This window comes from Moschus berezovskii, chromosome 14 (genome assembly GCF_049115385.1).
Source record: "Moschus berezovskii isolate FMDL1 chromosome 14, NW_MosBer_1.0, whole genome shotgun sequence".
NCBI classification, from domain to species: domain Eukaryota; kingdom Metazoa; phylum Chordata; class Mammalia; order Artiodactyla; family Moschidae; genus Moschus; species Moschus berezovskii.
Window position 1 is genome coordinate 16,162,864 of NC_142473.1, and position 144,179 is coordinate 16,307,042.

The 144,179-nt window shown below is 38.2% G+C and overlaps 1 pseudogene; it reads left to right on the forward strand.

Moving 5' to 3' along the window:
- Positions 1-27,704: 27,704 nt before the first annotated feature.
- Positions 27,705-84,189, forward strand: LOC129554923 (mitoferrin-2-like; annotated as a pseudogene).
- The last annotated feature ends 59,990 nt before the right edge of the window (positions 84,190-144,179 follow it).

A 144,179-nucleotide genomic window follows, 5' to 3' on the forward strand; every position in this document is an offset into this window, starting at 1 on the left:
TATTTTTGTGTATGGTGTTAGAAAGTGTTCTAATTTATTCTTTTACAAGTGGCTAACCAGTTTTCCCAGCACCACTTGTTAAAGAAATTGTCTTTTCTCCATTGTACATTTTTGCCTCCTTTGTCAAAGATAAGGTGTCCATAGGTGCATGGATTTATCTGTGGGCTTTCTATTTTTTTCCACTGATCTATATTTCTGTCTTTATGCCAGTACCATACTGTCTCGATGACTGTGGCTTTGTGGTTGAGCCTGATATCAGGCAGGTTGATTCCTCCAAGTCCATTCTTCTTTCTCCAGATTGCTTTGGCTTTTCAAGGTTGTTTCTTTTTTTTTTTTTTTCGTGTTTCCATACACATTGTGAAATTATTTGTTCTAGTTTTCTGGAAAATACCGTTGGTAGCTTGATAGGGAGTACATTGAATCTATAGATTACTTTGGGTAGTATACTCATTTTCACTATATTGATTCTTCCAATTAATGAACACGGTATATTTCTCCATCTATTTGTGTCCTCTTTGATTTCTTTCACCAGTGTTTTGCAGTTTTCTATATACAGGTCCTTTGTTTCTTTAGGTAGATATATTCTTAAATATTGTATTATTTTAGTTGCAATGGTGAATGGAATTGTTTCCTTCACTTCTTTCTGTTTTCTCATTGTTAGTATATAGGAATGCAAGGGATTTCTGGGTGTTAATTTTATATCCTGCAACTTTACTATACTCATTGATTAGCTCTAGTAATTTTCTGGTGGAGTCTTTTCTAGTGTTTTCTGTGTAGAGAATCATGTCATCTGCAAACACTGAGAGTTTTACTTCTTTTCCAATCTGGAGTCCTTTTATTTTTTTTGTCTGCTCTGATTGCTGTGGCCAAAACTTCCAAAATTATGTTGAATAGTAGTAATGAGAATGGGCACCCTTGTTTTGTTCCTGACTTTAGGGGAAATGCTTTCAATTTTTTTACCATTGAGGATAATGTTTGCTGAGGGTTTGTCATATATAGCTTTTATTATGTTGAGGTATGTTCCATTTCTTCTACTCCTGCTTTCTGGAGGATTTTTTATCATGAATGGATGTTGAATTTTGTCAAAGGCTTTCTCTGCATCTGTTGAGATAATCATATGGTTTTTATTTTTCAATTTGTTAATGTGGTGTATTACATTGATTGATTTGCGGATACTGAAGAATCCTTACATCACTGGGATAAAGCTCACTTGGTCATGATGTATGATCTTTTTAATGTGTTGTTGGATTCTGATTGCTAAAATTTTGTTAAGGATATGTGCATCTATGTTCATCAGATATATTGGCCTGTTGTTTTCTTTTTTTGTGGCATCTTTGTCAGGTTTTGGTATTCGGGTGATTGTGGCCTCATGGAATGATTTTGGAAGTTTATCTTCTCCTGAAATTTTCTGGAAGAATTTGAACATGAAAGGTGTTAGTTCTTCCCTAAATTTTTGGTAGAATTCAGCTATGAAGCCTTCTTTGTCCTGGGCTTTTGTTTGTTGGAAGACTTCTAAATCACAATTTCAATTCCTGAGCTTGTGATGGGTCTGTTAAGATTTTCTATTTCTTCCTGGTTTAATTTTGGAAAGTTGTACTTTTCGAAAAATTTGTCCATTTCTTACAAGTTGTCCATTTTATTTGCATAAGGTGCTGAAAATAGTCTCTTATGATCCTTTGTATTTCTGTTTTTTGTTGTGATCTCTCCATTTTTATTTCTAATTTTGTTGATTTGATTTTTCTCCCTTTGTTTCTTGATGAGTCTGGCTAATGGTTTGTCAATTTTATTTATGCTTTCAAATAACCAGCTTTTGGTTTTGTTGATTTTTCCTATGGTTTCTTTTGTTTCTTTTGCATTTATTCCTGCCCTAATTTTTAAGATTTCTTTCCTTCTACTAACCCTGGGGTTCTTCATTTCTTCCTTTTCTAGTTGCTTTCGGTGTAGAGTTAGGTTATTTAGTTGACTTTTTTCTTGTTTCTTGAGGTAAGCCTGTATTGCTATGAACCTTCTCCTTAGTACTGCTTTTACAGTGTCCCATAGGTTTTGGGTTGTTGTGTTTTCATTTTCATTATTTTTATGCATACTTTTATTTCTTTTTTGATTTCTTCTAAGATTTGTTGGTTATTCAGCAGCGTGTTGTTCAGCCTCCATATGTTGGAATTTTTAATAGTTTTTCTCCCATAATTGAGATCTAATCTTATTCCATTGTTGTCAGAAAAGATGCTTGGAATGATTTCAATTTTTTTTGAAATTACCAAGGCTAAATATATGGCCCAGAATGTGATCTATCTTGGAGAAGGTTTTGTGTGCACTTGAGAAAAAGGTGAAATTCATTGTTTTGGGGTGAAATGTTCTATAGATATCAATTAGGTCTAACTGATCTATTGTATCATTTAAAGTTTGTGGGAGAGGGTGAGTTTGGGATGATTTGGGAGAATGGCATTGAAACACGTATGTTGTCATATGTGAAACGAATCACTAGTTCAGGGTCGATGCATGTTATAGGATGCTTGGGACTGTCGTGCGGGGATGACCCAGAGGGAGGATAAAGGGAGGAGTGAAGTGGGAGGGGGGTTCAGGAGGGGGAACTTATGTAAACCTGGGGCGAATTCATGTCAACGTATGGTAAAACCAACCAATATAATATTGTAAAATAATTTGCCTCCAACAAAAAATAAATTAATTAAAAAAATAAAATAAAAAAATAAAGTTTGTGTTTCCTTATTAATTTTCTGTTTAGTTGATCTATCCATAGGTGTGAGTTGGTTACTAAAGTCTTCCACTATTATTATGTTATTGTTAATTTCCCCTTTCATACTTGTTAGCATTTGTCTTACATATTGTGGTGCTCCTATGTTGGGTGCATATATATATTTATGATAGTTATACCTTCTTCTTGGATTCATTATTTGATCATTATGTATTGTCCATTTTGTTTCTTTTCACAGATGTTTTAAAGTCTGTTTTATCGGATATGAGTATTGCTACTCCTGCTTTTTTTTTTTTTTTTTTTGGTCTCTATTTGCATTGAATCTCTTTTTCCAACCCTTCACTTTCAGCCTGTATGTTTCCCTTGTTTCAAGGTGGGTCTCTTGTAGACAATATATATAAGGGTCTTGTTTTTTTATCCATTCAGCCAGTCTTTGTCTTTATGTTGGGGCATTCAACCCATTTACATTTGGGCTCAAGATAGGGAACACATGTACATCCGGGGCAGATTCATGTCAATATATGGCAAAACCACTACAATATTGCAAAGTAATTAGCCTCCAATTAAAATAAATAATTTTTTTAAAAAGTCATTAAAAAGTAATGGCTGTAAAAAAAAAATAAAGTAATTATTGATAAGCATGGTCCCATTGCCATTTACTTTATTGTTTTAGGTTTGAGTTTATACACCTATTCTGTGTTTCCTGTCTAGAGAAGGGCCTTTAGCATTTGTTGGACAGCTGATTTGGTGATGCTGAATTCTCTCAGCTTTTGCTTATCTGTATAGCTTTTTATTTCTCCTTCATATTTGAATGAGATCCTTGCTGAGTTCATTAATCTGGGCTGTAGTTTATTTTCTTTCATCACTTTAAGTATATCCTGCCATTCCCTTCTGGCCTGAAGAGTTTCTATTGAAAGATCAGCTGTTATCCTTACGAGAATCCTCTTGTGTGTTATTTGTTGATTTTCCCTTGCTGTTTTTAATATTTGTTCTTTGTGCTTGATCTTTGTTAATTTGATTAATATGTGTCTTTGGGTGTTTCACCTTGGGTTTATCCTGTTTGGGACTCTCTGGGTGTCTTGGACTTGGGTGATTATTTCCTTCCCCATTTTAGGGAAGTTTTCAACTATTATCCCTTCAAGAATTTTCTCATGGTCTTCTTTTTGTCTTCTTCTTGGACTCCTATGATTCGAATGTTGCGGCATTTTACATTTTCTCAGAGGTCTCTAAGTTGTCCTTATTTCTTTAAATTCTTTTTTTTTTTCCTTTTTTCCTCTCTGTTTCATTTATTTCTACCATTGTATCTTCTTCCTCACTTATTCTATCTTCTGCCTTCGTTACTCTACTGTTTATTCCCTCCAGAGTGTTTTTGATCTCATTTAATGCATTAATCATTTAATATTGACTCTTTTTTTATTTCGTCTAGGTCCTTGTTAAACCTTTCTTGTATCTTCTCGATCCTTGTCTCCAGGCTATTTATCTGTAACTCCAATTTGTTTTCAAGATTTTGGATCTTTTTCACTGTCATTATTCTGAATTCTTTATCAGGTAGATTTCCTATCTCTTCCTCTTTTGTTTAGTCTGGTGGGCATTTATCCTGTTCCTTTACCTGCTGGTTATTTCTCTGCCTTTTCGTCTTGTTTATATTTCTGTGTTTGGGGTGGCCTCCCTGTATTCTGGAAGTTTGTGTTTCCTCTTTGTTGTGGAGGTTCCTCGCTGTGGGTGGGGTTGGATGGGTGGCTTGTCAAGGTTTTCTGGTTAGGGAAGATTGTGTTGGTGTTCTGGTGGGTGGAGGTAGATTTCTTCTTTCTGAAGTGAAATGAAGTGTCCAGTAATAAGTTTTGAGATGTCAATGGGTTTGGTGTGACTTTGGTCACCCTGTATATTGAGGCTCAATGTTATGTTCCTGTGTTGCTGGAGAATTTGCTCTGGAGCTTGTTGGCCCTTGTGTGGTGCTTGGTTTCAGTGTAGGTATGGAAGCATTTGATGAGCTCCTATCCATTAATATTCCCTGGAGTCAGGAGTTCTCTTGTGTTCTCAGGATTTGGACTTAAGCTTCCTGCCTCTGGTTTTCAGTCTTATTCTTACAGTATCCTAAAAACTTATCCATCTAAGCAGCACTGATGATAAAATATCTATGTTAATGATGAAAAGTTTCTCCACAGTGAGGGACACCTGGGGAGGTACACAGAGTTACATGGAGAAGAAAAGAGGGAGGAGGGAGATAGAGGTAACCAGGAGAAGAAGAGTGGAAATCAAAGGGGGAGAGAGCAAGCTAGCCAGTAATCATTTCCCTGTGCGTTCTCCACAGTCTGGATCGCTCAGAGATGTTCACGGAGTTACACAGAGAAGAGAAGAGGGAGGAAGGAGACAGAGGTGGCCAGGAGGATAAAGGGGGGAATCAAAAGGAGAGAGACAGATCCAGCCAGTAATCAGTTCCCTAAGGGTTCTCCACAGCCCAGAACACACAAAAAGATTCACTGAGCTGGGTAGAGAAGAAAATGGGGAGTGGGGAAATAGAGGTCACCTGGTGGAGAAAAAGGAAAGTCAAAAGGGGGAGAGAGCAATCAGGCCAGTGATATCAAACCCAAGTAAAATGGGTATTGAAGATTAGGTTCTTAAAGGAACAAAGTTGATAACAAATACCAAAAAGCAAAGATTAAAAAACTAGAGTAGAGGTTAGATTCTCAAAAATACTATATTTAAAAAAAAAGTCACAGAAATTATAAAAAATATATGTAGATGAAGTTTGCTTTAAAAAAGTGTCTTTTTTTTTTTTTTGACCAGGTAATAGTTAGAAAAGGCAGACGCACCAGAGATCAAATTGCCAACATCCGCTGGATCATGGAGAAAGCAAGAGAGTTCCAGGAAAACATCTATTTCTCCTTCATTGACTATGCCAAAGCCTTTGACTGTGTGGATCAAAATAAACTGGGGAAAATTCTGAAAGAGATGGGAATACCAGACCACCTGACCTGCCTCTTGAGAAACCTGTATGCAGGTCAGGAAGCAACAGTCAGAACTGTACATGGAACAACCGACTGGTTCCAAATAGGAAAAGGAGTGCGTCAAGGCTGTATATTGTTACCTTGCTTATTTAACTTATATGCAGAGTACATCATGAGGAACGCTGGGCTGGAAGAAGCACAAGCTGGAATCAAGATCGCTGGGAGAAATATCAGTAATCTCAGATATGCAGGTGACACTACCCTTATGGCAGAAAGTGAAGAGGAACTCAAAAGCCTCTTGATGAAAGTGAAAGAGGAGAGTGAAAAGGTTGGCTTGAAGCTCAACATTCAGAAAACAAAGATCATGGCATCTGGTCCCATCACTTCATGGGAAATAGATGGGGAAACAGTGGAAACAGTGTCAAACTTTGATTTTTTGGGCTCCAAAGTCACAGATGCAGATTGCAGCCATGAAATTAAAAGACGCTTACTCCTTGGAAGGAAAGTTATGACCAACCTTGGTAATATATTAAATAGCAGAGACATTACTTTGCCAACAAAGGTCCGTCTAGTCAAGGCTATGGTTTTTCCCGTGGTCATGTATGGATGTGAGAGTTGGACTGTGAAGAAAGCTGATCGCCGAAGAATTGATGATTTTGAACTGTGGTGTTGGAGAAGACTCTTGAGAGCCCCTTGTACCGCAGGGAGATCCAACCAGTCCATTCTAAGGGAGATCGATCCTGGGTGTTCATTGGAAGGACTGATGCAAAAGCTGAAACTGCAATACTTTGGCCACCTCATGCGACAAGTTGACTCACTGGAAAAGACTCTGATGCTGGGAAAGGTTGGGGGCGGGAGGAGAAGGGGACGACGGAGAATGAGATGGCCAGATTGCATCACCGACTCTGTGGACATGGGTTTGAGTGAACTCCGGGTGTTGGTGATGGACAGGGAGGCCTGGCGTGCTGTGATTCATGGGGTTGCAGAGAGTCGGACACGACTGAGCGACTGAACTGAACTGAACTGAATATTAGGTTATAAAAATGCAAATTAAAGGAGTAATGGGGACTTAAAAATAACTAAATATAAAATAAAATACTTTTTTAATTAAAAAAATGATAATAGTAAAATATATATCTCAGTCTTTCTCTGAGGCTGTTGCGGATAGTGTCGGGTCAGTTCCTTTCAGATAGTTCCTTGGTCCAGCTTGTACTTCTCATGGTCTATAGGCCCCTTCCTGTATATTCAGTGCTGACTACAGGGTTTAAATCTATTGCATCTATCACTTCCAAAGCGGTTCCCTTTGTTTATTTTAGCTTCTTCTGTTTGCTGGTCTCTTCAGTGTCTAATTTCCACCCTGATAAAAGGGACGCGGTGGTGGTCACTTTTTTTAGGCTCGCTTGTTCAGTCGTGCTTTGGGGAGGGAGGAACACTGCAAATAAATATCACTGGCATGTGTTCACAGTGATTCAGCCACACTGGTTTTGCCCCCACTCACAGTGTGTGTGCTTTTCCAATCTACATTGCTCATACTCTAGGTTTCTCTGCAGGGAAATTTCTGATGTGGGCCCTGGTTTGCAGGCATTTCCCAGGTCTAAGCCACTCAGGTTCAGCTTCTCGGGTACTCTGCAAAGGCACAGACTTGGTTGGGTCTGCATTTTGCACCCGTCCCAGGTCCTAGCAGCTCAGGTGACCAGGTCCGTGGTGCATGTAGTCGCCCCCAGTTGAAGGCTGTGACTTATCCCCTTCCCATTCCAGCTGCTCAGTTTTCTGGGTGTACAATGGGTGCACCTTCTCAGGTGTGCCATGTGTCGCATTTGGGAAGCTAATCTCTGGCTGCGACCCTCCCGGTGGATGTCAACCTTCCAGAATCCCAAGAAGTCATGGTTAGCAATGAAATCTGCTTGCAGTTTGGTATAGGATGCCTTTCTGGGGCCGCGATTGCCCCCATCCGCATCTGGCTGCTCTTGCCTGTCTGTCTCCGGTGGGGGATGGGCTGGTCCGCAGCCAGCTAGCTCTGCTCAGTCCTTTGTTCTGTGAGCATGCCTGGTGGTGTTTAGGGCTTTTCACAAAATCTTGGGATAGCTATCCCCCAGTCTGGGTTGCTCTCTCAAGCTAGTTCCCTCAGATTGTCCTCAGGGCATTCAGGTCCAGTCCTTATCCTAAGCAATGCTGCCTGCTCCTCCCTGTCCCTCCCCCGCTTGCTAGTGGAGGATGTGAGCATCTGGGCTCTTGCACCCCTGGGAGTTGCTGTTAGGCAGGTAATCGATGAGTTTTAAATATTTATTTGTTTTTCCTCCTGGTTATTTTGCCCTCTGAGTTTCTAAGGCTCACCACAGACCCACTGGAGAGAGTGTTTCCTGGTGTTTGGAAACATCTCTCCTTTTTAAGACTCCCTTCCCAGGACGGATCTCCATCCCTACTTCTTTTGTCTTTCTTTTTATCTTTTATATTTTGTCCTACCTCCTTTTGAAGACAATGGGCTGCTTTTCTCCGTGCCTGATGCCCTCTGCCAGCATTCAGTTTTTCTGTGGAATTTTCTCGGCGCTCAATTGTTTTTTGATGAATTTGTTGGGGAGAAAGTGGTCTCCCCGTCCTATTCCTCCGCCACCATAGGACCGCCTCTTATAATGGATGTTTTAACTTTTGTCATTCATTAAATGTCAGAAATGCTGTTTGAGTGGTCATAAATGAATTGTTATCTGTATTCAATATTAACAGAAAAATTCATCTGTCTATGAAGTCTCAAAGGCAGTTGTATAATAGTTCACATTACAATTATGCTCACAAACCTTGAAACACATCTAAAATATATATATATATATATATATATATATATATTTTAACTTGGAGGGAAAAATCACAAAATATCTAAAGGTGACCAGAATTCGTGGTCAAAAATTTCAGCTTCTTTCCACATGAGATTATACTCTAATATAAATATTCTGGTTGAATTTCTTCCATTGAATTTTCAAGGACCCCAGTAGAGAATATAAATATTCAAACATTAGTACTTTTAGATGTCTATTGTCCAAAATTGTGACAACGAAAAGTTAACTTCAACCTAGCATGTCTCTGGCTCTACGAAGGCCTATTTTTGGTACTGCAACCACTGCAAACACAAGAATATTTTATTTCTCAAGAGACAGATTTAGGTCATCTAAGAAAACTAATTCTGGTTTTAAATGAGTTATAATGGGACAAAACAGAAAAAAAAAAAAAATCCAAAGGATTTACTCTGGTAGGTTTAGAATAAAAATATTCCGTTTACAATTCCCTCTTACTTTTGATGACAAAACTGAAGTTCAGAGAAGAGAGAGAAATTCTGAGTGACTACAGTTAGCAGGTACATAAACAGAATCCACCTCCCACTTGTTGATTTGGACATCTTTCATTTTTTGTGTGTGCGTATGTGAAGAAATATATTATGGTTGTATGATTGTGTTCCATAAAAATTCATATTTTGTAACCCTACTTCATAATGTGATGATTTTAGAAGTGGGACTTTGTAAGGATTAGATGAAGGGATAGAAATGGAGCCCTGTTGAATGGTAATACTGCCCTTATAAGTCCCCTTTAGGTGGGGTTCAGTTCAGTTCAGTCGCTCAGTCATGTCCGACTTTTTGTGACCTCATGAATCACAGCACGCCAAGCCTCCCTGTCCATCACCAGCTCCCAGAGTTCACTCAAACTCATGTCCATTGAGTCGGTGATGCCATCCAACCATCTCATTCTCTGTCGTCCCCTTCTCTGCCCGCTGCCAATCCCTCCTCGCATCAGAGTCTTTTTCAGTGAGTCAACTGTTTGCATGAGGTGGCCAAAGTATTGGAGTTTCAGCTTTAGCATCAGTCCTTAGGTGGGGTTAGAGCTTGCTTTTTCTCTCTGACCTCTTCCATATAGTGCTACAAAGAGAAGTTAACAGTCTGAAACTTGTATGAGAGCTCTTAATAGAACCCCACCAAGCTGGCACTTGGTCTCAGAGTTCCAGTCTCTAGAATGGTAAGAAATACATCTCTGTTGTTTATAAGCCACCCAATCTGTTATAGCAATCTGAGGACTAAAACACAGTGAAAACGAACTGACAAGAGGAAATATGCAAAAATAAAAAATTTAATATTACTTAAGAAACTCCTTTCTGAGAGCCAATATCTGTTGGAATATTTATGCTTATGAATATAAATCTGTTGACCCTTCACATTGAAAAGACTTAATTTGATTAATGTTAACCACATTTGAACTATTTCACATTTTTCCCTGAAATTAAAAGAAGCTTGCTCCTTGGAAGGAAAATTATGACAAACCTAGACAGCACATAAAAAATCTGATTAGACCACGTTGCTAACAATGGTCTGTATAGTCAAAGCTATGGTTTTTCCAGTAGTCACTTATGGATATGAGAGCTGGACCATAAAGAAGACTGAGCACTGAAGAATTGAAGCTTTTGGACTGTGGTGCTGGAGAAGACTCTTAAGAGTCCCTTGGACTGCAAGGAGATCAAAACAGTCAATCCCAAGTGAAATCAATCCTGAATATTCATTGGAAGGGCTGATGCTGAAGCTGAAGCTCCAATACTTCAGTCAGCTAATGTGAAGAACTGACTCATTGGAAAAGGCCCTGATTCTGAGAAAAACTGAAGGCAAAAGGAGAAAGAATGCAGAGAATAAGATTGTTAGATAGCATCACCAACTCAATGGACATGAATCTGAGCAAACTCCAGGAGACAGTAAAGGACAGGGAAGCCTGGCATACTGCAGTCCATGAGGTCTCTTAATTAGACACAACTAAGCCACTAAACAACAAAATAACTCTTTCCCCCAATCTCATGCTATGAATGCTGTTTAAAAAGACAAAACTAAACATGCAATCAGAAAGACTGAATTTGAATTCTGTGTCAGCCACGTATTAGTTTTGATTCTATCATTAATTCAATCAAGTACTGTCGATCAGATTGTGTGGTATTTGTGAACACCTCATACACATAGCACTCATAGTCGTTACACACTGGAGGTATGAGAAAAGAAAGAGTATGGGTAGTTACAAAAAGAGTTATTAGGTTCAGTCAGTTCAGTTCAGTTGCTAAGTCGTGTCCGACTCTTTGCGACCCCATGAATCACAGCACGCCAGGCCTCCTTGTCCATCACCAACTCCCAGAGTTCACTCAAACTCATGTCCATCGAGTCGGTGATGCCATCCAGCCATATCATTCTCTGTCGTCCCCTTCTCCTCCCGCCCCCAATCCCTCCCAGCGTCAGACTCTTTTCCAGTGAGTCAACTCGTCGCATGAGGTGGCCAAAGTATCGGAGTTTCAGCTTTAGCATCAGTCCTTCCAATGAACACCCAGGACTGATCTCCTTTAGAATGAACTGGTTGGATCTCCTTGCAGTCCAAGGGACTCTCAAAAGTTTTCTCCAGCACCACAGTTCAAAAGCATCAATTCTTTGGTGATCAGCTTTCTTCACAGTCCAACTCTCACATCCATACATGACCACTGGAAAAACCATAGCCTTGACTAGATGAACCTTTGTTGGCAAAGTATTGTTTCTGCTTTTTAATATGCTATCTAGGTTGGTCATAACTTTCCTTCCAAGGAGCAAGCGTCTTTTAATTTCATGGCTGCAATCATCATCCGCAGTGATTTTGGAGCCCCAAAAATAAAGTCTGACACTGTTTCCACTGTTTCCCCATCTATTTCCCATGAAGTGATGGGACCAGATGTCATGATCTTTGTTTTCTGAATGTTGAGCTTCAGGCCAACTTTTCACTCTCCTCTTTCACTTTCATCAAGAGACTTTTTAGTTCCTCTTCACTTTCTGCAATAAGGGTGGTATCATCTGCATATCTGAGGTTATTGATATTTCTCCCGGCAATCTTGATTCCAGCTTGTGCTTCTTCCAGCCCAGCAGAGTTCCTCATGATGTACTCTGCATATAAGTTAAAAAAGCAAGGTGACAGTATACAGCCTTGGTGTCCTCCTTTTCCTATTTGGAACCAGTCTGTTGTTCCACGTACAGTTCTGACTGTTGCTTCCTGACCTGCATACAGGTTTCTCAAGAGGCAGGTCAGGTGGTCTGGTATTCCCTTCTCTTTCAGAATGTTCCATAGTTTATTGTGATCTACACAGTCAAAGGCTTTGGCATAGTCAATGAAGCAGAAATAGATGTTTTCCTGGACCTCTCTTGCTTTCTCCATGATCCAGCGGATGTTGGCAATTTGATCTCTGGTGCCTCTGCCTTTTCTAAAACCTGCTTATATATTTGGGAGTTCACGGTTCACATATTGCTGAAGCCTGGCTTGGAGAATTTTGAGCATGACTTTACTAGCGTGTGAGATGAGTGCAATTGAGCGGTAGTTTGAGCATTCTTTGGCATTGCCTTTCTTTGGGATTGGAATGAAGAGTGACAATTTCCAGTCCTGTGACCACTGTTGAGTTTTCCAAATTTGCTGGCATATTGAGTGCAGCATTTTCACAGCAACATCTTTCAAGATTTGTAACAGCTCATCTGGAACTCCATCACCTCCAGTAGCTTTGTTCATAGTGATGCTTTCCAAGGCCCACTTGACTTCACATTCTAAGATATCTGGCTCTAGGTGAGTGATCATACCATCGTGATTATCTCGGTCGTGAAGATCTTTTTGGTACAGTTCTTCTGTGTATTCTTGCCACCTCTTCTTCTGCTTCTGTTAGGTCCATACCATTTCTTTCCTTTATTGAGCCCATCTTTCCATGAAATGTTCCCTTGGGATCTCTAATTTTCTTGAAGAGATCTTTTGCTTTTCCTATTCTGTTGTTTTCCTCCATTTCTTTGCATTGATCACTGAGGAAGTCTTTCTTATCTCCCCTTGCTATTATTATGTTAGGTGGTACTATATGTTTTGGGAGGGAGGACTATAGAAAGGAAGGAGGATTAAAAAAATGTTGAAAGGCTAAATACTGAAATTTTAAATAGAGTGGCCTAGAATGGTCTCAACTGGAAGATGGCATTTATGTAAAAATTTAATATATAGAGGTTATAAAAGTTAACCACTGATATATTAAAAACAAGAGTTTCCAGAAAATACAATAGCAAGTTCAAATCCTGAGGAAGTAATGTCTTTAAATCTGTGAAATAGAAGTACTACTTCTCAGATCTATGAGGCTTGAAACACCATGAAAAAGCAATGTGTAAGCTCTAGATGTTCCTTCCAAGGTGGCACAGTGGTAAAGAATCCGCTTCCAGTACAGGGGACACAAGAGACACGAGTTCAATCCATTGGTCTGGAAGATCCCCTGGAGTAGGAAATGGCAATCCACTTCAGTATTCTTGCCTGGAAAATTCCTTGGACAGAGGAGCCTGGCAGGCTTACAGTCCTTGTGGTCTCAATGAGTCCAACATGACTGAGCTGCTGAGCACCCATGCACAAGCTTTAGATACCTACATCCATAATTTGAATTTTTAATTATGAATGCTATTATGACTAAAATTATAATTAGAAGGTAAAGAAAACTAAAATATGAACATTTCTTGACTCCATAACTGATTGATGTGACCAGTGATTTGATTCTCTTTGCACTTTGTCCTTAACTGAGTATTTTATCCTAGGATTACTCTTTAAGGAATTTGATTTACTCAGTTTAAAAAAGTCACAACTCAAAGTTCACAAATTAAAACAACTCATTAAGAGGCCACATCTACTTTCGTTTTGTCTTACAGTCACAGGACATCTCTTTTCCCATACACACAGATGACTAGTTGCTCTGACTCATAATGTTTTGAACTTCTTTTAGTGATTTATTTACATTACTTTAATACTTTTAAATAATAATAACCACCCTTCCTCAAAAAAGGCTGAACAACACTTCTCAATTTGCAAAAGCATTCATAGCTTTATTTTCACTTTACTTTTCATTAGCATACATCTGGTAAAGTACATTGCAAAGTTTTTCATTGTTGCTGTTTGTTTCTAAATTTATTTTGATTCCTCTACTTAATAAACCTGGGAAAGAAAAAAGGCTAACTGAAAGTTATCAGAATTCTCTTTCGATTACTTCTTCCTTGTTAGAATCTCGCAGTCTAGATCATTACCATCAGACATATTTACCCATGTGGTGATCATATTACCTTTATAGTCCCCGTAGAAATATTTTTTTTAAGTCTTTCTCTTTGCTTTGATAATAATTGAATTGGAGGTAATTTCTCTCACTTCTATAGGTACTAGTTACTTGAAAAACAAAGCTCATGTAATTCATGTAATTCAATGCTATCATTACTAATTCACTCATCCTTTGGGACAAACTGATGTGAGATAAAACTGTCGGACATGATGTAAATCAGTTCATTCAGATGTTTTTTAAGAATTCTTTTTCAAGAATCTGTCACAGGGAGATCTTTGGCTTCTCCTAAGCAGTGTTGCCCAAGGTTTAAAAAAATTGCTAAAATGCTACTACTTGTAGCATTAGTCTACATGATGAAGTAGGTTTCTAAGCAATTATGGTCAATAATAACCCCAAACACAGAGTATAAAGACTGTTTTTTGTTACAGCCACTTCACCCTAGTTTTGTCAATGTTTAAATTGTTCACAATTTTCAAAACATATGCATTTCATTTTGCTATAGTGATTATAAATGCATCTTGGATTTGAGTCCCAGTTCCAAAAGTTTATACCCGGTGGATATGTCCTCAACATCTCTCTTTACTTCTCAGTTTGCATGCCTGCCTTGTAGAGCTTCTATAAGTTTTAAATGCATTAACATATATCAAAGGCTCTAAGCAAGGACTATAATATTCTTCATACTTAATAAGGATTAATCTACATTTGTCAAGAGAAGTATCCTGATTATTTATACAAATACATACATCTGCTTAATTATCACCAATTCTTTCTCTGCTATATCACCTTGGCCCAATCTCTCCCTCTAAGGAATATTTTGACACTTTCAGGACATAGTGCTGTTTATTAATAATTCTGTACAGATTAACTCACATTACTTTACAACTCTATGAGCAAGGATCAATTCCTTGGATAGATAAGGAAAATAAGGCTTGCAGTTTAAGGAAATTATCAGCAATCACTGAAATTATAACTGAATTACTTCAGATTCAAACTCAGGTCTCAATGCCAAGTCAATATTTCTATTAGTGAACAATTTTCTCTGACCTGAAGACCAGAAACCAACAGTGTTTTGTTTCATTCACTGTATTCATCTGAGTTCCCTTAAGTGGGTAAAAAGAAAAACTAAAAGGAAGTAAGCATAAAGAAAATAATCTTGAAGAAGGGAGGAAATAAACAAATATGAGAGAGTATACTACTTGACTGGCCACAGCGTAAAATTGTACTACAGCACTGTCCCATAGGACAGCTTCAGAGAGGCAGTATATACTACTTTGTGGAGCAGGGAGGACGTTCTTTTTTGTTTGTTTTTTCCCCTTATCTTCTATTTCTCTTTGCTTTGTCATCATGTGCTTTCTGGATCATTTATTTTTTTGAACTTCAGTTTTGGTACACTGGATAATCCCAGGTAGCAAATGGAAAAGCCAGAGCAATTGAGTATACTCTCCGACCAGTGACTAGACAAAGCGGTCTCTCTTTACCAGTGACACTACTCCTGGTGTTTCTTCAACTTTAAGAAAATGGCTTTAGTTACTTGATTACATTAATGCAGTAACAGTGAGAGCCAATGTTCAAGCCATTGCGTTCAAACATTAAGGTAAATGGTAAATGTGCCAATCTTGAATCATGTATGAACCAGATATGATACCTTTGACAGAAGACTTGTTTGCACCATGGCATTTTTACTAACTTTCTAACACTTGCCTCTTTCAGCAAGCTTTCTTTCTTTCTTTTTTGGCAGTGATCAGAGAATGAAATGCTTATATCAGTAAACCAAAGTGGAGCACAAGGTCATGCATCCAATAACTCTCTTAGTTCTTACAGTATATACTTTAAACCTCTTGGCATAACATATAAGGCCAATCACAGTCTAGCCTCAACTCATTATTTAAATCATATCTTCTTGCTATACCAGAAATCCACAGTCCTACACATAACTTTCGTTCCACCTATACAAAATATATCATCACACAATAAGTGATGAGTCTAAGTGTTTTCCAACATGAAATATTTATTCTTCATTCATGGTAATGTACATCATCTATGACTCAGTTGAACGCAGCTGGGTTCAAATGATTTTTGATGGGTTTAGTTGTATTTTGCTGGACTAGATTCAGATGTGATTCATTCTGTAACCTTGATACACAGAACAACACCATCTATGATTTTCTCATGTACAAAAATGAAGCACAAAAAGAGATATAGAAAAATATGACACCTCTAAAGTTGTTGCCCCTAATAGGCCCCACCACTTCCACACTCATGCCTTGGTCAAAGCAAGTTATGCAACCAAGCCCCAAATTAATGAACTAAATAGTGTACTCTAACCAATTGCAGCATGGCAAAGATGGCAAAAAGAGTGAAGATTTTTTAAAAACAATACATTCAAATCAACCACCAAATATACCATCTACTTTTACACTTGTGTTTCTTTTATATTTGGAGAAGGAAATGGCAACCCACTACAGTATGCCTGCCTGGAGAATTCCATGAAGAGAGGAGCCTGGTGGGCTACAATCCATGGGATCAAAAAGAGTCTGATATGACTGAGTGACTAACAATTTATTTCATCTTACTGACTAGAACATCTTTGAATCAATGGATTCCATCGTGCAGTAGTGTGTGTGTGTGTGTGTGTGTGTGTATTAGTTGCTCAGTTGTGTCTGACCCTTTGCAACCCCATGGACTGTAGCTCACCAGGATCCTCTGTCCATGGAATTCTCTAGGTACAAATACTGGAGTGGGTTGCCATGATCTCCTCCATGGGATCATCCTGACCTAGGGATCGAACCCAGGTCTCCTGCACTGCAGGCATATTCTTTACCATCTGAACCACCAAGGAGGCCTGTTGTGAGGTAGAGATATCCCTATTGTGAAATGTCCATTTAAACACATGATCTTCAGACTTATACAAACCTCAATTAGATATATCCCCTGCAGTTTACCAACTTGTGAATTTTTTTAATTTAAATTTATTCATCTGTAAAAATTAACATAACAATTGCTCCTAATTCAAGGTATTTTGAGAATCACACATATGTATTATTCAGGTTAGACTAATTGCTATAGCATAAAGAGTCGGACACGACTGAGCAACTGAACTGAACTGAACTGAACCAACAAAAACAGAAAAAAAAGCCTAATCTTCCCAACTTTACAGTATATAAATCTATTACTCATTGACGAAATGTCTAAGGCAGGTATTTCTGGTTAGAAGTTTATTTCTCAATCCAATCTTCTTTCCTCTGTTATGTAACCATTTTCATCATATCATAACCCAATTTTCTATAAAAGAAAAGAAAGAGAAATAACACTAGTTGTAGTAAACACACAGACCCAGACAAATTCTTCTCCTATTTCAAAGATCAAAATAGTCACATGACTCTACTTAGATGCTGGTAGACTGAGAAATACCTGGCTGAAAAATAGTATGGACAAGAAGCAAGATTATTTGTTGCTTAACTAATCTTTCTGCCATAGGATGTAGAGCACATAAACTTTTATACATATTTCTGAAATATAGTACGTTTTCCATCCCTACTCCACTCACTAAAGGTAGGCAAGTATGTCATGGAAGAAAGCTTGTAAAAGATGAATGGAATAAAAGCTATTAGGAAAACTGTGGAATTAGTTTATAGTTAGGTAAAGAATTAACTTAGAGGTTTCTGTTTGTTGACATGTCACTGAGCAGATCAGCAGTATTTGAAAGCTTTCCAATTCATTCTTTTCATTTTGTAATAGCATTCTATGTTCCAAAAAGTGCTCTAGCTCTTAGCATTTAATTAAACGAAACTAAAATTAGTAATCTGAAAAATTCATAACACACTTTTTGTCTCTTTGGATACCTTTCACAAATATTAAGATCTAATTAGAAATATAATAGCTTACAGTTATAAAAACCAAGCCTGAAAATCATAGGTCCCCATCTTAAATGTACTGGTAGAGGAGCTAGTTCCAAAATTTAGGAGTTGTTATTAATAATTATAAAGCCACGTTGTTGTTTTTTTTTTGAAGAGCCAGAAATAATGAAACCTTTTATTAGCATATTTCTTTGGAACTGCGGTAATCTGGGAAGTATCATAAATTAAAAAGTCATGTGGCTGCATATGAAAACTCTTGTCTCTTTTGTTTAACTCTGTATCACTGAACCCAACTTATAGAAATTCTTTTTTTTATTATTATTATTTATTTATTTATTTTATATTGGAGGCTAATTATTTTACAATATTATATTGGTTGGTTTTGCCATACAATGACATGAATCCACCCTGAGTGTACATGAGTTCCCCCTCCCGAACCCCCCTCCCACCTCCCTCCTCCCCTTATCCTCCCTCTGGGTCATCCCCGCATACCAGCCCCAAGCATCCTGTAACATGCATCGATCCTGAACTGGCGATTCGTTTCACATATGATACTATAAATGTTTCAATGCCATTCTCCCAAACCATCCCACCCTCACCCTCTCCCACAGAGTCCCAAAGACTGTTTTATACATCTGTGTCTCTTTTGCTATCTCGTATACAGGGTTATCATGTGCATCTTTCTAAATTCCAAATATATGCGTTAGTATGCTGTATTGGTGTTTTTCTTTCTGGCTTAATTAACTCTGTATAATAGGCTCTAGTTTCATCCACCTCATTAGAACTGGTTCAAATGCATTCTTTTTAATGGCAGAGTAATACTCCATTTTGTATATGTACCAAAGCTTTCTTATCCATTCATCTGCAGATGGACATCTAGGTTGCTTCCATGTCCTGGCTACTATAAACAGTGCTGCAATGAATATTGGAGTACATGTGTCAATTTCAATTCTGGTTTCCCCGGTGTATACGCCCAGGAGTGCGATTGCTGGATCATATGGCAGTTCTATTTCCAGGATTTTGAGGAATCTCCACACTGTTCTCCATAGTGGCTATACTAGATTGCATTCCCACCAACAGTGTAAGAGGGTTCCCTTCTCTCCACACCCTCTCCAGCATTTACTGCATGTAGACTGTTGGATAGCAGCCATTCTGGTGCTAATGGTGTGAAATGGTATCTCATTGTGGTTTTGATTTGCATTTCTCTGATTATGAGGGATGTTGAGCATTTTTTCATGTGTTTTTTAGCCATCTTCATGTTTTACAAGTGGCTGACCAGTTTTCCCAGCATCACTTATTAAAGAGACTGTCTGTTCTCCATTGTATATTCTTGCCTCCTTTGTCAAAGATAAGGTGTCCATAGGTTCATGGATTTATCTCTGGGCTTTCTATTTTGTTCCATTTATCTATATTTCTGTCTTTATGCCAGTTCCATACTGTCTTGATGACTGTGTCTTTGTAGTAGAGCCTGAAGTCCGGCAGGTTGATTCCCCCAGTTCCATTCTCCTTCCTCAAGATTGCTTTGGCTATTTGAGGTTTTTTGTATTTCCATACAAATTGTGAGATTATTCTAGCTCTGTAAAAAATATCGTTGGTAGCTTGATAGGAATTGCATTGAATGTATAAATTACTTTGGGTAGTATAGTCATTTTTACAATATTTATTCTTCCAATCCACGAACACGGTATATTTCTCCATCTATTAGTGTCCTCTTTGATTACTTTCACTAGTGTTTTATAGTTTTCTATGTACAAGTCTTTTGTTTCCTTAGGTAGATATATTCCTAAATATTTAATTCTTTTCGTTGAACAGTGAATGGAATAGTTTCCTTAATTTCTCTTTCTATTTTCTCATTATTAGTGTATAGGAATGGAAGGGATTTCTGTGTGTTGATATTATATCCTGCAACTTTACTGTATTCATTGATTAGCTCTAGTAGTTTTCTGGTAGAGTCTTTAGGGTTTTCTGTATAGAAACCCTAAAACTGTATGTCATCAGCAAACAGTGAAAGTTTTACTTCTTCTTTTCCAATTTGTATTCTTTTTATGTCTTTTTCTGCTCTGATTGCTGTGGCCAAAACTTCCAGAACTATGTTGAATAGTAGTGGTGAGAGTGGGCACCCTTGTCTTGTTCCTGACTTTAGGGGAAATGCTTTCAGTTTTTCACTGTTGGTGATAATGTTTGCTGTGGGTTTGTCATATTTAGCTTTTATTATGTTGAGATATGTCCCTTCTATTCTCACTTTCTGGAGGGTTTTTATCATAAATGGATGTTGAATTTTGTCAAAGGCTTTCTCTGCATCTATTGAGATAATCATATGATTTTTATTTTTCAATTTGTTAATGTGGTGTATTATGTTGATTGATTTATGGATATTGAAGAATCCTTGTATTCCTGGGATAAAGCCCACTTGGTTATGATGTATAATAATGTGTTGTTGGATTCTGATTGCTAGAATTTTGTTAAGGATTTTTGCATCTTTGTTCATCAGTGATATTGGCCTGTAGTATTTTTTTTTTTTTTCCCGTGGGATCTTTACCAGTTTGTGGGATTAGGGTGCTGGTGGCCTCATAGAATGAGTTTGGAAGTTTCCCTTCCTCAGCAATTTTCTGGAAGAGTTTGAGTAGAATAGGTGTTAGCACTTCGCTCAATTTTTGGTAAAATTCAGCTGTGAAGCCATCTGGACCTGGGTTTTGGTTTACTGGAAGATTTCTAATTACAGCCTCTAGTTCCGTGTTTGTAATGGGTCTGTTGATCAATGCAAAGAAATAGAGGAAAAAAACAGAATAGGAAAAATAAGAGATCTCTTCAAGAAAATTAGAGATTCCAAGGGAACATTTCATGCAAAGATGGGCTCAATAAAGGACAGAAATGGTATGGATCTAACAGAAGCAGAAGATATGAAGAAGAGGTGACAAGAATACACAGAAAAACTGTACAAAAAAGATCTTCACGATCAAGATAGTCACGATAACGTGATCACTGACCTAGAGCCAGACATCTTGGAATGTGAAGTCAGGTGGGCCTTAGAGAACATCACTATGAACAAAGCTAGTGTAGGTGATGGAATTCCAGTTGAGGTATTTCAAATCTTGAAAGATGATGCTGTGAAAGTGCTGCACTCAATATGCCAGCAAATTTGGAAGACTCAGCAGTGGCCACAGGACTGGAAAAGGTCAGTCTTCATTCCAATCCCAAAGAAAGGGAATGCCAAAGAATGTTCAAACTACCGCACAATTGCACTCATCTCACACGGTAGTAAAGTCATGCTCAAAATTCTCCAAGCCAGGTTTCAGCAATATGTGAACCATGAACTCCCAGATGTTCAAGCAGGTTTCAGAAAAGGCAGAGGCACCAGAGATCAAATTGCCAACATCCGCTGGATCATGGAGAAAGCAAGAGAGTTCCAGAGAAACATCTATTTCTGCTTCATTGACTATGCCAAAGCCTTGACTGTGTGGATCACAGTAAACTGTGGAACATTCTGAAAGAGATGGGAATCCCAGACCACCTGACCTGCCTCTTGAGAAACCTGTATGCAGGTCAGGAAGCAACAGTCAGAACTGTACATGGAACAACAGACTGGTTCCAAATAGGAAAAGGAGTGCGTCAAGGCTGTATATTGTTACCTTGCTTATTTAACTTATATGCAGAGTACATCATGAGGAACACTGGGCTGGAAGAAACACAGGCTGGAATCAAGATTGCTGGGAGAAATATCAATAATCTCAGATACGCAGATGACACTACCCTTATGGCAGAAAGTGAAGAGGAACTCAAAAGCCTCTTGATGAAAGTAAAAGAGGAGAGTGAAAAGTTTGGCTTGAAGCTTAACATTCAGAAAACAAAGACCATGGCATCTGGTCCCATCACTTCATGGGAAATAGATGGAAAAACAGCGGAAACAGTGGCAGACTTTATTTTTTGGGGCTCCAAAATCACTACAGATGCAGATTGCAGCCATGAAATTAAAAGACGCTTACTCCTTGGAAGGAAAGTTATGACCAACCTTGATAATATATTAAAAAGCAGAGACATTACTTTGCCAACAAAGGTCCGTCTAGTCAAGGCTATTGTTTTTCCCGTGGTCATGTATGGATGTGAGAGTTGGACTGTGAAGAAGGCTGATCGCCGAAGAATCGATGCTTTTGAACTGTGGTGTTGGAGAAGACTCTTGAGAGTCCCTTATACTGCAAGGAGATCCAACCAGTCCATTCTAAAGGAGATCAATCCTGGATGTTCTCTGGAGGGACTGATGCTAAAGCTGAAACTGCAATACTTTGGCCACCTCATGCGACGAGTTGACTCACTGGAAAAGACTCTGATGCTGGGAAAGGTTGGGGGTGGGAGGAGAAGGGGACGACAGAGAATGAGATGGCTGGATGGCATCACCGACTCTGTGGACATGAGTTTGAGTGAACTCCGGGAGTTGGTGATGGACAGGGAGGCCTGGCGTGCTGTAATTCATGGGGTCGCGGAGAGTCGGACACGACTGAGCGACTGAACTGAACTGAACTGAACTGAACTGAATGGGTCTGTTCAGATTTTCTATTTCTTTCTGGTTCAGTTTTGGAAAGTTGTGCTTTTCTAGGAATTTGTCCTTTTCTTCCAGGTTATTAATTTTATTGCCATATAATTGCTGATAGTATTCTCTAATAATGCTTTGTATTTCTGTGCTGTTGGTTGTGATATCTCCATTTTCATTTCTATTTTATTGATTTGTTTTTTTCTCCCTTTGTTTCTTGATGAATCTTACTAGTGATTTGTAAATTTTATTTACCTTCTCAAAGAATCAGCTTTTGGCTTTGTTGACTTTTGCTATGGTCTCTATTGTTTCTTTTGCATTTATCACTGCCCTAATTTTTACGATTTCTTTCCTTCTACTAACCCTGGGGTTCTTCATTTCTTCCTTTTCTGATGTCCTCTGCCAGCATTCAGAAGTTGTTTTGTCGACTTTACTCCACGTTGAAATGTTCTCTTGATGAATTTTTTGGGGAGAGAGTGGTCTCACCGTCCTATTCTTCCACCATCTTATTCCTTTCCACATTTTTTATTTTCAAAAAGTATTATTAGAGTTGAGTTTTCTGCAAAGGCAAAGTAAAATTTTCTCCCACTATGACTCTGTTACCCATTTCTAACATTCTCCATGTCTTCTTGCTCTTACTTGCCCAAATGTTGACTGGTGGGCATTCATGAGTGTTCACATTACTGTGGCTATTTGTTACCTACTTTAGTAACTTCTCTTCATGTAATTGAGAGATTGAGAAACAGATATCTGGCAATCATTGCTCTCCAGAGAATGAAAGTGTTGTGTGTTTTAAGCATAAGCCAGCTAGTCATGATCCGAGAAGCTTTCCTTAACCAAATCCTCCTTGTAGTCAGTGCTAACGTTAGGAGTTGATGTGTTATCATGAAGTAAGTTCCCAGCTAGAAAATTGGGAAACCTGATTTATATTACACATTCTGTTATTACTGGTTTCATAACCCAGACAGCTCTGTGTCATGGAGGGCAATACAAAGTACTAAATATTGCTGATGGAATACTGTTGCACATACAAATGAAGTGACTTCATAAAAATTACCATTGTCCTTACAGAGAAGGATAAGCATAGAGTGATTGGACAAGCAACATAAGGATCAGAAACTAGAAACAAGGAACTTTTCTACAGCTTACATCCTAGCAGGCACCTGTTTCTTGCTCATTACTGTGTATTTTTTGTTTTCCTATGGCATAAGGCATAACTTATCAGACACACACACACATATACGCATATTAAAGTCTTAGAGACAATGCAGAGCAAAAAACAAATGTTTAGCTAGATGGACTCAGTATTATTAAATGGACACGCAATTATTTTTTTTTTTCCTGTAGAAACATCTATGACTAAAGATGTGAATACAGTGTTTCTCAGAATAGATATTTTGTTGATGACTCAGACACGATTGCTTACAAAGAAATGTGTTCTACCCAAAGATAGTGTGTTTAAAAAATGAACTGTACTCTTCAAACTGAACTCAAAGTTCAACATCTAGGGACTGAGCAATTTCTCTTATGTTCAACAATATTCAAGCCTGATTTTACGGTACATGAAGAGGATGATGATATAGAATGGGTATTTTTAGTTGAACGGAGAGTGTGTTATATATCCCCTTTATACCTCTTATACCACACCCAACGTTCTGTTACCACCAAAAAACGAGTAAAGGATCAAGGAAAAAGATGAGATTAACATAAGCAAGAGAGGTTTCCTTGAAACCTATTTTAAAAGGAGTCAACTCTAAGGTGATATACTTTTCTTGGGTTCAACTCATAGACTTGGACCCTGGTCCAGGTAGAAGATTGATCATTTCTTAGGGTAATGTATTATGAAGGCTCTAATACTGTTGAAAGTATCTTAAGCTTTTATTCATCTGAATTATTTTGTTCTTGCTTAACCACTCATTCTCACATAAATGCCTTTGTATATTTATTTTTATATATTTATTTTAGCACCTTCCAGTAATGCACCTCCTTACTGGAAGGTGCTGAAAACACAAACTGTCTGATTAAAATGACACCTTGATATCCATTTCCAAACAGTATTTCACATTGATTAATATTTTTTTCTGGAGTTGAGGAACCTACTTCCTGTTCAGTAGAAACCATTGTTCCCACTGGAGAGTCCTCATATACACATATAGACTAGGAATTATTTCTATAAAAGTTAAACTATTTATCCAGGACTTTTGAAATGGCCCAGGTCAGCTCTCTGAGTTAGATTCTGATTTGAAACACTGTTTTGATATACCTGGAGAAGCCAAGAATACACTGCCTTTCATTCAAGATATTTGTAGTCCAAAACAATTTTAAAGCACATTCTCATAATACAAAAGTTTATTGCAATTACTAAGTTAGTTCATTTTATTTTTATTCTGAAAATAGTATGTATATTTACAGTGACTGGATACTCTTTTTTTTTCTTCAGAAGTTTTTGAAAAAGCAAGCAAAGAAATAGATTAGAAATAAGAAAAAAAAAATGTGTGAACTCTTCCACCTTGTCCTCCTACTCCATCTTTTATACTTCTGACACAACAATTGTTCTAAGGAACAAATCGATTTTGTCACTCCAGTGATTAAAACCAAACCAGTGGCTACCCATCACCCAGGAAAAAGGTGTCTAAACATCTAGCACAGTATAAAAAGACTCCTGAGATTTGCAACTTACCTTCTCTGCAGTTTCCACTCTCAGTGTTTTTCTAAATGATCACCCAGTCAGTGCACAATAACTAGTTTCTTAATTGTGTCATTGCTTCATTGCCTATAAACATGCTGAATATCTGGCTTGACAAACCATTCCTTCTTCCCAGAGCCAGTTCAAGAATTACCCCTAAAATGAAGCCTTTTAGAAAGCACTGATCAATGCTAAAATAGTTCTTCCAAAGTAGCACAAGGAGTGTTCTTTCTTTTTCTTTATTTAAATTTATTTATTTTAATTGGAGGCTAATTACTTTACATTATTGTATTGGTTTTGCCATACACTGACATGAATCTGCCCCAGGTGGACATGTTTATCCCCATCTTGAACTCCCCTCCCACCTCCCTCCTCCTTCTATCCCTCTGGTTCATCCCAGTACACCAGCCCCAAGCATCCTGTATCATGCATCGAACCTGGACTGGCGATTCGTGTTCCTTCTACTGATCTGAAATTATTTATTAGTGGCTGCCTCCTCTATTCAGTTGCAATTTACTTGTGACAGATTTCAATGTATTTATATCATGCACTTTGCCATTCAGTTCACCTGAATATATTACATATTACACATACACAAGTTGGAGACCCAGAAGAGTCAATGATATATGTTCAGTCTATTTCCCTAATGCAGGAGATCCAAGAGTATAATTTCAGTTCAAGACTGACAACTGAGAAAAAGGAGAACCAAGTGTAAATTCTAAACCAAGTCCAAGTCCAAAGTTGGGGGAATAATGATGATCCAACTGGAAGACATCAATCAAAGACAGCAAATTCTTCTTTCCCAGGACTTTTGTTCTATTTAGGACTTCAGCAGACTAGATGAGACTCACACACTTCAGAAGGGCTATCTTCCTTACTAAATCTACTAATTTGAATGCTAATTGCACCCAGAAATACCCTTATTCACATCCAGAGTAAATTCTACTCAAAATATCTAGAAAATGTGCCCTGGTCAAGACACTTAAAATTCATCATTACAAGTATGTGTGGGGGTTTCTTAGTGGCTCAGACAGTAAAGACTTTGCCTGCAATATGAGAAACCCAGGTTTGATCCCTGGGTCAGGAAGATCCCCTGGAGAAGGATATGAGATCCCATTCCAGTATTCTTGCCTGGAGAATCCCAAGGACAGAGGAGCCTGGTGGGCTACAGTCCACAGGGTTGCACAGAGTCAGACATGACTGAAACAACTTAGCACACAGCACACACAAGTATGTGTATGTATATGCATATATATATAGATAAATAGATGCGTGTGTGTGTGCCATATACATACACATATTTTATATGTACATATATATTAAAAATCTTTCACTCCAAAATTGTACTCACAAATCTTTGCATGCTTTTACTGAGGGGAAAAAAAAAAAAAAACTGAAGAGAGGCAGTTTTCATATCTTTAGGGATTTAAATACATATCAACAGATAGAAAGTCAAGAATTTGTATCCACAACAACCTAGCTTTGAACTTTTGTGATTACAACATTCTGTGTCAGTTCTGGGAATATAAAAAGAAAAGATTCCTGATAGCATTCACCACCCACATCCTTCCCAAGTTCATTCTTTCACCGCCATCACTAGAACTAAAAAATCTGTTGGCAGAAACTGTATAATAGTGTGGTGAGCACAGGAGAAGGAGGAGACTGCTGCTGCTGCTGTTGCTGCTGCTGCTACTGCTGCTTCTAAGTTGCTTAGTGGTGTTCGACTCTGTGCAGCCCAATAGATGGCAGCCTACCAGGCTCCCCGTCCCTGGGATTCTCCAGGCAAGAACACTGAAATGGGTTGCCATTTCCTTCTCCAATGTATGAAAGTGAAAAGTGAAACTGAAGTCGCTCAGTCTTGTCAGACCCTTAGCGACCTCATGGTCTGCAACCCACAAGGCTCCTCCATCCATGGGATTTTCCAGGCAAGAGCACTGGAGTGGGGTGCCATTGCCTTCTCTAAATGAGGAGACTATTCTCTCTCAAAATTGTATTTGTTCTAATAAATGAGTACATCAAGGAATAAAATTTTGTGAACTATTCAGTTCAGTTCTGTTCAGTCACTTAGTCGTGTACGACTCTTTGCGACCCCATGAACCACAGCACGCCAGGTCTCCCTGTCCATCACCAACTCCCGGAGTTCACTCAAACTCATGTCCACAGAGTCGGTGATGCCATCCAGCCATCTCATTCTCTGTCGTCCCCTTCTCCTCCTGCCCCAAATCCCTCCCAGCATCAGACACTTTTCCAGTGAGTCAACTCATCGCATGAGGTGGCCAAAGTATTGGAGTTTCAGCCTTAGCATAAGTCCTTCCAATGAACACCCAGGATTGATCTCCTTTAGAATGGACTGGTTGGATTTCCTTGCAGTCCAAGGGATTCTCAAGAGTCTTCTCCAGCACCACAGTTCAAAAGCATCAATTCTTCAGCACTCAGCTTTCTTCACAGTCCAACTCTCACATCCGTACATGACCACGGGAAAAACCATAGCCTTGACTAGATGGACCTTTGTTGGCAAAGTAATGTCTCTGCTTTTTAATATGGTATCTAGGCTGGTCATAACTTTCCTTCCAAGGAGTAAGTGTCTTTTAATTTCATGGCTGCAATCAGCATCTTCAGTGATTTTGGAGCTCCAAAAAATAAAGTCTGACACTGTTTCCACTGTTTCCCCATCTATTTCCCATGAAGTGATGGGACCAGATGCCATGATCTTTGTTTTCTGAATGTTGAGCTTCAAGCCAACCTTTACAGTCTCCTCTTTCACTTTCATCAAGAGGCCTTTGAGTTCCTATGGCTATCTCTATTTGAATGTGGAAAACCACAAAAAATTCACTAAACGCTAAATATCTAAGGTTTTAAAGCTGAATTTATAATAGAGGTAGGAGTATGTGTAACAGAAAATCTTTACTTGGGCACTACCAAGATACAGTTGTGCTTCGTAAAACCTTGCTAGCAACAATAATGCTGCTACCAATGACAGTAAACAGCAAACAGCTAATTCCTGGTGGTTCAGTGGTAAAGAATCTGCCTGCTAATATAGGAGACACAGGAGATGCAAGTTTGATTCCTGCATCAAGAAGATCGCCTGGAGAAGGAAATGGCAACCTACTCCAGGATCCATGCCTGAGACATCCCACTGATAGGGGAGCCTGGCAGGCTGCAATTCTTGGGGTAGCAAAAGAGATGGACACAATTTACCAACTAAACAACAATGTATATACAGATGTTACTATAGGTAAATATGGTGCAATTACTTATACATATTATTAATGTACTAATAATTGACTATGTAGACGCTGTGATTAATTACATTTAGAGGAAAAAAATGAGGTTTAGAAAGTTCAGGTAATCTATCCCAGGAAGGAAATGATAATAAATGGGAAGGGTCAGATACTAACCCAATCTGGCTACAGATCCAAACTCTAAATCTACAGATGGCATCTCCAGCTCAAATAGGTAAAAAATAGCCTGCATGATTTCATTCTATCTGGGCAGCAGAATATTGACTTAAACATAAAATCCATCTAGATAAAATATCAACATATGATAATAATGGCAATTTTCTTCTAAATAATTGAAAATGGCCAGATTTTGGATGAAATTATTAAGACACACTTTTCAAATAAGAATAATAAATATAGTGTAAATAATTTGTGTAAAACACAGTATTGAGATTATATAGTAGGTTCTGTTATAACTGCACTGTCTTTTTCTCTAGGAGACTAACAGTTTATGTGTACTGTTTAGTTGATATTTTATTCCAGACTAGGTACTCATCACTTTATTCAAAACTGATCTTTTTTCCAACGTGGTCTAATCTGGTATGGATCATTCACATCTTGTTCCAGTGACCATATTCAGTTCAGTTCAGTTCAGTTCAGTTCAGTCGCGTCCGACTCTCCGCGACCCCATGAATCACAGCACGCCAGGCCTCCCTGTCCATTACCAACTCCGTGACCATATTATCAACTATCAAATATTGTTTGTAAATTTGTGCAAAGTATAAACTTTAAGTGTTACTATCAGATTTCCATGAAGGTGTTTCTTCCGTATTTCCAGTTATAAACTGGCTACATCTTTGTATAAAGACAGATGAGTGCTATGTACATATATTTTATATTATCTTTGGTGGTCGCACTCTTTTCATAGAAATAGAGTTCTCTATGAAGTGAGTGGGGGGAAAAGAAATTAGGGTAAAATTAGATTGAAAAGACACTTCTTTCTTGGAGACTGAATTGAAATATGATCATTCCAAGATGATTCTTATAGTAGTAGATTAGTAGTAACTCAGCAAAGTTGTTCCACACCTTTATGTCCAATTAAATAGGGTTAAAATTGTTCCTTATGTGGTTGAAATAGAATAGCTGACCTTTCTAAATATCTGCATGTAATACTGTTTGTTGGTTTTATATAGTAACTATAATTCCAGGTTCAATGAATGGATGTTTAAAACACAAGATTACATCCTTTACACATAGGTGGTGTCTCTACTTAAACAAGAGACAGAAAATAGTAGTTGTATCAAGAAACTCAAGGAACAATATAGTGTTGTTGAACGGTCATGGGGTTATCAATCAGGCTTTATTTTTTTATTAATTTATTTATTTTAATTGGAGGCTAATTACTTTACATTGTTGTATTGGTTTTGCCATACATTGACATGAATCTGTCCCGGCTGTACATGTGTTCCATCTTGAACCCCCCTCCCACCTCCCTCCTCATCCCATCCCTCACTGTCTGCTTAATAATGTCAAAGAGGGAATTGGTTTTCTCTCTTATTATGTAATTAAAAAGCACTTTCACACAAATATGGTTAACTGATATTTGACGAAGGAGTAAGGCAATCTAATAGAGTAAAGAGAATCTTTTCAATAAATGGTTCTATACCTATAACCATAACATGCAAAAAAAAAAAAAAATTAGATGCAGACTTAAAATAGTTCCAAATTAACTTGAAATGTATCATAGACCCAAATATAAAATGAAAATGTATATAACTTCTAGAAGATAATATCGAAAGTCTATTACCTGGAGTTTGGTGATGATTTTTAGGCTACAACATCAAAGGCATAATCCATTAAAAAAATGAATAAGTTGGACATTATTAAAATTAAAAACTTTTTTTGGGAGAAAATATTTGTGAAAGAAATATGATAAAGAACTGGTATCCAAAATGCACAAAGAACTCTTAAAACTCAACAACTAGAAAATAAATAACCAGTTAAAAAATGGGTAAACATTATGAAGGACTTCACAGGTGACTCATTGGCAAAGAATCCACCTGTCAATGCAGGAGACTCAGGTTCCATCCCTGGGTTGGGAAGAGCCCATGGAGAAGGAAATTGTAACCCACTCTAGTATTCTTACCTGGGAAATCCCATGGACAGAGGAGCCTAACAGGCTACAAGGGTGACAAAAATGTTGGACACAACTTAGAAACTAAATCAACAGCAAGCAATATGAATAGAGACATCATCAATTATCATAATCAGATGGTAAACAAGCATATGTAAAGACCCTTAACATTCCATATTATTAGGATATTACAAATTAAAAACAGTAATAAGATACCATTACATATTTATTCAAATGAATAAAATCCAAAATACTCATAGCATCAAATGCAGTCAAGAATTTGGAGTAACAAAATTATCATTCATTGACGGTGGGAATGCAAAATGGTTTAGCTGCCTTTTAGCTGCAGTTTTTTCCACCAGCACATTTATCCCTACAGGACAACTGAGCAATCACAGTTCTTGGTATTTATTCATAAGAATTAAAAATACATCTCCGTGAAAAAGCCTGTACACATTTTTTCATACTAAATGTCTTCTTACTTGCTCAACTTGGAAGAAAACAAGATGTTCTTTGATAGGTAAATGGATGAACAGTGTTACAGCTATAAAATGGAGCATTATTCAACAATATAAAGAAATGAACTATCAACCCAATACAAAGAAACTTAAATGCATATTATTAAATGAAAGAAACCAATCTGCAAAGGATGTATATGACTCCAGAAATAACTCCAGAAAGAATGAAGAGATGCAGCAAAAGTGAAAACAACACCCAGTTGTGTATGTGACTGGTAATGGAAGTGAAGTCCAATGCAGTAAAGAACAATAATGCATAGGAACCTGGAATGCTAGGTCCAGGAGTCAAGGCAAATTAGAAGTGGTCAAACAGGAGATGGCAAGAGTGAACATTGACATTTTAGGAATCAGGAAAGTAAAATGGACTGCAATGGGTGAATTTAATTCAGATGACCATTATATCTACTACTGTGGGCATGAATCCCTTAGAAGAAATAGAGTAGCCTCATAGTCAACAAAAGAGTCTGAAATGCAGGACTTGGGTGCAATCTCAAAAATGACAGAATAATCACCGTTCATTTCCACGGCATACCATTCAATATGACAGTAATTTAAGTCTATGCCTAAACCAGTAATGCAGAAGAAGATGAATTTGAGCAGTTCTATGAAGACATACAAGGCCTTCTAGATCTAAAACCCAAAAAAGATGTCCTTTTCATCATGCATGCACGCATGCTAAGTCACTTCATTCGTGTCCGACTCTGTGAGACCCCATAGATGGAAGCTCACCAGGCTCCCCCGTCCCTGGGATTCTCCAAGCAAGAACACTGGAGTGGGTTGCCATTTCCTTCTGCAATGCATGAAAATGAAAAGTGAAAGTGAAGTCGCTCAGTCGTGTCCAACTCTTAGCGACTCTATGGAGTGCAGCCTACCAGGCTATTCCGTCCATGGGATTTTTCAGGCATAAGTACTGGAGTGGGTTGTCATTTCCTTCTCCCCTTTTCGTCATAGGGGACTGGAATTCAAAAGTAGGAAGTTGAGAGATATCTAGAGTAACAGCCAATTTGGAATTGGAGTACAAAATGAAGTAAGGAAAGGCTAACAGATTTTGCCAAGAAAACATACTAGTCATAGCAAACATATTCTTCCAACAACACAAGAAAAGACTATACACATGAACATCACCAGATGGTCAATACAAAAATCAGATTAACTATATTCTTTGTAGCCAAAGATGGAGAAGCTCTATCCAGTCAGCAAAAAGAAGACCAGGAGCTGACTGTGTCTCAGATCATGAACTCCTTATTGAAAAATTGAGACTTAAATTGAAGAAAGTAGGGAAAACCACTAGACCATTCAGCTATGACCTAAATCAAATCCTTTAACGATTATACAGTGGAAGTGCCAAATAAATTCAAGGGATTAGATCTGATATACAGAGTGCCTATAGAACTATGGACAGGGGTTTGGGATGTCATACAGGAGTCAGTAATCAAGACCATCACCAAGAAAAAGAAATGCAAAAAGGCAGAATGGTTGTCTGAGTAGGACTTACAAATAGCTGAGAAAAAAAGAGAATTGAAAGGCAAAGGAGAAAATGAAAGATATACCCATTTGAATTCAGAGTTACAAAGAACATCAAGGAGAGATAAGAAAGCATTTTTCAGTGATCAATGCAAAGAAATAGAGGAAAACAATGGAGTGGGAAAGACTAAAGATCTCTTCAAGAAAATTAGAGATACCATGGGAACATTTCATGCAAATATGGGCACAATAAAGGACAGAAATGGCATGGACCTAACAGAAGCAGAAGATATTAAGAAGAGATGGAAAGAATACATAGAAGAACTAAACAAAAAGATCTTCATGATCCAGATAACCATGATGGTGTGATCAGTCATCTAGAGTCTGACATTCTAAAATGCAAAGTCAAGTGGGCCTTAGGAAGCATCACTATGAACAAAGCTAGTAGAGGTGATATAATTCCAGTTGAGTTATTTCAAATGCTAAGGGTGATGTTGTTAAAGTGCTGTACTCAATATGCCAGCAAATTTGGAAAACTCATCACTGGCCACAGGACTGGAAAAGGTAAGTTTTCATTCCAATCCCAGAGAAAGGTAATGCCAAAGAATGTTCAAACTACCACACAGTTGCACTTATCTCACATGCTAGCAAAGTAATGCTCAAAATTCTCTAAGCCAGGCTTCAACAGTACATGACCTATTAACTTCTGCATGTTCAAGTTGGATTTAGAGAAGACAGAGGAACCAGAGATCAAATTGCCTACATCCGTTGGATCATTGAAAAGGCAAAAGAGTTTAAGAAAAAGATATACTTCTGCTTTATTTATTACACCAAAATCTTTAACTGTATGGATCACAACAAACAGTGGAAATTTCTTAAAGAAATGGGAATACCAGACGACCTGAACTGACTCCTGGGAAATACGTATGCAGGTCAAGGAGCAACAGTTAGAACACGGCATGGAACAATGGACTGGTTTCAAATTGGGAAAGGAGTATGTCAAGGCTGTATACTGCCACATGGCTTGTTTAACTTATCTGAAGAGTACATCATGAGAAATGCCAATCTGGATGAAGCACAAGCTGGAATCAAGATAGCTGGGATATATATCAATAACGTCAGATACACAGATGACACCACCCGTATGGCTGAAAGTGAAGAAGAACTAAAGAGCCTCTTGATGAAAGTGAAAGAGGAGAGTGAAAAAGTTGGCTTAAAACTCAGCATTCAAAAAAGAAAGATCATGGAATCAGATCCCATCACTTCATGGCAAATAGATGGGGAAACAATGGAAACAGTGAGACACTTTATTTTTTTGGGCTCCAAAATCACTGCGGATGGTGACTGCAGCCATGAAATTGAAAGATTCCTGCTCCTTGGAAGGAAAGCTCTGACCAACCTAGACAGCATATTAAAAAGCAGAGCTATTACTTTGCTGACAAATGTCCACCTAAATAAAGCTATGGTTTTTCCAGTATTCAAGTATGGATATGAGAGTTGGGTTATAAAGAAAGCTGAGCACCGAATAATTAATACTTTTGAACTGTGGTGTTGGAGAAGACTCTTGAAGGTCCCTTGAACTGCAAGGAGATCAAACCTGTTAATCCTAAGGGAAATCAGTACTGAATATTCATTGGAAGGGCTGATGCTGAAGGTGAAACTCCAATACTTTGGCCACTTGATGCAAAAATCTGACTCATTGGAAAAGACTCTGATGCTGGGAAAGATTGAAGGCAGCAGGAGAAGGGGATGACAGAGGATGAGATGGTTAGATGACATCACTGACTCGATGGACATGAGTTTGAGTAGACTTTGCTTATTGAAGTTGAACTGGGCAGTCTGGTCTGCTGCAGTCCCTGGGGTCACAGAGAGTTGGACACAACTGAGTGACTGAACTGATCTGATGTATGGATGTGAGAGTTGGGCTGTACATAAAGTTGAACACAGAAGAACTGATGCTTTTGAACTGTGGTGTTGGAAAAGACTCTTGAGAGTTCCTTGGACTGCTAAGAGATCAAACCAGTAAATTCTAAAGGAAATCAACCCTATATATTCATTTTAAAGGACTGATGCTCAAGCTGAAACTCCAATACTCTGGCCACCTGATGCAAAGAACTGACTCATTGGAAAGACTCAGATGCTGGGAAAGATTGAAGGCAGCAGAAGAAGGGGATGACAGAGGATTAGATGGTTGGATGGCATCACCGATTCGATGGACATGAGTTTGAGTAGATTCCGGGTGTTGAAGATGAACAGGGAAGCCTGGCCTGCTGCAGTCCATGGGGTCACAAAAAGTCAAACATGACTGAAAGACTGAACTGATTAACCCTAGATATACAATGTTTGTTTGTTTGTTTTTAATAAAAGATAGATGGTGTTATCTGTCTTTTGAATTAATCACAAAAATTGTGCTTGTTTCAGTTTTGTCATTAAAGAATATAATGTAGATCTGCTTTTATGTGAATTCTGATTCCTTTTTTCTTTATAAGTCACTTCTTTCCAGTATCCTCCCATTCCTCCGTCGTATACATTCCCCTCTATATGTTGTTCACAATTAACACCAATATAGCTTGAATTTCTCTCTGGTTATAGCCATTTTTTAAATGTGTGAAGAGGATGTGGCAAGCAAAACAACAGCTTTCATCGTGAATTTTCATTTATTATATGAAAAATAGAGAAATAAACTGCTGAGTGTCTTTCCTGAAACAATTTAGCAATTTACTTATGTCTTCAAATGAGGTCATATATAAAAAGGTAAAATGACTCACTTCAAGTCACGCAACAAAATTCATCAAGGACATATACTGCATCTGTGAATTTCATATCTATTGTTATTTTTCTACTTTATCAAAATGAAGAACTTTTAATCATCTAAGTATACTTGAGCAAAAAAGAAAAAGAAACACCTAGAAATAAAACTACATTTGTTTATTTTTAAATTATTATGTTTTTTTTTTTTTTTCAGATATTTTTGGATGGAAAGTTCTAAATTCATAGCATTCTATACAAACATTACCTTTAGCGAGTTCCACACTAAGGGTACTTATTTCTAGCCTCCTCTGTAATTCTTATTTCTACATCTATACTAGATAACTCTCAATCTCCCACTTCCTGATATTGCAGTTTATTTGCTAAGAGTCAGATTTTTAAATATGAGTCTCTACAGATGTGTATGTTATACACTCTCATTACCGATATCATGAAGGGTAAAGCTGACATGTAATTGCTGCTAGTAATTAGCTTTTGCTGTTTTTGTGTGTGTGTGTGTGTGCTTTTTTTTTTTTTTTTTCTTCTTCTTTTTTCTTTGCTTCCACTTCACTTGTGTCCTTGGTGTCCATTGCTATGATACTGCTGTCAGACTCCTTGAGTTCTGAGGGCTCACTATGAATCTGATATTCTTAGTAGTCCGATTTTTTTTACTCCCCTCTTGATGTTATCATTGACACAGGTTGCTCTCTCACATTTGTGAGACAAAGCAGTTGAGAGATTCAATCAGTTCAAAGCAAAAGAATGAATCATAGAAGTCTTGTAATATTGATAATAATTCCTGTACATTTATGTTAATATCCCAGTGGCTAATACAATGGGAAATTAAATGTGCTTCCTGGAACATATAGCTCTCAAACCTTCAATTCAGAATACTCTCTTGAAGGTTCGTACTTGATTGAATCATGTTTAAAACTTTTCTGGATGAGAGGTCCATTGATGAAAGTTCTAACTTATCAAAGTACTGTCATAGTACTCATGCTTCTTTACCTCTCCTTCTATATATTATGGGCTTGTCTGATAGCTCAGCTGGTAAAGAATCTGCGTGCAATGCAGTAGACCCTGGATCAATTCTTGGGTAAGGAGGATCCTCTGGAGAAGGGATAGGATACCCACTCCAGTATTCTGGCCTGGAGAATTCCATGGACTGCAAAGTCTTCTGAGTCAGAAACAGTCGGACATGACTGAGTGACTTTCTCTTACTTACTATTCTATATACAAGACAACTTCTAAATAGGTATTATTGGGATCACATTGTCCACTCTGGTGAAAGCACAAGAAAGTATAAATATCGTCATGTGTTTCTTTTTTTTTTTTTTTTCCTTTTAAACTTTTTATTTTGTACTGAGGTATAGCCTATTAACAATGTAGTGATAGTTTCAGTTGAACAGGTAAGGGACTCAGTCATACACATACATGTAAGATTTTGACTTTGAGAACTGGTCTAGTGATAAAATATACACATTTAAAAACATAATAAAAACAAAACATCATAAAACTGTCCATTACATTTTTTTTGTCCGAAATGTATAGCCAATCCACCAAAAATTGTGTTGACACAGTGTGAAATATTTAAGTTGGTCAACTCATTTCTCATCCATTTTATTAAACCATTTTAATTTAAGTCTCTGTTATATCTTGTTTCCATTGTTTTAATAGGTTCCTACTGAGCTTCTTGCTCCACTCTTCAACCCTGGCATTAGTTCCTATAAGGTAGATATCAAGACTGATCCAAATCCTTAAAGACTTCTCACTTCTCTAAGAATAAGAACCAGAGTTTATTTAAAGTTTATTTCTCATAGGCCTATAAGACCCTAAATGATCTGACACTTCTCACTCTCTGGTCTCATTTTTTTTTTTTTTCTTTCTGATTCTGTAAGGTTAATAATGTTAATCATATCTTTCAAACTCAAGTATCTGGTTTATCTCTTTTCCTGGGCAAATATACCTGAAAATAATAGTGAGATGGAATCCAGGTGTCATCACTTTAGTTGATCTTGGAGCCACATGGATACATGACATTTTCTCTTTCACTGCTACTTAGTCTGTACACCCCTTCATCTCAGCAAGTGTCTTTGATGTTCTAGGAGGTTTACATGAGAAGGTGATATAAAGCCTCCTATTTGAGGTGGTCTGAGCTGCTGGTCACAGTGTCTTTCTCTGTCTTTGGTTGTTGCATCTATAATTTACTCTCAAAACTGGGCACTTAAGAAACAAGAAATGGTCCAATAAATTACCTTGAGCATCTAAAAAACTTTCTCTATCACCTACCCTATCTTGATAGTCAGGAACAATTGCCCCTGCTAGGATGCTGACTCTTCTTGCCTTCTGGCCTCTTGACAGCCATATCACAAAATTTAAAAAAGGATTCATTCCATGTCAGTGGCGGAATAGTCTCCTTATGAAAACCAGGATCTCTGCATATATGCAAATAATGCAGTTACAAGGACAAGAGGCGTATGTTTCACAAGCAGATCAATGAAATGATGGTCAGTGGGACACGAGTGACTAAGCACACACATATTCCTTGGCTTTGTTCCAAATCTCATATGCACCATATTGAGAAAATTACATTATACAATGGTCATAGATTTTCGGGTGAATTCTAAGTCCTGGAGAATGGTATTCCATAGTAGAGTTGGTATTCTAGCTGTAGACTCAAAAATCATTCCACCACTTTATGATGCAGAAATCTCTGAGTGGTGCGGTTTGTGATAGAGGCAGTGAATTATATCATCGTTTGTCTCCTATTGCTTCTCCTTTGCTATAAACTGATTAGGCTAGACTTAGGGATACATCATCTTCACTCTTTTTCAAGAAAGTTCCCCACCTCCAGTGGTGGGTAGGGTTGTTAGCAAGCAGCTTTAAACTATAAGTCCCTCTAAGAACAAACCTCAGTTAGAGAAATTTTCATACTCAAGGTCCTGCACTCCCAAAGATAGTACATATCTAGGTAATGATTAGCCTGAGGAATAAAGGCCCAGTCACTTCTGCTCAAAGTAGGACCACCCTTACTGAAATATTTTATCTCCAGAATTTCACATACAGTTGGACAGAGTTATCACAATTATATTTCTTGCTATACCCATTTCTGCTTCCTTCCCCTCCATACACAACTTTGATTATAAGGGTGTTAGTTGCACAGTTGTGTCTGACTTTTGAAACCCCATGGACAATAGCTAACCGGGTTTCTCTGTCCATGGAATTCTATGGGCAAGAATACTGTAGTGGGTTGCCATTTCCTTCTCCAGACAATCGAACCAAGGTCTCCCACATTGCAGGTAGATTTTTTACTATCTGAATGGCCAGGGAAGTCCCCTTGATTGTAAGGGTCAGTTCAGTTCAGTTCAGTTCAGTAGCTCAGTCGTGTCTGACTCTTTGCGAACCCATGAATCACAGCACGCCAGGTCTCCCTGTCTATCACCAACTCCCGGAGTTCACTCAAACTCATGTCCATTGAGGCAGTGATGCCATCCAGCCATCTCATTCTCTGTCGTCCCCGTCTCCTCCCGCCCCCAATCCCTCCCAGCATCAGTCTTTTCCAGTGAGTCGACTCTTCGCAGGAGGTGGCCAAAGTATTGGAGTTTCAGCTTTAGCATCAGTCCTTCCAATGAACACCCAGGACTGATCTCCTTTAGGATGGACTGGTTGGATCTCCTTGCAGTTCAAGGGACTCTCAACAGTCTTCTCCAGCACCACAGTTCAAAAGCATCAATTCTTCAGTTCTCAGCTTTCTTTATGGTCCAACTCTCACATCCATATATGACCACTGGAAAAACAGTAGCCTTGACTAGATGGACTTCTGTTGGCAAAGTAATGTCTCTGCTTTTTAATACGCTATCAAGGTTGGTCATAACTTTCCTTCCAAGGAGTAAGCGTCTTTTAATTTCATGACTGCAATCAGCATCAGCAGTGATTTTGGAGCCCAAAAAAATAAAGTCTGACCCTGTTTCCCCATCTGATTCCCATGAAGTGATGGGACCAGATGCCATGATTTTTGTTTTCTGAATGTTGAGCTTCAAGCCAACCTTTTCACTCTTCTCTTTCACTTTCATCAAGAGGCTTTTGAGTTCCTCTTCACTTTCTGCCATAAGGGTAGTGTCATCTGCATATCTGAGGTTATTGACATTTCTCCCTGCAATCTTGATTTCAGCTTGTGCTTCTTCCAGCTCAGGGTTCCTCATGATGTACTCTGCATATCAGTTAAATAATCAGGGTGACAATATACAAGCTTGACATACTCTTTTTCCTATTTGGAACAAGTCTGTTGTTCCATGTACAGTTCTGACTGTTGCATCCTGACCTGCATACAGGTTTCTCAAGAGGCAGGTCAGGTGGTCTGGGATTCCCATCTCTTTCAGAATGTTCCACAGTTTATTGTGTTCCACACAGTCAAAGGCTTTGGCATAGTCAATGAAGCAGAAATAGTTGTTTTTCTGGAATTCTCTTGCTTTCTCCATGATCCAGCGGATGTTGGCAATATGATCTCTGGTGCTTCTGCCTTTTCTAAAACCTGCTTGAACATCTGGAATTTCACATTTCATGTATTGCTGAATCCTAATTTTGAGCATGACTTTACTAGTGTGTGAGATGAGTGCAATTGTGTGGTACTTTGAGCATTCTTTGGCATTGCCTTTCTTTGGGATTGGAATGAAGACTGACCATTTCCAGTCCTGTGGCCACTGCTGAGTTTTCCAAATTTGCTGGCATATTGAGTGCAGCAGTTTCACAGCATCATCTTTCAAGATTTGAAATAGCTCAACTGGAATTCCATCACTTCCCCTAGCTTTGTTCAGAGTGATGCTTTCCAAGGCCCACTTGACTTCACATTCTAAGATATCTGGCTCTAGGTGAGTGATCATGCCATCATGATTATTTTGGTCTTGAAGATCTTTTTTGTACAGTTCTTCTGTGTATTCTTGCCGCCTCTTCTTAATATCTTCTTCTTCTGTTAGGTCCATACCATTTCTGTCCTTTATCGAGCCCATCTTTGCATGAAATGTTCCCTTGGTATCTCTAATTTTCTTGAAGAGATAGCTTGTTTTTCCTATTCTGTTGTTTTCCTCTATTTCTTTGCATTGATCGCTGAGGAAGTCTTTCTTATCTCGCCTTGCTATTCTTTGGAACTCTGCATTTACATGCTTATATGTTTCCTTTTCTCCTTTGCTTTTTGCTTCTCTTCTTTTCACAGCTATTTGTAAGGGTAATCCTTAGTAAATATTTTATACACAAACGCCTACTTTAGATTCTACTACCTCAACAATCCAGCATCTTACAGTTGATGACAGTGTTACCCAACCTCTGAATTTTTACTTTAGTTTTACAATTTTAGACTACAGAGAAATTGCAAAGGTAGTACAGAATTTTACATACATTTTCCACTCAGTTTCCCCTAATGCAAATATGACTACATTATAATTATCAAAACTAAGAAATTAACACAGCAACAATACTATTAACTATAGGCTTTAGTCAGATTTTCCCCATTTTTTTCACTGATGTCCTTTTCCAGTAACACGTAATTGAGCATACCACATTACATTTAGTTTGAATAGTCTTCATTCTTTGAGATTTTTCCATTTTTCCCATGACCTTGGTATTTTTATCCGTTCTAAAAGGGCCAATGTTTCATCCTTATGGGAATAAGTATATAGTTATGTGTGAGTATATTTTCATGCACATAAGACCCGAGCCAGTATGAGTATTTGATGGCTTATATATTTGATTCACTGGTTAAGAATATACATAATGTCACAACAGCATAGAGAACTGACTTTACACCAAAAGAGATATCGGAGTGGTCCTATAACTATAGCATTCATTGGCCATATCACATTCTCCAGTGTATAGAAAGTTAAATCAGCAGTTTGGAGATGATGCTTTATAAAAACGTGTTGCCTTCCTGTAAAATGGAGTATACTGAATCAAAAACATGTGTAGTAGGCTAAATAACATCACCCAAAGAAATGAGAACTTAAAACCTATAGTTAATAGATATTATTTTATTTTAAGCAGTGTCTTTGTGAATATGATTAAAGAATTGCTCAATCACAAGATTACCTTGAATTATTTTAGTAGGCCCTAATGTGTTCTTATAAGAGTGATGTTGAGGAAGATTAGACACACATCCAAAGGAGAAAACAATATAGAGCAGAAAGAGATTTGAAGACACTGGCCTTGGAGATTAGACTGATGCAGCCACAAGCCAAAGAATGCCCGCAACCACCAGAATATGGAAAAGCAAGGAAAGGATTTTTCAAAAAAGCCTCCAGAAGAGCCGAGCCTGGTTACACCTTGATTTTAGTCTAGTGAAGCTAATTTACACTTCTGGCATCTGGAACTGTAAAGGAATAAGTGTGAGCAGTTTACAGCCACTAACTCTTGGTGATTTACTATAGCAACCACTGCAATTTGTATATAATGCTGTGTTTCTAAATGGAAACACACATGGATCCAGGAAGCAAAGTTGGAAGCAGAAGCTCACTTACTGTGAACACAATGGCCTACTTGGATAATAGAGATTCCTGGCTTTGAAATTCTGTACTGTGCAGAAGTTTCAAGGTGTGAAACATTTCTGCTGTGGAAAAAGAAAGTCTCATTAGGTTAAAAGATATAGCTATGACCTGGGTACTTATTTTCTGTGCCCTGGAACCATAAAGGGAAATAATATACTACCATCTTGACAGTAGGATATATGGCTGTGCTATACAACAAAGAAAGGGAGGAGTATGGTTTGCACCTAGGTGTTTCACTCATGTGCCTTAACCAATTGTGATGGTTAATAGGCAAGTGCAGCAAATCCAGTATGGGAGATGTACGTGACCAGAGGGCATGTCTCAAGAATACTGATCTAGGACACCTACCAGGCAGGCCCACAAAACACAGGCAAGTGAATCTAAAATGGATAAAGGAGGGGGGAGATAATAAGCTTTAACTGAGACCTTGAGACTGTTACTGGATGGGTAGGTTCAAAGAAGACCCTTCCACATGAGCCTCAGTTCTTGGTAAGGACACAAAGAAGAATCTGAGGTCTTACCCATGGCAAAACAAGTTTATTGAAGGAAGAACAGAAAGAACAGAAAGGGCACCTCAAAGAAGAGGTGGGCCAAGCCAAGAGAGGCACTGGCACCAGAAGGATGAAGTATGTGGCTTCCAAAAAGGGCTTTTACATATTCATCTAGGTGGGTGTGTGTGCAGACTGACAGTTTTTATTGACAGTTAAAAGTTAACAACTGGCTCTATTGTGCATGGTTTTCCTATAATTCAGTCTGTTACAATCAGATGTACATATGTATAGAATTCTTATGGACACAAAATTCTTCTGGCTGCCTAAGGTCACTGGAGGACACAGCTTTGTATCAAGGGTGTGTTGAAGTCTCTGTGAATTCATTTGCATCCATAGTGTGTCTAGGGTTCATGTACTGGAATTGGAAGAGTCTCTGTGGTTATTTCATAGCACATCTGCGCTCTCTTGGGCTGCATCTGTCCTGTCTGGGGTGGGATAGAGATCAGCTTGAATTTTTTTCAGCTAGGCCACTCCTCATTACTAAAGCCTAACTTGCTACATAACAAGACCAGCTGTAATAGAAGCGGTTATATTTTTTCCTAATTTTCTTGTTTTAAGATTTTCTCAGGAGGTACTGGAGATGCTGTTCCTTGAAAATATATGAAGAAATGAGTCCAAGTAGAGCAAAGGTGGACTGTTATATGCATATTGTGATATGCCATCCTACAGGTATCCCTTTAGGAAGAAATGGACCACAGATTCTGGGAGCACTGTCAGCAAACATCTTTCAGATGGCATACACTTTAGGAATTGTCTCAGATGTAGAAAGTCATATTGTTTGAATACATGCCTTTCCCAGGCTGGTCCACACTGAATGACTTTGTGGTATGAAGGTTCAGCCATTTCAACATAACTTATGTTCAATCTTGCAATCCACTTTAGGTCACATGCGTGTTTGTGCCTTCTCAGTCACTTCGGTCATGTCTGACTCTTTGTTACTGTATGAATAGTAGCCCACCAAGTTCCTCAGTCTATGGGATTCTCCGGGCAAGAAAACTGGAATGGGTTGCCTTGCCCTCCATGAGATCGTCCTGATCCGGGGATCAAACCTGCATCTCCTGCATTGCAGGTGGATTCTTTACCAGTGAGCTACCGGGGAAGACAAGTTCTATGAAACATCAGCCTAGGCTCTAGTACAGATTTCTACTGAAGCTTGGCTTCTCCTGCCAGTTCTTGCTTTTTACTTTTTTTTTTTTCCCTACAACTGCTGATCTCAAGAATACCACCTATTAAAAAGTCTATATCCGAAATTCCATCTCAGGATCTGCTTCGAAGAGAATCCAATCTAGAAGAGCATTTTAGCACTGCCTTCTGGAGTTGTGGTCAGGATGCTAAACCCTGGATCAAGAGGTCTCCTGCATTGCAGGTGGATTCTTTACCAACTGAACTATCAGGGAAGCCCTCAACTATATCAGTAAATTCTCCCTATATATTCCTTGTTGTCTCTCTGTCTCACACCTTAACTGCCTAAAATATAAGGTCCATGAGGACAGGGACCAGTGCTTCCTGCCAGATAGTACTTGTATATAGTAGATACTCAGTAAACACTAAGTGAATCATGTACATGTCACTTCAATAGATCTCTGAAAATGTGGATTCTAGTCATTAATGTGGTATTTTAAGATATTTAATAAAAAAATTCTAATAATCCATGTGATGTGTGCTTAATCACTCAGTTGTGTCCCACTCTTTGCAACCCCATGGACTGTAGTCTGCCAAACTCTTCTGTCCACGGGTATTCTCCAGGTAAAAATACTGAAGGGTGTTGCCATGCCCTCCTTCAGGGTATCTTCCCAACCCAGGGATCGAATCCAGGTCTCCCACACTGCAGGTTGATTCTTTACCATCTCAGCCACCAGTGAAGCTAGTAAGCCATCATAGACTCTATAGAGACGGCTTGAGTTTGGTGCACTATTTTCTTTTTTCTCTCTGTCTCACTTGTCTTATAGTTGCAATTGTGTTGCTTGTGTGCCCAGTGAAGGTCAGAAGTGGGAGGATATTGTTCAGACTGAGGTCATGTTATTTCAGAATTAGATGTGGTTCACAAGACTAAAAGCTTCTTTGTTTGACACTCAGGCCCTAGTCTAACTAGTTCTGTCATTTTAAGCAGGATGTTTCTCTAATCTACTTATTTCCCAATCTTCCTAATACAATAAGCTGCGTGGGTTGGGGGAAAAAAATTAGCTCATTTTACAATATTTGCAATTTTTATATCTTAGAAGAAATGTAAGGGAACATTATTATGGTTGTTTTTTTTCTACCACAAAACAGATGTAACAATAGATGACACTACCTACAGAGAAATGATAATTAAATCATAGAGAAATAAATATCTGATACATTTTTATTTTGAAAGAATAAAAGCATTTTTGTGAACATTCAAACTTTTCACTTTAATATTTTAAAGTACTTATATGTCCAGTGATTTGCACACTTATATTTTCTAACTGAAGACAGATATGTTCCTTGAGGAAAAGAAATATTGTTAAACATCAGCCTTATTTTAACAAAAAAATGAATATTTGTGTATACTCTTGCTACCCAGACCCACGTATTTTTTGTTAAAAAAAAAAAAAAAAAAAAACCTTGTCAGCAAAGTGACAAGAGTATTTAAGGTGGGTACAGGAATTCACTTTGCTAGGAATTTTGAAATGTTAAATCTACATAAATCAGCAGCTATAACAGGAACTGATCCATCTGCACAATAGGTAGAAATACTCTAATCCTTAACCTTATTGATAGCAAAGACTATTAAATGGTAAGAAAATGGTTTTGTAATCAGGACTGGGGGATTGGTGTCACAAGTTAGGCACTTAAGAAATATGGATCTTGGTGAAATTATTTAACCTTTCCTGTCAGTGTGCTAAGTGTCCAGGTGACAAAATAGGACAATGACCAAAACTGAAAATAGCCATCAAGCCTTTAATTCACATACTGTAATAGTGTAAACAAGACCCATTTACCACCATTGAAGTGTACGAGGTGAGGGTCAGATGGATCAGTGCAGGTGAGGGAATTTGGCTTACTATTAAGGAGTCCTGAGGAAAAGGATTCATTTTGAGTTTAAAAGGAGGAAGAGATAGAAGGGCTGAATGGAAAAGCACTGAATCAGAGTGAAGTGTTTTAGCCAAGATTCCTTTAGAAGTTCTCCACAGAGGCACCAGAGAGTGCCTGAACTGAATCCCCAGAAAGGGATTTTCAAATGAAGGTGACTGAGCTGGGATGCAGGTATGTATATGAGCATGCTGGTCCAGAGGGCCTGAGTCTTCAACTGAAACCCCCTCCTGAATACTGTAGCTGTGAACCCAACTGGTGTGAGGAAGGTAGTTTTACCCATGAGGCATGCCAGGAATAGCCTCAGCAGTTGTCTGTGGTTGGTCATGGATGTTTTTACATAGGATTTTCCACTAGAGCTGGACTCCTCACTCACAAGTAGTCAAACAGACTTTAGTAATATATGCACTCAAAAATGTAACACAAACTTCTAATTTCTCTTTAATATTGATCAGGGAGCAGTTTTCCAAATGAAGGTTTAAGCATCCAGGCATTTCACAGTGAATGGCATTGTCATGATATTGTGACCTTTTGAAGTTGAATGGAAATAGATAACATAAAAAACCCTCAGAGATATATGACCTGATCTAAAAATGGCATTTATCACCCCTGCTCACATCCCATGGCAGGAACCCAGTCATCTACACGCAAACTATTTAACGGGAATATTGGCTAACATAGACTCTTCTGTGCTCAGAAACAAAAATCTGAGTTTGATGGAAAAAAAAAAGTCTCTATAATACCCACTGAGTTTGTTCCCCCACCTTTAAATACCTGTAATAATGCTTAATATTTTTAAAGAGGTAAGTGAGATTAACACATTGTGTCCTGTTTTTTTTTTTTTTTTGGGGGGGGTGGTGTGTTTCTATGATTTTATTCTTAGTTTTAGTGTCCACAAGTTGTACTATGTGCATGCTAAGTTGCTTCAGTTGTGTCCAACTCTTTGCAATCCTGATGGACTGTAGCCCATCAGACTCATCTGTTCATGGAATTCTTCAGGCAAGAATATTAGAGTGGATTGTTATTTCCTCCTCCAGGGATCTTCCCAATCCACGGATTGAACTCACATCTCTTATGTCTCATGAATTGGCTGGTGAGTTCTTTACCAAAAGCATTGACTAGATTTGGTTCTTTGTTCAGATTATGGATCACTGAGGTTCTTGAATCTATAATTTTTATTTTTCCATTAAATGTTGGAAATTTTAAAATTTTATTTCATATTGTTTTTTACTTCAATATCATTTTTCTCTTTCTGAGAGTCCCATTATAAATAGTTAGCGAATTAGTTTATTTTCTCACAGATCTCTGAAGTTCTGTTTATTTGCTGTAAATTTTTTTCTTTACCCCAGATTGAATAATTTTTCAACTGTCTTCAGGTTTATTGTTTAAGAAGAGGTGGCACGAATATACAGAAGAACTACACAAAAAAGATTTTCATGACCCAGTTAACCAAGATGGTGTGATCAGTCACCTACAGCCAAATATCCTGGAATGTGAAGTCAACTGGGCCTTAGGAAGCATCACTACAAAAAACGCTAGAAGAGGTGATGGAATTCCAGCTGAGCTATTTCAAATCCTAAAAGATTATTCTGTGAAAGGGCTGCACTCAATATGCCAGCAAATTTGGAAAATTCATCAGTGGCCACAGGACTGGAAAAGGTCAGTATTCATTCCAATCCCAAAGAAAGGCAATGCCAAAAATATTCAAACTACCCCACAATTGCAGTCATTTCACATGCTACTAAAGTAACGCTCAAAATTCTCCAAGCAAGGCTTCAACAGTTCATGAACCGTGAACTTTCAGATATTCAGGTTGAATTTAGAAAAGGCAGAAGAACAAGAAATAAAATTGCCAATGTCCATTGGATCATAGAAAAATCAAGAAAGTTCCAGAAAAACATCTACTTATGCTTTATCGACTGCACCAAAGCCTTTGACTCTGTGGATCACAGCAAACTGAAAAATTTTTCAAGAGATGGGAATACCAGACCACCATACCTGCCTCCTGAAAAATCTGTATGCAGGTGAAGTAGCAACAGTTAGAATTGGACATGGAACAACAACAAACTGGTTCTAAATCAGGAAAGGAGTACGTCAAGACAGTGTATTATCACCCTGTTTATTTAACTTATATGCAGAATGCATCATGCAAAATGCCGGGCTGTATGAAGCACAAGCTGGAATTAGTATTTCTGGGAGAAACATAAAAAACCTCAGATATGCAGATGACATCACCCTTATGGCAGAAAGGGAAGAACTAAAGAGCCTTTTGATGAAAGTGACAGAGAATGAAAAAGCTGGCTTAAAACTCAACATTCAGAAAACTAAGATCATGGCATCCAGTCCCATCACTTCATGGCAAATAGATGGGGAAACAATGGAAACAGTAAGACACTTTATTTTCTTGGGCTCCAAAATCACTACAGATGGTGACTGAATCCATGAAATTAAAAGATGCTTTTGCCTTGGAAGAAAAGCTACAACCAACCTACACAGCATATTAAAAAGCAGAGACATTACTTTGTCAACAAAGGTCCGTCTAGTCAAGACTATGGTTTTTCCAGTAGTCATGTATGGGTGTGAGAGTTGGAGTACAAAGAAATCTGAGTGCTGAAGAATTGATGATTTTGAACTGTGGTTTTGGAGAAGACTCTTGAGAGTCACTTGGACTGCAAGGAGATCAAACCAGTCAATCCTAATGGAGATCAGTCCTGAATATTCATTGGAAGGACTGATGCTCAAGCTGAAACTACAATGGTCCTGATGTGAAGAACTGACTCATTTGAAAATATCCTGATGCTGGCAAAGATTGAAGGCAGGAGGAGAAGGCAACGACAGAGAATGAGATGGTCGGATGGCATCACCAACTCGATGAATATAAGTTTGAGTAAACTCCGGGAGTTGGTGATGGACAGGGAGGCCTGGTGTGTTGCAGTCCATGGGGTCACAAAGAGTCGGACATGACTGAGCGACTGAAGTGAACCGACAAGTTTGTTGACACTTGTTATTCTCCAGCTGCTCTTATGATGTACAGTGGATTTTTAATTTGTTCGTCTCATTTTCTAACCTCTATTCTATTTTTTGATATTTTTCAACTAATATTTTTGAGTATGCACTATCCTACCAGATACTGATGTAGTTTCCGGGAATAATGAACAAAAACATAAAAAAAAAAATTTCTGCCATCATAGAACTTTTACTATCTTCAGTTCAGTTCAGTTCAGTTCATTTCAGTCGCTCAGTCATGTCCAACTCTTTGCGACCCCATGAACCACAGCACGCCTCCTCCAGGGGATCTTCCTGACCCAAGGATCGAACCTGCATCTCTTATGTGTCCTGCATTGGCAGGTGTTCTTTACTACCAACACCTTCTGGGAAGATTTCCTATACAATAGAGGTGGGCAAATATTTTGTAAAGGACATTATCCTCAAGACACTGTAATACATCATATTAAAGAGATCATCAACATTAAAAGGCTCTGTAGTGGCTGTTTATGGACTTCAGTAATGATAGTAGAATGTACTGCAAGATTCTGATTTTAATGGAAATAATGATATTCTAGAGTGGCAAAAGTCCAATCATAGTTCTCAAAAACCAGAAACAAGGTATACATAGTAACTATATTGAATAGTAAAACTGGAGTGATGGCCATAATTATGTGACTATGGAATGTTTGGTGAAGGTGCATAAGTCATGAAATTCCTAGGTCTGAAATAGGTAATTGTTGTTATTTAGTTGCTATGTCATGTCTGACACTTTTGCTTCCCCATGGACTGTAGTCCTCCAGGCTCCTCTGTTCATGGGATTTCCCAGGCAAGAATATGGGAGGAGGTTGCCATTTCCTTCTCCATTTTCTTCTCCTTCTCCAAGAAGACTTGATCCTAGGATGGAACATGCAAGTGAACTCTTTACCCCTGAGTCACCTGAGGAGCTCTGAAACAGCTAGGTAGCCATCTAACTTCTTTTCTGATCTGAGATAAAAGCTTAAAAAAATCTTCTGTGTCATAGAAATAGGGCATTTACCTATTTGAAATATAAGTCATGGAATTTCATCTATTAAGTTGTTGATGCCATCCAACCATCTCATCCTCTGTCGTCTTCTTCTCTTCCTCAACCTTTCCCAGCATCAGAGTCTTTCCCAATGAGTCAGTTCTTCACATCAGGTGGCCAAAGTATTGGAGTTTCAGCTTCAACATCAGTCCTTCCAGTGAACACCCAGGACTGATTTCCTTTAGGATGGACTGGTTGGATCTCCTTGCAGTCCAAGGGACTGTGGAAAACTCTTAAAGATATGGAATACCAGATCATCTTACCTGTCTCCTGAGAAAACTATATGCTGGTCAAGTAGCAACAGTTAGAACCTTATGTGGAACGACTGATTGTTTCTTGATTGAGAAAGGAATACAACAAGGCTATTTATTGTCACCCTGTATATTTAACTTATACACAGATCACATCATGTGAAATGTTGGGTTGGATGAATTACAAGATGGAAACAAGACTACTGGAGGAAACATCAACAATCTTGGATATGCAGATGTACCAAGCACCTTCTACACAAAAAGCTCTAGATTCATGCCATGTCATGTGCCATGTGCTCAGTCGTGTCCAATTCTTTGTGACCCCATGGACTCAATCCATTGTACATGGGATGTTCCAGGCAAGAATACTGAAGTGGTTTGCTATTTCCTCCTCCAGGGCATCTTCTCCATCAAGTGATCAAACCCCTATCTCCTGCATTGCAGGCAGATTCTTTACCCGCTGAATCATGGGGAAAGCCCTTCTAGGATATGTGTATGATACCACACTAATGGCAAAAACAAAGAGGAACTAAAAAACCTCTTGATAAGGGTGAAGGGGGAGAGTGAAAAAGACAGCTTAAAACTTAATATTAAAAAACTAAGATCATGGCATCCGGGCCCATTAATTCATGGAAAATAGAAGAGGAAAAGGTGGAAACAGTGACAGATTTCCTCTTCTTAGGCTCTAAAATCACTGCAGATGGTGACTGCAACCGTGAAATTAGGAAACAATTGCTTCTTGGCAGGAAAGCTGTGACAAACACAGACTGTGATAAAAAGCAAAGACCACTTTGCTAACAAAGGTCTGTATAGTAAAGGGTGTGGTCTTTCCAGTAGTCATGTATGGTTGTGAGAGCTGGACCACAAAGAAGGCAGAGGACTGAAATTTATGCCTTTGATTGTGGTGCTGGAGAGGACTCTTGAGAATCCCTTGGACAGCAAGGAGATGAAACCAGTCAATCTTGAGTGAAATCAGCCCTAAATATTCATTGGAAGGACTGATGCTGTCCTAAAGCTCCAGTATTTTGTCAACCTGATGCAAACAGACAACTCATTGGAAAAGACCCTGATGCTAGGAAAGATTGGAGGCAGAAGGAGAAGAGGGCAACAGAGGATGAGATGGTTGGATAGCATCACCGATGCAATGGACACGAACTTGGACAAACCCTAGGAGATGGTGAGGGACAGGGATACCTGGTGTGCTACAGTCCATGGTGTTGAGAATAGTTAGACACAACATGGCTACTAAACAACAGTCAGTGTAGGGGATTATAGACATCAATAATAAATGGAGTTTCACCCGGCCCCACTAATAATCAGCTCAGTTGTTTTTTATTTTTTATTTTTTTTAAGTATAGTCTCTGATTATTACTTTAAGACATGAACTCATATGGCCATCTCATACTGTAATACTCATCAAATTGCAGAATATTCATCTTCTTTCCTTAGTTATAAGTTGAAAAATATTAAGTTAACATAGACTAAGTTGACGTATGTAGATGTAAATTATATTAAACTGATCTTAATTAAAAATAACAAATAGTGGTCTTCCTCTCAACACTCCACAACTCCAGTCAAACCATCAGAAAAACAATAGACAAAAGATACTGAGGCCTATACTCCAAAATGCAAAAATTAAGGCAGATTCTCCTCAAAACTGTCAAGGTCATCAGAAACAAGAAATGTCCAGTCATGGTTTAGAGGAGCCTAAGAAAACATAATGAGTAAAGCTAATATGCTCTCTGAATGGAATCTTGGAACAGCAAAGGGACATTATGTAAAAACTGAGCAATCTGAATAAAGAACAGACTTTGAAAAAAAATAAATAAAAATCACAAATAAAGTGCAATACTTCATACCTGGAGGAACACAAGGATAAATAAAACTACGAAGTATTTAAAATAGAGGAGAGTGGTAGTTGCTATTGCTTTATTCCCTTGTGTAGAAGACAGATGACTCTTGAAGTGTAATATTTACTTATTTATTTCCAGTTTTATGGAGACATAATTGATATACTGCCCTGAATAAATACAAGTTGTACAGTGTAATTACTTGACTTACATGTATTGTGAAATGATTGTCACAATAAATTTAGTTAACAAGTATCAAATAGTCACAGAAAAAAGAAAAGAAAATTTTCTTGTGATGAACTCTCTTAGGTCTGATTTTCTTAACAATTTTCAAATAAACCAAAAGTCAGTTTTAACTGCAATCACTATGTTGTATATTACACCCTGATTAGTTATTTATGTTATAACTGGAAACTTGTCCCTTTTGATTATCTCCTCCAGTCCCCTTTGCTGCCTACTTCCTGCCTCTCTAAAAACCATAAATCCGATCTAACTTTCTCCTGATTTGATTTTTGTGGTGTTTTTGTGGAGTCTACACATAATTGATATCACACAGTCTTTGTCTACTTGACTTTTTCACCAACATCAGACCCTCAAAGTCCATCCATCCTGTTGCAAAAGATAGAATTTTCTTCTGTTTTATGCATATATAATACACCATTGTGTAGCTATATACTCCAACTGATTTATCCATTTCCACTGATGGACACTTAGGTTTTTTCCATGCCTTAGCTATTTTAATTAACATTGCTTGAATATGGGAGTTCAGATTACTATGTGACATAATGTTTTTATTTCCTTCAAATATATAGCCAGAAGTGAAATTTCTGCATTAAATGGCAGTTCTATTTTATACTTTTGGGGAATCTCTATACTATGTTTTCATAGTGGATATACCAATTTACAGTCATACAAAAGTGCATCAGAATTTCCATTTCTTCCACATCTTCACTAAGATTGGTTATTTATTGTTTTTTTGATGACAACCATTCTATTAGGTGTGAGGTGATATCTCATTTATACTTACTGGACACATTTTCATGTATCTATTGACCATTTGTATATTTTCTTCACAAAAATGTCTATAGGTATCAGTTCAGTTCAGTTCAGTCACTCAGTCGTGTCTGACTCTTTGCGACCCCATGAATCACAGCACGCCAGGCCTCCCTGTCCATCACCAACTCCCGGAGTACACTCAAACTCATGTCCATCTAGTAGTGATGCCATCCAGCCATCTCATTCTCTGTCGTCCCCTTCTCCTCCATCCCCAAATCCTTCCCAACATCAGAGTCTTTTCCAGTGAGTCAACTCGTCGCATGAGGTGGCCAAAGTATTGCAGTTTCAGCTTTAGCATCAGTCCTTCCAATGAACACCCAGGATTGATCTCCTCTAGAATGGACTGGTTGAATCTCCTTGCGGTCCAAGGGACTCTCAAGAGTCTTCTCCAGCACCACAGTTCAAAAGCATCTATTCTTCGGCAATCAGCTTTCTTCACAGTCCAAGTCGCACATCCATATATGACCACAGGAAAAACCATTGCCTTGACTAGATGGACCTTGTTTGGCAAAGTAATGTCTCTGCTTTTTAATATGCTATCTAGGCTGGTCATAACTTTCCTTCCAAGGAGTAAGCATCTTTTAATTTCCTGGCTACAATCAGCATCTGCAGTGATTTTGGAGCCCAGAAAATAAAGTCTGACACTGTTTCCACTGTCTCCCCATCTATTTCCCATGAAGTGATGGGACCAGATGCCAAGATCTTCGTTTTCTGAATGTTGAGCTTCAAGCCAACCTTTTCACTCTCCTCTTTCACTTTCATCAAGAGGCCTTTGAGTTCCTCTTCACTTTCTGCCATAAGGGTGGTGTCATCTGCATATCTGAGGTTATTGATATTTCTCCCAGCAATCTTGATTCCAGCTGGTGCTTCTTCCAGCCCAGCGTTCCTTATGATGTACTCTGCATATAAGTTAAATAAGCAGGGTGACAATAAACAACCTTGACGTACTCCTTTCCCTATTTGGAACCAGTCTGTTGTTCCATGTCCAGTTCTAACTGTTGCTTCCTGACCTGCATACAGGCTTCAGCTTGTCTTATTGCAGTTTGCTTTACTATGTTTCAGAGAGAGTGTTTTTTACAAAATGAAAGTCTGTGGCAATCTTGCATGCAGCAAAATTATCAGCACCATTTTCCCAACATTTACACACCCTGTCTCTGTGTCACATTTTGGTTATTCTTATAATATTTAAAAACTTTTCATTAGTATATATGTTGTGATTTGAGATCAGTGATCTTTGGTATTACTATAGCAAAAAAGATTATGACTTGCATAGGTTTAGATGCTTCTTAGCATTTTTTTAGGAATAATGTTTGTAAAATTAAAGTATGTACATTGATTTCTAGACATAATGTTGTTTTGCACCCAATAGACAATATATAGTTTAAAAATTAATTTTATATGGATTGGAAATTTTTAAAAATTCCTTTATCTTGCTCTATTATGATATTTGCTTACTGCAGTGTTCTGGAATAAAACCCACAATATTTTGGTAGTATATGTCTGTATTCAGTTTCTCTGCCCAATTTTTAGTATTTTTTTTTTCTTTTGCTGTTGGTTTGTATGAGTTCTTTATGTATTTTGAATATCAATCCCCTATTATATTTATCACCTGAAAATATTTTCTCTCATTTGGTACATTGTTTTTTCATTTCATTGATGACTTCCTTTGCTGTGCAGAAGATTTTACCTTAATGAAGTCTCACTTTTCTATTTTTTATTTTGCTGCTTATGTTGTAGGGGTCATACCTGAAAAATCATGGCCAAGATAAATATAAAATAGATGTTTTATTATGTTTTCTTAATTTTTTTCAGAGGGAGTTTCCATCTTATATTAAATCTTAAAAATCCATTTTGAGTTAATTTTTGTGAGTGGTATATAAAACACAGGTGACTAGTTTCATTGTTTCACATGTGACTATTCAATGTTTCCTAGCACCATTTATCGAAAAGACATCTTTTCTCCAAGAAGGTTGTTGACTCAGTTGTTAAATATTACTTGATTGTACGTTCAGGGGTTTATTTCTGGATTATTGATTTTGTTTCATTGGCCTATCTGTTTTACCACTGTACCATACTGTTTTGGGAAAGAATCCACCTGTAATGCAGGAGACCTGGGTTTGATCCCTGGGTTGGGAAGATCCCCTGGAGGAGGGAAAGGCTACCTACTCCACTATTCTGGCCTGGAGACTTCCACGGACCATATAGGTTATGGGGTCACAAAGAGTCAGACACGACTGAGCAACTTTCACTTTCACTTTTATACTGTTTTAAATATCATAGCTTTATAACATGGCTGGAAATCCAGAAGTTCAATGCTTTCAGCTTTGTTTTTCCTTCTCAGGATTTTTTTGGGTGTGGGGGAGCTATTTAGAGGCCTTTTTTTCTCTCATATACATTTTATGATTATTTTCTACTTCTATAAAACATATCTTTGGAAATTTGGTAAAGACTGCATTAATTCTAAACATGGCTTTGGTTCACATAGCCATTTTAATAATATTATTCCTTACAGTACCTGAATACAGAATATCTTTCTTTTTATTTCTCTTTTATTTCCTTCATCAATGTCTTAACGTTTTCTGAATATAGATCTTTCACTTCCTCATTAAATTTATTCTTAAGCATTTTATTATGTTTGATGCTTTAGTAAATGATATCATTTTCTTTATTTCTTTATAGTTTGCTGTTAGTGTATTTAAACACTACTGATTTTTGCATGGTGATTTGAATCTTGATATTTGATTATGATCATTTTGATAAACTTGCTGATTAGGTCTAATAATTTTTTGGTGACGCCTTAACATTTTCCCCATGTGAAAAATACGTCATCTGTAATTAGAGACAATTTTACTTATTTCCAATTGCATTGCCTTTTATTTCTTTTTCTTGTCTGATTATTCTGACTAGAGGTTACAGTGCTAATTAATCAGAAGTGGTAAGAGTGGGTACTCTTTTCTTATAAATTATTATATACCCAAAAGTAGATTATTGTAGTTATGGTTAATTTTACTACATTTGTTTAACTATTACACTATAGATTTAGGTTAATTTCAAACCACTATTACCATATTGCACAATCAGTCTTTGATTGTATGTTTACGTTTTCCAGGGAGCTTTATGTATGTTTTTGTTTTAATTATTTTTAATTAGTGTCTTTTAATTAACACTCAAAGAAATTCTTATAGCATTGGTTTGGGTCTCTCTTCAAATGAGGCTGTAGAATAGATTCCATGGTTGCCTGAGCTCTCTAGACAGATTTCCTAGAGGGTCAATACCTGTTATTATATGCAGGAGTATACAGAACTATGAATTAGTTCCCTTCCTTGATAAGGCAGCAGAATGGGCCCCAATGCCTATCTTGCTCACTGTTTGACTAGACTGTGCATTCAGTATCTTGACCACATAGGACCACCACTTTTTCTCTGCAGATGGGAAAAATCTTGTGCCACACTCTCTTTTCAAGTGCCACTGTGTACAGAGCCATAGGATAGGCTACACAGCTTCCTGTGAGGTTTGGTTATGTCCTCTGGTTGTATGGGCTGAAAGCTGTACTCAGTATTGATTAGGGCTATGAATTAGTTTTTCTACTCAAGCAGGATCCTATATAGACTTAAAGACTTGCAATGCACTAAGTTCTGTGGCCTGACATGCCTCTGTTCTAGCTCTGCAAGTGACTGGATTTTACACCAGTTGCCATGTAATCAGAGTTGCAGCATGGTTGGCAGAGACTCCTGGGAGTACTAGTCAGGCTTGGTGGTCAGGTATGGCTAGAGCAGGTATTCTAGCCAGGATGGTATATTTAAATTATCTCCCCTGTCCAGTTGAGGTGCAGAGCAGAACCCAGGGACATCAAGTGTCTTTGTTTAGAATCAATTCAGATAGAAATTCACACTTAGTTACATAGACAGATGGAACCATCCTGGCTCTGTAGACAGAGCTGCTGCTTGGCTTCTTTGCTTGGGTGCCACTGTTTTGGGGGCTTCAGGGAGGGCTACTAATATTCCTGGAAACTCTAGTTACATTTTTTTTAAAGCAGAGTTAAAGATTATATTAGTCAGTGGACAGGGCTACAGATCAGATTTTTGCTGGGTGGTAAGGAGGACTGTATCAAACCAAGGCTTACAAGACTCTTATTGGAGGACCTAATCAGGCAGACCTGTTTACCAAACTCTCTGATCAATGAGGGTTGCCAGTTTGTCTCTGCAGACAGATGGAGCTACTGGCTGGACTCTCTGCTTGAGTGCTGCTGAACAAAGCCATTTCCAGGTGCTCAGGCCAGGAGCTGCATCCAGGAGAGAATGGGAATATTAATTAGGTTCCCTGCCTGGCAGAACAAGGGATTGGCTCCAAGACTTGCAAAGCTCTGTGTGGTCTTGATTCTAACTGACCTACACTCCAATTTTTATGACCAGACGGTGTTGCTGGCTTTCCCCTGCAGATGATCAACTCTGCCTACTAGAGTCTGCTTATGCATTACTGGGTAGAATAGCTTTCAGATATTCTACCAGCCTTTCTGTTTGAGCATAGCCAGGAATAATTTTCAGCAATAGGCAAGGCTATGGTTTAGTTCCCCAGCCTAGCCTGGAGAAACAGGCTCTAGGGTCACAACACAAAGCTCCTGATCTGTGGTCCCAAATCAGGCAGATTTGTTTCCTTCTATAGTCCCTGGTTAGATTGTGCCAACTCTTGGCTTTGCAGAGGAGCAAAGCCACTAATTGGAAGTACTAGTAGGGGACTGCAGAAAGGAACTCAGTCTGCCTGAATTTGAACTTTGATTGGTACAAGTCCCTCCTCACTTCTCTACCACAATCAGACTTCTTATGGCCAAGCCCCTCAGATTTATTTCTATATGATCCCCATTAGATGAGTTAGGAGTGGGGACTCCCACAATACTGGGATAGCTGGATGTCTACCTCAGCTCTATTTCCACAGATGGAATAATAGGTTCAGGGGAGACCTGTTAGTGTGGCACTTCAATGGCCTGCATAGGGAGAAATGCAGCATATGCACCCACCTATTACCCTTTAACAACACTGTCATTATCTCTGTGGTTCAGGAGAGCTTCTGTCTCACCTCTGTGTTCTAGGAATTTCTCAGTGTCTTGTCCATGAAATTTGCTATTCTTCTTTCAAGGGAAAATGAGATTAAGAATAGCTTTAATTGCCATCTTGATGATACCACACCCCAAAGTATAATTTTAATTATAATTGGTTGTTGATTTCATTGTAACTGGAATTTTAGTTCTTTTTATTTGATTTGTTTTTTTACCAGGGCATATAAGCAAAGACTCTTGAAAATATGATATATCTATTGTTGTGACACATTATTGTATTAGTCTATGTTAATCAATAAAACTACCATAAACTATTTACTTTTCCCTTAAATGGACTGAAATACATATCCCAAGAATCTGTGTCTACTATCCAGGTATTTGCCATAATCTAATACACTAGAATCTTTCAAAATGGCATCATTCAAGGCTCATTGTGATTATAACATCAGGTACCTTGAATCTACTGAGAATTAAGTAACATGAATACTTTAAGCAGCTTTGTATGATACAGTGATGCCAAAAAGTAGGTAATAAATATTATATAATATCAGAAGCTTGTCATCTAGGTTGCAAGGCTTCTAAACTATAGCATTTGGAGCTAGAATATTTATGACCTTCTAGAACTAACACCAAAAACAGATGTATTTTTTATCATAGGGAACGGGAATGCAAAAGAAGAAAGTCAGGAGATACCTGGAGTAACAGGCAAGTTTGGCCTTTAGTACAAAATGGAGCAGGGCAAAAGCTAACAGTTTTCCCACCAGAGGGCACTGGTCATAGCAAACATCCTCTCCCAACAATACAAGAGACAACTGTACACGTGGACATCACCAGATGGTCAGTGAATATCAAAATTAGATTGACTATATTCTTTGTAACCAAAGATGGAGAAGCTCTATAGAGTCAGCAAAAGCAAGACATGGAGCTGAATGTGGCTCAGATCATAAAATCCATATTGAAAAATTCAGACTTAAACTGAAGAAAATAGGGAAAAACACTTTCAGGTATGCCCTAAATCAAATCTCTTATGATTACACAGTGGAATTGACAAACAGATTGAAGAGATTAGATCTGATAGACACATTGCCTGAAGAACTATGGACAGAGGATTGTGACATTGTACAGGAGACTGTAATCAAAACCACCCCTAAGAAAAAGAAACGCAAAGGGCAAAATGGTTGTCTGAGGAGACCTTACAAATAGCTGAGGAGACAAGTGAAAGGCAAAGGAGAAAATGAAAGATATACCCATCTGAATGTAGAGTTCTAAAGAAGAGCAAGGAGAGATAAAAAAAGTCTTTCTAAGTGATCAATGCAATGGTTTTTCCCGTGGTAATGTATGGATGTGAGAGTTGGACTGTGAAGAAAGCTGATCGCCGAAGAATCGATGCTTTTGAACTGTGGTGTTGGAGAAGACTCTTGAGAGTCCCTTATACTGCAAGGAGATCCAACCAGTTCATTCTAAAGGAGATCAATCCTGGATGTTCATTGGAGGGACTGATGCTAAAGCTGAAACTGCAATTCTTTGGCCACCTCATGTGACGAGTTGACTCACTGGAAAAGACTCTGATGCTGGGAAAGGTTGGGGGCGGGAGGAAAAGGGGACGACGGAGAATGAGATGGCTGGATGGCATCACCGACTCTGTGGACATGAGTTTGAGTGTACTCCGGGAGTTGGTGATGGACAGGGAGGCCTGGCGTGCTGTGATTCATGGGGTCGCGGAGAGTCGGACACGACTAAGCGACTGAACTGAACTGAAGTGATCAATGCAAAGAAATAGGGGTAAACAATGAAATCGGAAAGATTAGAGTTCTCTTCAAGAAAATTAGAGATACCAAGGGAATATTTCATGCAAGGATGAGCACAATTAAAGGCAGAAATGGTATTGGCCTAACAGAAGCGGAAAATACTAAGAAGAGGTGGAAAGAATACAGAGAAGAACTATACAAAAAAGATTTCCATGACCCAGATAACTATGATGGGGTGATCCCTCACCTAGAGCCAGATATCCTAGAATGCAAAGTCAAGTGAGTGTTAGGAAGCATAACTACAAACAAAGTTACTGGAGGTGATTGAATTCCGGCTGAGATATTTCAAATCCTAAAAGATGAAGCTGTGAAAATGCCGCACTCAACATGCCAGCAAATTTGGAAAACTCAGCCATGGCTACAGGACTACAAAAGGTCAGTTTTCATTCCAATCGCAAAGAAAGGCAATGCTAAACAATGTTCAAACTACTGGTCATTTGTACTCATCTCACACACTAGCAAAGTAATGCTCAAATTTCTCCAAGCTATGTTTCAACAGTATGTGAAAAAAGAACTTCCAGATTTTCAACCTGGATTTAGAAAAGGCAGACGAACCAGAGATCAAATTGCCAGCATCCGCTGGATCATCGAAAAAGCAAGAGAGCTCCAGAAAAACATCTACTTCTGCTTCATTGACTACACTAAAGCCTTTGACAGTATGGATCACAACAAACTGTAGAAAATTCTTAGGGAGGTGGGAATACCAGATCACCTTACCTGCCTCCTGAGAAATCTGTATGCAGGTCAAGATGTAACAGTTACAACCAGACATGAATCAACAGACTGGTTCCAAATTGGGAGAGGATGTGAAGGCTGTGTATTGTCACCCTGCTTATTTAACTTATATGCGGAGTACATCATGTGAAATACCCGGATGGATGAAGAATAAGCTAGAATCAAGTTTTCCAGGAGAAATATCAATAACATCCAATATGCAGGTGACACCACCCTTATGGCAGAAAGTAAAGAGGCAATAAAGAGCCTCTTGATGAAAGTGAAAGAAGGAAATGAAAAGGTTGGCTTAAACTCAGCATTCAAAAAACTAAAATCATGGCATCAGGTCCCATCACTTCATGGCAAACTACCGGACAGATGGGGAAACAATGAAAACAGTGAGAGACTTTATATTGGGGGCTCCAAAATTAATGTAGATGGTGACTACAGCAATGAAACTGAAAGAAACTTGCTACTTGGAAGAAAAACTGTGACAAACCTCGACAGCGTATTACAAACCAGAGACATTACTTTGCTGCCAAAGGTCTGTATAGTCAGAGCTATGGTTTTTCCGGTAGTCATGTACGGATGTGAGAGTTGGACTATAAAGAAAGCTGAGAGCTGAAGAATTGATGTTTTTGAACTGTGGTGTTGGAGAAGATTCTTGAGAGTCACTCGGACGGCAAGGAGATCCAACCAGTCCATCCTAAAGGAGATCAGTCCTGATGCTAAAGTTGAAACTCCAATACTTTGGCTACCTCATGCGAAGAGTTGACTCACTGGAAAAAAACTTTGATTCTGGGAGGGATTGGGGGGCAGGAGGAGACGGGGATGACAGAGAATAAGATGGCTGGATGGCATCACCGACTCGGTGGACATGAGTTTGAATGAACTCCGGGAGTTGATGATGGACAGGGAGGCCTGGTGTGCTGTGATTCATGGGGTCTCAGAGAGTCAGACACAATTGAGCGAATGAACTGAACTGAACTGAACTGAACTGACCTGAAGTGAAGGAGACAAAACAATTGTACACAGAAAATTATAAGACATTAATAAAAGACACCAATAAAAGAAATCCAATATGACATAAACAGATGGAAAGATATTCCATGTTCCTGAGTAGGAAAAAAATAAATATTGTGAAAAGTACTATAATACCAAATGCACTCTACAGATTCACTGTGATTTCTATCAAACTACCAATGACATTTTTTCATAGAACTAGAACAAAATATTTCACAATTCATATGGAAACACAAAAGACTCCAAATAGCCAAAGTATTCTTGAGGAGGAATCAACCTACCTGACTTCAGATTATACTACAAAGCTACAGTCATGAAGGCAGTATGATACTGGCACAAAAACAGACATATAGACCAGTAGAACAAAATAGAAAGCCCAGAAATAAATCCATGCACCTATGGGTACCTTATTTTTGGCAAAAGAGACAAGAATATACAACGGCACAAAGGTAGCCTCTTCAATAAATGGTGCTGGCAAAACTGGACAGCTACATGTAAAAGAATGAAATTAGAACACTTCCTAACATCATATACAAAGATAAACTCAAACTGGACCTAAATGTAAGAACAGAAACTATAAAACTTAGAGGAAAACACAGGCAGAATACTCGATGACATAAATCAAAAAAGATCCTCTATGACCCACCTCTGAGAGTAATGGAAATAAAAACAAAATAAACAAGTGGGACTTGATTAAACTTAAAAGCTTTTGCACAGCAAAGGAACTATAAGCAAGGAGAGCAGACAACCCTCAGAATGGGAGAAAATAATAGCAAATGAAACAACTGGCAAAGGATTAATCTCCAAAACATACAAGCAGCTCATACAATTCAATGCCAGGGAAACAAACAACCCAATCAGAAAGCAGGAAAAAGACCTAAACACACATTTCCCCAAAGAAGACATACAGATAGCTAACAAATACATGAAAAGATACTCAGCATTGGTCATTATTAGAGAAATGCAAATCAAAACTACAATGAGACATCACCTCACACCAGTCAGAATGGCCATCAACAAAAGTCTACAAACAATAAATGCTAGAAAGGGTGTGGAGAAAAGGGAACAGTTTTGCACTGTTGGTGGGAGTGAAAATTGATATAGCCACTATGGAAGACGGCATGGAGATTCCTTAAGAAACTAGAAATAAAACCACCATATGACCTAGCAATCCCACTCCTAGGCATATACCCTGAGGCAACCAAAATTGAAAAGGACACATGTATCCCATTGTTCATTGCAGCACTATTTACAATAGCTAGAACATGGAAGCAACCTAGATATCCATCGAAAGATGAATAGATAAAGAAATCATAGTACATATACACAGTGGAATATTTGTCATAAAAGGAAGACCTTCGGGTCAGTTCTAATGAGGTGGGTGAAACTAGAACCTATTATGCAGAGTGAAGTAAGTCAGAATGAGAAAGGTAAATACCGTATTCTAATTGACATATACGGAATCTAGAAAAATGGTACTGAAGAATTTATTCACAGAGCAGCAATGGAGAAGCAGGTATAGAGAACAGACCTACAGGCATGGGTAGAGGGGAAGAAAGGGTGAGATATATGGAAAGAGTAACATGGATATTTACATTACCATGTGTAAAATTGATGGCTGATGGGAATTTGCTGTATGGCTTAGGAAACTCAAAGAGTGACTCTGTGTCAATATAGATGGGTGGGATGTGGAGGGAGATGGGAAGAAGGTTCAGAAAGGAGGGGATATATGTATACTTATGGCTGATTTATGTTGAGATTTGAAAGACAACAACAAAATTCTCGAAAGCAATTACCCTTCAATATAAAAAAATTATATTTTTTTAAAAAAGAGGCAGATACTTCCAGAATCAAACCTATCATAACTCTATAAAACAAAGCTTTAAAGTAAACAAGAAAGTGCTGAACCAAGAAAAACGCAACTTAAAAATGACAGGAATGTACTTGTTCCATTTTTAGTCGCATCTGACCTACACTCTCTCTGACTGGGTGGTGATCTTAATAATGGAATTTCCTGTTACCATTGCGGAAACCTAATCTCTGATTCTGGAGGAGGATTTGAGAACTTATTTATGAAATATTTTGTTTCTGTCTTCTACACTTTGGAGCATACCTGAAGAACTAATGTAAGGTACTTCTAACTTTTGTGCTTAATTTAGACAAATGAAAAAATTATCAGTCAGAGTCAGAGTAAAAGAAAAGAAAAAGGTGGAGACATACAATTAACAACTTAAATACATGGAAGGAAAGCTGGGGACAGTTTCTTTGAGAAATTCAGATATTCAAAAGTGCCCATGTATAATTGGGAATATCACTCATAAATCCATGGCAGGACACATGCTCAGTGAAACCCCAGGAGGATGCTAAATTTGTATCTCTGATTAATCTCTAGATTCAGTGGAAATGGGAGCAAGCATATCTGAGTTGTAATGGACTGAATAAATACTGGAATACCTGGTCACAGAACTGATCCAAGAAAACAACAAGACCAACTCTGTGCGACCCCATAGATGGCAGCCTACCAGGCTCCGCCATCCGTGGGATTCTCCAGGCAAGAACACTGGAGTGGGTTACCATTTCCTTCTCCAATGTGTGAAAGTGAAAAGTGAAAGTGAAGTCGCTCAGTCGTGTCCGACTAGGAGCGACCCCATGAACTGCAGCCTACCAGGCTCCTCTGTCCATGGGATTTTCTAGGCAAGAGTGCTGGAGTGGCTTGTCATTGCCTTCTCCGTGTAAAACACTAGATGCATATAAACTGAAGGAACAGAAACTTCAGTGACTCACATGACAAAGAATATAGACTTTTAATAAATATGTTGTAAAAGTACTAAGAAAATGGATTATAGCTATTAAAAATACCAAACTCTGGAGAAGGGGGACAATCTGATTTCCAGATTTAACACATTATAATATGTATTGTCCAGTTTTCAAAACCGACCCAAACCCATGTTATATAAAGAAAGAGAAAGGTGCTCACTAGTCAAAGTAAGCAAATAATTGACAGAAACTGTCCCTGAGGAAACCCAGACATTGTGGTAACTAATTACTTTAAAACAACTGTCTTATATATGCTCAAGAACTAAAGTAAACCATGGACAAAGAACTAAAGGAAATCAGGAAAAAATGATGTATGGACAAAATAAAAGTAAAGAAATATAGATGTTAAAAGGAAGCAAACAGAAATTCTAGGGTTCTGAAGCATAGCAACTGAATGAAAAATCCCCCAATGAGATTCAATAGTAGATTTAAGCAGATAGAATAAAGAATCATCAAGCTTCAATTATAAGGAAACTGAAATTATTATCTGAGAGCACTTGAAACTATCACAACATTGTTAAGAGGTTATACTCCACTTTAATTTAAAATTAAAAAAAAAAGGCAAAGACGATATGGTATATATGGATGTATACATATATACAATGAATTATTACCCAAACGTAAAAAATGAATGAAATATTGCCATTTGTAGCAACATGGATGGACCTAGAGATTATCATACTGATGTTGTTGGTTTAGTCACTAAGTTGTGTCCGACTCTTGCAACTCCATGGAATGTAGCCTACCAGGCTCCTCTGATCATGGGATTTCCCAGGCAAGAATACTGGACTGGGTTGCCATTTCCATCTCCAGGGGATCTTCTTGACCCAGGAATCGAATCCACATGGCAGGCAGCTGCTTGCATTGCAGACAGATTCTTTATAAACTGAGAAACCAGGTGCTCTCAAACGGAACTCATTCATTTTTAGGGAACCTAAAGTATATTAGAATTTAGAATATTCTAAAGTATATTAGAATTAGTATATCATATTGTGTAATTCCGATAGTATTTCCAAAGAAAATATCTTAGAAATGTATGCATAAGGAAATGAGAAGAGAACTTGAACAATTCACTATAAAAAATCAACTGAACACAGAATAAGGCAGTAGTGGAGGCTGAAAGAGCCACACACACAAAAAAAGTGTAGTATGTAAAGCAAACAAATATCAATATGACAGAAAATTTTCCTTATGACTATTTGTTTAAAATGTAAATGGATTGAACCACAATCAAGATAAAACATTTAGCGAATGGTATATTAAACACGATTCAATGGCATACTGTCTACAAGAGCCTCACTTTATATCTAAACACACAAATAGATTGAAAGTAGATGGATGGAAAAAGAAATTCCATGCAAGTAGTAGCTCAAAGAAAACTGAGGTGACTAAATTGTATTACCCAATATAGTCATATTGGGAGGTAGGTGGGAGGGAAGTTCAAGATGGGGAACACATGTACACCCGGGGCAGATTCATGTCAATGTATGGCAAAACCAGTACAATAATGTAAAGTAATTAACCTCCAATTAAAATAAATATTTTTTTAAAAAAGTAACAATAACAAAGAAACTCATTGCCAAATTCAGACTTAAATTGAAGAAAGTAGGGAAATCCACCAGACCATTCAAGTATGACCTAAGTCAAATCCCTTATGGTTATACACTGGAAGTGAGAAAGGTTCAAGGGACTAGATCTGATAGACAGAGTGCCTGAAAAACTGTGGGCAGAGATTTGTGATGTTGTACAGAAGGCAATGATCAAGAAGAGCCCCAAGAAAAAGAAATGCATAAAGGCAAAATTGTTGTCTGAGGAGGCCTTAAAATAGCTGAGAAAAGAAGAGAAGTGAAAGGCAAAGGAGAAAAGGAAAGGTATACCCAAATGAATACATAGTTCCAAAGAATAACAAGAAGAGACAAGAAAGCCTTCCACAGGGATCAATGCAAAGAAATAGAGGAAAACAATAGAATGGTAGAGACTTCAGGAAAATTAGAGACACCAAGGGAAAATTTCATGCAAAGATGGGCTCAGTAAAGGAAAGAAATAGAAGCAGAAGATATTAAGGAGAGGTGGCAAGAAGACACAAAGGAACTATGCATAAAAGATCTTCACAACTGAGATAATCATGATGGTGTTTCACTCACCTAGAGCCAGACATCCTGGAATGTGAAGTCAAATACGCCTTAGGAAGAATCACTATTAACAAAGCTAGCGGAAGTGATGGAATTCCAGCTGAACTATTTCAAATCCTAAAATATGATGCTGTGAAAGTGTTGCACTCAATATGCCAGCAAATTTGGAAAATGCAGCAGTGGCCACAGGACTGGAAAATGTCAGTTTTCATTCCCATCCCAAAGAAAGGCAATGCCAAAGAATGTTCAAACTACCTCACAACTGTATTCATTTTCAATTCAGTTCAGTTCAGTTCAGTCACTCAGTCGTGTCCGATTCTCCGTGACCCCATGAATCACAGCACACCAGGCCTCCCTGTCTATCACCAACTCCTGGAGTTCACTCAAACTCATGTCCACAGAGTCGGTGATGCCATCCAGCCATCTCATTCTCTGTCATCCCCTTCTCCTCCTGCCCCCAAACTTTCCCAGCATCAGAGTCTTTTCCAGTGAGTCAACTCGTCTCATGAGGTGCCAAAGTATTGCAGTTTCAGCTTTAGCATCAGTCCTTCCAATGAACACCCAGGATTGATCTCCTTTAGAATGGACTGGTTGGATCTCCTTGCAGTCCAAGGGACTCTCAAGAGTCTTCTCCAGCACCAGAGTTCAAAAGCATCTATTCTTCGGCGATCAGCTTTCTTCACAGTCCAACTCTCACATCCATACATGACCACAGGAAAACCCATAGCCTTGACTAGACGGACCTTGGTTGTCAAAGTAATGTCTCTGCTTTTTAATATACTATCAAGGTTGGTCATAACTTTCCTTCCAAGGAGTAAGCGTCTTTTAATTTCATGGCTACAATCAGCATCTGCAGTGATTTTGGAGCCCCCCAAAATAAAGTCTGACACTGTTTCCACTGTTTCCCCATCTATTTCCCATGAAGTGATGGGACCAGATGCCATGATCTTTGTTTTCTGAATGTTGAGCTTCAAGCCAACCTTTTCACTTTCCTCTTTCACTTTCGTCAAGAGGCTATTGAGTTCCTCTTCACTTTCCGCCATAAGGATGGTGTCATCTGCATATCTGAGGTTATTGATATTTCTCCCAGCAATCTTGATTCCAGCTTGTGCTTCTTCCAGCCCAGCATGCCTCATGATGTACTCTGCATATAAGTTAAATAAGCAAGGTGACAATATACAGCCTTGATGTACTCCTTTTCCTATTTGGAACCAGTCTGTTGTTCCATGTACAGTTCTGACTGTTGCTTTCTGACCTGCATACAGGTTTCTCACACCAGTAAAGTAATGCTCAAAATTCTCCAAGCCAGACTGCAACAATACGTGAACTGTGAACTTCCATATGTGCAAACTGGTTTTAGAAAATGCAGAGGAGCCAGAGATAAAATTGCCAACATTCACTGGATCATTGAAAAAACAAGACAGTTCCAGAAAAGCATCTAGTTCTGCTTTATTTCCTCAATGAAATCAAAACAAAGCATTTGACTCTGTGGACCATCACAAACTGTGGAAAATTCTGAAAGAGATGAGGTTCCAGACCACCTGACCTTCCTCATGACCTGTATGCAGGTCAGCAAGCAACAGTTAGAACTGGATATGGGACAATAGACTGGTTCCAAATAGGGAAAGGAGTATTTCAAGACTATATTGTCACCCTGCTAATTTAACTTCTATGCAGAGTACATCATGAGAAACGCTGGGCTGGATGAAGTACAAGCTGGAATCAAGATTTCCAGGAGAAATATCAATAACCTCAGATATGCAGATGACACCACCCTTGTGGCAGAAAGCAAAGAAGAACTAAAGACCCTGTATACGAGACAGCAAAAGAGACACAGATGTATAGAACAGTCTTTTGGACTCTGTGGGAAAGGGTGAGGGTGGGATGATTTTGGAGAATGGCATTGAAACATGTATATTATCATATGTGAAATGAATCTTCTCCAATTAAAATAAATATATGTTTAAAATATATAAAAAAAGGACTAAAGAACCTCTTGATGAAAGAGGAGAGTGAAAAAGTTGCCTTAAAGCTCAACATTAAGAAAACAAAGATCACGGCATCTGGTCCCATCACTTCATGTCAAATAGATGGGGAAACAGCGAAAATAGTGGAAGACTTTATTTTCGGGGGCTCCAAAATCACTGCAGATGGTGATTGCAGACATGAAAATAAAAGATGTTTACTCCTGGGAAGGAAAGTTATGACCAACTTAGACAGCATATTGATACTGTTCATGGGGTTCTCAAGGCAAGTATACTGAAGTGGTTTGCCATTCCCTTCTCCAGTGGACCATATTCTGTCAGACCTTTCCACCATGACTCAGCCATCATGGGTGGCCCCACACAGCATGGCTTAGTTTCATTGAGTTAGACAGGGCTGTGGTCCATGTGATCAGATCAACTAATTTTCTGTGATTATGATTTCAGTGTGTCTGCCCTCTGATGACCCCTCGCAATACCTATCATCTAATTTGGGTTTCTCTTACCTTGGGCGTGGAATATCTCTTCACAAATGCTCCAGCAAAGCACAGCTACCGTAACTTACCTTTGATGTGGGGTAGCTCCTCTCGGCCACGCTTCTGCGTGTGGTTGGTTGCCCCAGAGCCGGTGTCTCTCACGTCTGCGCCACCAGAGCTGGCATCTCTCGCATCTGAGAAAACTGTATGCAGGTCAGGAAGCAACAGTTAGAACTGGACATGGAACAACAGACTGGTTCCAAATAGGAAAAGGAGTACCTCACGGTTGTATATTGTCACCTTGCTTACTTAACTTATATGCAGAGAACATCATGAGGAACACTGGGCTGGAAGAAGCACAAGCTGGAATCAAGATTGCCAGGAGAAATATCAATAACCTCAGATATGCAGATGACACCACCCTTATGGCAGAAAGTGAAGAGGAACTCAAAAGCCTCTTGATGAAAGTGAAAGAGGAGAGTGAAAAGGTTGGCTTGAAGCTCAACATTCAGAAAACAAAGATCATGGCATCTGGTCCCATCACTTCATGGGAAATAGATGGGGAAACAGTGGAAACAGTGTCAGAATTTATTTTTTGGCAATCCAAAATCATTGCAGATTTTGAATGCAGCCATGAAATTAAAAGACGCTTACTCCTTGGAAGGATAGTTAGTACCAACCTAGATAGTATATTAAAAGCAGAGACATTACTTTTCCAACAAAGTTCTGTCTAGTCATGACTATGGTTTTTCCCGTGGTTATGTATGGATGTGAGAGCTGGACTTTGAAGAAAGCTGATCACCGAAGAATTGATGCTTTTGAACTGTGGTGCTGGAGAAGACTCTTGAGAGTCCCTTGGACTGCAGGGAGTTCCAACCAGTGCATTCTAAAGAAGATCAGTCCTGGGTGTTCACTGGAAGGACTGATGTTAAAGCTGAAACTCCAATACTTTGACCACCTCATGCAAAGAGTTGACTCACTGGAAAAGACTCTGATGCTGGGAGGGATTGGGGGCAGGAGGAGAAGGGGACGACAGAGAATGAGATGGCTGGATGGCATCACTGACTCGATGGACATGAGTTTGAGTGAACTCCGGGAGTTGGTGATGAACAGGGAGGCCTGGCGTGCTGTGATTCATGTGGTAGCAAAGAGTCAGACATGACTGAGCGACTGAATTGAACTGAATTGAACTAAGACAGCATATTAAAAAGCAGATACATTACTTTGCCAACAAAGGTCCATCTAGTCAAGGCTATGGTTTTTCCAGTAGTCAGTCATGTATGGACAGGAGAGTTGGACTATAAAGAAAACAGCACTGAAGAATTGATGCTTTTGAACTGTGGTATTGGAGAAGACTCTTGAGAGTCCCTTGAACAGCAAGGAGATCCAACCAGTCCATCCTCAAGGAAATCAATCCTCAATATTCATTCAAAGGCCTGATGTTGAAGCTGAAACTTCAATAGTTTGGCCACCTTATGCAAAGAACTGACTCATTTGAAAATATCCTGATGTTGGGAAAGATTGATGGCGGGAGAAGTAGGGGACTACAGAGAATGAGATGGTTGGATGGCATTACCAACTCAGTGGACATGTCTTTGAGAAACCTCTGGAAGTTGGTGATGGCCAGAGAAGCCTGTCGTGCTGCAATCTATGGGGTCAAAAAGAATTGCACACAACTGAGTGACTCAGCTTAACAGAAGTGACCTGAACCAAGGTTATTTATAGGAAAAAAATAGTCTCTTCGACAAAGTGCAGGGACAACTGAATTTCCACATGCCTAAGAGTGAAGGTGAACCCATACCCCATACCATAAAGAAATTATCCAAATGGGTCAACAATTTCTTAGAAGGAAAAATAAGGGTAAATCTTCATGACCTTTGGTTTGTTAATGGATTCTTAGATATAACATCAAAATCTAAAACAAAAGAAAACAGCAACAAAAAGAAGAAAGAAAATTCATCAAAATTAAATTTTTGTACATCAAAAGCATTATCAAGAAAGTTTAAAGATAACATACAGAATGGGAGAAAGTATTTGTATATCCTTTATCTGACAGGGTTTAACATTCCTAATAAAAGAAGAACTCTTACAACTCTGAAACAAAAAAGACAAAAAAATCCACTAAAAAGTGAGCAATGCACTTGAATAGCTATTTCTCTAAATAATATTGCAAATGGCCTACAAAAATATTAAAAGTATTCAATATCATTAGTCATTAGGGAAATGTAAGTAACAATACAGTGATGATATATAATTTCACACATAGGAAGATGGATGTAATTTAAAAAATGGTAAATGATAAGTTTTGGGAAGGATATACTAGTAGATAAATTAGAACTTCTGTGCATTTCAGTTGGGTATGTAGCATGGTGCAGCCAATGTAGCAAAGTCTACAGGGCTTCAATTAGTTAAATATAATTACCATATGACCTAGAAATTCCACTCCTAATTTAGGCATATACCCCAAAAAATGGAAAGGAGGAACTTGATATTGATATGCCAGTCTTCGCTGCAACATTGTTCACAATAGCCAAAAGGTGGACAAAATCCAAGTATACATCAGTAAATGAATCAATAAACAATATGTGGACATACACATACTTGTATGTGCATATGTATTAAAGAACACTATTCAGCCACAAAAATGAAGTTCTGAAACATGATGGAACATGGATGGATCTTGAAAACATTATAAAGAAAACACAAAAGGTCAGTTACTGTATAATTCTACTTTTATGAAATATCTGAAATAGGTAAATTCACACAAACAAAAAGTTTTAATAGTGGTTATCTGCAGTATAAGAAAGAAAGGAAAGGAGAGTTATTGTTTAAGTGGTGTAGAATGTCTGAGGTGATGAAAAAGATTTAGAAAAAGTAGTGATAATTGCATAACATTATGAGTGTAACTGATGCCAATGAATTGTACATTTAACAAGGAAAATTTTGTTAGATAGATTTTACTACAATAAAAGAAAATAGACATAATGATCCAATTTCTGAACAGATTGTGGTGAAAATGTGTACTTCCTATGTCTGTGATGCTTTGATCTACTGAATAATTTATAAGGTTGCAGGTAAAATAATTAGCCTCCAATAAAAAATAAATAAAATAAAATGGTTTCAAGAGCAAGAAAAGGATTTGCAACAGTTCTAACTTGTAGAGAAAACTGGTTTGTCTCATGGTATTTATGGCCCAGCTTTTTAAATAGTGTTCTAAATGTATTGAGTATATTCAATGCTCTAGAAATTTTCTGGTAATCCCCATTTAGAGAAACACAGTGTTTATTCTGCCAGTGCAAAGCAAAGTCATACCCTCTTCTATAAAAATCAAACAAAATATCTTCTCTTTGTGAAACAGGACTCATTTAGCTTTTGGGCCTATCAGGGACTAAGTACTCAGATGCTCAGTTATGTCAAACTCTTTGCAACCCTACTGACTGTAGCCCGCCAGGCTCCTCTGTCCATGGGATTCCCCAGGCAAGAATACTGGAGGGGGTTGCCATTTCCTCCTCCAGTGGATCTTCCTAACCTAGGGACTGAAACCACATCTCATATGTCTCCTGCATTGGCAAGAGGAATTTTTCCCACTGGCATCACTGGGAAGCCCTCTAAGGGCTAAGAGTTTGACCATTAAGTGAGTGTGTAACTTGGGCTGTCCAACATGGAATAAATAATCAGACCCACCAAACCATAAATCTGTGCTACAACACTGTATCTTTAAGTGGAAGTTGTATATAGGAGGTAGAGTCAAAATTTTTCTAATGTGATAGTAATTTGTATCAAAGTAAATGGCATCTACTTAGAGTACGTTGACCCACCATTCCTTCAATACACTCTTATCAGTTCAGTTCAATTCAGTCGCTCAGTCGTGTCCGACTCTTTGTGACCCCGTGAATCACAGCACGCCAGGGCTCCCTGTCCATCACCAACTCCCAGAGTTCACTCAAACTCATGTCCATCGAGTTGGTGATGCCATCCAGCCATCTCATTCTCTGTTGTTCCCGTCTCCTCCCACCCCCAATCCCTCCCAGCATCAGACTCTTTTCCAGTGAGTCAACTCTTCCCATGAGGTGCCAAAGTATTGGAGTTTCAGCTTTAACATCAGTCCTTCCAATGAACACCCAGGATTGATCTCCTCTAGAATGGACTGGTTGGACCTCCTTGAAGTCCAAGGACCTCTCAAGAGTCTTCTCCAGCACCACAGTTCAAAAGCATCAATTCTTTGGCGATAAGCTTTCTTCACAGTCCAACTCTCACATCCATACATAACCACTGGAAAAACCATAGCCTTGACTAGACGGACCTTGGTTGACAAAGTCTCTGCTTTTTAATACGCTATCTAGGTTTGTCATAACTTTCCTTCCAAGGAGTTCAGTTCAGTTCAGTTCAGTCGCTCAGTCGTGTCCAACACTCCGCGACCCCATGAACTACAGCACGCCAGGCTTCCCTGTCCATCACCAACTCCCGGAGTATACTCAAACTCATGTCCACAGAGTAGGTGATGCTATCCAGCCATCTCATTTTCCGTCGTCCCCTTCTCCTCCCGCCCCCAACATTTCCCAGCATCAGAGTCTTTTCCAGTGAGCCAACTCGTCGCATGAGGTGGCCAAAGTATTGCAGTTTCAGCTTTAGCATCAGTCCTTCCAATGAACATCCAGGATTGATCTCCTCTAGAATGGACTGGTTGGATCTCCTTGCAGTATAAGGGACTCTCAAGAGTCTTCTCCAACACCACAGTTCAAAAGCATCGATTCTTCGGCGATCAGCTTTCTTCACAGTCCAACTCTCACATCCATACATGACCACGGGAAAAACCATTGCCTTGACTAGACGGACCTTGGTTGGCAAAGTAAAGTCTCTGCTTTTTAATATACTATCAAGGTTGGTCATAACTTTCCTTCCAAGGAGCAAGCGTCTTTTAATTTCATGGCTGCAATCAGCATCTGCAGTGATTTTGGAGCCCAAAAAAATAAAGTCTGACACTGTTTCCACTGTTTTTCCATCTATTTCCCATGAAGTGATAGGATCAGATGCCATGATCTTTGTTTTCTGAATGTTGAGCTTCAAGCCAACCTTTTCACTCTCCTCTTTCACTTTCATCAAGAGGCTTTTGAGTTCCTCTTCACTTTCTGCCATAAGGGTGGTGTCATCTGCATATCTGAGGTTATTGATATTTCTCCCAGCAATCTTGATTCCAGCTTGTGTTTCTTCCAGCCAAGGAGTAAGCGTCTTTTAATTTCATGGCTGCATTCAAAATCTGCAGTGATTTTGGATTGCCAAAAAATAAAGTCTGACACTGTTTCCACTGTTTCCCCATCTATTTCCCATGAAGTGATGTGACCAGATGCCATGATCTTCGTTTTCTGAATGTTGAGCTTCAAGCCAACCTTTTGACTCTCCTCTTTCACTTTCGTCAAGAGGCTTTTGAGTTCCTCTTCACTTTCTGCCATAAGGGTAGTGTCATCTGCACATCTGAGGTTATTGATATTTCTCCTGGCAATCTTGATTCCAGCTGGTGCTTCTTCCAGCCTTGCATTTCTCATGATGTACTCTGCATATAAGTTAAATAAACAGAGTGACAATATACATCCTTGATGTACTCCTTTTCCTATTTGGAACCAGTCTGTTCTTCCATGACCAGTTCTAACTGTTGCTTCCTTACTTCCTTACAGGTTTCTCAAGAGGCAGGTCAGGTGGTCTGGTATTCTCATGAATTTCAGAATTGAAAATGTTCTGTAAGTAGAAAACTGAGGAATCAAAAATACAACTCAATTAACATATATTGGAAAAAGTTGCAAATATATGACAGTACAGTAAAGTAGAAATATACAACAGTCTCATTCAATGGAGTAAGACTTATGGTTTGAAGAACACTGGGCAAGGTAAATTCTCTCAGGAGGCCATTGTTCAAGTACTTTATGTATGTAACTCAGAAGTAGTCAGAATTCAGGGCTCATAATCTTGGAAAGTAATATTAGTTTGGATGATTGCACAGGGTCTAGAAAATTAAAAATCTTGAGGATAAATGGATCTGTGAATGTGGTATATGGATGGAACTCTCAGAATAGAGATTTAAGGATGATTATGTCTCATGTGGTTCTAGCAAAAGGTCACCAGTAACAGATTTCTCAGTAATTTAATGGACAAAATGGCCTGATATGGATATCAGTAGGTATAATTTTTTAGTTGAACTTATTCAATATATATGTTCAACAGGCATGGGAAAAATGTGGTCAAGTTTGCCTAAATTACAAGCATTGGCTTAGCAATAGAATTTCCTTTCAATTAAGCATATCTGGTAATTGTTACTGCTGAGTACCAACATGGCAACCTTGGAGATTAGTGATTAACCTCCAGTATGGCAACATTCAGCAGGATTCTTTTTTTAAGTCACCTGGTGGCAAAGTCAGTTACACTATTTCCCTTGTGAAATGGATCTGAGAGCAATTTGTCAGTAAAACTGATAATTATTTTGCATGTAAATTTGCCTTTCTTGGACTGCCAGACATAATCCTGGCAGACACCAAAATGTGTTTCTTACAAAATGATTTATTCACTCTCATGATATAAAATGCTCCCTTGATTTTGACCAAAGAACATATTTTACTATCCCAAACTGAGACAATATGAGTATACCAATAGAAGCCACTAATATTACTATATTCCAAATCACAGAGAAATATCTAACCTGTTAGAATGGTGTCACAGAATATCAAAGTCTTGCTGACAGAACCATCAGGGAAGCAATTACTGGAAAGTTTGCAGTGCTATCTTTGAAGATAAGTTATTATGTTTTGAACAGCAACCGATATAAGATGCCAGTCTTCAAATTACACAGGTTCAAAAATTAGAGTGAAATTTGACAAGTTCTTTGTGTTGTTGTCCAATAACACAACTGCGAACATTTTTTCTCCCATTCTTAACTCTGTCAATTAATGCACACTAGTTGTCAACATAGGTTTATTTCTACCAAGATGAAAAAAAAATTCTATTAAACTGGAATATGACTGTGATCATCATTCAGTTTTATTTCATTATACCATTGAAATACATGGCAAAATGTTGTGCCATAGAGAATTAAACCTGATGGTCAAGTGAAAGTATTGATACTGTTTCATAAGGGGGATGGATTCTGAAATTCAAAGAGTGTGCATATTCATATTTCCACAGCTAATACTGTGGAAGTAATGGAGGTGGGGATTAATGAAAGACTATTACAAAACCAGCCAGACCTTGATGACTCAGATCCACCAGCAAGGAGATTTTTAATCATGTCTTACAATAATGAACCAAATCAGCTGAGAAGTTGAATAATAAATGAAAGCAATTATTAATAACGATCAAGTCCTCATTAACAATTCAAACAAGATCTATAGTAACTAAGTACATTTTCTGTATATTTTTGTACATAGTAAACCTTAGTATCCTCCTTCTTTGCCCCTTACTATGTTACATAAGGGAGAAGGCAATGGCAACCCACTCCAGTGTTCTTGCCTGGAGAATCCCAGGGACGGGGGAACCTGGTGGGCTGCCGTTTATGGGGTCACACAGAGTCGGACACGACTGAAGTGACTTAGCAGCAGCTAAGCTGGAGTTGGTTGCCATTTCCTTCTCCAATGCATGCGTGCATGCTAACTCAACTCAGTCGTGTCCGACTCTATGTAACCCTATGGACAGCAGCACACCAGGCTCCTCAGTCCACAGGACTCTATGCAAGAATACTGGAGTGGGTTGCCATTTCTTTCTCTATAAGATGTGCTAATGAAAGCCAAAATAATGAATTTTCTAGTAAATCAAAGGAAGATTTTCACTGAAAAATGAGTAAATGAAACAGCATACTAAGACAGAAACAGTGATTGATTGTGCTTTGATCTCTTCTATTCCAGGAAGAAGCTGAATGCATCTTAGTTAGTACAAGGTATAATTTCATCCTTTTATAAAGAAAAACACTCTAGTTAACATTGCTTTTTTAAATTAGATATTAATAAAATACTGTGAAGGATGTTTGATAATAAAGGATGGATGTTTCAGACTATCTTTTAGCCATTTAGTTCTCTGTATCAAAGGAATTGGATATTAAAAACTGACATAGTTCAGAAACCCTGGTATAGGCTCTTAAATGTGAAATTACCAATAAAACGTATTCCCTACAATATTTTGAAAAGTACACGATAAGCAGAAACAATTATTTCTGCTGTAGCATCAATAAACACACATCATTAAAAAAAAATGCAAGTAACTTTGAGTATCCTGTGGCAAATTAGCCACTTTACTGCTACAGACAGTTCATGTTATCAGTAGTGATTTCTGCAATTTTTACTCTTGGTAAATTCCTGAATATTGCTTTCTTTACCTTTATTCTTTCTTTATCTTCACGACTTCTGTCCTCCCAAAATTCTGTAAGTTCCTCATTTTCTGATATAAATCCTATCTATATTTTTTTTCTTTTTTGATAAGTAAGAAGTGGATTTATTTAGAGAAAAACTCACTCCATAAACAGAGTGTGATCCATCTCAGAAGAGGAGTTGTACAGTTGCTAAGCATGTCCTACTCTTTGTGACCTCATAAGTTACAGCGTGCTAGGGTTCTCTGTCCTTCACTATCTCCTGGAGTTTGCTCAAACTCATGTCCATTGAGCCAGTGATGCTATCTAACCAGCTCATCGTCTACTGCCCCTTCTCTGTTTGCCTTCAATCTTTCTCAGCATCAGGGTCTTTTCCAGTGAGTCAGCTCTTCACATCAGGTGGCCATTGTATTGGAGTTTCAGCTTCAGCACCAGTCCTTTCAGTAAATATTCAGGACTGATTTTCTTTACGATTGATTGGTTTGATTTCCTTGAAGTCCAAGGTGAGATTGACCTGAAAATATGATATGGTTAGTTTTTACAGGTTGGGTAATTTCACAGGATAACGAGTGGGAGGATTATTCCAACTCTTTCAGAGAAAGAGGAGTTTCCAGGAATTGGGCCACTACTCAATTTTTACCCTTTAATTGTTGGCCTCAGAATTGTCCTGGTGCTGGTGGATGTGTCATATAGCTTTCTGATGTGTTATGATGAGCTAATACTGAGGCTCAAGATCTGAGGTCCAATCTTCAGCCATCTTGGACCTATTTGGTTCTAGTCAGATTATATCATGTCCTCCCGGGCTATGTCATTCTTTTAAAGTTAGTGCCCTGCACCCTTCCCTCTTGTTTCATTCCCCAGTCAGAGATTTTACTCCCATATTCTTATGGGAAGCAATGGAGTGATTATCTATCTTCTATAACAGTTTCAAGGTTGAGTAAGGGTGTCAAAACTGCCTCTCAGGGAGTAAAAAGTCTCTAGATGCCTGATCTACAGGCCCCAGGAACAGGACAGCTCCTTGTTTTAAGTTAGTATGGGCTGGAGTCCTCACATAGCCATTATCTTGGTGTGAACCTGTTGTGACTGCTTCCATAGATTTCCTATGAATCTCCTTGTTGATGAAGCATTTTATGTAACATAATCAGAGTACAAAAATATCTATAAGTGACAAAAGGCTTAAAAGACATGGTTAAATATCTGATTACAGTATAATAGACAAAGAAACTGGGTTGCAATACTCAGAAATACAAATTATTATTATTATTTTAGTTTATTTATTTTAATTGGAGGCTAATTACTTTACAATATTGTATTAGTTTTGCCATACATTGACATGAATCTGCCCCAGGTGTACATGTGTTCCCCCTCTTGAACCCCCCTCCCACCTCCTTCCCCATACCATCCCTCTGGTTCATCCCAGTGCACAAGCCACAAGCATCCTGAATCATGCATTGAACCTGGACTGGCGATTCGTTTCAAACAATCCTACTTAAATAATCTTTCTTTGAGATATCTCAGGCGGCCTCTAAACTATCCCTTCAGAATCTCTGAAAGCAGGGTCTCAAACGTGAAACTGCCAATGAAAGATATTCCTACAATATTGAAAAGGTACAAAATAAACAGAAATTATCACATCTGCTGTATCATTGACAAGCACACATCATTAATTTTTTTTTTCAAATAAATGAAAATCCTGTGCAAGTTAGTCACTTCGGTGTTACAGAGAGTTGAGTTTATCAGAAGTGATTTTTGCAATTTTTGCTTTTCCTAAATTCTGAATGCTAGATGTTACTTTCTTTACAATTATTCTTCCTTTATATTCACTATCTCTTTCTTCCAAAATTTTCTAAGTCTCTCATTTTTTATGTAAATCTTGTCTACTTAAAAAACTTGACTCAATCCCTTTCAACTTAATAAGTTAGGCTGTATGCTTGATTGATTTTATACTGACATGTGTTCCTCAGAAGTTCTGAAAACATTCTTTTCCTTTAAATAGAGGAGATGTATGGCCAAAATTCATTATAAATGCTTTTATTTTTAACACAAAGAGAAAAATGTAGGAATTTAAAAAAAAGTACAATTTTTAAAATGTTTTGTATAGTTTGATTAAAATTATGCTTTCAGAAACATGTATATTATCATATGTGAAACGAATCGCCAGTCCAGGTTCGATGCATGATATAGGATGCTCGGAACTGGTGTACTGGGATGAACCAGAGGGATGGGATGGGGCGGGCCATGGGAGGGGGGTTCAGGATGGGGAACACATGTACACCCAGGGCAGATTCATGTCAATGTGTGGCAAAACCAATGCAATAATGTAATTAGCCTCCAATTAAAATAAATAAATTAAAAAAAAAAACATTAATTTTTTTTTGCATGTTGAAAGTAAAGCCACTCAGTCATGAATAAATGAATAAATAAATAAAAAGAAAAAATAAAAATATAAATAAAATTATACTTTCAATGTTTGAAAATGTGAATATTCAACTGGCTATAATGATTCAAGACCTGGGACAATGAAAACATCTGGTACATTCTTTAATCATGTTACCCTGGGTGAGGTGTGGTGAGGCCTGATGCAGATCAAGAGGGAGAAACTGGAAAGAGCTCTAAAATTTCATTATGCTCACAGTGTCCTGGAGAGAACATAGGACAACATGCTGAGGAAGGGGGAACACAGGGGCCTATGTTCAGTTCAGTAGCTCAGTCATGTGTGACTCTTTGTGACTCCATGAAAGGCAGCACACCAGGCCTCTCTGTCAATCACCAACTCCTGGAGTCCACCTAAACTTATGTCCATTGAGTCGGTGATGCCATCTAACCATCTCATCCTCTGTGATCCCCTTCTCCTGCCTTCAATCTTTCCCAACATCAGGGTCTTTACAAATGAATCAGCTCTTCGCATCAGGTGGCCAAACTACTGGAGTTTCAGCTTTAACATCAGTCCTTCCAATGAACACCCAAGACCAATTTCCCTTAGGATAGATTGGCTGGATCTCCTTGCAGTCCAGGTGATTCTGAGTCTTCTCCAACATCACAGTTCAAAAGCATCAATTCTTCTGTGCTGAGCATCTTTACAGTCCAACTCTCACATCCATACATGGTCACTGGAAAAGTCCAACTCTCATATCTATACAAAGCCACCATAGCCTTGACTAGATGGGCATTTGTTGACAGAGCAATGTCTCTGCGTTTTACTATGCTGTCTAGGTTGGTCATAACGTCCCTTCCAAGGAGTGTCTTTTAATTTCATGGCTGCAATCACTATCTGCAGTGATTTTGGAGCCCAGAAAAATAAAATCAGCCAATGTTTCCACTGTTTCCCCATCTATTTTCCATGCAGTGATGGGACTGGATGCCATGATCTTGGTTTTCTAAATGTTGAGTTTTAAGCCAACTTTTTTACTCTCCTCTTTCACTTTCATCAAGAGATTTTTTAGTTTATCTTCACTTTCTGCCATAAGGGTAGGGTCATCGGCATATCTGAGGTTATTGATATCTCTCCCAGCAATCTTGATTCCAGCCTCTGCTTCTTCCAGCCCAGAGTTTCTCATGATGTACTCTGCATATAAGTTAAATAAGCACGGTGACAATATACAGCCTTGAGGTACTTCTCTTCCTACTTGGAACCAGTCTGTTGTTCCATTTCGAGTTCTAACTATTGCTTCCTGACCTGCATACAGGTTTCTCAAGAAGCAGGTCAGGTGTTCTGGTATTCCCATCTCTTTCAGAATTTTCCACAATTTTTTGTGATCCACACAGTCAAAGTCTTTGGCATAGTCAATAAAGCAGAAATAGATTTTTTTTTCTTCTGGAATTCTGTTGCTTTATCGATGATCCAGTGAATGTTGGCAATGTGATCTCTGGTTCCTCTGCCTTTTCTAAAACCAGCTTGAACATCTGGAAGTTCACAGTTTATTTATTGTTGAAGTCTAGTTTGGAGAATTTTGAGCATTACTTTAATAGCATGTGAGATGAATGCAATTGTGCAGTAGTTTAAGCATTCTTTGTCATTGCCTTTCTCTGGGATTGGAATGAAAACTGACCTTTTCCAGTCCTGTGGCCACTGCTGAGTTTTCCAAATTTGCTGACATACTGAGTGCAGCACTTTCACAGCATCATCATTTAGGATTTGAAATAGCTCAACTGGAATTCCATCATCTCCACCAGCTTTGTTCATAGTGATTCTTCCCAAGGCCCACTGGACTTCACATTCCAGGATGTCTGGCTCTAGGTGAGTGATAACACCATCATGATTATCTGGGTCATGAAGATCTTTTTTGCATAGTTCTTCTGTGTTCTTGCCACCTCTTCTTACTATCTTCTGCTTCTGTTAGGTCCATACCATTTCTGTCCTTTATTGAGCCCATCTTTGCATGAAATGTTCCCTTGCTATCTCTAATTTTCTTGAAGTGCTCTCTAGTCTTTCCCATTCTTTTGTTTTCCTCTATTTCTTTGCATTAAAAACTTGACTCAAGTTTTTGAGGCCAGTCACAAGGTAAAGGAAAAGAAAATGTGTAAAAGCAATTTTATTGTACTTTGATAAGAAGGAAAGTGTAAAACAGAGGAAATAAACTTAGGATTGTGAAATTCGAATAACCTCAGTAGGCTTGAGTGCACAGGGGTTCTTCCTGGTGTAGGGTCCCTTGCCCTGATGTGATTAGGGCTGGCACATAGTGACCTGGAGTGTGAGAGTACTGGAGAATGTGGACATAATGGTTTCTCAAGAAAAGGAATTGACTGGGTGTGCTGGTTCAGGGCCTCAAAACCAAGGCAATACAACATTTTTAAAAAACTATCTTAAAGCATGCCATACTGGGCCATAATAATAATAATATTTATAATATATGTGAATTTGTTTGTGCATACACAATGATTATTTTGCTTTGAGTACGTGTGCAAATATCTATGTTTTTGCATTCACTCAAAAATATTTGAAGTGAGCCTTCAATCTAAAAATCTTCATAGATTTTTCCATTGTTCTGTGAGGAGTGATAGCCAAGATTAACTGGTAAAGTTTCTGAGGATTAAATGACCACTAGGATTTTGTAATAATGACTATTCTTAATACACAGAAAACAGTTGGTGAGACGCTAAAAATGCATTCTAATTTATTCATTAAACTTTCTGGGTAGCCATATGATTTATAGTGTATGCAGATTTCTAGAGATAAAAATATCATCTCTGAAATAAAAATTGTATTGCAGTATATAGAGATTATATAGGATATGCAGAATAAGCCTTATGGAAGAAACAATCAGTGACTTGGAAGCATAAACAATATGTAAAGTAAGTGAAATAACTGACAAAGGATTAAGCTCAAAAGTACACTAGCAGTTCATGCCACACAGTACAGAAAAACAAACCATCCAATCAAAAAGTGGCAGAAGACCTTGACAGACAACTTTCCAAAGAAGAGATACAGATGAATAATAAGCACCTAAAAAGATGCTCAGTATCTTTCCTTGTTCGGTTTAGTTCAATTCAGTCTCTCAGTCGTGTCCGACTCTTTGTGACCCTGTGAATCGCAGCACACCAGGCCTCCCTGTCCATCACCAACTCCCGGAGTTTAAAGAAACTCATGTCCATCGAGTCGGTGATGCCATCCAGCCATCTTATCCTCTGCAGTCCCCTTCTTCTGCTGCCCACAATCCCTCCCAGCATCAGGGTTTTTTCCAATGAGTCAACTCTTTGCATGAGATGGCCAAAGTATTGGAGTTTCAGCTTTAGCATCAGTCCATACAATGAACACCCAGGATTGATCTCCTTAAGGATGGACTGGTTGGATCTCTTTGCAGTCAAAGGGACTCTCAAAAATCTTCTCCAAACCACCGTTCAAAAGCATCAATTCTTCAATGCTCAGCTTTCTTCACAGTTCAATTCGCACATCGATACATGACCAATGGAAAAACCATAGCCTTGACTAGACGGACCTTTGTTGGCAAAGTAATGCCTCTGCTTTTTAATATGCTGTCTAGGTTGGTCATAACTTTCCTTCCCAGGAGTAAGTATCTTTTAATTTCATGGTTGCCATCGCAATCTGCAGTGATTTTGGAGCCCAGAAAAATAAAATCAGCCAATATTTCCACTGTTTCCCCACTTATTTCCCATGAAGTGGTGGGACCAGATGCTATGATCTTAGTTTTCTGAATGTTGAGCTTTAAGCCAACTTTTTCACTCTCCTCTTTCAACTTTCAAGAGGCTTTTTAGCGGCTCCACCAATGGCTGACTGAGGGGCGTGTCCTCAGGGCCAAGTGGAAGCCCGAGGCCCCGGGCTCTCTGGGCTGGGCCTGAGGCAGATGCGACGGTTTGGGGGGCAGCGGCGGCAGTGGCAGCTGTGGTGAGGGTGGGCACTGCAGCTGGCCCGGGTGGATGGAGTTGGTGGTGTAGTGGGTTGGAGAGGGGGGCCGGAGGCTGGGCCGGGGCAGAGCCCCAGGGAGTCAGCACTGCTGGACGGGTGGCTGCAGCAGGGCATGGACCAGCGAGCCAGCGGCGGGGAGGCCGGGGCCTGCAGGCCCCCTGTACGACAGGATTCGGACTCGAGTCCGGACTACGAGGCGCTGCCGGCTGGAGCCACTGTCACCACGCAGATGGTGTCATGCGCTGTGGCAGGGATCCTGGAGCACTGCTTGATGTACCCTGTCTACTGCGTCAAGTTGGGTTTATTACTGCTGAGCCACCATGGAAGCCTGTAGAATCATAGATGACCAGAAAAAGAAAAAAACCCAAAGCTTGGAAAGATTGGATATAGATTTTTAAGGCAGTAAAACTGGATGTCAGACCTGGATGCAGAGCCTACAGCTGGATCCAGTCGCAGGCTTTCACAATGTGTTGGAGGCCCTCTGGAGGATTATAAGAACGTAGGGCCTGTGTAGGCCCATGCGAGGCCTGAACGTCACAGCAACAGGCGCAGGGCCTGCCCATACCCTCTATTTTGCCTGCTATGAAAAGTTAAAAAAGACATCGAGTGATGTAATCCACCCTGGGGGCAATAGCCATATTGCCAATGGTGCGGCTGGGTGTGTGGCAACATTACTTCATGATGCTGCCATGAATCCAGTGGAAGTGGTCAAGCAAAGGATGCAGATGTACAACTCACCGTACCACTGGGTGACAGACTGTGTACGAGCAGTGTGGCAAAACGAAGGGCCTGGGACCTTTTAACGCAGCTACACCACCTAGCTCACCATGAACGTTCGTTCCCTTCCAAGCCATTCACTTCATGACCTATGAATTCCTGCAGGAGCACTTTAACCCCCAGAGACCGTACAACCCCAGCTCCCATGTCCTCTCTGGAGCCTGTGCAGGAGCTGTAGCTGCTGCTGCCACAACCCCACTGGACGTTTGCAAAACGCTGCTCAACACCCAGGAATCCCTGGCTTTGAACTCAAACTTTACAGGACATATCACAGGCATGGATAGTGCCTTCAGGACGGTGTATCAAGTAGGTGGGGTGACTGCCTACTTCCGAGGGGTGCAAGCTAGAGTCATTTACCAGATCCCCTCCACAGCCATCGCTTGGTCTGTGTATGAGTTCTTCAAATACCTGATCACTAAAAGACAAGAAGAGTGGAAGGCAGGCAAGTGAAGCAGCACCAAATGGAACCAGGGTTCAGCCAGCACTGATGTCCTGCCTACTCCAGCCATGTTCTCTGTCTTGGGACGCACCCCAGCGTCGAGTGGAGGAAGGAAGGCAGGGGACTCGCTCTCCCCAGGCTCTGGGTGTCTGGCTGACACCAGTTCCTGCTGCCCTCTGTCGCCACAGCCTTTCCTTCCAGGCCTTAAGCAAGTGCAGCGAGTCACACCATAGCATATCTGACACTCTCCTTCCTGGGCCTAATGGCCTGCTCTAGACTATTACAGAGGGATAAGCAGCTCATTCCCCTGGTTCCTAATAAAAAGCCTTTTAATTAAAAAAAAAAAAAAAAGGCTTTTTTGTTCCTCTTCAATTTCTGCCATAAGGGTGGTATCATCAGCATATCTGAGGTTATTGATATTTCTGCCAGCAATTCTGACTCCAGCTTCTGCTTCTTCCAGCCCAGCATTTCTCATGATGTACTCTGCATAGAAGTTAAATAAGCAGGGTGAAAATATGCAGCCTTGACGTACTCCTTTTCCTATTTGGAACCAGTCTGTTGTTCCATGTCCAGTTCTCACTGTTGCTTCCTGAACTGCATACAGATTTCTCAAGAGGCAAGTCAGGTGGTCTGGTATTCCCATCTACTTCAGAATTTTCCACAGTTTATTGTGATCCATATAGTCAAAGACATTGGCATAGTCAATAAAGTAGAAATAGATGTTTTTCTGGAACTCTCTTGCTTTGTCCTTGATCCAGCAGATGTTGGCAATTTGATCTCTGGTTCCTCTGCCTTTTCTAAAACCAGCTTGAACATCTGGAAGCTCACAGTTTATGTATTTCTATAGCCTGGCTTGGAGAATTTTGAGCATGTCTTTACTAGCGTCTGAGATGAGTGCAATTGTGCGGTAGTTTGAGCATTCTTTGGCATTGCCTTTCTTTGGGATTGGAATGAAAACTGACCTTTTACAGTCCTGTGGCCACTGCTGACGTTTCTAAATTTGCTGGCATATTGGGTACAGCTGTTTCACAGCATCATCATTTAGGATTTGAAAAGCCCAACTGAAATTCCATCACCTCCACTAGCTGTATTCATCGTGATGCTTTCCAAGGCCCACTTGACTTCACATTCCAGGATGTCTGGCTCTAGGTCAGTGATCACACCATCGTGATTATCTGTGTCTTGAAGATCCTTTTTGTACAGTTCTTCTGTATATTCTTGCCACCTCTTCTTAATATTTTCTGCTTCTGTTAGGTCCATACCATTTCGTCCTTTATTGAGCCCATCTTTCCATGAAATGTTCCCTTAGTATCTCTAATTTTCTTGAAGAGATCTCTAGTCTTTCCCATCCTGTGGTTTTCCTCTGTTTGTTTGCGTTAAATGCTGAGGAAGGCTTTCTTATCTCTCCTTGCTATTCTTTGGAACTCTGCATTCATATGCTTATATCTTTCCTTTTCACCTTTGCTTTTCACTTCTCTTCTTTTCACAGCTATTTGTAAGGCCTCTTCAGACAGCCATTTTGTTTTTTTGCATTTCTTTTCCATGGGAATGGTCTTGATCCCTGTCTCCTCTACAATGTCATGAACCTCCGTCCATGTCCATAGTTCATCAGGGACTCTGTCTATCAGATCTAGTTCCTTAAAACTATTTCTCACTTCCACTGTATAACCATAAGGGATTTTATTTAGGTCACACCTGAATGGTCTAGTTATTTTCCCTACTTTCTTCAATTTAAGTCTGAATTTGGCAATAAGGAGTTCATGATCTGAGCCAAAGTCAGCTCCCAGTCTTGTTTTTGCTGACTTTATAGAGCTTCTCCATCTTTGGCTGCAAAGAATACAATCAATCTGATTTCAGTGTTGACCATCTGGTGATGTCCATGTGTAGAGTCTTCTCTTGTGTTGTTGGAAGAGGGTGTTTGCTATGACCAGTGCGTTCTCTTGGCAAAACTTTATTAGCCTTTGCCCTGTTTCATTCCGTATTCCAAGGCCAAATTTACCTGTTACTCCAGGTGTTTCTTGACTTCCTACTTTTGCATTCCAGTCCCCTATAATGAAAAGGATATCTTTTTTGGGTGAAAGTTCTAAAATGTCATGTAGTTCTTCATAGAACCATTCAACTTCAGCCTCTTCAGTATTACTGTTTGGGGCAAAGGTTTGGATCACTGTGATATTGAATGGTTTGCCTTGGAAAGGAACAGAGTTCATTCTGTCGTTTTTGAGTTTACAAGCACATACTGCATTTTGGACTCTTGTTGACCATGATGGCTAAGGGATTTCTTAGCCATTTCTCCTAACGGATCCCTGCCCACAGTAGTAGATATAATGGTCATCTGAGTTAAGTTCACCCATTCCAGTTCATTTTAGTTCATTGATTCCTAGAATGTTGACATTCACTCTTGCCATCTCCTGTTTGACCACTTCCAATTTGCCTTAATTCATGGACCTAACATTCCAGTTTCCTATACAGTATTGCTCTTTACAGCATTGGACCTTGTTTCTATTACCAGTAACATCCACAACTGGGTATTGTTTTTGCTTTGGCTCCATCCCTTCATTCTTTCTGGAGTTATTTCTCCACTGATCTCCAGTTCCTCCTTCAGTAGCCTATCATTTTGCCTTTGAATACTGTTCCTGGGGTTCTCAAGGAAAGAATAGTGAAGTGGTTTGCCATTCCCTTCTCCAGTAGACCACATTCTCTCAGACCTCTCCACCATGTCCCGACTGTCTTGGGTGGCCCCACAAGGCACGGCTTAGTTTCATTGAGTTAGTAAGGCTGTGGTCCCTGTGATCAGATTGGCTAGTTTTCTGTGATTATGGTTTCAGTGTGTCTGCCCTCTGATGCCCTCTGATGCCCTCTCACAACCCCTACAGTCTTATTTGGGTTTCTCTTACCTTGTATGTAGAGTATCTCTTCACGGCTGCTCCAGCAAAGCTCAGCCCCTGCTCCTTACTTTAGACGAGTCACCCCTCCTGACCTTGTCTGTTGAGAAGCTCCCTTCGGCCCTCCTGCGCCCATGCAGCTGCCACTCCTTGGACGTGGAGTAGCTCCTTTCTGCTGCTGACCCTGACATCGGGCGTGGGATAGCTCCTCTCGGCCACCGTCCCTGACCTTGGGCTTGGGGTAGCTCCTCTCGGCTTCTCTTCCTGTGTGGTCTCTCGCAGCCACTGCACTTCCTGTGCTTTAGAAGTCTAAATAAAGACATCTTTCCTCATTGGAGAAATGTAGATTAAAACTACTATAAGGAATCACCTCACACCCATCAGAATGGCCATCAACAAAAAAATCTACAAGTAAATGCTGGAAAGTGTGTGAGAAAAGGGAATTCTTTTGCATTGTTGGTGGGAATGTAGATTGATACAGCCACTATGGAAAAAACAAGGAATAAAACTATCATATGACCCAACAATCCTCCTACTGGTCATATACCTTGAGAAAACCATAATTGAAAAAAACACAGGTACCCCAATGTTCATAGCAGTAAAATAACTAGGGCATGGAAGCAACCGAGGTGTCCATTGACAGATGAATGGATAAAAAATTTGTGATACACATATACAGTGAAGTACTACCTAGCCATTAAAAGGGAATGCATTTGAGTCAGTTATAATGAGGTGGCTGAACCTAGAGCCTGTTATACAGAGTGAAATAGCCAAAAAGAGAAAAGTATCATATATTAACACATAAATATGGAATCTAGAAACATGGTATTGATGAGCCTTTTTTCAGGGCAGCAATGGAGACACAGGCATAGAGAACAGACTTATGGACACAGTGAGGGAAGGAGAGGGTGGAACAGGCTGAGAGGGTGGCATTGAAACATTACATTACTATATGTAAAATATTAATAGATAGCCTGTAGGAATTTGCTGTATGATGCAGGGAGCTCAAACCTGGTGTTCTCTGACAAACAAGAGAGATGATATGTAGTGGGAGGTGGGAGGGTGATTCAAGAGGCAAGGGACATATGTTTATCTGTGGCTGATTCATGCTGATATATGGTAGAAATAAATATAATATTGTAAAGCAATAACCTCCAATTAAAAATAAATAAATTTTAAAAAAGAATATGCAGAGTAAATGATAATAAACACAAGGAAATCACTTCAAGCATCTGGAATAATGGAGAAAAATATCAGGCCTTACTTAAAATATATTTATGGCTAAAATAAAATGTTGTTTGTCTAAAGTTCAAATTTAACTGAGTGTCTGAATTGTATATGGCCTCCTTATCACTAACCAAAAAGACAGACCACATATTGAAAATATGGGAATGTTTATCTTAGATAGAAATCTTTAAGTGATGAGTGTATAAACTGAAGATGAGAATAAAGAATAGCTCAATGAACGAGATTGTTCATGCATGGGTAGGGAGGAGAATTTGAAACATTTTTTGCATTATTGTTGTTGGTTTTCATGTGCTTATTAATTAACTTCTGCTAATTTTATTTTATTGAACAGTTTTTATTAATGTAGGAGATAATAACATGAACCCTCGCACTGTAATATTTCTCTGCCTCAATCTTGCTATTTCCTAATAAGTCCTAATAAGATATTTGTTTTCCTAACAGTGTACCTTTATTTTTTTCTTTCTTTTTCCTTTTTGTTTAGTCACTGTATCCTACCCTCTTTTGAATCAGGTCTGTTTGTGTTCTTAATGTAAATTATCCTGTAAAATTTTCACAAGATCCAAAACCATATCACCATAAAAGAGAAATATTTAGAATTTTTCCAGTACCAGTCTTTTTCAGTAGTCTAATTATTTTATGTAATTAACAATGCCATTAATAATATATTGTCTCTGTCATTCAGGAGTTCAGTCTATTAAGGAAGAATGATAAAACAATGAACAATTGTTATACTACAAGTAAACAAAGACTGGTAGATCATTGATTGACATAAATTTGTTCAAAGTGTGGGTTCAATAAAGTTAAATTTATAAGAAAGATAATGTTTAAAATCTTTATGATGGGCCAATAGTTTACTGACTTTGTGCTAACAATGATAAAGGGCAAATTCTGCTATACTTTCTGGTCAGCTTCCTCATACAAAAGGATATCACAAATATTTGAAGAAATTGCTGCTTGGTTCTTGGGGGAATTTATTACTGGGTTTAGCAAATGTGCTTCTATAGATCAGTGGGCTGTTATGTTGACCTTTCACTGGCTGTTTGTTCTGATTCAGGCATTTACAATAAACTATGTTCTCAGAATTTCAACTTTGCTCTTCAATTACTTTTTAAAAATGTTATGGCACCTTTGTCAATAGACATGGCTAGAAAACCCAGTTGATGTTTTGTTTTTACTATGTGGCTTTATCCTTAGTGATGTAAATGTGCATTTGTCTCAAAAATGACAGAAATTCAAAACTGTCTCTAAATAATATCATTGTCATCTATAGGATATTTTTGTGTGGTGTGCAAATATAATTGGGTGTGATCTGAAACCAGAAACTCCAGGGTGACACAGAATTGTTCTATAAAAATGAAATGTCAATAATCATAATTATAAGAAATATTAGAGTTGAATGATGTTTCAGCTTCTCAGAATTAAAATATTTTTTGTGCATATGTCTTTGGAGCACATTGACTAACAACATATAAACAAATAATTCAGATACTATTATCTAGGTGGATATATATCTAGATATACATTATCAATGTATTATAAATACATGTATTCATGTACATATTGTTTATATATAAATGTGTATCAGTTCAGCTCAGTTGCTCAGTCGTGTGTGTATATAAATATAGATATAGAATTTCATTCTTGTAAAAATTTTTTTTTTTTTTACAATTAAAAGTCAAAATAGATTAGCTATGGTTCAGACATCCTGGGAAATAACTATTTCCATGATATCCTGAAAAATGATATTATGGGTGTGATTTCAGATTAGACGCTGTGACCTAAGGTAGAACTTAATGCTCCTGTAATGCATTTTTGCTTCTGTACTTTGCTTGCTGCTCGTAAAACCAAAGTTACTCCATTTTAAGATAAGGTTGTTTTTAAGTAAAGATTCCTAAAATTGTTTAAAAAAAAAAAAAAAACTAACCAAAGAGATAATTTCACAGAAAGATAAAGCTTATAGGTAAGTGAAGATATCTTTCCATCATTAATAATTATGATTCCAGGAATTGAAGATATTTGTACTAAGAATCACTACTAATATGTATTGAGTTTCTACCCACTAGTTCTTTCCTAACTTCTTTTCACACATTTTCTTATGTAATCTACGCAGCACTAATGAGTTTTATAAATAGAGGAACTGAAGCCTGAAACAGTTAAATAACGTGCCAATTGCAGTATAAATAGGATTTGAATGCCATTTCTAGTCTCTGAAACCATGGCAACTTATTCTCTAGCCTTCTATGGTGTTTTAAAACATCAGCAAGAAAGCAGAGTGTATGGCTGAAGGAAAAAATGTACAGTAAATGCAAGAAACCAAACTATAACAAATGCTGTAAGATTATTTCAGTGACTGATGTCACAGAAGCCCAATGATGTTACACATGGGATGTTTTTCAGATGAAGCAATCTAGCTTTATGTTACAGTAGATGGTGTAAAGGAATAGATTCCTTTAACTATTTGGCAGTTATTTACTGAATGTTGATATTGTTCCAGCTGAGGTAGTAGAGTGCTGAGATTTAAAGGTAAAACATTGCACTCAGTTGAAATTCTAATAAGGATGTATAGATAATAAAAAAGTTAAAGGAACAAGATAATTTCAGAAAATGAAGACAATAAAAGCTGAGTGATGTAATACAAGTACTAAGGAGCTATTCTTTGGATTAGGTAATAGGTAAGACCTCACACAAATAATAAAGACCTGAATCCTAAATGGCAAAAACACAGTTTGGAAAATGGCTGAGTGAAAAGCTTTCTAGGAAAAAAGCATATGGATGATAATAATCCTAAAGTGGAATAAAATCTGTCTTAGTAGAGAAAAATAAATGTTTAGTATGTCTAGAGCATAATAAAAATGGTCACAGACATAATTAGCAGGTCATATGCAAAATTTTTATTATGCTAAAATCTTTAACTGCATGGATCACAACAAGCTGTGGAACATTTCTAAAGAGATGGGAATACCATACCACCTTACGTGCCTCCTGAGAAATCTGTATATAAGTCAAGAAGCAGCAGTTAGAAGGGGACATGGAATAATGGAATGGTTCCAAATTAGGAAGGTGTGCTTCAAGCCTGTATATTGTATGTGGGGTACATCATGTGAAATGCTGAGCTGCATGAAACAGAAGCTGGAATCAAGATTGTGGGGAGAAATATCAACAACCTCAGATATCCTCAGATATGTCAATGATATCAACCCCAATGGCAGAAAGGGGAGAGGGACTAAAGAGCCTCTTGTTGAAGGTAAAAGAGAGTGAAAAAGCTGGCTTAAAACCCAACATTCACATAAGGAAAATCGGGGCATACAATCTTATCAGTTCAGTACAGTTCAGTTCAGTGACTCAGTCGTGTCCGACTCTTTGTGACCCCATGAATCACAGCACGCCAGGCCTCCCTGTCCATCACCAACTCCCGGAGTTCACTCAAACTCATGTCCATCGAGTCGGTGATGTCATCCAGCCATCTCATTCTCCGTCGTCCACTTCTCCTCCTGCACCCAACCCCTCCCAGCATCAGAGTCTTTTCCAGTGAGTCAACTCGTCGCATGAGGTGGCCAAAGTATTGGAGTTTCAGCTTTAGCATCAGTCCTTCCGATGAACACCCAGGATTGATCTCCTTTAGAATGGACTGGTTGGATCTCCTTGCGGTCCAAGGGACTCTCAAGATCTTCTCCAGCACCACAGTTCAAAAGCATCAATTCTTCGGTGATCAGCTTTCTTCACAGTCCAAATCTCACATCCAAAAATGACCACGAGAAAAACCATAGCCATGACTAGAGGGACCTTTGTTGGCAAAGTAATGTTTCTGCTTTTTAATATGCTATCGAGATTGGTCATAACTTTCCTTCCAAGGAGCAAGTGTCTTTTAATTTCATGGCTGCAATCAGGATCTGCAGTGATTTTGGAGCCCCCCCAAAAATAAAGTTTTACACTGTTTCCACCGTTTGTCCATCTATTTCCCATAAAGTGATGGGACCAGATGCCATGATGTTTGTTCTCTGAATGTTGAGCTTCAAGCCAACTTTTCACTCTCCTCTTTCACTTTCATCAACAGGCTTTTGAGTTCCTCTTCACTTTCTGCCATAAAGGTGGTGTCACCTGCATATCTGAGATTATTTATATTTCTCCTGGCAATCTTGATTCCAGCTTGTGCTTCTTCCAGCTCAGTGTTCCTCATGATGTGCTCTGCATATAAGTTAAATAAGCAGGGTGACAATATACACTTTGACATACTCCTTTTCCTATTTGAAACCAATCTGGTGTTCCATGTCCAGTTCTAACTGTTGCTTCCTTACCTGTATAGAGTTTTCTCAAGAGGCAGATCAGGTGATCTTGTATTCCAATCACTTTCAGAATTTTTCACAGTTTTTTGTGATCCACACAGTCAAAGGCTTTGGCATAGTCAATGAAGCAGAAATAAATGTTCTTCTGGAACTCTCTTGCTTTCTCCATGATCCAGCGGATATTGGTAATTTGATCTCTGGTGCCTCTGCCTTTTCTAAAACCTGCTTGAACATCTGGAACTTCACAGTTCACATATTGCTGAAGCCTGCCTTAGAGAATTTTGAGCATGACTTTACTAGCATGTGAGATGAGTGCAATTGTACGTAGTTTGAGCATTCTTTGGCATTGCCTTTCTTTGGGATTGGAATGAAGACTGACAATTTCCAGTCCTGTGGCCACTGCTGAGTTTTCCAAATTTGCTGGCATATTGAGTGCAGCACTTTCACAGCATGATCTTTCAGGATTTGAACTAGCTCAACTGGAATTTCATCACCTCCACTAGCTTTGTTCATAGTGATGCTTTCCAAGGCCCAGTTGACTTCACATTCCAAGAGGTCTGGCTCCAGGTGAGTGATCATGCCATCGTGATTATCTTGGTAGTGAAGATCTTTTTTGTACAGTTCTTCTGTGTATTCTTGCTACCTCTTCTTAATATCTTCTGCTTCTGTTAGGTCCATACCATTTCTGTCCTTTATCAAGCCCATCTTTGCATGAAATATTCCTTTGATAGCTCTATTTTTCTTGAAGAGATCTCTTGTTTTTTCTATTCTGTTGTTTTCCTCCATTTCTTTGCATTGATCTCTGAGGAAGGCTTTCTTATCTATCCTTGCAATTCTTTGGAACTCTGCATTCAGATGCTTATATCTTTCCTTTTCTCCTTTGCTTTTCGCTTCTCTTCTTTTCACAGCTACATGTAAGGCCTCCTCAGACAGCCATTTTGCTTTTTTGCATTTCTTTTCCATGGGGATGGTCTTGGTCCCTGTATCCTCTACAATGTCACAAACCTCCGTCCAGAGTTCATCAGGCACTCTATCTATCAGATCTAGTCCCTTAAATCTATTTCTTACTTCCACTGTATAATCATAAGGGATTTGATTTAGGTCATATCTGAATGGTCTAGTGGTTTTCCCTACTTTCTTCAATTTAAGTCTGAGTTTTGCAATAAGGAGTTCATGATCTGAGCCACAGTCATCTCCTGGTCTTGTTTTTTCTAATTGTATAGCGCGTTTCCATCTTTGGCTGCAAAGAATATAATCAATCTGATTTCGGTGTTGACCATCTGGTGATGTCCATGTGTATAATCTTCTCTTGTGTCGTTGGAAGAGGGTGTTTGCTATGACCAGTGTGTTCTCTTGGCAAAACTCTATTATCCTTTGCCCTGCTTCATTTCGTGTTCCAAGGCCAAATTTTCCTGTTACTCCGGGTGTTTCTTGGCTTCCTACTTTTGCATTCCAGTCCCCTATAATGAAAAGGACATCTTTTTTGGGTGTTAGTTCTAAAACGTCTTATAGGTCTTCATAGAACCGTTCAACTTTGGCTTCTTCAGCATTACTGGTTGGGGTATAGACTTTGATTGCTGTAATATTGAATGGTTTGCCTTGGAAACGAACAGAGATCATTCTGTCCTTTTTAAGATTGCATCCAAGTACTGCACTTCGGACTCTTTTGTTGACCATGATGGCTACTCCATTTCTTCTGAGGGATTCCTGCCCACCATAGTAGATATAATGGTCATCTGAGTTAAATTCACTTCATTGTAAATAAATGGGGGAAAAGTGGAAGCAGTGGCAGATTTTATTTTCTTGAGCTTGCAAATCACTGGACAATGACTTCAGTCATGAAATTATAAGGCGCTTGCTCCTTGGCGGAGGGAGGGGGGATCCTCTGACAAATATAATGTATTAAAAAGCAGAAGCATCACTTTGCTGACAAATGTCCATCTAGTCAAACCTATGGTTTTCCACTAGTCATGTACAGATGTGAGAATAGGACCATAAAAAAGACTTAGTGCCAAATAATTGATTCTTTTGAACTGTGGTGTTAGGGAAGACTTTTGGGAGTCCCTTGGATAGCAAGGAGATCAAACCAGTCAATCCTAAAGGAAATCAGTGCTGAATATTTATTGGAATGACTGATGTTGAAGTTCCAATAATTTGCAACCTGATATGAAAAGCAGGGAAAGATCTGGGAAAGACCCTGATGCAGGGAAAGATTGAAGGCAAGAGGAGAAGTGGGCAGCAGAGGAAAAGATGGTGGGATGGCATCAGTGACTCAATGTACATGAATTTGAGCATATTCTGGGAAATCGTGAGGGATAGGGAAGTCTGGAATACTGCAATTGGTGGGGTCACAGAGTTTGGCATGATTTAATTCCTAAGCAATAACAACTGTTTGCTTTGAGTTGAGTTTGTTCTTTTATTTCTAATGTGTAAAGTGTATCAGGTTGTGTTAGCAATGTGAATTTTTTTTTTTTAACTATAGACTGTTATAGCTATAGAATCTACTCAACAAACTGCTTTAATGATTTAACTGCTTTAAGTAGTTCAGTCATGGTGTTTCTTTCAATGTATATTCAATACAGAGTTGAATATACAATTCCATATATTCTTTCAAAGTATATGCTTTTATTTCTTTCAATGTATATTCTAATTTCCTTTCTGATGCCCTATTTTATCAACTGGTAAATTTAAAATAATTCATTGCTCAGTTTCCACAGATTTGTGAATTTCCCAACTTTCCTTCTTTTGTAATTTCACTTCTTTGGGGGGGGGATATGTACTTTGTATAATTTCAATTATTTTTAATTGATTCAGGCTTGTTCTATGGCCTAACATATAGTCTATCATGGAGATGGTGTATAGTGTTGCTCAAGTCTTCTTTTTCTTTTTCCTTTTTTATCTTTGTTGTTAGATCCATTTTAAAAGTGGATTATTGAAGTTCTCAACTTGAATTGTCTATTTCTCCTTTTTTTTTTTTTTTGGTCTTTTATTTGGAATCTTCTTTATATGTATTTATATGATTTTGATTTTATGTCTTTATGATGAATTGATATCTTTTTGTCTCTCATAACAGGGTTTGTCTTAAATTGATTTTTTCTCATATTAGTAGAGACACTCTGTTATCCTTTGGTTAATATGTGTATAGTGTATCTATTTCCAATCATTCAATCTATGTATTCTTTTGAGTCTAAAGTATGAGTCTTACAGAAAACATAGTTAGACAATGTTTTCTGTTACTTATTGTACTACCTACAGTATCTGATTTTTATTGGTATATTTAGCTAATTTGGGGTTTCCCTGGTGACTCAATTGGTACAGAATCCACCTGCCAATGCACGAGAATTGGTTTCGATCCCTGGTCAGGGAGATCTTCTGGAGAAAGGAATGGCAACTGACTCTGGTATTTTTGTCTGGAGAATCCTGTGGACAGAGGACCTGGCAGGCTACAGGTCATGAGGTCACAAAGAGTTAGTGTCACTCAGTCGTGTCTGACTCTTTATATTTTTATCTATATATTTTATCTACTATTGGTTTTCTATACATCGGGGTTTTTTTCTCTTCATTTATTTATTTATTGGAGGCTAATTACTTTACAATATTATATTGGTTGGTTTTCCCATACATTGACATGAATCCGCCCCAGGTGTACACGTGTTCCCCTTTTTGAACCCCCCTCCCACCTCCCTCCTCCCCTTATCCTCCCTCTGGATCATCTCCGTGCACCAGCCCCAAGCATCCTGTATCATGGGTCGAACCTGGACTGGTGATTCGTTTCACATATGATACTATACATGTCTCAATGCAATTCTCCCAAATCATCCCACCCTCACCCTCTCCCACAGAGTCCAAAAGACTGTTTTTTACACCTGTGTCTCTTTTGCTGTCTCATATACAGGGTCATCATTACCATCTTTCTAAATTCCACATCTATGCGTTAGTATACTGTATTGGTGTTTTTCTTTCTGGCTTACTTCACTCTGTATAATAGGCTCCAGTTTCATCCACCTCATTAGAACTGATTCAAATGCATTCTTTTTAATGGCTGAGTAATACTCCATTGTGTATATGTACCAAAGCTTTCTTATCCATTCGTCTGCAGATGGACATCTAGGTTGCTTCCATGCCCTGGCTATTATAAACAGTGCTGCGATGAATATTGGAGTACACGTGTCTCTTTCAATTCTGGTTTCCTCGGTGTGTATGCCCAGGAGTGCAATTGCTGGATCATATGATACATCTTATACATTCAAATTTCTCCATGAATATTTTCTTTTGTGTTAAATAAATATTGTATAGTATCACATTTTAATCCCCTTACTGTATATTTTGTTATTTATATGTTTTAGTTATTTTCTTAGTGTGCTGCTCTGTGAATTGCAATTAACATCTTAAATTCAAATCATTTAATTGAGGTTGACACCAGGTTAATTCCAACTATACACAAAAACTTTGCTCCAATATTGCTCTGCTCCTTTCCCACTTTTGTAGTTTGATGGTGAAAGAAAGCCTCTATCTTCATATAGGTTCACCAACTTTTAATTCAATTATTCATTTATTGTTTTATACAATTGTCTTTTAAATCACATAAGGGAAAAGTTACAACAAAGGTATATTTATACTATCTTTTATATTTATCTATGCATTTACTTTTAGAAGTATTCTATATTTTATTTTCCTGAAGCTTTACCTATAATTTTCTTTTTTGATAAGTTCTGTTATTGACAAATTCTCATCTATTTTTAGTTTAGTTTTTTTTTTTTTCTTCTTTTCTTGGAAGTCTTAATTTCTTTTCTCGTAGGAGAATAATTTTTGCTAGATATATTTTTTGTTTGTTGAAAGTCTTTCTTACAACACTTCAGATATTCCATCTCACCATCTTTTGCCCTCCCTAATTCCTGACAAGAAGTTAACTTTTAATCTATTCTCCTTATGTGTAGTGATTCACTGTTATCTTGTTTTTTTTCAGGATTCTATCTTGTTTTTATTGTTCAACAATTTGACTAGGATATAACTTATGTATTTCCTTAAGTTTATCCTACTTGAATTGACTGAGTTTCTTTGATGTGCAAATGTTTCTTTCATTCAGTTTTGGAGTTTGGGGCAATTATTTCTTCAAATATCCCTTGGCCCCTTACTTTTCATCTCTCTTCTCATTCTAGAATCCCCATTGAAAGGATTATTTATGATTATTGTTGGCTTTCAGAGTTTTGTTCATTTTATTTATTCTTTTATTTTTCTATTCCTCAGAAAAGATCATCTCAATTGTGCTTTCTCCAAGTTTACTTCTTTTTCTTCTTTCAGTTACAATCTACTATTGAACCTTTCTGGTGAAATTTTCATTTCATTTATTCTTTTTAACTCCAGAACTTCTATTATTTAGAATGTCTATCTCTTTATTTACATTATATATTTGGTGATATATTACCTCAAACACCCCATAGAAATTCTTTAGTTATTTGCATATATTTAAACTATCTGATTTTAAGTAAGTTATTAGTAATTCCAATATCTTCCTCCCTCAGGATCAATTCTATTGATTCCTTTTATTTTTGTTTGTGTGCCATGATTTAACGATTATTTTTGGAAGTCTCTCACTTTTTATTTAAACTGGATAGTTTAAAAGAAAATATAATGTTCCTCTCTGCAAGTCAAACCAACCACTCCAGTGTTCGTGATTATCACTGGTTATTGTTTGCTTTATGACTTTCCTGGTATAATTTTGTAAAATATATAATCTTTGTCATGTGCAGTTATATAATTCTTATCCACTAGCTTACTTATTGGACAGAGGTTTCCTAAAATGTCTTAAAACAAATCCCCCAGCCTTTCTAAGGTGGTGTGTGTGTTCTGAAGTACGCTTTCAGTATTCCCTTGTGCAGTTTACAACTGCCCTGACATTGCCGTTCTGGTTGTGCCGAGCCTTATGTCCCTAGGTACAAGAAATTAGGATTGAAAGCACAGAAATACATCTAGTGGGGCACCAAGGATATCCATTTCTTTATGTCTCAGTGTAGAAAGAACTCAGTGAGAGGCAAAGTGATAGAGTGCACTCATAGAGTGCTTATGAGTTTTGCAAACAGATAGACAAGTGCTTATTAGGTTACATTTTTATAATCAAAGGAAAGAATGGGGAGGAAGAAGAACACTTTCTTCATTGTTCTTCAAGTCTTCCATCATTAACTTTTCACATACATTGAGCAGGGGAGTTTTTGATCCTATATGACCCATCCAAGACTGTCATGGCACTATGGAAAAATTATTTCAGGTCTCAGTATAAACAGAATTGTTCATATTGAAATGTCACCTTTCCCAAACTATTGTTTTTTTGTGTGTGCAAAGAATCCATCTTAGAGGTCATAACGTATTGATATCATTGGGCAGGTTATAGGCCTTAGTTTTCCATGATTGTTTTATTGTCCCAAGGAATGACTCATGCCTCCGTTGTCTGATTTCCTTGCTAAGCAGGTTTGATTGGTTTTGTTACTACCAAAGCTTGTCTGGTTTGTTGCTTAACAACTTGATCTACTTCACATGTGAAGCAAGCCCACACGCTTTCAAGAATATCCCATTGTGTTTTTCAGTGATCATTAACTTACTCTGATATCATAAAACCCCCTAAAATTCCTTGTCTATCTACATCTTTAGTGGGATTCTTAAACTATTTGATTATATTATGCTATCCCGATCAGAAGTGCTTACCCTATCTCTACACAGAAATACCAGATTGGATGAAGCACAAGCTGGAATCAAGATTGCCAGGAGAAATATCAATGACCTCAGGTATGCAGATGACAACAACCTTATGGCAGAAAGTGAAGAAAATGACCAAAAACCAGGAAGTAAAAAAGCTGGCTTAAAACTCAGCATCCCAAAACATGTGGGACACTCTAAAAGCTGTGCTAAGGGGAAGGTTCATAGCAATACAGGCATACCTCAAGAAACAAGAAAAAAGTCAACTAAATAACCTAACTCTACACCTAAAGAAACTAGAAAAGGAAAAAATGAAGAACCCCAGAGTTAGTAGAAGGAAAGAAATATTAAAAATTAGAGAAGAAATAAATGCAAAAGAAACAAAAGAGACCATAGCAAAAATCAACAAAGCCAGAGGTTGGTTCTTTGAGAGGATAAATAAAATTGACAAACCACTAGCCAGACTCATCAAGAAACAAAGGGAGAAGAATCAAATCAACAAAATTAGAAATGAAAATGGAGAGATCACAACAGACAACACAGAGATGCAAAGGATGATAAAAACTACTATCAGCAATTATATGCCAATAAAATGGACAGCTTGGAAGATATGGACAAATTCTTAGAAAAGTACAACTTTTCAAAACAGAACCAGGAAAAATAGAAAATCTTAACAGACCCATCACAAGCATGGAAATTGAAACTAATCAGATATCTTCCAGCAAACAAAAGCCCAGGTCCAGATGGTTTCACAGCTGAATTCTACCAAAAATTTAGAGAAGAGCCAACACCTATCCTACTCAAACTCTTCCAGAAAATTGCAGAGGAAGGGAAACCTCCAAACTCATTCTATGAGGCCACCATCACCCTAATACCAAAACCTGACAAAGATTCCACAAGAAAAGAGAACTACAGGCAAATATCAGTGATGAATATAGATGCAAAATTCCTTAACAAAATTCTAGCAATCAGAATTCAACAGCACATTGAAAAGATCATGCATCATCACCAAGTGGGCTTTATCCCAGGAATGCAAGGATTCTTCTATATCCACAAATCAATCAGTGTAATACACTACATTAACAAATGGAAAAATAAAAGCCATATGATTATCTCAATAGATTCAGAGAAAACCTTTGACAAAATTCGACATCCATTTATGATAAAAACCCTCCAGAAAGAAGGAATAGAAAGAACATACCTCAACATAATAAAAGCTATGTATGGCAAGCTCAGAGCAAACATCATCCTCAATGGTGAAAAATTGAAAGCATTTCCCCTAAAGTCAGGAACAAGACAAGGGTGCCCACTCTCACCACTACTATTCAACACAGTTTTGGAAGTTTTGGCCAAGCAATCAGAGCAGAAAAAAACACAAAAGGAATCCAAATTGGAAAAAAAGAAGTAAACTCTCAATGTTTGCAGATGACATGATCCTCTACATAAAAACCCTAAAGACTCCACCAGAAAATTACTAGAGCTAATCAATGAGTATCGTAAAGTTGAAGAATATAAAATCAACACACGTAAATCCCTTGCATTCCTATACACTAATAATTAGAAAATAGAAAAGGAAATTAAGGAAACAATTCCATTCACCATTGCAATGAAAAGAATAAAAGACTTAGAAATATATCTAACTAAAGAAACAAAATACCTATATATAGAATACTATAAAACACTGGTAAAGAAATGAAAGAGGACACTCATAGATGGAGAAATATACCCTGTTCATGGATCGGAAGAATCAATATAGTGAAAATGAGTATACTATCCAAATTTATCTATAGATTCAATGCAATCCCTATCAAGCTACCAATGGTATTTTTCACAGAGATAGAACAAACAGTCTCACACTTGGATGGAAATACAAAAACAAAAAAACGAATAGTCAAAGCAATCTTGAAAAAAAAGAATGGAACTGGAGGAATCAACATGCCGGACTTCAGGCTCTACTACAAAGCCACAGTCATCAAGACTGTATGGTACTGGCACAAAGACAGAAAAATAGATCAATAGAACAAAATAGAAAGCCCAGAGATAAATCCATGCACCTATGGACACCTTATCTTTGACAAAGGAGGAAAGAATATTCAATGGAGAAAAGACAATCTCTTTAACAAGTGGTGCTGGGAAAACTGGTCAACCACTTGTAAAATAATGAAACTAGAATACTTCCTAACACCATAAACAAAAATAAACTCAAAATGGATTAAAGATATAAATGTAAGACCAGAAACTGTATAACTCCTAGAGGAGAACACAGGCAAAACTCTCTCCAACATAAATCACAGCAGGATCCTCCACGATCCACCTCCAATAATATTGGAAATAAAAGCAAAAATAAATGGGACCTAATTATAAGCTAGTAAAGTCATGCTCAAAATTCTTCAAGCCAGGCTTCAGCAATATGTGAACTGTGAACGTCCAGATGTTCAAGCAGGCTTTAGAAAAGGCAGAGGCACCAGAGATTAAATTGCCAACACCCGCTGGGTCATGGAGAAATCAAGAGAGTACCAGAAAAACATCTATTTCTGCTTCGTTGACTATGCCAAAGCCTTTGACTGTGTGGATCACAATAAACTGTGGAGCATTCTGAAAGAGATGGGGATACCAGACCATCTGACCTGCCTTATGAGAAACCTGCATGCAGGTCAGGAAGCAACAGTCAGAACTGGACATGGAACAACAGACTGTTTCCAAATACAAAAAGGAGTACGTCAAGGTTATATATTGTTACCCTGCTTATTTAACTTATATGTAGAGAACATCATGAGGAACGCTGGGCTGGAAGAAGCACAAGCTGGAATCAAGATTGCCAGGAGAAATATCAATAACCTCAGATACGCAGATGACACCACCTTTATGGCAGAAAGTGAAGAGGAACTAAAAAGCCTTTTGATGAAAGTGAAAGAGAATAGTGAAAAGGTTGGATTGAAGCTCAACATTCAGAAAACAAAGATCATGGAATCTGGTCCCACCACTTCATGGGAAGTGGATGGGGAAACAGTGGAAACAGTGTCAGACTTTATTATTTTGGGCTCCAATATCACTGAAGATGCTGATTGCAGCCATGAAATTAAAAGACGCTTACTCCTTGGAAGGAAAGTTATGACCAACCTAGATAGTATATTAAAATGCAGAGACATTACTTTGCCAACAAAGGTCCGTCTAGTCAAGGCTATGGTTTTTCCAGTGGTCAGGTATGGATGTGAGAGTTGGACTGTGAAGAAAGCTGATCACCGAAGAATTGATGCTTTTGAACTGTGGTGCTATAGAAGACTCTTGAGAGTCCCTTGGACTGCAAGGAGATGCAACCAGTCCATTCTAAAGAAGATCAATCCTGGGTGTTCATTGGAAGGACTGATGCTATAGCTGAAACTCCAATACTTTTGCCACCTCATGCAACGAGTTGACTCACTGGAAAAGACTCTGATGCTTGGAGGGATTGGGGGCGGAAGGAGAAGGCGTTGACAGAGAATGAGATGGCTGGATGGCATCACCGACTCAATGGACATTAGTTTGAGTGAACTCCAGGAGTTGGTAATAGACAGGGAGGCCTGGTGTGCTGTGATTCATGGGGTGGCAAAGAGTCGGACACGACTGAGCGACTGAACTGAACTGAACAGAATTAAAATTAAAATCTTCTGCACAGCAAAGGAAATTATAAGCAGGGTGAAAAGACAGCCTTCAGAATAGAAGATGATAATAGCAAAGCAAGCAACGGACAGAGAATTAATCTCAAAATATACAAGCAACTCCTGCAGCTCAATTCCCGAAAAATAAACGACCCTATCAAAAAATGGGCCAAAGAACTAAACAGACATTTCTCCAAAGAAGACATAAAGATGGCTAACAAACACATGAAAAGATGCTCAACATCACTCATAATCAATGAAATGCAAATCAAAACCACATTGAATTACCATTTAATGGCAGTCAGAATAGCTGCTATCCAAAAGTCTATATGCAGTAAATGCTGGAGAAGGTGTGGAGAAAAGGGAACCCTCTTACACTGTTGGTGGGAATGCAAACTAGTACAGCCACTATGGAGAACATTGTGGATATTCCTTAAAAAACTGGAAATAGAACTGCCATACGACCCAGCAATCCCACCGCTGTGCATACACACTGACTAAATCAGAATTGAAAAAGACACATGTACCCCAATGTTCATCACAGCACTGTTTATAACAGCCCGGACAAGGAAGCAACCTAGATGTCCATCGGCAGACGAATGGATAAGAAAGCTGTGGTACATATACACAATGGAGTATTACTCAGCCATTGAAAAGAATACATTGGAATGAGTTCAATTGAGGTGGATGAAACTGAAGCTTATTATACAGAGTGAAGTAAGCAAGAAAGAAAAACACCAATACAGTATAGTAACGCATATATATAAGGAATTTAGAAAGATGGTAACAATAACCCTGTATGCGAGACAACAAAAGAGACACAGATGTATAGAACAGTCTTTTGGATTCTGTGGGAGAGGGTGAGGGTGGGATTTTTTGGGAGAATGTCATTTTAACATGTATATTATCATATGTGAAACAATCTCCAGTCCAGGTTCGATGCATGATGCAGGATGCTCGGGGCTGATGCACTGGGATGACCCAGAAGGATGATAAGGGGAAAGAGGTGGGAGGGGGTTCAAGATGGGGAACACATGTACACACGGGGTGGATTCATGCAATGTATGGCAAGACCAATACAATATTGCAGAGTAATTACCCTCCAATTCAAATAAAAATAAATAAATAAATAAATAATTTTTTAAAAAAAGAAAAAAAAGAAACTAAAAAAAAAAAAAATCTTATCTTAACTCAAAGTAGAAAAGTGCATTCAAATATATGTAGAAAGATTTTTTTTTTTTCCACTGCCACACACACACACACAAATTCTAGGCTGGCAGCAAATGTAAAATTAAACTTCTGTTATCTTTGTTAAATTTTCTTCCCCCACCGCAAATCTCCCAAAACGTGTCATCTCAAAGTGAGGAATGAACATCAGTTGCAGAACTCATTTAGGTACTGAATACTTAACTGCCTTTATCTTTAAAGAAAAAAGGAACAAAACATGCCAGAAGTAGAGTAATTACTAAATCACAATATAATCATTTTACATTTTATTAAGTTTTGTGTATGTGCATAAGCAAAGAATTATTCTTCTTTAAATAAATTAAAATTATTTCAGCATTTAAAAAAAAATCAACTAACACAAAACAATGATCATTGCATCCGGTCCCACCACTTCATGGCAAATAGATAGGGAAACAATGGAAACAGTGACGTATTTTATTTTTTTAGGCTCCAAAACCACTGCAGACAGTGACTGCAGCCATGAAATTAAAAGATGCTTGCCCCTTGGAAGAAAGCTATGACAAACCTAGACAGTGTATAGAAAAGCAGAGACGTTACATTGCTAACAAATGTCTGTATGGTACAAGCTATGGTTTTTCTAGCAGTCATGTATGGATGTTAGAGTTGGACCATAAAGAAGGCTGAACATAAAAGAATTGATGTTTTTGAACTGTGGTATTGGAGAAGACTCTTGAGAGTCCCTTGGACTGCAAGGAGATCCAACCATTCAATCCTAAAGGACATCAGTCCTGAATATTCATTGTAAGGACTGATGCTGAAGCTGAAGCTCCCATATTTTGGCCACCTGATGCAAAGAGCTGATTCATTAGTAAAAACCCTGATGCTGGGAAAGGTTGAAGGCAGGAGGAAAAGGGGATGACAGAGAATGAGATGGTCGGATGGCATCACAAACTCAATGGATATGAGTTTGAGCAAGTTCCGGAAGATGGTGGGGACAGGGAAGCCTGGTGTGCTGCAGTCCGTGGGGTCACAGTGTTGGACAGGACTGAGTGACTGAACAGCAATAAATTGCTTTCAGAATCTTTCTTGAGTGTATGTAAACCCTTGAACATGCATATTACTTTCTCTGTTACCAGAAACATATAGGGAATATATAAAGCCCCACTGTATATCTCATTCTCTAACTTTTCCTTCTACTTTTTTAGCCGGCCATTTGTTAATCCTAGCCTTGTATGTGTCCTAGCCTTAGGTAGCTGCAGTTTTAAATTATTGCCACTGGTTGTTTTCTAAATATGCCCTTAGGGTTAGGGTTATTTCATAGAGAGCTTGGATTCTGATCAAACAAAGAAAATCTTAGAAAATGTACTTTTTCTAGGGTCTGCCACATAGGTCAAATAGTGACAACTCTCTTTGTCAATTCTCTTTGAAAGAAGCTCCAAATCCACTGTAACCCCATAAGTAACTGCTATAAGGCTGACTTTCATAGCTACTATGGTGAAATGGTTTTAAGTTTTCACAGTTACTACTGATCTAGGAACAAATAGATGGAAATAGGACAAGTTAAAGTGTCGCAAGGCTCACTGTTCTTACTACAGTCCAAACTTTTTTATTGAATGAAACTGTCCTCAGTTTTTTTGCTAATCTGGTTAATTTCCAGAGCTCTGAAAAAGTTGATTTTGACAAATTTTGCCCTTATTCTCATTGCATTTATGAAGGAGATTATCTTTAGAAGTATTCACTCTCTCATTCTAGAAGTTTGCTCTTTCTATGTGCATTCCTAATTATGTAAAGGAAACATAAAAACTATTTCTTATTTGTGATTTGGATGATAACATCACTTACTACAGGCATTCATACAGAAATCTTAAATTTGTATAAGTATCCTCAGTAATTTAGATATTATTTTAAATAAAACATTTTGACTAGGTAAATGAAATATCCTGAAAAATTTACATCCTTTCTACAATTACTCAAAATAAACCTAGGATGAAAAGATTTTTCATTAATATCACCTGAATATCCTCAAAATGGTGTGCTTTGTCTATGGGAAATACACTATTTTGATCTGAATCCAAAGCTTCTCATTTCCAAATCTTAACAAATTCTTTCTGAAACAAATTGTTTGTAGTCATATTTTTAGTATTGTCACAATATATATAGTCACTGACAAGCCCAAATATTATTGTTCTTTCCCAACTTTGCAAAATGTCTCTTAACTAAAGAAAAAAAAATATTACTACTTTGTGAGCATATACTTTGTGCAAGGCACATTTCTAAATTATTTTTACATATAATTTAACAGTACAAGCAACCCTGAGATAATTACTCAAAGATGTTAAATAACTTGGCAGAAATTTCAGAGCTACCAAGGGTTAGAACAAAGATTTAAACCTATATCTCTATGATTCAAAGCCAGTGCTATTAACCTTTATGCTACTATGCATGCATATAAAATATGATCCCAAGAGAACTTACCTAATGAATATAATTTTTATCATATCCATTTTCTACAGCAAAATTATCATCATTATCCTGAAGTGGATGAAATAACCCAAATGGGTGACAAGCCTACAGGAGACAAAAAGCTCAAGGTGTGACTCAGAATGTTAAGTAACTGCAGGTAAATCATACTCTGAAGTCTGCAGTAATAGTCATTTGCATTAGAAATATATCCAAGGAGAAACACTTTAAATTAGAAGGACATTGGTATAATTTACATATGAGTGACTGGTGAGGGTATTACTTTCTCAGCTACGTATTTTATATAGTGTAATAAGTAGTTGTATTCTTAATAGAAGGAGGCTTAGAAAATGCTAGCAGTGCGTGAATTAAAATCTCATATGATTATATTATATTCACAGGGATTCCATAATAAGCATCAAGGGAAAACTCAAGTTTATCAACAAATACTTTAAGGTGAACTATTTCTTCAGTGTTCTGGGTCCTCTGTGCAATCAAATCATATGGGAGCAATTAAAGCTATACTAGAAAAGGAGTAGTATGCTTTTCACACACTGCTAAAACTTGAAGTTTCCCACATGCTACGTTCCAAGGGAATATGACTTGTCTGAATGAGAAGTCTTTAGGACATGTTCCCTATACAGTCATTCCTGCATTTTGCATTTTTGAATCACATTTGCTTATCTGGGACAACTTTTCTCCAAAGCCTCTAAATCATAAATACGCCACATGATTTACTAAAATACACTGCAAAGTGATTCACATACCCAAGGGCAAGACCAGGTAATAAATCAATGTCAAGTTTTGTGTATATTTTCATAAGAATTGATTCCATGATAGGTAATTTAGCTTGAAGATATTTTTGTACTATCAAATTCTGACAAATACAGGAGGTCAAGGAGGAAAGTATTTCAGATTACACTTGTATGTGTATATGGATATATTCTGTGTAGAGGAAAATAAAAGAATTTATATTAATAATAGCTGTCTTCTATTGATTTTTTGCACTTCCCAGGTGGTGCTAGTGTAAAGAGTTAGTTTGACAATGCAAGAGATGCAAGAGATCGGGGTTAGATCCCTGGGTGGGGAAGATTCCCTGGAGAAGGGCATGGCCACCCACTCTAGTATTCTTGCCTAGAGAATCCCATGGATAGAGAAGCCTGGCAGGCTACAGTCCCTATGATCACAGAAAGTTGGATACAACTGAAGTGACTTAGCACACACATTAATTCTTATTACAATGCAAGTACTCTAATGTTATAACACACAAAATATCTTTAATAAAGAAATGTCTCAATGACTATAAGCTCCATGAATATGTTATCTTGTCTCTCTCATTTGTTCTTGTATTTTTAGAACATAGTACAATGCCTGGAGCGTAATACACAATCAATATTTTTAACGAATAAAATAACTGAAAACAATTAAAAATTTATCTTTCTGATAGTCATAAGGCAAAGAGTCCCAATTTATAGATCAGTTAATGGTCTCTTTTGCTGTTAAGTAGCTTGCTATTAACTGTTTACACTATTTAGTAGAAAGAAGGTGAGACTGAAAGTGTTAGTCTCTCAGTCACGTCCCACTCTTTGTGACCCCAAGGACTATAGCTCACCGGACTCCTCTGTCCATGGAATTCTCCAGGCAAGAATACTGGAGTGAGTACCCATTCCATTTTCCAGGGGATATTCTCCATTCGGGAATCAAACACAGGTCTCCTGCATTGCAGGTGGATTCTTTACCATCAGAGTCAGAGAGAGATCTACTGCTTAGTAGATATACTGCTTAGTAGATCTGTCACTAAATGAGCTCTCATATGTTAAATGAATAGTGAGTATCCAATTTATTTTACATCAAGTTAATGTTAATAGGATAGTGAATCCAATCTTTCAGGTCATGTTTATTTGACATAATATTAAAAGCTGAGAGATTCTTTCCAAAATTTATTCTTCAGTTCAATCACATTATGCTTTTGCAGAGTCCTAAGTAGTACCTGGCACAGATTAGACAATTGGTCAATGGCATAATTTCAAAATATTTTTACATTTAACATTGCTATCACTCTATCTTATACAAGGTATTAGTTTTTATGTAAACAAAGTGCAACTCAGAGTGTATTTCTTCATATAACCTTTCTTTCCTAACCATTCAATTCTGTGTGCTACTTCTTTTCAATCAGCACCTGTAACATTTAGCATATCTTTCTAACATACAATTAATTTAATATATCCTTTTCTTTAACTTTTTGTATAGTAAGGTTTTAAAAAGCAGAGACGTTACTTTATGAAACAGGTCAGTCTAGTCCAAGCTATGTTTCATCCAGTAATCATGTATGGATGTGAGAGATGTGTGTAGACTATAAGAAAGCTGTGTACCAAATAATTGATGCTTTTGAACTGTGGTGTTGGAGAAGACTCTTGAGAGTCCCTTGGATTGCAAGGAGATCAAACCAGTCAATCTAAAATAAATCACCAGTTCAGGGTTGATGCATGTTACAAGATGCTTGGGGCTGGTGTGTGGGGATGACCCAGAGGGAGGATAAAGGGAGGAGGGAGGTGGAAGGGAGGTTCAGCAGGGGGAACTCATGTACACCCAGGGAGGATTCATGTCAATGTATGGCAAAACCAACCAATATAATATTGTAAAATAATTAGCCTCCAATAAAAAATTAAAAAAAAATAATAAAAGACACTATGAACATTGGAAAATAAAATAAATCAACTCTGAATATTCCTTGGAAGGACTGATGCTGAAGCTGAAGCCCCAATATTATGGCCATGTGATGTAAAGAACTGACTCACGGGAAAAGACCCTGATCCTGGCAAAGACTGAGGGCAGGAGGAGAAGGGGACAACAGAGGATGAAATAGTTGGATGGCATCACCAACTCAATGGACATGAGTTTGAGCAAGCTCCAGAAGCTGCTGATAGACAGGGAAGCCTGGTATGCTGCAGTCTATGGGGTCACAAAGAGTCGGACATGACTGAGTTGAACTGGATGGTTACTATTGTGTCAGCTTGGATAGATCACAGTACCCAGGTATGTGGTTAAATGTTATTCTAGAGGTATCTTTGAAGATATTTTCAGATGACACTAAAACATTAGAATTTGAATAAAGCATATTATGTTCAATCACATGATCAGGGCTCATCCAATTATCTGAGTCATAGGAAAATGACTGACCTGACTGGAAGAAAGAATTCTGCCACAGATGGCCTTTGGGCTTGAACTACAATCTTTCCCTCAGTCTCTAGCCTGAATTAAATTTTAGGTTTACCAGCCTCCACAAATACATGAGGCAGTTCCTTAAAATAAACCCGTTTCTTGCATCTCATTGACTTTTACTGGAGAACCTTGACTAATACACCTCCTTGGGAGAAGGGGACAACAGAGGTGAGATAGTTGGATGGTATCACTGACTCAATGGACATGAGTTTGAGTAAACTCCAGGAGTTGGTGATAGACAGGGAAGCTTGGCATGCTGCAGTCCATGGGGTCACAAAGAGTCAGACATGACTGAGTGACTGAACGGAACTGAATGAAAATTTGTGCTTCTTATAGAAAAGTCTGGAGTATCACCTTTTTGTGTATTCCTCCAAGACTTTTCCTTTCTTCTAGCATTCTTTCTCCTGCCTCTTGAGAAACCTGTATGCAGGTCAGGAAGCAACAGTTAGAACTGGACATGGAACAACAGACTGGTTCCAAATAGGAAAAGGAATACGTCAAGGTTGTATATTGTCACCCTGCTTATTTAACTTATATGCAGAGTACATCATGAGGCACGCTGGGCTGGAAGAAGCACAAGCTGGAATCAAGATTGCTGGGAGAAATATCAATAACCTCAGATATGCTGATGACACTACCCTTATGGCAGAAAGTGAAGAGGAATTCAAAGGCCTCTTGATGAAAGTGAAAGAGGAGAGTGAAAAGGTTGGCTTGAAGCTCAACATTCAGAAAACGAAGATCATGGTATCTGGTCCCATCACTTCTTGGGAAATAGATGGGGAAACAGTGGAAACAGTGTCAGACTTTATTTTTTTGGGCTCCAAAATCACTTCGGATGCTGATTGCAGCCATGAAAAAGACGCTTACTCCTTGGAAGGAAAGTTATGACCAGCCTAGAAAGCATAATAAAAATCAGAGACATTACTTTGCCAACCAAGGTCCGTCTAGTCAAGGCTATGGTTTTTCCCGTGGTCATGTATGGATGTGAGAGTTGGACTGTGAAGAAAGCTGATCGCCGAAGAATTGATGCTTTTGAACTGTGGTGCTGGAGAAGACTCTGATCATCCCTTGGACCGCAAGGAGATCCAACCAGTCCATTCTAGAAGAGATCAATCCTGGGTGTTCATTTGAAGGACTTATGCTAAAACTGAAACTCCAATACTTTGGCCACCTCATACGACGAGTTGACTCACTGGAAAAGACTCTGATACTGGGAGCGATTGGGGGTAGGAGGAGACGGGGACGACAGAGAATGAGATGGCTGGATGGCATCACCAACTCGATGGACATGAGTTTGAGTGAACTCTGGGAGTTGGTGATGGACAGGGAGGCCTGGTGTGCTGTGGTTCATGGGGTCGCTAAGAGTCGGACACGACTGGGTGACTGAACTGAACTGAACTGAATGTACATATAGCCATTATATATACTTCTCTGGGTAAGCATTATTTTTACATTTACTCCATTAACGTACATAACAATTGCTTTTATTACTGAACTGTTGGTCATGAGTCTAAAATTTATATTTTTCAAGGTGATTAACTCGAGACTAAGGAGTAACATTGGTATTAGGAGAATATGATTCAATTTGAACCTGTAGGAATGAATTTTGTGTTCCTTCATATTGATTAAAGTGATATTATTATGCCATTATTGAATATAATGGCTTCAAAATAAGTTCATTTGAATTGAAATAAATTTCAATCTTGATTGCTATCTTCGTTGTGAAAGTATCTTTTTATCATATTAAATGATTTGGGTGTTTTTAAGAAGTCTGACCGGCCCCGGCGGCGCAGATGCGACGCGAGAGACGCCAGCCCGGTGGCTCAGAAGCAACGCGAGAGACGCCGGCCCCGACGCCGGCCCGGCACAACGAACCACGCAAAGAGGTGCGGCCGTGAGGAGCTACCCCACGCTTGAGGCCAGGGCCAGCGGCCGAGAGGAGCTACCCTACATCCAACAGGCAGTGGCTGCGCGGGCTCAGGAGGGCGGAGAGGAGCTACTCCGCGTTCAAGGTCAGGAGGGGAGGCCTTGAGGAGATACCCCTCGTCCAAGGTAAGGTACAGCGGCTACACTTTGCTGGAGCGGCTGTGAAGAGATTTTCTACGACCAAGGTAAGAGAAACCCAAATAAGACGGTAGGTATTGTGAGGGGGCATCAAAGGGCAGACACACTGAAATAATAATCACAGGAAACTAGTCGATCTGATCACATGGACCACAGCCGAATGTGGTCCGCTGGAGAAGGGAATGGCAAACCACTTCAGTATACTTGCCTTGAGAACCCCATGATCAGTAACAAAGGGCAAAATAATGGAATACTGAATGAGGAATTCCCCAGGTTGGTAGGTGCCCAGTATGCTACTGGAGCTCAGTGGAGAAATAACTATAGAAGGAATAAAGGGATGGAGCAAAAGCAAAACCAATACCCAGTTGTGGATGTGACCAGTGATGGAAGCAAGGTCCGGTGCTGTAAAGAGCAATATTGCATAGGAACCTGGAATGTTAGGTCCATGAATCAAGGCAAATTGGAAGTGGTCAAACAGGAGATGGCAAGAGTGAACGTCAACATTCTAGGAATCAGTGAATTAAAATGGACTGGAATGGGTGAATTTAACTCGGATGACCATTATATCTACTACTGTGGGCAGGAATCCCTTAGAAGAAATGGAGAAGCCATCATGGTCAACAAAAGAGTCCTAAATGCAGTACTTGGATGCAATCTTAAAAACGACAGAATGATTTCTGTTCGTTTCTAGGCAAACCATTCAATATTACAGTAATCCAGGCCTATGCCCCAACCAGTAATGCTGAAGAAGCCGAAGTTAACCGGTTCTATGAAGACCTACAAGACCTTTTAGAACTAACACCCAAAAAAGATGTCCTTTTCATTACAGGGGACTGGAATGCAAAAGTAGGAAGTCAAGAAACACCTGGAGTAACAGGCAAATTTGGCCTTGGAGCACGGAATGAAGCAGGGCAAAGGCTAATAGAGTTTTGTCAAGAGAATGAACTGGTCATAGCAAACAACCTCTTCCAACAACACAAGAGAAGACTCTACACATGGACATCACCAGATGGTCAACACCGAAATCAGATTGATTATATTCTTTGCAACCAAAGATAGAGAAGCTGTATAAAGTTAGCAAAAACAAGACCAGGAGCTGACTGTGGCTCAGATCATGAACTCCTTATTGCCAAATTCAGACTGAAATTGAAGAAAGTAGGGAAAACCACTAGACCATTCAGATATGACCTCAATCAAATCCCTTATGATTATACAGTGGAAGTGAGAAATAGATTTAAGGGACTAGATCTGATTGATAGAGTGCCTGATGAACTCTGGACGGAGGTTCGTGACATTGTACAGGAGACAGGGTCCAAGACCATCCCCATGGAAAAGAAATGCAAAAGAGCGAAATGGCTGTCTGAGGAGGCCTTACAAATAGCTGTGAAAAGAAGAGAAGCGAAAAGCAAAGGAGAAAAGGAAAGATATAAGCATCTGAATGCAGAGTTCCAAAGAATAGCAAGGAGAGATAAGAAAGCCTTCCTCAGTGATCAATGCAAAGAAATAGAGGAAAACAACAGAATAGGAAAAACAAGAGACCTCTTCAAGAAAATTAGAGATTCCAAGGGAAGAGTTCATGCAAAGATGGGCTCGATAAAGGACAGAAATGGTATGGACCTAACGGAAGCAGAAGATATTAAGAAGAGGTGTCAGGAATACACAGAAGAACTGTACAAAAAAGATCTTCACGACCAAGATAGTCACGATAACGTGATCACTGACCTAGAGCCAGACATCTTGGAATGTGAAGTCAAGTGGGCCTTAGAAAGCATCACTACTAACAAAGCTAGTGGAGGTGATGGAATTCCAGTTGAGCTATTTCAAGTCTTGAAAGATGATGCTGTGAAAGTGCTGCACTCAATATGCCAGCAGATTTGGAAAACTCAGCAGTGGCCACAGAACTGGAAGAGGTCAGTCTTCATTCCAATCCCAAAGAAAGGCAATGCCAAAGAATGCTCAAACTACCGCACATTTGCACTCATCTCACACGCTAGCAAAGTCATGCTCAAAATTCTCCAAGCCAGGCTTCAGCAATATGTAAACCGTGAACTCCCAGATGTTCAAGCAGGTTTTAGAAAAGGCAGAGGCACCAGAGATCAAATTGTCAATATCCGCTGTATCATGGAGAAAGCAAGAGAGTTTCAGAAAAATATCTATTTCTGCTTCATTGACTATGCCAAAGCCTTTGACTGTGTGGATCACAATAAACTGTGGAACATTCTGAAGGAGATGGGAATCCCAGACCACCTGACATGCCTCTTGAGAAACCTGTATGCAGGTCAGGAAGCAACAGTTTGAACTGGACATGGAACAACAGACTGGTTCCAAATAGGAAAAGGTGTCCTTCAAGGTTGTATATTGTCACCTTGCTTATTTAAATTATATGCAGAGTACATCATGGGGAACGCTGGGCTGGAAGAAGCACAAGCTGGAATCAAGATTACTGGGAGAAATATCAATAACCTCAGATATGCAGATGACACTACCCTTATGGCAGAAAGTGAAGAGGAACTCAAAAGCCTCTTGATGAAAGTGAAAGAGGAGAGTGAAAAGGTTGGCTTGAAGCTCAACATTCAGAAAACAAAGATCATGGCATCTGGTCCCATCACTTCATGGGAAATAGATGGAAAAACAGTGGAAACAGTGTCAGACTCTATTTTTTGGGGCTCCAAAATCACTGCAGATGCTGATTGCAGCCATGAAATTAAAAGACGCTTGCTCCTTGGAAGGAAAGTTATGACCAACCTTGATAGTATTTTAAAAAGCAGAGACATTACTTTGCCAACCAAGGTCCGTCTAGTCAAGGCAATGGTTTTTCCAGTGGTCATGTATGGATGTGAGAGCTGGACTGTGAAGAAAGCTGATCGCCGAAGAATCGATGCTTTTGAACTGCGGTGTTGGAGAAGACTCTTGAGAGTCCCTTATACCGCAAGGAGATCCAACCAGTCCATTCTAGAGGAGATCAATTCTGGATGTTCATTGGAGGGACTGATGCTAAAGCTGAAGCTGCAATACTTTGGCAACCTCATGCGACAAGTTGACTCACTGGAAAAGACTCTGATGCTGGGAAAGGTTGGGGGCGGGAGGAGAAGGGGACGACGGAGAATGAGATGGCTGGATGGCATCACCGACTCTGTGGACATGAGTTTGAGTGTACTCCGGGAGTTGGTGATGGACAGGGAAGCCTGGCGTGCTGTAGTTCATGGGGTCACGGAGAGTCGGACACGACTGAGCGACTGAACTGAACTGAACTGAAGAAGTCTGTTAATGATAAGAAGTTAGATAGCAGTGGTGTACTAGACGATAAATAAGGAAAATGAATGCAAAATCTAACCCTTATATTTCTTTCAGAGGAAGCATTTTCCAGTCATAAATTCAAACAAAAATTCATAGGCCTGCTAAATTAGAAACAAATTGCATTGTCACTGAGGTATTAGGCAGTCTAAATTACACCTCAGAATTTGAAAAATATGCTAGACAAAGAAACATAAAGTAAAAAGAAAATTATTTGGTGTCAAATAAAGTATAAGTATTAAATACTAATTACTCTTGTAACAGTCAGTCCATAAAGCTTTTGCATGTCTATTAGATATCTTAGAAATCTTAATGACTGCAGTTTGAAAGCAAAAAATCCTTAAGCAAATGTGTATCATCACTCTGGTTATATTTTCTACTTCAACTTCAGGATATAAAAGAACTCATCTTGTCAGGAACAACACATGTCTTGAAACTAGAAAAAAAAAAAAGTCGCTGTCTCTACTGATCTTAGTGTAAACAAATATATCTAGTGGATTTTGTTGACTCTCAAATGCCAAATCTTCCACAGACAGTTAGGGCTCCTGTCAAGTGGCATAATGGTAAATATTTAACAACTGGATCTTGAAACGAAGTATGCCTTGATCTGTAATATGTTGATATCCTTGGTGAATTACTCCATCAAGGACAATTTGAAGCTAATGGTATGAGGTCACTGAATTTGCAACTGGAAAGAGATAGACATAATCAGCTATCCAGAACTGCTATGAACTGGCATCAGCCATTTCTTTTGCCCACTGGCCCTCAGTTCTGTCTTGCATGTGTGCATGCCCAGTCATTTCAGTCGTGTCCAACTCTTTGCAGACCTGTGGACGTACCCTGCCAGGCTCCTCTCTCCTTGGGATTCTCCAGGCAAGAATACTGGAGTGAGTCACCATGCCCTTCTCCAGGAGGTGAAGGAACTCAGGCTTGCATTTGAGCACAAAGTCAAAGACAAGGAGAGATTCTACTTGAAACCAGGATTGCTGCATCTAAAGTTTATATTTACACTTACTCAGTTATACTCTTCTATATGTTTGTACATGAGTGTGTGGTCATTTAATTTGCATAACATCTTAGAATTGATAAAGTAAATAAATGGACATTTTAAAAGATTTTTATATATATTATGAATCGTCTTCTTGAAAGGCTGTACCTACCTAGACTTAGGGAGCAAGACTGTAACAAGGGAAGCAGCAAATATGAATTAGGTTTATTCGAGATTTGTCCTGTTCATGTGTTTCCCACAAAAGAATTTCTTGGCCCATCCTGACTGCTTTACATAAAAATTAAATATCATCCAAGTAATTTACACAGTGCACCTGAAACAAATGAATCTACTGGAAAGATGATTGAACTCCTCCTTCAGAGTGCACAAGGTGCAGAGTGAGCATGCCACGTGTGAATAACAAAACCATATTTAAAAAGTTCCTAAGATTTTCAGCTACAGCCTTTGCATTCTCTGTACATTATCCTCTTTTACTTCCTCAAAGTGCTGCCAATTTATTTTGAATTCTAAATACAATGAAAATTTCCAATCCATTCCTCCTACCCCTCTGTCTTAGCTATTCCGTTCCGTTCTGTTGCTCAGTCGTGTCCGACTCTATGCGACCCTGTGGACTGTAGCCTACCAGGCTTCTCCGTCCATGGAATTCTCCAGGCAAGAATACTGGAGTGGGTTACCGTTTCCTTCTCCAGGGGATCTTCCCGACCCAGGGATCGAACCCAGGTCTCCTGCATTGGAGGCAGACGCTTTAACCTCTGAGCCACCAGGGAAACTCAACTTAAAAGAAAAACCTCTTTAACCACGTCCACCCATTTGCTCTCACTTGTTTCTTTCTTTAAGTCTCCTTTTTGAGAAATCTCTCAGTGAGTAAGTGCAAATATGAATTTTAGATGCAGAAATCCTGGTTTCAAGTAGAATCTCTCCTTGTCTTTGACTGTGTGTTCAAATGCAAGTCTGAGTTCCTTCTTCTATTTGTGATAATACCCTCCTAAGCAGGTTTTTTATAAGATTATTCATAATGATATTTAATATAAGTAAATATAAATGAAAACTATTTTAAACCACTCACTCTGACAGTCACTTTTCCCAGTTCTGTATGCATTTTAGTCTTCCAGTAACTTTTTGGAGACAAATATGAAATAATTGACGTTTCTTGTTCTACAGACAACAAACAGAGTAAATTAGCCACTTAGAGTCTTCTGTGGTCCTGTTAAATGTGTCAAACATTATTTGTATTTTTAGGCCTTTTCAAATAACCATTTTTAATTGATGAAATATATTGATAATTTTTATTGAGAATTTACAAATCCTCAATAATATTTGCTTTTATATTAAAATTATTGCCTTCATACAATCAATACTTAATGTAATTTTTATGTTTATTTTTCAGGAAAAATGATAGTTTCTAAACTCCAAATCATTCATAGCTATATGCAATGACTTTTTTTTTTTTATTTGCCTCTTTTTCTCCTTCTATGATAAAAAAGGTAGCAATAATGAGAAAAAAGATTTAGCACTGAAGGATAGTCCATTAGACAATCATATGTCATGTGAACAAAATTTAAAGAAGGATATCTCTTTCCTTTTCATACCAGTCACTCTTCTGTCAGCTTAAAATTTTAAATCTAAAGTATATCAACCAAGAGCTCTTTAGCGTGATATAAAAATAAATACATTTCAAAATATTTTCCCTAAGGCTTAGAATTTCAGAAATATATTTATCTTAGTTGAAAGTATTTACAGGTTTCACTTTTATGCTACTAAAAATTATAGCTTAATGAAGAGTATATTTTCTAGAGTCATTTTGTTAACAAATTAGTTAAACTGAGGCTCAATTCTTTTTTGTTTTTATTTCTTAATATTTTTTTATATTCTCATTAAAGTGTTAATATTTTAGAAATATTCTGGATAAAGTTTATCCAGATCCCTTAAACTCACTCCTGTGTTTTTGGCTTTATGTGGAAAAGAAAAATGACACAGAACCAAGTAGTTAATGAGACTATCAAACCACCACCAGTTAACTCCTTTCTTTGACTTGTATGGTTTTCTTACAGCAAAAAAAAAATAAATAAATAAAGGGAGAGAGAGAGAAAGGAGGTATATAGAAATGTTAAGAGAATATATCTTTAGATAGATTCATTTGAAAATCAACCCTTCATAGCTACCTTTTATTAAAATACAAACATTAGGAAAAAATGACTGGAAAAGATTAGAAAAAGACTTTTCATTTATGCAAATTTGTAAATACAAAACACAATCAGATCACAACTGCAATGCTGAAAACAAATGTATTGAAATAGATATCTGATTTCATTGGGGTAACAGATGCTTGACTAATTCAAGATATGAACAAGGATGTGAAAACAGTAGGCTACTAAGTTACCCCATGATGTGTCAGAGCTTGAAATTTGGAAAAGATGCAGTTCAGTGAATTGCTGGCCTAATTGTGTGAACTGCTGTTGTTATTAAAACTTGATTTTTAAAACTTATTTCTCTATTGCATCACCACTTACAGCTTAAAGTATACTAATTATTGTTATAATGGATTCATGTCAATGTATGGCAAAACCAACCAATATAATATTGTAAAATAAAAAAATAAATAAAACTGTACACTGAAAATCTAGCAATATTAATAATTAAATATGGAATTGAAAGGACATCTGTAAATCATAGAAAATAATTATTATGATTTTGCCTGCAGCAACTTTTTTAGAGGGATGGGGGTAGGGTGGTGATTCCTGTTTCTTTTTTTACAGATTCACTGTCATTGCTTTCATGTTTTGGGGAATGCTAAGGCTGGTTACATAAATGTGTTAATCTAGGCAATCTAATTATTACAGTCTAATCTAATCTCAATTAAATTACTTAGAAGGCAGAAAACACATGGAGTATCCTGCCAGAAGGCTTAAAACCTAAATTATCAACAACAACAAAACTTTCTGTTATGGGAAGTCAAAAGGGATAGAGTAAGAACCACAAGAAAGGAGACTCTAAAATATTTAGTATTTTTTCAGGAAATATTCACTATATGTCTATGGACCAAGTACCTAACTGAGTACTGGCACCAAGATTAATTCTGAAAAGTCAAGACCTGAACCTCTCAGGTTAATGGTCATGGGAAATAAATGGGAAAACAGTGGAAAGAGTGTCAGACTTTATTTTTTGGGGATACAAAATCACTGCAGATGCTGATTGTAGTCATGAAATTAAAAGATGCTTACTCCTTGGAAGGAAAGTTATGACTAACCTAGATAGCATATTAAAAAGCAGAGACATTACTTTGCCTACAAAGGTCCGTCTAGTCAAGTCTATGGTTTTTCCCATGGTCGTGTATGGATGTGAGAGTTGGACTGTGAAGAAAGCTGATCGCCGAAGAATTGATGCTTTTGAACTATGGTGCTAGAGAAGATTCTTGAGTCCCTTGTACTGCAAGGAAATCCAACTAGTCCATTCTAAAGGAGATCAATCCTGGGTGTTCATTGGAAAGACTGATGCTAAAGCTGAAAATGCAATACTTTGGCCACCTCATGCGACGAGTTGACTCACTGGAAAAGACTCTGATGCTGGGAAAGGTTGGGGGTGGAAGGAGAAGGGGACAACAGAGAATGAGATGGCTGGATGGCATCACTTACTCCATGGACATGAGTTTGAGTGAACTCTGGGAGTTGGTGATGCACAGGGAGGCCTGGCATGTTGTGATTCATGGGGTCCCAAAGAGTCGGACACGACTGAGCGACTGAACTGAACTGAACTGAATTGATACAAGTTTTTCCTTGATTCTCATGAATTCTTTCATCACCTCTGTCTGCCCTTGTCCTCCTTAGCTTCCTATCACACCAGGTTAATTGCATTCCTTTTACCTAGGAGTTTCTGAACCCACTGGGTGTCAAGGTGTGTCCTTTATGTTAAGAGGTAGCATATGTCAAGTATGTTTCCATGCTTTAATATGCTAGACTCAAGCCAAATGCAGGGAACTTTAAACAACTCTTCCAAATTCCAAGACATTTTCAAAGCCCAGACAGAGAAGGAGCTCTGATAGGGATCACTGGCAAATTTAGATCATGATTTTCATTGTTGCTAAGGATGGTAGCTTTGCGGGAAGACACATGGAAACAATACCTTGACTTTATTAGCAATTTGCGTTTATGGTTTCTTTGCAATTTTACTATGTTGGTATCTCTATGTGGGGCCTTTGTGATCTTTTGGATCCATCTTCCCTTCTATTCCATTCTTTAGAACTCCCTGAGGAGTGTCTCCAAATGGACTTGAACTTTCCATTATAGAAAGTGTCCCCACTTGGCAAACTCCAGGGAATAAGAATAGATGAGTTGAATGGGGAGAGAGGGTAGGCTGATTTTACTTGCCTAGGTTAAACGTGTTTGGCTAATACAAATATAACTCATTAAATCTGGGACAAAGCACAAACAATAATTTTGATCCACCACATTTGTCAGATGTATTCTCTGGACCTAGTGCCCTCAGGGTCAGTGTCCCAGGTAAATGGCAGGTGCCTCTCTTTGCTTCCGGCACTCTTTCTCTTTAGACACACACACACTCTTTATACACACACACTCATGAACACATGCACACAGGAAATTTTGAGTAGTTGAGACTACAGACAAATCATTAATTCACAAATAGTGTTTTTGTTTACATGTTGTGTTGGTAATTTGGACAGTCCAATAATATTCCAGTTTTTATCTCATTTTGTAAGTTAATGAGCATACAGTTTGCTATGCTTTATTATTATAATTATTGCCTACCAAGCTGCATGTCAGTATTCCAGATTGTGACTGCCTTTGCTTTGTTATTCTGGTCCCCAATGTGAGGAAGACAACTACACACACAAAAAGTTATCAACCTATCCATGGCCTATAGATCAAATACATATACCATGAGTTAGAAATAAAGAAATAGTCCTTTGCTGTTTTTAAACAACTGAAATTTTGGCTTTGTTTGTTTCCAAAGTATAATGTAGCCTATCCAGACAGTTACACACATGAAGAAAGTATGTTTGGTTCTTAAATACTAATGAAAGTAGAGGAAAATATGTATGTAAGCTAGTTTTATGTAGTGCATCTATTTTTTCTCAAATAATAAAGTGGGAAATAAGCAGTGTTTTCATGTAACAGATAAAAATACTGTGTTTCATAACATTCTCAAACTAAATCACATGAGAAATATGATAAATGAAAACATCAGGTTCTTGTGTAAGGGAAATAACAACAAAGCACATGAGGGAAACCAAAATAACCTAAAAGTGACATACCGTATGATACATCTAAGCAGTGAATTTTAAGTGGTTCATGAAAACAACTTCTTCAAATTTCTCTCAAAATAAGTTCCCTGAATCCTATGTGTGAACATACTTCTAACAAATTTATTTCCCCCTTTAAAATGCTAACATTGCTCATCATTTCCACGTCCTAGGTTAAACATTTTGTTGTTGTTGTTTTTTGGCAACAACTGTGGAGACAATTTCATTTCATTAGTTCTATATTGGAAATGTTGTGCAATAATAATCCCCAAATCAGAGTTTTATTAAAGTGATTGTTGCATGATTTTTTCCTAAATACTATTCTTGGAAACTATGGAAAAAACAATTTAACATTGTCAGCCAAATTGGTGTCTATTTGCTATGCATAAAGCAACACGTGAGAATTGGATAATGTTAAAATTGAATTATTCCTTATAAATTTTCAAGTCAAAAATAAAATGTATTCTTATCAATTTTAATTTGTTTATAAATAAGTAGTTATTTTAGATACATTCAAAACCACAATTTGACTCCTTGAAAAAATCTAGAGAAGAGTTTGATGTGACACGGGTGAAACTATGTAAAGTTAAGACAATTTCTCTCAGTTATAATTCTGTAAAAACTTGTAGTCAGTGAATCCTGTTAGAATGCATCCTTGCTTCACTTTAATTCCACCCCTTGAGTGAATTTCTTTTTGTTTACGTACTATCAATGTAGGCTGCATCTGCTCCTTATTAAGGAGGATTATTCTTAAAATTTCTTTCCTGTCTCTGCTGTTGTTTAGTGGCTAAGTCATGTCTGTGACTCCATGGACTACAGCACACCAGGCTTTCCTGTACTTCATCATCTCCCAGAGATTGCTCAAACTCACATCCATTGATTCAGCAATGCTCTTCAACCATCTCATCCTCTGCCACCACTTTCTCCCCCTGCCCTCAATCTCTCCCAGCATCAGGGTCTTTTCCAATGAGTTGCCTCTTCCCATCAGTTGGCCAGAGTATTGGAGCTTTAGCTTCAGCATCCGTCCTTCCAATGAATATTCAAGGTTGATTTCCTTTAGATTGACTGGTTTGATCTCCTTGCTGTCCAAGGGACTTGCAAGAGTCTCCTCTAGCACCACAATTCAAAATCATCAATTAATTTTTTAGCGCTCAGCCTTCTTTATGGTTCAACTCTCACATCCATACAGGACTACTGGAAAATCCATAGTTTTGACTATACAGACATTTGTCAATAAAATTATGTCTCTGCTTCTTAATATTCTGTCCTGGTTTGTCATAGCGTCTCTTCAAAGGAGCAAGTGTCTTTTAATTTCAAGGCTACAATCACTGTCAGCAGTGATTTTGGAACCCAAGAAAATAAAATCTGCCATGATTTCCACTTTTCCCTCATCTAATCTATTTGCCATGAAGTGATGGGACCAAATGCCATGAAATTCATTTTTTGAGTGTTGAGTTTTAAGCCAGCTTTTTCACTCTTTTCTTTTACCAAGAGGTTCTTTATTTCCTTTCCGCTTTCTTCCATTAGGGTGGTGTCATCTGCATATCTGAGGTTGTTGATATTTCTCCCGGCAATCTTGATTCCATCTTGTTTTTCATCCCACTCAGCATTTCACATGATGTACTCTGTATAGAAGTAAAATAAGCAGGGTGACAATATACAACCTTGATATACTCCTGATTTTGAACCAGTCTATAGTTCCATGTCCCACTCTAACTGCTGCTTCTTTACCTGCTTACATGTTTCTCAGGAGGCATTTGGTGGTCTGTTTTCCCATCCTTGAGGAATTTTCTACAGTTTGGTGTGATGCACACAGTCAATGAAGCAGAAGTAGATGTTTTTCTGGAATTCCCAGGCTTTCCCTATGATCCAGCAGATGTTGGCAATTTGATCTCTGGTTCCTCTGCCTTTTCTGTACCCAGCTTTTACATATGTAAGTTCTTGGTTCATGTATTGTTGAAGCCTGGCTTGAAGGATTTTGAACATTACCTTACTAGGGTATGAAATGTGTGCAATTGTATGGTAGTTTAACCATTCTTTGGGATTGAAATGAAAACTGACCTTTCCCAGTCCTGTAGCCATTGCCAAGTTTTCCAAGTTTGCTGGCTTATTGAGTGTAGCACTTTAACACCATCATCTTTTAGAATTTAAATATTTGTATTATTTTTTGTACCATGTCTTACGCTTTACCTAGAAAACCTAGTACTAGAATGCACAGATATTGTTGTGCTGTTGCACAGCTTTTGAAAACTGGCTGTTCATTTTTTTTTTCTTCTTTGCTTTAAATATTATATTTGGAATCATTGCCCTTCTGGACTTAAATGTGGACAAGTTCTCACAAGAAAAGTAGAATAGATAGAGCTCGTTTTCTGATCATCATTCTGCCTTCACTGCTTTGGCTCAATGTAGAAAATGTTTTTGCCCCTGTCTCTTGCTACAGTTTAAAAGAAAATGCATCACTACTATGCAAAGTACAGAAGCACATGAATCCAATGAGTATGACATCCATTAAGAAAGCTTTCCCAAGTGCTTTGGAAACACAGGAAACTCAAACAATTTTTCAGTCATTTATCAAAAATCACAAACATGTAATTTCAAGAATGAAACAGTAAGCTCTAAAGTTAGAGAAGAAACCAATATACAGAATTTTTCTCTTTTTTATTCAATGTCCTTTTACATTCTTCTTAGGAAGAAAGAAAAAATTTATGTAGACTGGTCTTGATTGATACCAAGAATGAGTAGAATGGAAGCAAATAAATCCATGTAATAAGCAAATGGAGCATAATGCATAAATTTGCTTCTTATTAACTTGATAACTTGTTATTAATTTGATAATAGAAATTAGAATTTCTAATTTTATAGGATGTGTACATTATGTGGCTTTAGATAATTCAGAAAAGTTCTTCACACTTATTTTCCCAAAGTTTATTGATATACTCGCTTTTATAAGAGACCTTGGAAAATGTATGGAAGCATTACTAAATGTTTTAGTAATCCTAAAAATAATGGTATTATAACTGTGCGAATTTATTTAAAAGCAGACATAAAGTCTCAGAATCATTATGAGCTGATATGCAACTTGTGCCCTTTGAGTTTTTTTTCAAATAATCATGTCATTTTTTTTTTTTTAATATCTGTGTTTCTTGACTATTCAGTGGTGATTATTTACACAGCACCTTAAAACTCAAGATATTACATCAAGGTACCCTATTTTCTGGATTTAAAAAAAAAACAACTATTTTAATACTTCATTTAATCTGATGACCATATCATATTAGCTCATTCATATCTCTGTCTCCTCAAATTAATATATATATATATATATATATATATATATATATATATATATATATATATATATCTTGTCAATCATTGTTCAATCTTCTTTCTGTATAAGACCAAATGACATGCAAATTTTTGTGATTTACAACCCTTATCTTATTCCATTAATTCTTGCATCTTCAATTTCAGTTCCTGGCTGCCTCCCAACTCTGTCTAACTAAATTGTTTTAAGATGACTATCGGATGTCTAGGTAGTCATTATTTCTGGAAGCTGTCTCCTACCTTTCAACCTTTAAATGATATATACAGCTGTCAAAAACCTGGACATAATCCCAGACAGGCACTGAGTTTTCTACTAAGAAGCATATTAAGACTGTCACTGGGATACTTCTTGAGAAAAGAACAAAAAGATGCTAAATAATGGTCACAATCTCACTCAAACTCTAATTTTCTGTATGTTAATTAATAAAAGGGAAAGCTGCCATGTTTGTTTTAAGGTCAATGAGAATAAATCTTTTTTTTTTTTTTTTTAATGAACTATTAACACATACCTCACTGAAACTGTCAGCTTGGTTCCCCTAGAGTGCAATTTTACTGAAATTCCCAACAAGGATGAAGAACTAAAAATTTGGAAGAGATTCTGAACCCTCTAAAAATATGAAACACGTCAAAAAGAAGTGTCAAGTTCATTTATATTCTTGAGACTTTTCTTCTTTTTTGAAACCTGTTAAGGGCAATGAGAGCCATATAAACATAAAATGGCATGTTTATTCATAGTTTGAGTTTGTGTTTAATTTCAATACCTCTCATTTCAGTTATCCAGAAATACCCAATTCTCTTTTAAAGAAAATTTTCATTTGATTTGTAATTGCCTTCCTGAGCTTTGATTTTTGAAGTTGTTGGAAATCTCGTAAGGATTAAGTAACTCCAACCCCCTAGTAAACATCCAGCCACATGCTCAGCCAATTTTTTCCACTGGAAAGATTTTTTAATCAAAAAATGACCTAACTTGTAGAAACCCAGAAAACCTCAAAATTATGTTTTTCATATTTTAAGTTAAATTCTAATGATATTTTAAAAAACTCAGCTTAAATGAATTCTTCTAAAATTTAAAATAACATATTAAATAGCAGAAATCAATAAAACTGAGTTTTCATTTATCAATAAGGAAGCATGTTGATTTAAGGCATGTTTTTCTAAGTATTTTACAATACTTGTACATAAATCCTTGCCGTTCACTTGTCATTTTACTCAAATACTTTAAAATTTATTTGTAAGTATGAGTTGTAAAAATTTAATCCAATTCAAAGAAAGATTGAAGTACTGTGACTATAAATGGGCCTAACAGACCTGGAAGTCTAAACCTCTAAGTTGCAAATGAGGAAATTGACTCTTAAAAATGTGATTTCCCTAATATCCCAAAGTTATTTCAGATCAAAACTAGAACAAGTACTCAACTATTTTATTTTTTATCCTAGTACTCTTCTTACAATTATACCAATATCAAGAGCTAACTTACAATAAAGCCTTTAAATACCTGAACTCTCAACAGTAACAAAAACTGATTTCTAAAGTGCTTATTTGCTTATCTTAATTATTAAGTTAGAGAGGCATATGTATATGTGACATATATGATAAATGTTATAATAGTTTTAAAACATTTACAAATGCATGTGTTATATATAATTTGACAATATTTAGTAAAATTACTACACAAATGTTTGCATCAAGTCATTACTGGTGCACAAAATTAGAGGTATTATAAACTACACCTAGTCTTCAACATATCAATAATTGTTTTATTCTAAAAAGAAGTCTTTGTTAATCTTATTAATGCACAAAAGCATCTTTGGAATTGATTTTCTATTATATAAATACCACTGTCTAACTGAATAAAATATAGTAATACAAAGGGTTCATCTAGTCTTTTACCATTTCATTCAATCAACAGATACTTTTAAGTGCCCATTTACCCATCACCATGGCTAGATCACATAAAAACAGGAAAAAATAATGATGATACCAGGATTATGGTGGGAGTATTAAATACTAACTGAGCAACTAGTGAAGTAAATATTTTTAAACTATGACAAAGTCAATGAAGATAAAGTACACTGTGCTAAAAGACAATATAGCAGACAGATCTGACCTTGTCTTGGGGATCAGAAAAACCTTTTCCTGAGAGAGCACTGGTTCATCTGACACTAAAAGGATGGTGTGAGAAGTGCATTTTAAGAAAGAGTGGTGGTAGGGTGGGGATGATATGGTAGCAGGAGTGGCAGGATAGTGGATTCCAGACATACAAATCAGGACTGGAAAGGATACTGGGTTTGAAGAGTGAAGTCTAACCTGAACAAGGCGGCAGGGTCAGAGGAGATGATGAGGAGCAGACAAAATCAAGATATGTTTAGAAAGAAAATATCATATATTTAACGGAAAGGATTTTGTGATTGATTACATACTGAGGATAAATTGAAAGAGAGGCTTAAGAATTATACCTAAGCTTTGACATTTTATTTTATTTTTTTCATTGAATACTTAATTTTTTTTTTCATTTTTTTGTTTTATTGGAGGCAAATTACCTTACATTAATATATTGGTTGGTTTTGTCATACAGTGACACGAATCCGCCCCAGGTGTACGTGGGTTCCCTTTCTTGAACCTCCTTCCCACTTCCCTTTTCCCCATATCCTCTCTCCAGGTCATCCCCGTGCACCAGCCCTAAGCATCCTGTATCATGCGTCGAACCTGGACTGGTGATTCATTTCACATATGATAATATACATGCTACATTGCCATTCTCCCAAATCATCCCACCTTCACCCTCTCCCACAAGTTCAAAAGACTGTTCCATATACCTGTGTCTCTTTTGCAGTCTCGTATACAGGGTTAAGGTTAACCTTAAGGTTAACCATCTTTCTAAATTCCATATATATGCATTAATATACTGTATTGATGTTTTACTTTCTGGCTTACTTCATTCTGTATAATAGGCTCCAATTTCATCCATCTCATTAGAACTGATTCAAATGCATTCTTTTTGATGGCTGAAAAATACTCCATTGTGTACATGTACCAAAGGTTTCTTATCCATTCGTCTACAGATGGACATCTAGGTTGCTTCCATGTCCTGGCTATTATAAACAGTGTTGCAATGAACATTGGAGTACATGTGTCTCTTTCAATTCTGGTTTCCTCGGTGTGTATGCCCAGGAGTGCGATTGCTGGATCATATGGCAGTTCTATATCCAGTCTTTTGAGGAATCTCCACACTGTTCTCCATAGTGGCTGTACTAGTTTGCATTCCCACCAACAGTGTAAGAGGGTTCCCTTCCCTCCACACCCTCTCCAGCATTTATTGCATGTAGACTTTTGGATAGCAGCCATTCTGACTGGTGTGAAATGGTATCTCATTGTGGTTTTGATTTGCATTTCTCTGATTATGAGGGATGTTGAGCATTTTTTCATGTGTTTGTTAGCCATCTGTATGTCTTCTTTGGGGAAAAGTCTGTTTAGTTCTTTGGCCCGTTTTTTGATTGGGTCATTTATTTTTCTGGAATTGAGCTGCAGGAGTTGCTTGTATATTCTGGAGATTAATCCTTTATCAGTTGCTTCATTTGCTACTATTTTCTCCCATTCTGAAGGCTGTCTTTTCACCTTGCTTATAGTTTCCTTTGGTGTGCAGAAGCTTTTGATTTTAATTAGGTCCCATTTGTTTAGTTTTGCTTTTATTTCCAATATTCTGAGAGGTAGGTCTTGGAGGATCCTGTTGTGATTTATGTCGGAGAGTGTTTTGCCTATGTTCTCCTCTAGGAGTTTTATAGACTCTGGTCTTACATTTAGTTCTCTAATCCATTTTGAGTTTATTTTGGTGTATGGTGTTAGGAAGTGTTCTAGTTTCATTCTTTTACAAGTGGATGATCAGTTTTCCCAGCACCACTTGTTAAAGAGAGGGTCTTTTCTCCATTTTATATTCTTGCCTGCTTTGTCAAAGATAAGGTGTCCATAGGTGCATGGATTTATCTCTGGACTTTCTATTTTGTTCCATTGATCTATATTTCTGTCTTTATGCCAGTACCATACTGTCTTGATGACTGTGGCTTTGTAATAGAGCCTGAAGTCTGGCAGGTTAATTCCTCCAGTTCCATTTTTCTTCCTCAAGATTGCTTTGGCTATTCGAGGTTTTTTGTATTTCCATACAAATTGTGAGATTATTTGTTCTAGTTCTGTGAAAAATATCGTCAGTAGCTTGATAGGGATTGCATTGAATGTATAAATTACTTTGGGTAGTATACTCATTTTTATAATATTTATTTTTCCAATCCACAAACAAGGTATATTTCTCCATCTATTAGTGTCCTCTTTGATTACTTTCACTAGTGTTTTGTAGTTTTCTATGTACAAGTCTTTTGTTTCCTTAGGTAGATATATTCCCAAGTATTTAATTCTTTTCGTTCCAACAGTGAATGGAATAGTTTCCTTAAGTGTTAAAAATATCATCAATTATTTTTTTTCATATCCACCATGATTTTAGTAAAAGTATCATCTATAGCAGATTTGAATACTAAAAGATGTCGTTATCAGTTTATGAGTCTTTTTTCCATAATTATTGATAAGTTATAATTATTTTCTGATTATCCCATAACAGCGGTAACTTTGTTTTGTGAATCATGCTTGAATGCAGAGAAAATGAAGGGAGGATTAATAAGAGCTTTCAGTTGATATTGCTCAGGGATGCTTTCCTTCATGACAGAAGAGAAATTAGCACAGTATCCAACTGCATGTAATTATATGCAATTTATAAATTTATTATTTCCTCCAATTACTGTTTACTTTGTCATAAATGCAATTCCACTTTATAACTGTTGGAATAGATAACTGTTTGAACTTTTCAAAAGCAAAAGTTATTGTTAGCAATTTTGTGCTTTGAAAAACCAAAGTTGACATTCATACATTCTCGTCTGAAAAAAATAAAAGTGAGTCTTAAAAGACACTCAGCCATTTTCAGAACCACTATGTTTGCTGCTTTCCATTTTCATCTTCATTAGATGGAAGGTTCAAGAAGGTCAAATGAGGGAGGGTATTGACAGACCAATTTTATTGGACTCCTTTAAGAAAGATCAACAATACCTTTAGAAGGTCAGGTGAGTTATTGCATTTGACTTAGTTTTGATTTTGATTTAGCAATAGAAGAAAAATCTAATAAAATAGTGAAAGGCCAAAGTAAAAATAAAATAATTTGCTGGCTGTGGCAGTAAAGAGGGAAAGATAGGGGAAGGGAGAGGAAGAGGGAGAGAGACTTAAATACACATACTTATAAGCTAGTCTTACAAAAATTTTCTGGAGGATAGGGAAGGAAATTAAAAAGGAAAAAGAAGTGAAATTACTATCTAATGTGTATGAACTGTGCATATATTCTGGTAAGCTAAATAATTTGTGCTCATGGAACAATTTTAAATACCCTAAGCATGTTAGACTATTTTCTTTGGCTAGTCTTAAAACTATCCCATCCAACTACTTCATCCTCTGTCGTTCTCTTCTTCTCCTGCCTTCAGTCTCTCCCAGCATCAGAGTCTTTTATAATGAGTCCATTCTTTGCATCAGGTGGCCACAAGTATTGGAGCTTCAGCTTCATCCTCAGTCATTTCAAAATCACTGCAGATGGTGACTGCAGCCATGAAATTAAAAGATGCTTGCTCCTTGGAAGAAAAGCTATGACCAACCTAGACAGTATATTGAAAAGCAGAGACATGACTTTGCCAATAAGGGTCCTTCTAGTCAAAAGTATGGTTTTTCTTGCTTTTATTTCCAATATTCTGGGAGGTGGGTCATGGAGGATCCTGCTGTGATTTATGTCAGAGAGTGTTTTGCCTACGTTCTCCTCTAGGAGTTTTATAGTTTCTGGTCTTACATTTAGCTCTCTAATCCATTTTGAGTTTATTTTGGTGTATGGTGTTAGGAAGTGTTCTAGTTTCATTCTTTTACAAGTGGCTGACCAGTTTTCCCAGCACCACTTGTTAAAGAGACTGTCTTTTCTCCATTTTATATTCTTGCCTCCTTTGTCAAAGATGAGGTATCCATAGGTGCGTGGATTTATCTCTGGGTTTTCTATTTTGTTCCATTGATCTATATTTCTGTCTTTATGCCAGTACCATACTGTCTTGATGACTGTGGCTTTGTAGTAGAGCCTGACGTCCTGCAGGTTAATTCCTTCAGTTCCATTCTTCTTCCTCAAGATTGCTTTGGCTATTCGAGGTTTTTGTATTTCCATACAAATTGTGAGATTATTTGTTCTAGTTCTGTGAAAAATATCCTTGGTAGCTTGATAGGGATTGCATTGAATGTATAAATTACTTTGGGTAGTATACTCATTTTTAAAATATTTATTCTTCCAATCCATGAGCATGGTATATTTCTCCATCTATTAGTGTCCTCTTTGATTGCTTTCAGTAGTGTTTTATAGTTTTCTTTGTACAAGTCTTTTGTTTCCTTAGGTAGATATATTCCTAAGTATTTAATTCTTTTCGTTGCAACAGTGAATTGAATAGTTTCCTTAATTTCTCTATTTTCTCATTATTAGTGTATAGGAATGCAAGGGATTTCTGTGTGTTGATTTTATATCCTGCAACGTTACTGTAATCATTGATTAGCTCTAGTAGTTTTCTGGTAGAGTCTCTAGGGTTTTCTGTGTAGAGGATCATGTCATCAGCTAACAGTGAAAGTTTTACTTCTTCTTTTCCAATTTGTATTACTTTTATGTCTTTTTCTACTCTGATTGCTGTGGCCAAAATTTCCAGAACTATGTTGAATAGTAGTGGTGAGAGTGCAGCTCAATTCCAGAAAAATAAATGACCTAATCAAAAAATGGGCCAAAGAACTAAACAGACATTTCTCCAAAGAAGACATAAAGATGGCTAACAAACACATGAAAAAATGCTCAACATCCCTCATAATCAGAGAGATGCAAATCAAAACCACAATGAGATACCATTTCACACCAGTCAGAATGGCTGCTATCCAAAAGTCTACATGCAATAAATGCTGGAGAGGATGTGGAGAGAAAGGAACCCTCTTACACTGTTGGTGGGAATGCAAACTAGTACAGCCACTATGGAGAACAGTGTGGAGATTCCTCAAAAAACTGGAAATAAAACTGCCATATGATCCAGCAATCGCACTCCTGGGCATACACACCGAGGAAACCAGAATTGAAAGAGACACATGTACTCCAATGTTCACTGCAGCACTGTTTATAATAGCCAGGCCATGGAAGCAACCTAGATGTCCATCTGCAGACGAATGGATAAGAAAGCTTTGGTACATATACACAATGGAGTATTATTCAGCCATTTAAAAGAATACATTTGAATCGGTTCTAATGAGGTGGATGAAACTGGAGCCTATTATACAGAGTGAAGTAAGCCAGAAAGAAAAACACCAATACAGCATACTAACGCATATATATGGAATTTAGAAAGATGCAAATGATAACCCTGTATACGAGACAGCAAAAGAGACACAGATGTATAGATCAGTCTTTGGGACTCTGTGGGAGAGAGTGAGGGTGGGATGATTTGGGAGAATAGCATTGAATCACGTATGTTGTCATATGTGAAATGAATCACTAGTTCAGGGTCGATGCATGTTATAGGATGCTCGGGGCTGGCATGCGGGGATGACCCAGAGGGAGGATAAGGGAGGAGGGAGGTGGGAGGGGCGTTCAGGAGGGGGAACTTATGTAAACCCGGGGCGAATTCATGTCAATGTATGGCAAAACCAACCAATATAATATTGTAAAATAATTTGCCTCCAATAAAAAATTAATTAATTACAAAAAAAAAAGAAAACTCAAAAAAAAAAAAAAAGTATGGTTTTTCCAGTAGTCATGTATGGATATCAGAGTGGACTATAAACAAAGCTGAGCACAGAAAAATTGATGCTTTTGAACTGAGGTGTTGAAGAAGACACTTGAGAGTCCCTTGAACTGCAAGATCAAACCAGTCCATCCTAAAGGAGATCAGTCCTGATTGTTCATTAGAAGGATTGACGCTGAAGCTGAAGCTCCAATACTTTGGCCACCTAATGTGAAGAACTGACTCATTTGAAAAGACCCTGATGCTGGGAAAGACTGAAGGCAAGAGGAGAAGGGGGCAACAGAGCATGAGATAGTTGGATGGCATCACCGACCTGATGGACATGAGTTTAAGCAAGTTCAGGGAGTTGGTGAAGGACAGGGAAGCCTGACCTGCTGCAGTCCATGGTATCACAAAGAGTTGGACTGAGCAACTGAACTGAACTGAACTGAAGCATATTAGAATATTTAATAACATGCTTGAAGGATTTCCAAACTCACAATTGCATTCCACAAGTCACCCATAATTCCAATCTTAATAATGCTACATCATAAACACATCTCACAATGTCTATAAATACATCTGTATCTATCGTACAGTCACCCTTGAATCATGTGTTGCTAGGTTTGGGTTGTTTTTTATAGCCCCTCTGGTATCTGTAAGTAATTAGAAGATAAATGTCTGATATGTTTCAGTTAATATCTAATACTGTTCTAGAGCAACTGAGACATCTGCTATATATCAAAATTCATGTCCAGCTCTACAGAACATTCCAGTGCAAATATCACTCCATTGTATGACTTCTCTGTTGACGGGGGGGCAGGGAATAAGTGCTATACATGGATCAAAATTTAGTGGTGCATAAAAAATGTGTTCATGGTATTTCAAAGACCATGGAGACTCATTTAGAATTAATATTCTAGTTCATCTTTAAAAAAAAGATGTCTAATTAAACCCACCAATAATCCATTGATGAATTATCTTCTTCACTATTTTTAGAGACGGGGGAAATGACATTTAGGGAGGCTAAATAAAAGTCCAACATCTTGAAGGTAGGATGCATCATGTGGAAACAAAGGCATTGAAAGTTTAGGTTTTATTACGTTTATTTTTCCTGCATAAACTGGGAAAATAAATTAGTAACAGATGTGTATGCACACATGTACAGACTAATCTAGAGAGTCAGATGAACTGAAACATGAGCATACATAAAAGCAAACCTGATAAAGAGTAAACATATAATGTCTCCTTTTGGAAACCTTTTAAAGTTTTGTGGGAGAGGAAAAAGCTTTTTTCCCTTTTTCCTCACTTATCGAAATTAACAGGTTAAATTACAACCTGAAACATTTTCCCCTAATATATTAAGATATATTCTAATAATTCCCAAGCAAGATACAGAAGTCCTCTTCTGTGTTGAAATATGAACACATAACTACTGTCCCCTTGCATCACTAATAAAATGGTTGGTCTCATATGGCTATCCCAGGGAGCATAAAATGAAATATATATTCACATATCCTCTATTTACTAATTTATAAGGCAGCCATTGAATATTTAATATCTGTATGAATTAATAGAAAAGCTATAATGCCAACAAAATGGATAGGCTATGCTTGAACTACTCTTCATGTGCCTACCTCTCTCAAGGCAATTTATCTGCAGGAGAGGTGTTAGATAACAACTGGGATTTTTAAAAGGCCTTGCATTTTCTTTAGCTCAAGAGCCTCTAATAAAAAGCATCTGTCCAATATCCAAGATTTCTATGACATAGCATTATCTAAAATGTTGGATTACTTGCTAGGGAATCAGTGCAAAGAGGTGATAACAATATTTTAAAATAAAATTCCATCTGATTTCAGCCTGAAAGAAATACCAGTATAAAGTTCAGTTACCTCTCACAAATTTCAAATGAGCACCTTTTTTCATTAAATCTCTAACTTAACCTGCTGGAGTGACAAATGGTTCAAGAACATTCATGAAGAGTTTAGCTTGCAGGAAGTAGGAAACAACCTTGGTTAAAGTTGCAAAGGACAAGTAGAGGCAGAACTCATATGCTTGATATACATTTTCTGTAAATACCAAAGATTTAAACCAAGTGGGAAGACTGCAGCTGAATATTTCATTTTGTGCCTCTGAGTGTGGCATCTGTGTGCCTAAGGCTTCCACTCCAGACCACAGATTTATTTGCCCTGTTTGAATCTCTAAAGATTCCTCTCTGTGATTCATTTCCCTCTCAACCGCTCTGCAGAAAACTAAATTCTTTTTCACCTGCTACAGAAAGTTTTTATCAACAAAAATACCACAGTACAGAGATTGTTGCTTTCAGCTGCATGGGCAGATGTAGGCACACTCATGTCTAACTTGCTAATTGAATAGATCTATAATTTATCTATGAGTCACAAAGAGACATCCTGAAAAAGAAAGAAATGGTGTACTTGAATTAGCTTTCTTACACTCCTCAGTCTTTTACATTTTTAAACTTTTCTTCACATCCTTGTAGCATTTCATACTGCTGTTATTTCTGATTCGCTTTCTCTTTTCAGTGTTTTTATACAAATAATCTCTTTTGGTGTTATAATTTTACTGTTAGAGTCAAAACTGTTGTATACTGTAGTCTGCCAAGACTCCTCTGCCCATGGAATTTTCCAGTCAAGAATACTGGAATGTGGTGTAATTTCCTATTCCAGGGGATCTTCCTGACCCAGGGATCGAACTTGCATGCCTGTGTCTCCTGCATTGACAGGTGGATTCTTTGCCACTAGTGTCACCTGGGAAGTTCCCAAACTTTACTTTAAAATGAACGTGTGTGTGTGTTTGTTGTTGTTTAATTAGAGTTTAATTGCTTTACAATATTGTGGTGTTTTTTGCTTTACAATGAAGTGAATCAACTATATGTATACATATATCCCCACCTTCTTGCACCTCCCTCCCAACTCACCCCATCTCACCCCTCTAGACCATCACAGAGCTCCAGGCTAAAAAGCTTCTTGTTTTATATAGCAGGTTCCAATTAGCCAGCTGTTTTACATATGGTAATCCATTCTAGAGGAGATCAATCCTGGATGTTCATTGGAGGGACTGATGCTAAAGCTGAAACTGCAATACTTTGGCCACCTCATGCGACGAGTTGACTCACTGGAAAAGACTCTGATGCTGGGCAAGGTTGGGGGCGGGAGGAGAAGGGGACGACGGAGAATGAGATGACTGGATGGCATCACCGACTCTGTGGACATGAGTTTGAGTGTACTCCGGTAGTTAGTGATGGACAGGGAGGCCTGGCGTGCTGTAATTCATGGGGTCGCGGAGAGTTGGACACGACTGAGCGACTGAACTGAACTGAACTGAACTGAACTGAATTTATGTATGTCATTCCTAATCTCCCAATTCATCACACCCATCCTTTCCCCCATCCCCTCATGTTCATTCTCTATCTTTGCATCTCTATTCTTTCTCTGAAAATAGGTTCATCTGTACCATTACAGAAAATATCTACTGAATATGTATTTCAGTCTTGTATTGGCCATCCTTTTATTGTTTGTTATTTAAAAAAAACAAACAAACATATTTTTAAAATATTCTATGAGATGAATACCTTGCATTCATGAAGATTCAACTTACATTTTTAATACATAGCTAATTCTCCTTTGATATTTTGAGATCTTTTCTCCAGTAATGCACAGTCTTATTTGTTTCAGGAAGCCATATATGAATTCTATCTTTGGGGAAACTGAGGTATAGAAATTGGGGCTATAATCTCAAACATCTATATGAGTAGATAGAAATCCCACACTAGACATATCAAATTCCTATAATCCTTTCATTTCCTGAAGAGCATACCTTGATAGGAGGATTAAAAGGAAGAGGGTTCCCCTTGTGGCTCAGCTGGGAAAAGAATCCACCTGCAGTTCGGAAGATCTGGGATGACCCCTGGATTGGGAAAACCCCCTGGAGAAGGCAAAGGCTACTCACTCCAGGATTCTGGCCTGGAAAATTGCAACGACTACAGTCCATAGGCTCACAAAGATTCAGACACGACTGAATTACTTTCACTTTTACTTTTTTTAAAAGAAAGAAGGGGGAAAGGGGCAGGTATTGACTTTTTTCACTTGCAATCTTCCAAACTCCAATGTTTATGGCATTGTGGAATTTTATCACTTAAATAAAGTCCTTAAAATTCTACTACTATGTCTCACAATAGATAATAGTTTATGTACAGAAATAAGAATTTTGAAGTTAAAAACTTTGTATATGACATACATACTTACTCAGTTATTGTTATGCAAGTTCAATTGAGTCACTTAACCTCTCAAGGCTTCACATCTCATGTCTGCAAAAAGGCACAAATAAATAATGGCCAGTGCCTAGGTCAATTCCTGGGATTTAGTAGACATTTTCGAAGTGTTTTCTCACAGATTTCTTTCTCAGAATCATTGTAAGAAAAATTATATACTGTAGATTGATGTATGTTTTCTAGTGGCTTAAAGCAGCAAGGTATGGTTCTCACTTATACTTCATGTTGAATATGTATTTTCTTGGTTTTATCCTCTACACGATCTTTATTCTGTGGACAAGGTTATAGAATATCACCAATTTGAGCACTGGTTGTCTTAGTCTTAGATTGTCTTGTCTTAGTCTTTCTTGCTTCTATAACAAATGCAGGGTACTACAGACTGAATAGCTGACAAAGATTAGACATTCATTTCTCAGCGTTCTAAAGGCAGGAGAATCCAAGATCAACGTGACAGCATAGTCACATTCTGGTGGGAGCCCTATTCCTGGTTGATAGCTGGCAACCTCTTGCTGGGTCCTCACTTGATGGAAGTGTGAGGTGTTTCTGTGGGGATTCTCTTATAAGGGCACTGAATTCCAGGAATTGGTGATGGATAGGGAGGCCTGGCGTGCTGTGATTCATGGGGTCGCAAAGAGTCAGACACTACTGAGCGACTGAACTAAACTGAACTGAACTGAATCCCACTCATGTAGTTTGCCACATTCATGTAAGAACCTCCCAAAGGCCCAACCACTTAGTATCAGCCCCTTCCAGAGTTAGAATTTCAACATTTGAATTACGAGATATCATAAACAGACAGACCATAGCACTAGCTGATTTTAATTGTGTTCAAAGACCAAAGCCAGAAAAATGGTTTCAAGTGTTGAAGATAAAAGTGAGGTGAAGTCACAGATGGGAAGATAATGATGTCAAAGTTCATGTAGGTAAACAGGGTGGTTTATAAGGAGCTTCCCTTGTAGCTCAGCTGGTAAAGAATCTGCCTGCAATGTGGGAGACCTGCATTCAATTTCTGGGTTGGGAAGATCCCCTGGAGAAGGGAAAGGCTACCCACTCTTGTATTCTGGCCTTGAGAATTCCATGCACTTTATCGTCCATGGGGTCACAAAGAGTTGGACACGACTGATAGATTTTCACTTTCACTTTGACAAAAAACTTGGAAATGAATAAATCAGTGTCTAAGGGGTGACTAACATTATGGTCTGTATAAACGTTACAGAAGTTATGCAATATGTGAAGCTAAGTGTGAAACTCACCTTGATTATCAAACTGAAGCTTCCTAGCAAGCAGAGCAGGAAGATATTTGAAACAATTTACATGGGAACCACGGTGCCCAGGACTGAACCTTCAGCTAATCTGTAAAATACACCAGACATGAGAGTAATCTACAGAGACTCAGATCTCCCACACATTATAATCTTAATACAGGCCATTGACTATTGCTACCTATAGCTTTGAGGAAACTGTGAATGACCAAGCCATGGTAAGCAGTTAACATGCTATCTTCAGTTGTGTCCTCCAGAAAGCAAACATCTGCATGGAATTAGAAATACAAGGAATGTCTGAAATAATGCTTATAAAGCACAAATGAGAGTGGGAAAAACTCTCACTGTAGATAGAGTAAGCCTTCAAATTGCAATGCTAGTCTGAGGCATGTGAATGGAGAGGGGGAGGGAAAGACAATTGGGTTGGAAGTGTCTCACACTTAGTCGCAGATGAGAAAGTCCCCTTTGGCCCAACAGGGAGCTCAAGTACACAGATTGCCTACAGAGGAGTTTTGCATTAAGCAGCAATAGCCAGGCCCTAGTACTTTACCGGTCTTCCCTGGTGGCTCAGAGGTTAAAGTGTCTGCCTCCAAAGCGGGAGATCCGGATTCGATCCCTGGGTCGGAAAGATCACCTAGAGAAGGAAACGGTAACCCACTCCAGTATTCTTGCCTGCAGAATCCCATGGACGGAGAAGCCTGGTAGGCTACAGTCCACGGGGTCGCATAGAGTCGGACACGACTGAGTGACGGAACGGAACGGAACGAACAGTACTTTACCAAGTTCAGTCACTAGCCAAGGTTGACAAAGAACCTAGACTCAGCTCAAATTCTGCTGCAGGTCTCAAACTTGCTACAGATAGAGCTGCCAAATAAATTTCTCATCACATCTGATTGACAGGTTCCTGTCTTTAAAGGAGTCAATTGACAAACTTCCATGGTGTCCAAACATGCCTACAATCTTCTATGTGTGCATGCTAAGTCACTACAGTTATGTCTGAGTCTTTACATCACTATGGACTGTAGTCCACAAGGCCTCCATGGGCTGTAGCCCACCATGGGATTCTCCAGGCAAGAATACTGAAGTGGGATGCAAAGGCCGCCTTCAGGGGATCGTTCCAAACAAGGGATCAAACCTGGATATCCTGAATTGTAAAAGGATTCTTTACCACCAAGCCATCAGGGAAGCCCGCAATCTTCCATAAGATTGGATTAAGTTTTGCAGACTACATTTTACAAAACTGGCTACAAATAACAGTTGTCAGAGTAGACAGAGGAATAAAGAAGTAGGAATCTTTAATCAAGATTACAGAAGAATATTAAGAAAAACACTAATACAATATAGTAACACATATATATGGAATTTAGAAAGATGCAAATGATAACCCTGTATACGAGACAGCAAAAGAGACACAGATGTATAGAACAGTGTTTGGGACTCTGTGGGAGAGGGTGAGGGTGGGATGGTTTGGGAGAATGGCATTAAAACATGTATATTGTCATATGTGAAACGAATTGCCAGTTCAAGGTCGATGCATGTTATAGGATGCTCAGGGCTGGTATGCAGGGATGACCCAGAGGGAGGATAAGGGGAGGAGGGAGGTGGGAGGGGAGTTCGGTAGGGGGAACTCATGTACACCCGGGATGGATTCATGTCAATGTATGCCAAAACCAACCAATATAATATTGTAAAATAATTAGCCTTCAATAAAAATAAAGTGTCTGATAGTTCCAGATTGGGTTGGAAAAGACAAATACAAGAAAAATGATAGGTTGAAGGGAAAAGGAAAAGGAGAAAAGGAAAGATATACCCATCCAAATGCAGAGTTCCAAAGAATAGTAAGGAGAAATAAGAAAGCCTTCCTAAGTGAACAGTGAGAAGAAATAGAGGAAAACAATAGGATGGGAAAGACTAGAGATCTCTTCAAGAAAATTAGAGATACCAAAGGAACATTTCATGCAAAGATGGGCACAGTAAAGGATAGAAATGGTATGGACCTAACAGAAACAGAAGATATTAAGAAGAGGTGGCAAGAATACACAGAATAACTATCTAAAAATATCATCATGACACAAATAACCACGATGGTGTGATCACTCAACTAGAGCCAGACATATTGTAGTGCAAAGTCAAGAAGACCTTAGCAGGCATCTCTAGAAAGAAAGCTAGTGGAAGTGGTGGAATTCCAGTTGAGCTATTTTAAATACTAAAAATATTACTGTCAAAATGTTGCACTCGATATGCCAGCAAATACGGACAACTCAGCTGTAGCCACAGGCCTGGAAAGGATGCTTTCTTTCCAATCCCAAAGAAGGACAGGCCAAAGGATGTTCAAACTACCACACAATTGCAAACATTTCACAGGCTAGTAAAGTAATGGTCATAATTCTCCAAGCCAGGCTTCAACAGTATGTGAACAGAGAACTTCCAGATGTTCCTGCTGAATTTAGAAAAGTCAGAAGAACCAGAGATCAATTGCCAGCATCAGTTGGATTAAAAGAAAAACAAGCGAATTCCAGAAAAAAAAAAAAAATCTACTTTTGTTTCATTGACTATGTCAAAGTCTTTGACTGTTTGTTTCACAACAAGCTGTAGAAAATTCTTAAACAGATGAGAATACAGACCACCTCCTATCACCTGCTTCCTTCAAAACCTGTACGCAGGTCAAGAAGCAACAGTTAGAAATGCATATGGAACAAAGGACTGATTCCAAATTGGGAAAATAGTACATCAAGGCTGTATATTGTCACCCTGCTTATTTAACTACTATGCAGAGTACATCACGCAAAATGTTGGGCTGGATGAAGCACAAGCTGGAATCAAGATTGCCAGGAGAAATATAAATAACCTCAGATATGCAGATGTCACCACCCTTATGGCAGAAAGAAAGAGTAACTAAAGAGCCTCCCAATGTAGGTGAAAGAGGAAATTGAAAAAAAAAAAACTGGCTTAAAATTCAACATTCAAAAAATGAAGATCATGGCATCCAGTCCCATAGCTTCATGGCAAATAGATGGAAAAACAGTGGCAACAGTGAGAGATTTCATTCTTTGGGGCTCCAAAATCACTGTAGATGGTAACTGTAGCCATGAAATTAAAAGAAATTTGCTCCTTGGAAGCAAAGCTATGACACCCCTAGACAGTGTATTAAAAACCAATGACATTATTTTCCCAATAAAAGTCCATATAATCAAAGCTATGATTTTTCCAGTACTCATGTATGGAAGTGAGAGTAGGACCGTAAAGAAGGTTGAATGCCAAAAATTGATGCTTTTCAACTGTTGTTTTGTAGAAGACTCTTGAGAGTCTCTTGGACAGAAAGGAGATCAAATCAGTCAATCCTAAAGGAAGTCAATCCTGAATATTCATTAGAAGTACTAATGGTGAAGCTTAAACTCCAATATTTTGGCCACCTGATGTGATTTGCTGGAAAAGACCCTGATGCTGGGAAACACTGAAGGCAGGAGGAGAAGGGGTTGACAGAGGATGAGATGGTCAGTTGGCATTACCAACTCAATGGACATGAGTTTGAGCGAGCTCTGGGAGATGATGAAGGACAGAGAATCAGGTCTATGGGGTTTTAAAGATCAGACATGACTGAGAGAGTGAGCAACAACAACAGGAGAAGAAAAAAGAACATATTTATAATGGATTGTAAGTAAGATCCAGTTCCATCAATGATTGAACTTTGTAACCTTGAGTATTGTCCAACAGTGACAGTTTTAGAAAGTAGTGAATTTCTTATGCCTTGAAATACTCAACGAGATGTTACTTTACCATCTGCCAGAGATGGTGCTACTTGCGAGGCTTCCCAGTGGCCCTAAAGGTAAAGAATGCACCTGCCAATGCAGGAAACATAAGAGGCACAAGTTCAATCCTCGCGTTGAGAAAAATCTCCTGGAGGAGGGCATGGCAACTCACTTCAGTATTCTTGCCCAGAGAATCCAACGGACAGAGGAACCTGGTGGCCTACAGTCCATAGGATCACAAAGAGTTGGGAAAGACTGAAATGGCTTAGCTGGCAAAGATGTGTATGAGATGGCTGCAATACCGAATTCTGGTCTAGATGCTTTCTACTCTGAACAGTCAATGTTGTTCTATGAGTTTTCTTGACTTAGTTGTTGCCAACTTTGGCGAAAGCCTGTTTGTTTCACCCACAGTATTCATCTCGTTATGAGAAGTGAACAATTATGAAGCAGAGAAAGCTTTGTGTAAGTTTTTACTGAACTCTTAAAACTGCAGTATAATGCCACATTAAACACTCATGAATTACATCTCATGAGATTAACTGAAATAAAAAATTGATGTCATTCTTTGTGCACCAAGTACTTTCATGCAAGTGATCACAGAAGTCCTCAGGGCATTCCTGTAAGGTAAATTGGAGGGCAGGTATTCTTCCTTATCCTCATGACAAAGACAGCAAAATAAGCAGGGAGAGGAAGAGACTGGCTCAGAGAGGAGGAGCTAGGGTTTCTATTCCAGATATCTAACTGGACAACTTTAAAGTTGTTTTTCTTTCTTTTTTTTTTTTATTATTATATTGGTTGGTTTTCCCATACATTGAAATGAATCCGCCCCGGGTGTACATGTGTTCCCCATCTTGAACCCCCCTCCCACCTCCCTCACCATCCCATCCCTCTGGATCATCCCAGTGCACCAGCCCCAAGCATCCTGTCTCATGCAACGAACATGGACTGGTGATTCATTTCACACATAATAATATACATGTTTCAATGCTATTCTCCCAAATCATCCCACCTTTGCCCTCTCCCACAGAGTCCAACAGAATATTCTATACACCTGTGTCTCTTTTGCTATCTAAGCTGGAATCAAGATTGCCGGGAGAAATATCAATGACGTCAGATATGCAGATGACACTACCCTTATGGCAGAAAGTGAAGAGGAACTCAAAAGCCTCTTGATGAAAGTGAAAGAGGAGAGTGAAAAGGTTGGCTTGAAGCTCAACATTCAGAAAACAAAGATCATGGCATCTGGTCCCATCACTTCATGGGCAATAGACGGAAAAAGAGTGGAAACATTGTCAGACTTTAATTTTTTGGTCTCCAACATCACTGCGGATGCTGATTGCAGCCATGAAATTAAAAGACGCTTGCTCCTTGGAAGGAAAGTTATGACCAACCTTGATAGTATATTAAAAAGCAGAGACATTACTTTGCCAACAAAGGTCCGTCTAGTCAAGGCTATGGTTTTTCCCGTGGTCATGTATGGATGTGAATGTTGGACTGTGAAGAAAGCTGATTGCCGAAGAATTGATGCTTTTGAACTGTGGTGTTGGAGAAGACTCTTGAGAGTCCCTTGGACTGCAAGGAGATCTCACCAGTCCATTCTAAAGGAGATCAGTCCTGGGTGTTCATTGGAAGGACTGATGCTAAAGCTGAAACTGCAATATTTTGGCCACCTCATGCGACGAGTTGACTCACTGGAAAAGACTCTGATGCTAGGAAACGTTGGGGGCGGGAGGAGAAGGGGACAACAGAGAACGAGATGGCTGGATGGCATCACCGACCCTGTGGACATGAGTTTGAGTGAATCCGGGAGTTGGTGATGGAAAGGGAGGCCTGTCATGCTGTGATTCATGGGGTTGAGGAGAGTCGGACATGACTGAGCGACTGAACTGAACTGAACTGAACTGATACAAGGTTATGGTTATCATTTTTCTAAATTCCATACATATGTGCTAGGATACTGTATTGGTGTTTTTCTTTCTGGCTTACTTCACTCTGTATAATAGGCTCCAGTTTCATCCACCTCATTAGAATTGATTCAAAAGTATTCGTTTTACTGGCTGAAAAATACTCCATTGTGTATACGTACCAAAGCTTTCTTATCCATTCGTCTGCAGATGGACATCTAGGTTGCTTCCATGTCCTGGCTATTATAAACAGTGCTGCAATGAACATTGGAGTACATGTGTTTCTTTCAATTTTGGTTTCTTCAGTGTGTATGGCTAGGAGTGTGATTGTTGGGTCGTAAGGCAGTTCTATTTCCAGTTTTTTTAAGGAATCTCCACATTGTTCTCCATAGTGGCTGTACTAGTTTGCATTCCCACCAACAGTG